The sequence below is a fragment of the Cannabis sativa genome, chromosome 5 (assembly GCF_029168945.1).
Source record: "Cannabis sativa cultivar Pink pepper isolate KNU-18-1 chromosome 5, ASM2916894v1, whole genome shotgun sequence".
NCBI classification, from domain to species: Eukaryota; Viridiplantae; Streptophyta; class Magnoliopsida; order Rosales; family Cannabaceae; genus Cannabis; species Cannabis sativa.
The window spans coordinates 75,494,261-75,619,790 of record NC_083605.1 but is presented as its reverse complement, the minus strand read 5'-3'; the positions used below and the strand labels follow the sequence as shown (position 1 = coordinate 75,619,790).

The window sequence follows — 125,530 nt, the reverse complement described above, 5'->3', positions numbered from 1 at the left end:
AAAGGTAGTTAGCTCTCATCGAATCTTTATTTTGGACTCTTTTATCGTATTTGTTCTTTATTCTCAAATGACATGAATCCTTTTGTTACCTCAGGTTCAGTGGGATGAAGCTGCATCGATACATAGACCTGATAGAGTGTCGCCTTGGGAAATAGAGCCTTCTGCACCCGGGAGTTTAGCTCAACCAGCACCTGTGGTTAAGAACAAGAGGCCTCGACCGATTAACGATAACATGTCTCTTGATACTTCAAATTCTACCACATCAGCAGTCTGGAATTATGGAATGACTCAATCCCACGATACAACGCAACTAAGTGTAGCTCCTGAAGCCAACAAAAGAAATGAAAATCACTCCTTTTGGCGTCATCGGCAGCAAGATGGCTGGATCTCCTCTCCCCATCAAACTGGTTCTCATATTTTTCAGGACACAACCGAAGACAGTAAAAGTATATCGATAAGCCCTTTATTTTCAAAACAAAACAATGACCAGACCTCTGATCAATGTGATAAAGGGAGGAAAACCGAAACGAATAGTAGTTTTAGATTGTTCGGTGTTGAGGTGACTGATCATTCAACCAATTCCTCAACCATCACCGACGGGCTAGTTAGTACCGTTTTGGTTACTGACTCAGAGCAAAAATCCGAACTTTCAAAGGCTTCTAAAGAAATGATAACTGAGCAATTGCAATCATCATCGAAAGAGTCCCAAACCAAACAGAGCTCCTCTACTTCATCCAGGAGTCGTACCAAGGTACTGAAATCAAATGCCTATAGAGATTTTATGTTCTATCAAAGCCTGTTTTCTAAATGTAGACTTGTTTTTCGATAAAAAAGGTTCAAATGCAAGGCGTTGCTGTTGGTCGAGCAGTGGATTTGTCCACGCTCGAAGGATATAGCCAGCTGATAGATGAACTCGAAGAGATGTTTGACATCAAGGGGCAATTACGCCCTCGTAACAAGTGGGAAATTGTCTTTACTGATGATGAAGGGGATATGATGCTTCTTGGAGATGATCTATGGCAGTAAGTTTCTCTATTCTATATAAGAATCGTTACGAACTGTTTACTATGTTTGATCTTATATCATCGATTTCGGTGTCAATGCAGGGAATTCTGTGCTATTGTAAGAAGAATCTTTATATGTTCAAGCCAAGACGTGAAGAAGATGAAATCGGGGAGCAAACTTCCAATGTTGTCTTCACTAGAAGGAGAAACGACAGTGATAAGCTCGGAATCAGCAGAAAATTGACCTTTTTCTTTGTTTGGTAAGAGATTATGTTTCGTGTAATTGTTTTTCGTTTGTGGAGAAGAAGAAGAAGAAGAATAAGAGGGCGTTTCGGTAATTTGATTTGCTGGATTTTTAGAGCTAACTTAGAAGATTGACTTGGTTTTAAGAGTGAGTTGGGAGAAGAAGAAGTAGATGATGATGATGATGGTAGGATTAGAAAACTGTGTATATTTAAGAAAATATGGCTTTTGGTAAAAGGGCTGAAATTTGAGGTTTGTTTGGTTGGTTGGTTGGTGGGGAGGTGTCTTTTTTTTTTTTTTAATTTTATTTTAATTTTAATGTAAATATTTTGGTGTTTCCATATTTTAGTGAATGGGTTTTGTGCAATCTTTTGTTGCTTTTATCTAAAATGGTTTTTGCAAATAATTGTTGGGATTTCTTGTCTTCTCATCTCCTAACACCAAAATCAATGAGATTCCATTTTTTGTTTTTCTTCTGCATCATCATTGAGTGGGGAGAATAATTTTAGAGAGCTTTGGATTCCACTCTCTCTCTATATATATATAAATGTATACAATTGTATGACATTGACATGTACTATGAATCTGAAACAATGCAACACTATTAGAGTTAGTCCCACATTAACATCACATTGTTAATGTGTGAAAATAATAAGTTACTTTTGGTTTTGAAATGGAATCTCATTATCTTATCCCAAATACTCTTTCATTATTTGGTTTAGGAAAAAAAAAAGAAGCTAGATACACTAAAAATTAATGAGGATAAAAAATTGTTCATTTTGATATAAAATTTCATTACCATTTCTTTTTTGGTCAAATTGATTTGAAAAGGTATCACCAAACTTGATTATTAAAGAAGCATAGCTCTAAAGCCATGGCAAGCCAAATCATGAACCTCAATAATATTGTTGATATCACCAAATCATGAACATGACACAAAAGTGTCATCAGAAATTTAGACAAAAACTATAATTACTATAATATCAAAATATTAAAATACACCAGATCATATAATTTAATATAATAATTTTTTGTGTAAGATTATACGTGTATAGAAGGTGTTAAATATTATTAGTATTCAATAATAATGCTTTAAAAATAAATAGTACACTCATGTTAGCATACACATTTCTCATGTACATGCAAATCAAAAAACCTTTATTGTGAAGGGATCTTTTTAACCCATTTTATTACCAAATCTTTTGTTTTGAATGTTCATAGCAAAATTCTAGAAGTCATGGAATATTCTCATTAGCCCATTTCACACTTATTTTCTTTCTTTTTTCCATGTAGCTAGTCAACTTCTCATTTATTGGTTTTTGATAACAAATTCCACCCTAAAAGAAGGAGCTTTTCAAAGGTTGCAACTCATTGACTATAATTTTTTTTTTCTTTTTTTGGTTTCATCATAAAATACACCAATATATGTATATTAAATAGGATTAGAACCATGAAGTAATGAATGACTTACCTTCACGTAACAACAATCCTATGATTGTCCCATATAAAGAGACTACAAATTCAATGTGTTCCTCTCAACCCTAATTATATTCAATCAACTCTTAATTAATTATTAAGTGGTTGAGCAATAAGCAACCAATTGGGTCATTTTCATTAATTAAAAAAAAATGCCAAATAGAATAAAGAGATAATCTCTTATTATAATATTCTCATTGCATATTCTATTGGTCATCATTTGCAATAATACCATCTTAATTTTAAAGTTGTTCCATCTAAACCAAGCTTTATTATATATATTTAGAAAATTTACAAAAAATAGTATTTTTGGCAAAATTTTAATATTTTTACAGTTAAATAATTTTTTTTATATTATCACAAAATCTTTTTTTTTTTAAATTTTACGGTTTTATTTAATTATAATTTTATGGTTTTATTTAATTATAATTTTATGGTATTCTATAAAAACAACATGAAAATATCAAGCAAATAATATAAAAACAACATATTTATTAATAACAATAATAAAAAAAACAACACAAAACATGAAAACATCAATAGTCCATATTTTTTGTAAATAAAAACTTATAAACTGTAAAATAGTTTAAAATTCTTTACGACTATATTTTTGTATTTTTTTCTTTGACTTTTTTCAGTATTTATCAAAATATTCCTATTTTTTTGGTTTATTAATTAGTGGTGTCTTCACACTCCAATCCAATCCAATACTATTTTTTTTTCTTTTTTTTTTTGAAATGAATCCAATACTATTTCAAGAATATGGTCATAATATTATTCAACTATTACTTATGATATTTATATTAGTACAAAATTATCTTGGTTTCTATGGAATTGGTAGTTCAAATCATGTGGTACCAAATGAGTGGTGGGAGGCTTTCAAACATTGCTACTCGTGAACATTAGAGAGGCTTATGAAAAAAATATGATATTTTTATAAAATATTATATAAAACAGCATTATTCAAAATTTAGAGCCAAAATTTAAAACATTACCTAGATCTTTTTTTAGTTTGGTGCAACTTCTCTCTCTCTACTTGGTGCAGATCCCTTCACCACCCCTTCGATCGTTCAAACAATTCCGAGGACTACACATTAGCTGTAGGGGCTTTATACCTTAACCTGTCTTAATTGAGTCATCAATAGTCACCTCAAGGGTTCCCGTAAAACAGATGACACCGCCTCTAGTAAGGAACAAGCTTTTTTTTTTTTTTAATTCCTATCAAGAGGAGCTGTGGTGGGTTTTGAACCCTTGACCCAAGAAAGAAAGGATGCCTATAAAAGCAATCCCTACCACTATACCACACAACACGTGGTAGTTTGGTGCCACTTTTGGTTGATAAATATGAATAGATTTATGGGTTAATGTTATTTGGATCTTGTATTTTGTAAAAGTTATTAATTAGACATTCTCTTTTGTAAAATGATAAATAGATCTTGTATTTTTTAAAATGGTACAAAATAGTATCTTGAACTCAATTTTTGTTATTTTTTTTTTAATATAATCAATTTGAAGATAATATCTAACACGAACAGATGCAAAAAATATATTCAATTTTGTCATAACAACTCTAGATCGAGTTATTATTAACTTTTAATGTAACAAAAATACATGGTACAATTTATCATTTAACAAAACAAATGATCTAATAAATTTTACAAAATACAAGATTCAAAATAGTATTTATTCTAAATTTATCTTAGGTACGCAATGCTATGTCTAAAAAAAAAGATGGGAGGTGACGGCCAGTCTTGAAAGATCACTCTTCGTCTAAGGATGCCTAACGACCACATTAATAATTCAGGGCACACTGTGAGGTGGGTAATTTATCAGGGGCGGATGCCTCCTAAAGAATAACAAAGATGTGTGAAGGTAAGATTTTACGGATAATTACACAAAACACTAATTTTTATAAATTTTTTATATTTTTACGTTTCAAGATTATTTTTGTTTTTACATTTTTACGGTTTTCTATAGAAACAGTACGAAAACAACAAGAAAATTACATAAAAATAATAAGAAAAATAACATCGAAATAACATCGAAACGAAATGGTATCTATGTCACATGATTCTTTTCTTACTGTCCAATTTCATTAGAACAAATGAACAAAATTGCATTACTTATTATGATATGATATGGCTCCATAAGAAAAAGAATGATAATATTACAATGACAATGACTCATAAAAATCAATCGTTCACTGTAAGAAAAATATTACAATATACATACTTTTCTTGTCATCATGACAGCCCTCACTAACCCTAGAAAGAATTTTATGAGATGAAAACTATAGTGAAATTATTCCACAAAATAGAATTATGATATTCCAAACCAAAGCATAACAATTCAAAATGTTACATTTGCAATTTTGTCATTTTATATAAAGATCAACTCCATAAACATAGTAATTGAATAATATTAAATAATAATATTATATACTTAGAGCATATTTACTTGAGAGTTATAAATGTGATGTATTGTTATTTTTAGAATATTTTATTAAAATTTAATTTCAATACTAATATAAAATATGTGACAAATTTAACACAAGTTAAAAATTATACTAAATTGATAAAAAAATAACATAAGTTAAACTTTAGTCCACAATAAATAACATATTTTTTAATTACCTCTTTATTACTTATTAAAATAATATAAGATATTTATAAGATATTAAAATAATATAAATAAAATTAATTTTCAATGAACAGTTTTAATTTTTATAACTAATTTGCACATTGCATTAAAATATATAACAAAAATTAGACCAAATACAACTTTATAGTATATTTTAGATCAAATTTAATTAAGAATATATATTATTTATTAGAGATGATATTAAATTATAATTTAATCTATTCTAAATCTACTTTGAACTTGATTTTTTAATAATTAATATTTAATCTTACAACAGCTCTATTAGTCACTGATTTTTTTTTTTTTATATATATTTTCTTACAGTTTTTCTGACTCAGCTTCCATTAAAATATTGCATAAATAATATCTAATTTGTTTTTTTTTGTTTTTTTTTTGGCCTTTCCATTTTTAAATATTCCTTCATTAATTTGGCCATGTTAGGCTACCATATATTATTATGACTAATAATATTTTTTAATATTTTCTTTTATTATTTATTTTTATTTTTGGGAATTTAACAGTTAGTGAAGCTTGGACTTATTGGTATTTCCAAAATAAAAGATATCCATGATTGATTAATTATTAATTAATTAATTAATTACTTTAATTAACTATAATTGTATTTGTAACCTTTTACTATCTTCATCTAAACTTTTCAACTAAATATAATTATTATTATTTAAATATAGGCTATATATCAAAAAATGTAGCATAAATTTACTCCATTTATTTTTTCTCGAGTATTTCTAAAATTAGAAAAAGGATAGAAATGTTATTAATATTATTATAAAACTCGAAGTACAAGACTTAGAATTATGATGTTTTTGATTTATGTGAGATTTGTTTGGTCTTGTCTTTTTCATGTGATGAATTCAGTGGTCCTAACAATAGTATAAGTCTATTCTTAATTTGAAATGTTTCCTTTTTTTTCTCTCTTTTTTTTTTCCTATATTAATTTTTTGTGTGTAATAATTTGATGGCTTTCTATTTTATTAGATGAGACAAGAAGATTAAGACAGACTAGGTTAGTATCTAAGACTTACTCATTCTAGGAGTCTAATTTAAAAAAAATATCATTTAATAATATACATTATTTTTTAAGAATTTTTAAAAATTCTATTTTGTAACGTCCCCGCTTCAAGCCTTCATTGGGTCCTTACACCCACGGAATGAATGACTCTTATACACGAGTACGTCACTTTGGCTGCTTCATGGACTGATGACTGACCCTACAAACCAACACGAGTATTTCCAGCGTGCTTTGTCCTCACTCGCACGCTTCCTGGGAAAACTTCCCAGGAGGTCACCCATCCTTGAAATTGCTCCAGGCCAAGCACGCTTAACTGTGGAGTTCTTTCAAGATGGGCTACCGAAAAACAAGATGCACCTTGTTGATATAAGTAGTACCAATCAATCCATTTAAGCCCTCTTCAACTGTGTAGTCCCATACCTACACAGTCTGAGAATCATCCCACTTGACCTTCTTCAGGTGGTGTGGGATTGCACAGCTTACCCGGTGTTTCCCCTTACGGATCACGGGACTACTGACTGTCACATATTTATTCTTCTAATAATAGTCTAAAAAATTTATTTATTTTTCTTTAAGACTCACATCAACTCAAGGTCGACTCTGCTCTACACATTCATTATAAAACTTAATATTCACCATTTCATTTATGGCCCTTCATATTTACTACATCTTCAATTCATTTAGTAGGTAGTATATTTAGATTTTACTGTATTGTATAGTATTATATTAAATTGTATTGTCAAAGCCGACCCTATGATTTATTTGGTTCTTTATAAGAAAAAGGTGATATTTTCAAAAATTACTAAAAAAATACAAGTATTTTAATATTTTTTTTTTTGTTTTGGGCTCCTGAGCTAGATATGTTTTAGGCCAGTCTTAGTTCGTCTCAACCCAAGCTTGGCCTGTGTATTGTATATACTTTTATATAATACTACTTTAAAATTTGATTTATATTTTAATATTGTATATTTATATACATATACAATTACAAGTCAATATTAAATATGTATAATACAATTTAATATCATAATATATAATACAGTATTGTGTAATACATTGTACCAAACACTACTTAATATTTATTATTTTATGTAGATTTTATAAATATAGAAGATAGTGTATAATATCTCTCTTTTTATATATATAGGTGTGTAAATTATAAATATATATTTTATAAATTTGTGAGAAATTTAAAATAATTTACCATAAGAAATTTAGCTCTTATATATAGGAATAAATCTCTGTAATTCCAACTTCAAGATCACACTTAAAAAAACAAAAGTTAAATCAAAACAAACAAATCAAGAACAAAAAAGCAAACACATAAACTAGAAAAATATAATACAGATGAATCTAAATGGCTGTCAAACACAATAACACAGAGATTTATATTGGTTCCGATCCTAAGTTCAATGTGAACTTAGTCATACTCCAGTCTGAAAGCATTGCCACCAATCTTTATTGATAATGAGAACAAGAGATATCAATCTCATGAGCTACAAGGAAATATAATCACAGCAAATCATCCATGGTGTAATCCCTCAACACACATTAATCTACTAACCCGAGCTTAGGGGTGCACATAAGCTGGGTTGGTTGGGTTAGAGGTGTTTTAATGGATTCATTGAGTATTATTTTGAGTTCTCTTTGAGCTATTATTTTGAGTGGTAGATGACCATCAAGGAAGGAGAGTGGTAGATGACCATCATCCCCATACACGTGTTTCCAAAATCTATAACAAAAATATTTTACTTCAATCATCATATAATTAAATAATAACAAAAATAATATATATATATATATATCTATAATAATATATTGTTACAATTATAACTATTCGAATATAGAGATAATAATATCGATTCAATTATTTTAAAGGGTAGAACTTAGATATATTCCTAACTCTTCTATCAATATAACATAACTTATAATTATAGTGATATGCATATTTTTTACTGTATTAATTGTAACACAAGACAGGATCTCACATTTTCCTAGTATATAACAAATTTTTGTTAATTATAATTAGAATAAGGACAATTAAGAAAATAAATCTAGACTTTGGCATTCTAAATCATGCTCGTGAATTTATTAAACTATTAAAATTGTTGAATTAAAAAATAAAAATTTTGACAATTTAATTTTATTAACAAGCACCTGATTGGAATAAAAAATTAAAAAACAAAGCCTAATTCAACCTAATTAAGCCATTAAAATTTTCGTCCAAACTACTTAAATTATTGGATTATTGAGGGATTTTTGTATAATTTTACTATTACAAACCTAACATAGTAGCATGAATAAAAATTCAATTGACACCATTTAACAGTTATCAAAGTTCAGATAATATGATTTAGTAGATAAATAATTACCAAATTAATAAAATTAAACAAAAATCATTAAATAAAAACCATTTCAATAATCATAAAAAAACCACTATATATATAAGACCCTATTCCAAAGCAACAAAACACTCATAACATTATAGCTTAATTTTCTTTTGTTCTCTAATGGAGGCTTTACGACGTCGTTTGAGAACTACAGAAGCTCCACCACTCCACAAAGCTGAACTCTCCCGTTTCACAATCCCAAACCGAATCTTCGCGCTACTTTACGCCTCAGCAGTGGTGACACTACTCTATCACCACACTGTCACACTATCAAAAACTCACTTATTCATTTCCACATCCTTACTCTTATCCGACGTCGTTTTGGCTGTCATTTGGGCCACGTCACAGTCGTTTCGAATCAGACCCATTTACCGTAAAGAGTTTCCCCAATATATAAATAAAGAATCGTCGGAGAATGAGTTTCCGGCGATTGACGTGTTCGTTTGTACGGCGGATCCGTACAAGGAGCCACCGATGAACGTGGTGAACACTGTGATTTCCGCTATGGGTTTCGATTATCCGGCGGAGAAGGTTTCCGTTTATGTTTCCGATGACGGTGGCTCTGATTTGACTCTGTTTGGTTTGATGGAGGGTGCTAAGTTCGCTGCTCATTGGTTGCCGTTTTGTGTGGAAAACGACGTCGTTCAGAGGTGTCCTGAGGCCTATTTTGCTTCTGCTAATCTTTCTTCTTCTAATTTGGATATTCACAGGATTAAGGTATTATTATTATTATTATTATTATTATTATTATTAAAATAAAAGGTAAATAGCGGCATAATTACTTAAAGTTTCAAGTTTTTAAGTGGCATAAATTTAATGTTTATTTTTAGCGGTATAAGTACTAATATTTATAAAATTGTAATTTTTTTTCTAATTTTGTTAGTACAGACTCTATTATTGTCTTAAACAAGACAAATATAAAATCCAAAATTGTAGATCATTGGGTCTAGATAGAAATATGTAGTATAAGTTACTTCTAAATATTCTTTTAATAAATTTAAAATAGAGTCTGTACTGACGAAACTGGAAGAAAATTACAGTTTTACAAACATTGAGTACTTATGTCGCTAAAAATAAACATTGGGTTTATGCCGCTTACAAACTTAAAACTTTGGGTACTTATACCGCTATTTATCCTAAAATAAATGACGATAAAAATATTTTATTTTACAATTTTATTGCAGTAGTATTTTTTTAGTTATTAAGTGTCTATTAAGCATGTTAAGTCTTAGCTCAGAAACACTTGATTACATAATTTTTTTAGTTTATTTAACATGTGGTTTAATAATATGTCGTCATATGTTTTTTTTAGTTGATACTTAATGGCAAAAAAAAAAGTATGATCGTAATAAAATCGTAAAATAAATTACTTTTACTATTACTTTTTTTATTTGTATTATATGTGTAACAATTGTAAATATTAGAAAAGTTTTGTCGTAAATATTTTTTATTATTGTTATTATTAATTAATATTGCTAATTTATATTAGAGATATTAATATTATAATAAGTTATTTTCATTAGAAACTCTAATAATTAATGTGTGAGAAATATTAACTGTTGTAATGGATGATGAGATATTATATTTGGTTCTAATATATTAGTGGTAAAATTAATTTTATTTTAAAAATATATTTGCAGTGAATTTTTTTATGTTTTGATTTTTTACATTTAATTTTTTTAGGGCAAAATTTATTTATATTTATTTTTTATATATATAAATTTGAGGTGCATGTTGGATACCACCTTTAAACATCAACTTAATTATTATTGTATTGGATTCGAAGTTAAATTTTTACGTATAAATAATGACGTTTATTTAGTATTTAATGGTAATATTTTATTGACGTCTTAAATTTATATAAAAAAATTAAACTTAATAAAGTATTGTCATCAGAAAAAGAAAAATAAAAAAATTAAGTGTATAAAATTAAATCATAATATACTCGTCGCCAATTACTAAGTCAAGCAATCAATTCTTTGAAAAGCCACAAGAACAATAATTTTGATTGAAAATGTATAAAGGTTTTATTATATTTATAAATAAAATATAAAATTTATTAATAATATTAATAAGCAAAAAATAAATATATATTGTAGGATAAAATTTGGTATTATATTTTATGTTAATTTAAATTATATTATATACTATTATTAGAGTTTCATTTATAGCACTTGCTCTAAGGTGTTAAGCACAAGTGGTATATTGGTGTATTTTATTCTTCAATTTTATATATTTTAATTTAATATAAGTAATTAAAAATTTGTTAACTAATTATAAAATAACATATCAAACTAGTGTTAATAGGTATCAAATAACAATATTCTTAATATATAGTATGTCTGTATGTGGTTATAATTTCTTTGTGCAATATTATTGTAATTAGTTCTTGAGAAATTTTATTTTTTCTTACAAAATATATTTTCTTTATTTACACTAATTTTTTAATTTTTTTTCTTTTGTATATATATTTTTTTTAATAAAAATGGTACATAAATTTTTATTAGAAAAAAAAAATTATACATGCACTCGAAAAAATAAATCAAAATAAATATTAAAAATAACACAATATAATGTAAAAATAGTTAAGAAAATATTAAGAATTATTTTTTATTAATATTAAAGTACAAGGTACAAATAAAATTTATAAGTATTAATTTTTTATTCATTAATAGCTATTAATCTAATTAAATAACACCATAAAAAATTGAATTGAATAACAATAATTATTTTTAATTATATTCAAACGATCAATCGCTATTATTTGCAACTTGCAAGTCCACATTAAGTTTTTGTTTGAAATTGGACATTATTTTTTTTTAATTAAAAATTGGACATTATTAGTCAATCCATTTCAAATAAAAAAAAGAAGGTATTTAGATTTTTATTATATATTTATTTTATAACAAAGATACTATGTCTATTTTAAAGTAATTTTTCATTTTAACAAAAAAAAAAAAAAAAATTAAATAATTTATAGTGGCGAAATTTTTTTATAATTTATTATTATTTATTTATTCATTTAAATATGTGCAATAAATTATTTTGAACTTCACTTTTTTACTATGGACTACTAAAAAAATTTAAAACAGATAAATTATTTATTATAACTACAAAATAAGTTTTTATATTATAAAAGGATTAATATAAGAATTTTTTATTTTTATATTTTAAAATATTTTTTTTATATTTTTATAAAAATTCATTTAATAACTCACGTAGTAACTAATAAAATAATCTAAACTGTAATAAAAATTTGGGTAAATACTATTTTGGACCCTGTGTTTTGCAAAAATTACAGATTGAACCCTGTATTTTATTAAATGACAAAATGGACCCTGTATTTTCTAAAATAGTAAAAATAGGACCCTGAACTTAATTTTTGACAACTTTTTTTTTAAATACAACCAACTTGAAGACAATGCTTAATACGAACAGATACAAAAAATGTAAACAGTTTTGTCATAGCACTTTTAGATCAGATTATAATTAAACTTTATTTTGACAAAAAATCAATTCAGGGTCCTATTTGTACTATTTTAGAAAATACAGGGTCTATTTTATCATTTAACAAAACACATGGTCTAATTGGTAACTTTTGTAAAACAGAAGGTCCAAAATGGTATTTACCCTAAAAATTTATGTAATAACTTAAAAAAAAAAACTACCAAAACAACTACTAGAACATCTTAAATTATAATTCTTTTAAAAAATATATTAAAAATAATATATAAAATAATTTTCTTTAATATAATTTATCTAGCTAAGTGCTAAAAATAATACTCTTCCCTTACTACGAGTACAAAATAATATCCCAACCTCAAATGAAATCTTGGATATAGTGATAGAAGACAACATTTTTTCCTTTCATAAAAAAAAAAACAAAAGACAGAGATAAGTTTCCTTATCTTAGAGTTATCATCTTGGGACATTCAAGTTTATCTCGAATAGTTAAATATATTTAGTATATTAGTATAATCAATATTTATCCATATCATAACTTAACCAATATATTATTGAATAACTTAGTCCTTTTCATACAATAAAATCTTGAATTTGAGTTGAAATCTCTGTCCAATTTATTGGAGGTTTCATTTTGACAATTGTTAAAAAATATTTTTGGTGTGTAGATATTTAGTATTTTAGTTAATGTTATATTATTATTGGTGTAATTAAGTATCGGGTCTTATATAACTTAAGAGAATAAGTTTTAAAAAATATTACTAACAAATTATAAGATGTCACCTATAAAAAATATTGGACATCACTGGTCTCCAATAACAATATTGTTCTTTCATTTTATGCATTGGGTATCAGTTGTACTTGACATTTTTCTAAAGGTAGTATCCTATTATTAGTTAGCGATATTCTCTAAAAATTATTATTTTAAATTATAAAGGATCTAATACTTAATTGAACTAATAATATTATAATATTAAAAAGAAATACTAAATACTACTGGTATATTTTAGTATTTGTATTTTGAAGTACATTTTGAGTAGTGAATTTCTTACACAATAATATTAATATTTTATTATTTATTTAATTTATAATTAAAATTATCTATATTACAAATTATGGGTGCAGACTTTGTATGAAAGTATGAAAGTGAGAGTAGAAAATGTTGTTGAGAAAGGAAAAATTGATGATGAGTACATCACCAAAGAAGATGAACACAAAGCTTTCAATAAATGGACGGATAGATTCTCGCGACAAGATCATCCAACGGTCATCCAGGTCATATATAATTTATTAATAATATTGGTTTTTATTTGAGAATTGCTAACTAATTAATTTATTAGGGCATCAACAATACAGGGAACGACTGTTGCTCGTTAGATCTTATAATTAATCTTTTAATCAAATTAACTAATAAGAAAAAAAAAATATAATCTATCTCTTCTCATTTTAAAATATTATATTGTGATGCTACGTGTTTTTACTTGATTAACAAACAACTTTATTAGATTTTATGTTAGGCATCATTATGATTTGATATTTTGCGTAAATATAAGAGTGTGTTTAGAAAATTATGGTGGAATTGGATTTGATATAATTATCGACAATTATATAATTTGGTATGCTTATTTGACCATTTAATTATACAATAATTGTGTAATTGGAGACAATTGAAGAGTTCCAGCTACACTCTTCATGTCTCAGTCATTTATAAAAATTGAATGTGATTACAGTGTAATTACTTAATTTTTTTTTTAAAATATTAACTATTAATAGATATTATTTTTCTTTATAATTATTAACTATTTTGTCAAATAAAATATTAAAAATTCATAAATAACTAACATCTCATATTTAATCACACCTAGTATTTTGAGATAAAAAATAATTATTATGTTATATAATTACTATTTTATTAATTAAACTACTTAATAATTACACAATTAACAATACTCTTTTCATTTTATTATAAATATAAGCACAATAGCATCATGTAATCAAACCATTAATTTTGATCATTACCTTTATAGTAGAAGTAATTAATTATGTTTGAGTATTTCATTAATTAATATACTTATGTGCTAAGTAATGATATAGGTTATATTGGATAACAACAAAGACAAAGACATAAAAGGTCATATAATGCCAAACCTTGTATACATCTCTAGAGAAAAGAGCAAGACTTCCAACCATAATTTCAAAGCTGGTGCCCTTAATGTCCTTGTAAGTACTTTCATCACCATTTTTCAATAATTTTATTAGTTAATTCTCAATTAAATTTTTTATTAATCTCTTATTTAAATTTTCATTAATTCAACAGTATTCTTTATAGTTACAACGTTATTTTTATACAATATTTATTAATAATAGTATTACTGATATTTTAATTTACTATACGCGTTCAAAAAATTCAATTTTTTTTGTTAATATATATGTTTCGACATATATTTTTAAAATAAAAAATATTATAATTATTACTTTTTTAATTTAATTAAATCTCGCTGATATAATAATTTTAATTAATATATTTATTTTAGATTCGAGTATCGGCCACGATGACGAATGCACCAATAATCTTGACCCTTGATTGTGACACGTACTCAAATGATCCCCAAACACCATTAAGAGTTTTGTGCTATTTATTAGATTCTAAATTAGAATCTAAACTTGGGTATATTCAATTTCCTCAAAGATTTTATGGAATCAATAAGAATGATACCTATGCTTGTGAGGTCAAAAGATTGTTCTTTATTAATGCCATAGGAATGGATGGGCTTTCAGGCCCAAATTATGTGGGAACTGGATGTTTCTTTAGAAGAAGAGCTTTCTTCGGAGGCCCATTAAACTTGGTATTACCAGAAATGGCTGAATTAGGCCCAAATCATGTTGTCAGTAACTCTATCCAATCTAAACAAGTGATGGATTTGGCTCATTGTGTTGCTAGTTGCAATTATGAAAACAATACTCAATGGGGACACAAGGTTAGTATCTTCTTCAGAAAAAAAAAATTATATATTATGTTATTTTTCTTCCATAAAAAAGTATTATGGTATTTTCACTTTATTTTTTTAAATATGGTAAAATAACATTGTTAGTTTTAGGTTAAATTCATGTTTATAGATATTTATTTTGAAAAATATAAAGGTGATTTTTAAGAATATGATTTTTTAATAGTTTTTGTTTTAAGAAATCACTCTATATACTATTTTTTTTTTGTTACTCTAGAAGTTTCTATGTTATGTATATTTGAGTAGCGATTTAAGTTGCTATTTGTGTTGCTATGTAGATTTTCGTAAAAATACAAAAAAAAAAAAAAAAAAATTGCTTTGAAATGTAAAAATGAAAAAACTTTTTTTTTTTAATATGTATATATATTATAAATTTTCATATTTAATTAATATTCTTTATTTTTATCACAAGTGTAATCATAAAATTTCAAGTGCTATATATCATCATTATCATCATAATCATATCAATTTTGATTAGTGATTATATGCATATAACATTACTCTAATTAATTTGAGATTATGAGCTAATTAATTTGTAATGAAATGTATATGAATATATAGATGGGTGTAAGATATGGATCATTAGTGGAGGACTTCTACACAGGCTATCGTCTTCAATGTGAGGGTTGGAAAGCCATTCTTTGCAATCCAGTTAAGGCAGCATTTTATGGTGATTTCCCAATAAGCCTAGTTGATGTGTTGAACCAACAAAAAAGATGGGCCATAGGTTTACTTGAAGTTACTTTCTCTAAATATTCTCCATTTACCTTTGGTACTCACTTTATGGGCCTTGTAATGGGCTTCACTTATGGTCATTATTCTTTATGGCCCATTTGGTCCATTCCAGTTGCCATTTATGCTTTCCTACCTCAACTAGCTCTTCTCAATGGACTCCCTATCTTCCCAAAGGTAATTATTCTTGCTTACACTAATTATCAAATTCCCCACTTGTTTAGAGGCTCAAAGAATTTGTGAAAAAAAACCCCATTTGATTGGATATTATAATATTCTAAATACCTTTTGAGAATTGTTAAAGGGCAATAATAGAGTGTTTAACATTATCTGAAGTTATATATTGTTATTAGTACAATTAATTATCAGGTCATAAAATATTACCTCATAACAGTGTTCAAAAACTTTTATTATTCATCTTTATCCGATTAAAGATTATTCATGTATTTTTCTAAAAATTTATTAGATTCTTCTTCATCATTCTTTTATGAGAATGCTTAAAGACATTTGTGAAGTCTAGTATCTTCATACGTGTCAATATCGTTATTAGTGCAATTAAGTATCGAGTCACATATAATTTTTAAGAAATATCACTAATTAATTACAAAACAACATGTCTACCAGGTACTAAGTATCACTGATACCCAATAACAATACTCTTATTTTATTTGTGTGCTTATTACTAATCCTAATCTGAAAAGAGTATTTATGCCAAATTGAGTAATTATTCTTCAATACTAAAATGCTTTCACTTTATTTTGTAGATTTCAGAACCATTGTTTATTTTGTACCTTTTTCTTGTGTTCGGAGCATATGGGCAAGACCTCATGGAATTTGTCATAGAAGGAGGAACATTCCAAAAATGGTGGAATGATCAAAGAATGTGGATGATAAGGGCACTCACTTGTGGCTTGTTTGGTACAATAGAATACTCGTTGAAATGTTTAGGTATTTCTTCTTCAGGTTTTGCTTTAACAAGTAAAGTAGCTGAAGTTGAACGAAGCAAAAGATACAAACAAGGAGCGTTTGAATTTGGGATCCATTCACCAATGTTCGTGACATTAACAACAGTTGCAATAATCAACTTGGCCGCACTAATTTGGGGCCTCAAACTTGCCATTTCGGGGAGCAAATATGGTTTTGAACAATTTTTCATGCAAGTGATTTTAGCGGCCTTTGTGGTGGTGAATTGTCAACCTATTTATGGTGCCATATTTTTGGAGACTAATAAAGGAGGTATTCCTACCAAAACTACTTTGGTTTCAATAGTGTTAGCCACTTCTCTCCTCATAGTTGGTTTTCTTGCTTTGAGATGAGTTGAATAGTTGGTTTTAATAGTTATTTTTTCTTTTGTTGTTGTTGTTGTTTTTTTTTTTTTGGAAATAATAATTGAGGAGATGTATGAAATGGTTTCATTTGGATAATTATTTATTATTGGACATATCACATATGCATTTGTATTATTTCTTAGTTAAAGTCAAAATTTTCAGTGTAAATAATTATTATATGATATCATTGAGATTTGAGGGTTGTATTATAATGATAAATGCCACTTTTTGTCAGGCGAATTGGAGTAACAAGAAGATTACTTATCCTTTTTTTTAAAAAAAAAAACAAAAATTAAAAACAAAAGAAAAAATTAAAGAAAGAAAAAAAAAATAATTAACCTAATATATATCTATATTTTAATTGAGTCAATTTTATTATTGGATATGGGGAAATTTATGGTAAAAAGTTATTTTGTAGTTCACTTTTTGCATTTAGATCCTTGTGTATATTTCTAAGTGATGAAAATTCTTATATGGTTTATTTTGTTGCACTTAATTTTTTTTGTAATTTTTTTTGGTAAAAATTCCTATTTAGTTCATTTTTAGCAGCAAAAGTTTTAACCTTTACACATTGAATGCAGCATTAGTCTCTGAAATGATAACAATAAAAAAACTGAACATTGTAACAAAATAATTACATAAAAAAATTATGTAAAAATTTATGTGCAATAAAATAACTATGTAAAAATATTTGCTGCTGAAAAATTTACACATATTTAAAAATTATTACAATAACTTATATTATATCGTGTAGAACATTGCTATTCGGCACTAGTGGTGTCAAGTATTTTCTATAGGTGGCACCAACAATATTTTCTAAAAATTATTTTCTTAAATTATATAGAACCCGATGTACTTAGTTACACTAATAACAGTATGACACTGAGAACAATAATAAACACCAATAATATTTTTTAGCAATTCTTTTTTATGTACATATATAGTTTTGTAAAAATTATTATTAAGATATTAGTGATACTTAACACGACTTAAAAGTGACATCGATATAAGATAATTGAGAAAGTGTTCTTAGCATTTTCTATATAACAAAGAAAAATATCGTTATTGATGTAATTCAATATCAGAAATTATTTATTTTATTTTAATAAATATTATAAAAAATCGTTAATACAATATTTCATCCTAATATTAAACACCATAAGTATCCTAAAAATGCTCTATAATAAATATTCCTCTCTCACTCAAAATTCACATGACAAGATTTGACTGTCGGTCAACTATATATATTGAATTTAGAATACTCCTTTTAATATAATTAGAATCCAATGATCTCACACGTGAGTAATTCACACTCTCACACGCTTACCAAAAATATAAAATCTTCTTATATATACAACAACACAAAATCCTCCTTTAATTATTATACAAAAACAAAAAATTAAAAATGGAGACTCTACGACGTCGTTTTAGTACCAAACCACTCCACAAGCCGGAACTTTCCCGACTCACAATCCCAAACCGAATATTTGCGGTGGTTTACGCCACAGCTGCGGTGACATTACTATATCACCACACTGTAACACTATCATCACTCTTCACAACTAAAAATACCAAAATCTCCTCAGCCTTATTCCTATCCGACGTCGTTTTATTCCTAATATGGCTCACAACGCAGTCGTTTCGAATGAAACCAATCCACCGTAATGAGTTTCCCCAAAATATCAGTAAAGAATCGGAGAAAGAGTTACCGGCGATCGATGTGTTCGTTTGTACGGCGGATCCGTACAAGGAACCGCCGATGAACGTGGTGAACACTGTGCTTTCGGTTATGGGTTTTGATTATCCGGCGGGGAAAGTCTCCGTTTATGTTTCCGATGACGGTGGGTCAGATTTGAGTCTGTTTGGGTTGATTGAAGCTGCTAAGTTCGGTGCTCATTGGTTGCCGTTTTGTAGAGAAAACGACGTCGTTGAGAGGTGTCCCGAGGCTTACTTTGCTTCTTCCAATGCTAATCTTTCTTCTTCTTCAACTTCTGATATTGAGAAGATTAAGGTAATATTATTTATTACTCTGAAATTAATTTTTTTTTTAATTAACAAAGGTATCGTTTGGTAACACTTTTTTAATTAGTTTTTTATTTTTAAAATTGAAAAAGTGAAAATATTTTTTCAAAAATATGTTCTATAAAACTGTTTTTACTTTTCAATTTTTTAATTGAGAATCAAAATTTTTTTAAAAAAAAAAATCACTTTCAATATTTTTTTAAACAGTTTTTTTTTTCTTAATCAATATCTTGGACTTCGATCATGACCCGGACCCAAATCCCCCCACCGTCCTAGCGCTGAACCCGTCCTCTGATTTGAACCCAAATCTAACCCTGGACCTAGACCTGACGTAAATAAAATAAAAAAATGAAAAATGAAAATGAATTTTACAGAACACACTTTTGTTTTCTGTTTTTAAAATTAAAAAACAAAGTGGTTACAGAACGCATTTTTGTTTTTCAAAAGAAAAATTTTTAAAAATAAAAGTTTTACTTTTATTTTGTGATTTAAAAATTAGAAAACAAAAATGTTACTTATGATAATTATTTGTTGTACATGGAATCAATAATAATTTATATTTTTTTAATTCAAAAGTAATTATATATATATATATGCATGTATAATTTACACCTAAATTTATTTTATGATATCTGAAAATATATATAATTTTAAATAAAAAGATTATTAGTTGTGGTTTTTTTTTTTATCTTTAAATTTAATATTTATATTTAAATGAATAAGCTAAGGGTAATTTATGTGCACATACAAACATATATTTACACATCTCTAACATATAAATTATACACAAATTTTATACATATTTGTTTCCAAAATAATTTCAATTATAGATCTCTTGTTATTGGTGTTAAATTTGTGTGTGCGAATATTTAATTATTAGAGAAATGTTAAAAAGTACTGATAGTGTTTAGTATAAATATTGCTATTAGTATAAATAAAATATCGGATTTGAGTTTTATATAATTTAATATAATAATTTTTAAAGAAACTAACTAATTATAAAGTGACACGTCTAATAAGAATACTCATTAAATATTTAAAAAATTATAAATTAAAATATTTACTTGTATATTATAAGATCATTCGCTAAAACTCTACTTTTTTTTTTTTTATTTTAGTTCAAACTTTTACATTACATCATACACTAGTTTCTTTATATTTTCCTTACAATTATTTAAAATTACTTTTTAATACATATAAAATAAACAATAATTAGATATGAATAACATATTATGTAAAGAAACATTGTAGCATTCTTTAAAATTTGAGCTAAAATAGCTCCAGCAATTTTTGACATTTTTTTTTATCTTTCTCTTCTCTATTTTTAATAAATGAGTATTATAGCTTACCTAAATGGATGTCCTCTAACTATTATTATTCAACATATTAATTATTATACACATTATTTATTATTCAATATACTACTCATTATACAAAAGCATAACTTAAAAAATTATAAAAATAATACTAATATATTAAAAAATACAAACACATATTATAAAATATAAAATATTTCCGTGTTTTCCTTGTTTCTGCCCTGTTTAATATTTGGGGATGAAAAATAATCTCTGTCCCTATCTCGTTCTCCATTTAAATAGAAATTCGCGCTCTATTAGGGCCGAGTTCCCACGAGATTATCTCCATAAGAAAATGTACATCCCTAATTAAAGAATAAAGAGTGGTGAGTGAGAGTGTGATTGGGATTGGTTTGTTTATGGCATAGGAGACCAATAGAGTGGGTTGGTGGCATCATGGAGACTTGTGTCAGCCAATAATTTCAACCAAAACTTGCAATAATCTAACATTTTCTAGAGACAGTCAAGCCTTTTTGGACTTTTCTCTCAATTTTTTTATATAGTCAACTTGACATAATTTAATAATTTATTTTATTAATAACTTAGCCTACTTTGGTCACCATGAGATTTGATAGTCAATTTTATAATTTAGTTACTAGATTAAAATATTGTAAATTTTTTATTAGGTGTTTTTGTAGTCCCTCTCTTTTGGTATTTAGAAAGCTTTTTAGTTTATTTGTTTTTTATAATCCCACGTTGTAATTATTTAGGATTAGCTATAAATTTTAAGAAAATTCTGAATAATTTACAGTACAAAAAATAAAATTTAAATAATTACTTACCACACGTAAAAGAAAAATCCAAAAATTTACAAGGAATTTTAATTAAGTATAACATACACGATTATTAAAAAAAAAAAAAATTAAAAACTCTTTAAGATACCTAAATTGATCATAAATCTACTAAATTAACCCTTTAAAGAAGTGTACTATACACATACCTTACAATATATTATTAAATTGTAATATGATAATTTTCTTTAGTATTGAGTAGATATACTTTTACATCTATTAAGCATTACATATTTACTAATTACATGGCAAGTTACCTTCTTTTTTAGTGAAACTCTTCTTCAATTATTTAAGCAAAAAGAAAGTCTTCTTCAATAATTATGATGGGTTAAATGATTTTGTAAGCTATGTAAAATTTTGGTGTAAAACATATGGATGGGCACATATCATTACACTTAAAATATCAAGATTGTACTTCCAATTTAGTATGAAATCATAAATTTGAATTGGTATATATGCATCTCATGGTGGTGCTAAATTTATAGATATTTTTAAATATTAAATTTACATTTATTTAAATATACATCATAATTTCAAATAAAAAAAATAAATTAATTTTTAAATTTACTCATATATATTTTTTTACATTCTTTTGTGTTAATTGTAATGTATCTTTTTATCTATATTACTTTCAAACAAAATAAATTAAATTTACATTGATAAAAATAGTATAATTTATAAATGATATTTATATAATAAAATAATATTGTGTAGACCATGTATGAAAGCATGAAAGTGAGAGTTGAAAATGCTGTTGAAATGGGAAAAGTTTGCGATGAGAACATCACTGGAGAAGATGAACGAAAAGCTTTCAAAAAATGGACGGACGGATTTACTCGCCAAGATCATCCTACGGTCATCCAGGTCATCTAATAATATATTATTGGTATTTTTTTACCAAGTAATAATGAAAATTTATGATTAATTAGAATTAATTTTATGAATTACTATTTAATTAATTAACAGGTTATATTGCATGGAAGTAAAGATAAAGATATTAGAGGTGATGTAATGCCAAATTTGATTTATGTTGCAAGAGAGAAAAGAAGAACATCACTTCATCATTTCAAAGCTGGTGCCCTTAATGCCCTAGTAAGTTTCCATTTCAAATATTACTTTAAAATTTTTATGATGGTTTTAAAGCATGTTGTATTACATATGTGTAAATTTGCTAGAAATTTTAGATAATAATTTAGGTGTTAATAAAATTATAGTTCAACCACTTTATTAGTTTATTTGTGTTTTTTTTACTATTCAAAACGGAACACAATTACAATCTAATTTGATATGTTTTCACTTAACATGGAATATTTTAAGAAATGAACGTCTTTTTTAGAAAATAGTTTCAGAGAACGCTACTAAAGAACAAAGAGCTCAGTAGGGCCGAAAGCTAAAGAATCCATTAATTCGAGGCATATGCTAAAATAAAGTCTCTAATACAAATAAGATAACCGTGCTACTACACTGTATCGAGATTTGGGGAAAGAATATAAAAAGTGTTTTCACTATATTTTTGACCAAAAATTGAATTAATTATCTATTTGTATTTATTTATATATTTATTTGAAAATTTATAAATTGGCATGCTTTAAACTACAAAACAATGATCAGTTGATTACTAATATTTTAGAAGTACCTTAATTAGATATCTCACTATAATTGCTATTTTTTCCTTATTTTTTTTTTTAATAAATGTATAGAAAAAGAGAAATATTAAATGATATTAATGGTATCTACTATCTAACAACACTAAAGTGTCATATATCAAATCTCTAATTTTTAATATAATTTATTATTATGAAAAATGCTTTATTCACATAGTACCATTGCTTTATAAATAATGCTTTATTTCATTGTTAAATAACATATATTTTTGTTTTGTTTTGTTTTTTTTTATTATTATTGAATAAAGATTAGAGTATCAGCCATCTTGACAAACTCTCCAATAATCCTGACCCTTGATTGTGACACGTACTCAAATGATCCCCAAACCCCAATGAGAGTTCTATGTTACATATTAGACCAAAAAATTGAATCCCAAAAAGTTGGCTATATTCAATTTCCACAACGATTTCGTGGTATAAATAAGAATGACATTTATGGTTGTGAACACAAGAGATTATACAGTATTAATCCACTTGGAATGGATGGGCTTTTGGGCCCAAATTATGTGGGAACTGGATGCTTCTTTAGAAGAAGAGCATTCTTTGGGGGCCCATTAAAGTTTGTGTCACCAGAAATCATTGAACTGAGTCCAGATAATGTTGTTGACAACAAGGCTATTCACTCCAAACAAGTAATGGATTTGGCCCACTATGTTGCTACTTCTAATTATGAGGACAAAACCCAATGGGGTTATAAGGTTAGTACTCTTTTGTGTAATATTTTTCGGGATAAGTTGAGAACTACTTTTTTTTTTATTATTACACATTAATTTAATATTATTGTAAAATAATTTTAATTAATAAATATATTTTTTTATAATCAAAGTATCAAATATAACTTCACATAATTTATTAAAATTAGGGACCCTAACGCACACGACGATATCACCTGTAAAACTTAATATAAATTAAAGAGTAATAAAATAAAGGAAAAAAATTATTTTTGCCTATAATATTTAGGAAAATATACGCAATGCACCTTAAAATGGATTTTTTTTTTACAGGTTTTGTATGTTTTACAAGTTTTTCACTTGTTTTTTTCAGGAAAAAAAGTTGTTTTGATGTTGCTTTCTCGTGAAAATAACGTTGTTTTGAAAATAATAGAAAAATAATACTCTATAATTTTGTAAAAAGAATATTAAAATCTGTAAAAAAAAAATATAGATTTTAGTGCACATATATCTATCCCACTTTGATTCAAACACTATATACTACTAAAAAATACAACTATTCTCTCCAAGAAAAAAAAAAAAAAACCTTTTTTTTAAGATATACATTTAATTTTTTCAAAAATAAATAAGATATATATTTTATTATTAGAAAAAAAGCTTAATGTATTTTTTATAATATCATAGTTTACATTTTTACCACTATACATTAGAAAAATACAATTTTTTTTCTAGGGTCCAATTGTTATTTATGTGAAATATCCCTAATTGGCTTAGGCCACCCTGCCTCACAATACTATACCTACACATATAATAAAATAAAAAATAAATAAATAAAAGAAGAAGAAGAAGAAGAAGAGATTAGCTAGCTTTCTATGTATGATTATGCATAACATTATTACTCTATCTTAAGTTGTAATTAACTATTAATTAATGATAAATGTGTATTATATGTATATAGGTGGGTATTAGATATGGAACAACATCAGAAGACATTTTGACAAGTTATCTTTTACAATGTGAGGGATGGAAAGGAATTTTCTGCAATCCAAACAAGGCAGCATTTTATGGTGATGCACCAATCAACCTTTTTGATGTGTTGAACCAACAAAAAAGATGGGCCACTGGTCTACTTCAGATTCTCTTCTCTAAATATTCTCCATTCACATTTGGTATCAAATATATTGGTATTCTCATGGGCTTTACTTATGGACATAATACATTATGGCCCATTTGGTCAATTCCAATTACTATATATGCATTTCTACCTCAACTTGCTCTACTCAATGGGGTCTCTCTCTTTCCAAAGGTAAATGTCCCTAAACTATTCTCATTGATATAGTGAAAATTTATAATTATTTTTACAAAATGATAATTTTTTAGTATTGTTTTTGGATATCAGTGTGCCCAGTACTTTCTAGAGGTGACACCGATCTATGTGGGCTAGGACAGGCTTAAGGCCCACCTAGCCCAGGGTCCTAAAAAAATTTCTCTTTTTAAAATTACTCATTTTGAAAAGTACTATATATTTTTTTTTTTTCTAAATAAGAGTTTAAATTTTTTTTTTTTTTTTATGACGGTCTATATTTTATGATCGACCTTAGGTGATACTCTACAATTGGTTAACAATATTTCCTAAAAGTTATTGCATTTAATTATATGAGACTTGATACTTAATTTCACCAATAATAATATAATACTTAAGAAGTTGCTAGGCACCAATAGTATTTTTTTAAGCATTTCTCTCTTTTTATTTTTTTTAATAAAGTAGTTATTAGAGGTAATGTGTGTGTCGAGTAATCTCCACTTGTTTTGGGTCAAATAAAAAAGATGAAGAAGTAATGCTTGTAGTGTTGATTATCAAATTAATACAACTAATATAGAGTTTGTATAGTGTTTAAAATCAAGATATAAAAATGACAGCATTATTATTAAGCATATTTGGTTAAATAGTTTTCTATAATAATTTTTAAATTAAAAAATATTAAGTCTGATATTAAATTGTAGCAATAGCAATACACTTGATAATATCCGAAGATGGTGCTAGACACCCTTTAGAATAAATAGACATTATATTTGAATTGTTTACTTGCATGTCTTAACCACATAATTATATGTATTTTTTTCTTAATTACACAATTAAAAATAATATAATCACCTACTTAATATTACATATAAAAAATATTTGCAATTTAAGTATAAAAAATGTAAGATAAATAAACACAATACATGAGAATTTTCTTTTTGATAGCACATAATATATTTTTTTTTCAGGTTTTTGAGCCATGTTTTATTTTGTATATGTTCCTATTCATTGGAGCATATGGTCAAGACCTATTGGACTTCATCATATATGGAGGAACATTTCAAAAATGGTGGAACGATCAAAGAATGTGGTTAATAAGGGGGCTCTCTAGTTTTCTATTCGGTTTAGTTGAACATATGTTAAAATCATTAGGTTTTTCTTCGATGAACTTTAGCGTAACGAGCAAAATAATCGACACTGAACAGAGTAAGAGATACGAAAAATGTGTCTTTGAGTTTGGACACCATTCACCTATGTTCGTGACATTAATAATGGCTGCAATAATTAATTTTGTCGCTCTAGTTTGGGGAATCAAGCTTGCTCTTTTAGGGGGCAAAATTGTGTTTGAAGAGATTTTCATGCAAGTGATTATTGCAGCCTTTGGTGTGGTGAATTGCAAGCCTATTTATAGTGCCATGTTTTTTAGGGCTAGTAATAAAGGAGGAATTCCTACCAAAACTACTTTGATTTCAACCTTTTTAGCCTCTTGTCTCTTTATAATAAGTTTAGTCGCTTTGAAGGACTAAAAAAGTGACCCCATTTAAGCTAATTGATTTTGAGCTTAATAACTCAAAAATCTTGAGAAGAATTGAGAATGAATGGTGAAAAGGTAGACATCATTTTGTGTTTTAAATTCTTGTTTTTTTTTTTCCTTTTTTTTGATTGGGAAATTCTTGTTGAATTACAATAAATATAAGAGAATGTGCTCATTTAGTAGATTGTGTTTTCATGAAAAATATATTTGGCGCCCTGTATTTTTAATAATACTTAATTAGTACCTTATATTTTCAAATTGTACATATTTGGTACCTTAAAATAAAATTAGATCAATATAATTTAATTAATTTAAACAGATTTAAGTTATATATAATTAAATAATTAAATTTGAATTCAGAATTTATAAAATTTTAGACAGTTTAATTGTATGGATAAAATTTTATCAAAAAAGTTTGAATTTAGAATATCAAACATGTATAATTTTAAAATATAATGTACCAAATAAATATTATTGAAGATACAGAGTACTTAACTTATATTTAGATAAAAAAACACGATACTAAATGTATAGACAGCCTAAATAATTAAACAATAAAGAACTCTATTGCACTCAATATTTATTTATTTTTAATATAATTATATATATATATATTTTTTTCTAAATCACATAATTGGAAATGAAGTGCTACAAAAATGAACTGGATTCATCATATTCTTGTTCTTGATCATCTAATAATGTAGTAGGATTATATGACAATATATTATAATAAGAATCACCATAATTAGAGAAGAAGCCATATGAGAAATATTAGATAATGAAAATAAGAAAAGGTGATTAAGCAACAAAACAAGAAAAAAGATTTTGAACGTTCAAATGTAATTAGGATGCAAAATTAAATTATATGAATGTTGTTGTTATTATTATTATTATTATTATTATTATTATTATTATTTGGCTGGAAAATGAAATTATGAATGGTTATTACAAAATATATATGCAATTACAAATATATAAGGAAGTAATTTTTTTTTTTCTTTTTCCTTATAATTTCCGTACATAGTTTTTTTTTTTTTTTCCTTAACCATGGTTTTATAAAAATAATTTAAAAATAAAAATGTTATAATTTTAGTAAACATACTTACAAAATAGAAATTACACTAAATAAATATGATAAATTTGTGGAACATTACATAAATATATATAATTATAATTATACGGTCAAAGGTATAATTTTATTTGGGTAAATATTTGTATAAGTACTCAAAATTTTAAGTTTGTAATGACTTAAATTTAATGTTTATTTTTAACAGTATAAGTACTTAATTTATAAAACTGTAAAAGTAATTGTTGGCGTAAACCTGATGAGTATACGGTCAAGGTGAATGTCGATGGTGCGACTTTTGAAGCTCACCAAAAGTTTGGTTTCAGTTGTGTTGCTCGTGATCACCATTGTAAGCTTATTGAAGCTATTTCTGAGAGTCGTTGGGGTTGTGTATCTGCAGAAATAGCTGAGGTCATTGGCATTAAGGAGGCGCTAAGTTGGATAAAGCGCAAGGGCTGGGGTAGGGTGGTTGTTGAGTCTGACGCTTTAGTTGTTGTTCAAGCAGTTAATAGCTCAGTGCATATGTCATCCCAGTTTGGTTTATTGGTTGAGGACTGTCGTACTATTGTAGCTAGTTTGAATAATGTCCTTATTTCTTATGTTAATCGATTTGCAAATAGGGCTGCCCATTGTGTTGTTTGGGCATCTTATTTATCGTCAGGTTGTACTTTTAATGAGCTAAATGCTCCGCTTTCTTTGTGTGACATTAAGGCTGATGCCTGTTAATTTTTAATGAAAATCCTTTATTCAAAAAAAAAAAAAATTATAAAACTGTAATTTTTTTATTGTTGTCTTAAATAGAAAATATATATAAAATCCAAATTCTTGATTAGTATAAATAGAAACATGTAAGTATCAGTTACTTCCAAATATTCTATTAATATTTTCAAAATAAAATTTGTACAAAGTGAAAAAAATTATAATCTTACAAATATTAAAAACTTATAACATTATTTATCTTTTTATTTGATATAATAAATGAAAAAAAAAACATATATGCTATATAATGATACGTCATATTAAATGTGGAACATAATTTTATAAAATTAAATAAAATTTTATTTGTTTAATGAAATATATTAATGAGAGACTTAAACATCAAGAGTCGATATGTCCGAGTGGTTAAGGAGACAGACTTGAAATCTGTTGGGCTTCGCCCGCGCAGGTTCGAACCCTGCTGTCGACGATTTTCATCTTTTTTATTTTCTCTTAATGATTTTTCTCACTTTTTTTTTTTTTTTTTTTAAGAAAAGGGATTAATTCATAAATAAATAAATGAATAAAAATGCTAAATTACAGATTTATTTTTTTAAACACTTTTACGGGTATTTTTTTTTTTTTTGTTCTACAAAAAAATACAGATTTGATTTTTTGTTGTTTCCGAAAAAAGTTATTTTAATGTTGTTACAGAAAAGTAACATTTATTTTTACATTTCATTGTTTTTTTTGTTGTTTCTAAATAATGTTGTTTGACGTTATTGTTACGAAAAATAACATGAAAATAATATAAAAAGAGTTTCGCTTTTAAAGGTTAAATTTTCAAGTAAAATCAACAAAGTAAACTGTGAATATATAACAATATATCTATAAACAAAGAAGAAAATCATTGATCTCTGGCCAATTTAATAATTTTACATACAAAAATCAAGGGTCTATGATTAATCTACAAAACTTTTTGTGGCTTGTAATGGTTATAGAAACCAATCATATAATAACTTTTACATATTATAATTAATTAACATGTGTTTGGATAAAGATAACAACAGATCCTGAATCAAAATAACGTTCCATATTATTACTATTACTATTACTATTATTTATTCTTGGTATTGTTGATTCTTGATCAACAATAGCACTATTACTTATTGTTGTTAACTCTTGTTGTTGTTGTTGTTGTTGTTGTTGTTGTACTTCTAGTGACACTTGAATCACTTGCGGTGGAGGAGTAGCACTACTACTCCGATCGGGAGCCAGTTGAGGTGGTGGTGGTGGTGACACAGTGGAGGAGGTTGTCGGGGCGATCGGATTAGGGTTTTTGTGTTTGGGATTGGGAAAAATTGAGGATCTACAAAGTGGGCAAGTTGTGTTTGTGTGAAGCCATAAATGTATGCAATCTATGTGAAAAACATGCTTGCATGATGGGACTTGGAGTAACTCTTCTTTCATTATATATTCACCCAAGCAAACACAACATCTGTCCATATTAATTATTATTAGTAACTATTTATATATGAATAATGGGACAATTATATATTGTTAGTTAAAGAGTAAATAAAAGTATTACTAATAATTTTTTTTTTAGTGATATAAGTACTCAATGTTAATAAAAGTATAATTTTTTTCATATTTCATTAGTATAGATTCGTTAGTATCTTGAACAGATCACTACTTTCTATATCAATTGATATTATTTTATGTAATTGATCAAAAATTATTTATTAATGATAATTATTGATTTGCCTATCCGTTTGGCTATTAATTATTAGATAAAGATATATTTTTTAAAAAAACAAAGTTTGAAAAATTTAGATAATATTAAAAAAAATATATTTTTGAGTAATTATGAATTATATAATTATTTTCAAAATAATTTCTCAAAAGTTCTCATGTGAGAAGCTAGAAATCTAAACTTCTCCCAAAAAGATTTCTAAATTAAAAGTGGAAATTTCATTTTTTATTCACTCATGAATGGATTTTTTTTAAATCTAAAAAACTGAAGAAAAAAAACTTTAGAATAAACTAAGTCAAAAAAAGTCTACAAAATCTTGTAATATTTCCTGGGTGTAATAAAGAGTTCATATATATAATATTTATATATGGATAATTATATAAAACACTAATTTCTGATTTTTTTTTTTTTTTTTTTGCATTTTTAGGTTTAATTTTACAGTATTTTATAAAAATATAAGAAAATAACACAAAAAAAATCACATGAAAGTAATAAAAAAATAACATTAAAACAACATAAAAATAATATACAAACAAAAAAAAATTAACAATAAAATAACAAGAGTACAATATAAAAAAAATCGTATTTTATATAAATAAAATTTAAAAAATTGTAAAAATATTAAAAATTCTATATAAATCGTGTTTTTATATATTTTTTTGTTATTTGTGTGTGTGTTTTTTTTTTTAAAATTATCTTTATATAATATATATAAAATTATAGGAATTTTATTGATGGTGGAAATTATGTATATAAAATTATATTTATATATAGGAAATTATGTATAATAACACCAAAAAATGTTGAGCACATGGTCTGGTCCCTAAATATGTACTAATGTTTCCAAACCAACTTAAAGAAAGAAAGAAAGAAAAAAAAAAAACAGAAGAAAATATATATTTTTTGAAAAATAAAATAAATAAGAGAGAAATAATAACTTACAGAGAATCTTTTTTCTTCAATTCTTCATCAAATAAAATTATTGGAAGATCATCTTTGAGCTCCACCTTCAAATCCAACCGATGACATGGCTATATATAATAAATAATAATAAACAAAAAAAAAATTATATACACATAATAAATATTAATTAATATGAAATAAATAGAGAGAATAAATAAAGAAATTAATTAATTAATTACCGAAGAAATATAAGTTGTAGTAGTTTGATGTGATCTTATTGGACGTGAAGGAATATTATTAGAATTAATAATATTATTTGAAGCTCTTCTTTTGAGATAGAACAAATAAAACAAGAGAAATAATATGATGGAAAAGAGTATAGGAATTGAGAATATGAAGGCTTGATAAAGCTTTAATTGTAATGCTTGTGGATAAAGATGAGGAGGTGTTGGTGATTGAACAACTCCCATATTTATTCAAATCTTAATTTTTTCAAAAATTTATATAAAAAAAAAAAACTACTTTTAAGTCCTAGCTATATATATATATATGTATGTATATATGTATAGATATATAGGTTTGTGAGTGAGTGAGTGAATGAGTGAGAGAGAAAGAGATGAAGATTTCATGGATGAGAGAAAAGAGAGGAGAGTTGTTCTTTTTAAAGAGGATTAAAGAAATAAAACCTTAAACTTTTGCCAATGGAGAAGAAGGGAGAGAAAAAAAGATTGGTTTTGATTTTTTTGATTTATATATATGTATAATTTAAAGAATTGCTAAAAAAAAATATTACTAGTGTCTAGTATTATTTTCGGTGTCATACTGTTACTGATGTAATTAAATATGAGCTATTATATAATTTTAAAAAATAATTTTTAAAAAATATCGTTAACTATTTGTAAAATGCTACTTATGAAAAATGTTGGGTACCACTAGTATAGTAGTTAATAATAATGCTCTATAATTTATTGTTATAATGATATCTGAAAAGAGGGTGAGAGAGATACTTAATGATTGTTTTTAGATTGGGGTAAAGAGCATATAATATTATGTAAGTGATTATAATGTAAATTAATTTTGTGCTTATTATAATAAGCTTTCAAAAGATCTAATTAGATAATGGTATATATTCTCTCTCTCTCTCTTTTTTTTGTTTTTTTTTTCCAATGATGGGACAAGCCCATTTCTCTCCACTAAAATATGGGCCCCTCATAAGCACTGAGCCCATATACTAATGGGCCCAAACATCATTGCCTTTTTTGCCTCAAACTCAAGAAGTAATAATAGGTGTGAAAGTGAAAGGTTTAAAATTTTTTGGTGGAAAATTCCAAACTTAAATCACTTCATGTTTTGCCTTTTTCCCCTTAATTAACTTTCTAAGGTTAGGTTTGGTAAGGTAACTACCTCTTGAAGGCCAATATCAAATTTGGTCTCTTTATTTATTTTCATAATTAATTTATTATTAGATGTTAGATCTAATCTATATTTAGTTGGCTAGTCAATAACCTAACAAACAACTTTTAAACAGATATTTGTGAAAGTTTTAACAAAATGGGCATTTGTCAAAAACTTTAAAATTGACATATCACTAACTTGTATGTATATTAATATATATCTACCAAATGAACATGGGAGACCCATCTTCATAATTGGGCAACATGCATGCTTATTTTTTTTAGTAAATTATTTTATAAAAGTTACTAATTAGATATTTTTTTATTAAATAATAAATTAGATTATATATATTTTAAAATAATATTAAATAGTATCATAAATTCTATTTTTGTTAAAGTAAAATTTAATAAGGTGTTATAACACGATTAAGTTTTCTGCATATGAATATGTCGAATTGTTTTTAAGTTACTTTTTGAAAAAAATCATCGAAAATTGAGTTCAGGATTCTATTTATATTATGTTGGAAAATATAGTGTCTAACTGTCTATTTTGTCATCTAACAAAATAGAGAGTCTAATTAATAATTTTTACAAAACACATAATCCAAAATAATATTACCTATATATAAATACATATATATAAGCATCTACCTATAATGTATTTTAATATTAAATAAATAAAATTCAATATTAATTTTAACCTATGATTTATTAATTAACTCGATATCAATATTTTGAGCACTACTTAGATGTGATATACTGTTATTAATGTAATTTAATATACAATTTCACATACTTTATTTTAATAACTATCATAAAAAACTGTTAAAGTAACGTCTTATTATAATATTAGACACCACTGATCAATTTTGAAAAATGTTAATAAAAATTAGTAGTATCTAACATTATTACAAGATGTTATATTATAATTGGTATAATTATATATTAAATTTTACACATTTTAAAGTAATAGTTATTGTAAAATATGAGTGAACTCAATAATAGTGTTACTCATCTATTCTCTTACCCTTTAAGATGCCAAAACACTTTGTTTTGAGTAATTTTATGATGCCTTTATTTTGATCCAATCATATAATACATAGGTGGTAACACTTGTTTATTATTCTTCTTCTATATATGTCCAAACAACTACAATGTAGTTCTAGAACCAAACTGTTGTATTTGTATGGTAGGAAATTTAAATAGTGTTTCAATAATACCAAGTTGAAGATATTATGTTTTCTCCAAAAGAATTTAATAGTCATCACCTGTTCTCTTTTTATCACTAAAATATAGAAAAGTGAATAGTGCCCAAAAGCTAGCATTTTTTTTAGGCTAATACTTATTTTATTATTGATTAAATTTTTTATTTTATTAGATAATAAATTAGACTTTATATTTTTTAAAATAATACAAAGTAATGCGTTTAGCTTTAATAATTATTTTTTTTTTAATATAACCATGTTGCAGATAATTTCTAGCAGGAATAAATGCAACAAAAGTGACCAATTTTATGATAACACATCTTTATTGAATTATTATTAAATTTTATTTTAATAAAAATTTAATTCATTATTTAATAAACAAATAGTCCGATCAATAACTTTCAAAACCTCATAATCTAAAATAATATATAAACTCTAAAATAATAAATATATATGTATAAATTCTTATATATTCTTCTTTTTATTGTTGGCGCTTTCAACTTTACATCATTACACAACAAGAGATTGAGAAAAGATCATAAATATGTGATGCCCACATGGTATTTTTGATGTTTTATATTTAAAGAACAGTTTCAAATTAACCCTATTAATCCTTTTTTAATATTTGCTTAAATATAATCTAATTTCAATTATAGTACATAAACATAGGAAAAAAAAAAAGAGAACTCTTATTACCCTTGATTATACTTCTTTTGTTTACCAATATATTATTCTTAATTATAGTGAGATCAGAATATATATTTAGTGTGTAATCTAAATGATAATATAATTAATTGGGCCACTTAATTAAGCATGGCAGACACTAATTTTGGTCTAGAGAAATTGAGACCAACTTTCACAATTTATTAATTTTTTTTTTTATCTACTTTTTCTATGTGTTTCATATAGTTATGTTCCAACAAGGTTACATCATGACCCCATTTATACATATTATATATATATATAAATATGTATAATATATATTCTTGGATTTGGGGTATACTTTCTCTTAATTAAATTAAAAAGATGTTTCTATTGTTGGTGGATCATGAAGAAAGCTCTCATTCACTTTTTTATATCACAAAGTGGGCAACTGGTCATGAGATCATATCTCAATCTTCACCACTCAAAATTAGATTCTCTATACCTTAACAAAATTTATATATTAAAAAATTGTTGGTATTTTTAATCACTATTTATAAATATCTTTTATACATAGAAATTTTATTTTAATGTATCGTATAAATTTTTAAGAAATTTTGTATAATTTAGAATCTCAAAATCAAGATTGAAACAACTTGTTAAAAGTATTCTTGTTTTGATATTTATATCGGGTGCAAGAAACTGTTTGAATTCTTATTTCAACATTCTAAAATATTTGAATTTTTTTAAAAAAAATTTGTAAAACTCCTACAACTATATTATACACTATAATGTGAAAAAAAAATAAAAAAAAAATTGTAACTTATCCACACTGAAAAGTAGCTATTAATATTAATTAAAATTAAGTTATTATACTACTATAGTGCTACTCATATTGAGGCGTAGTCTTGGATATAGGCATTAGAGCTAATTGTATACATATCGCTTTAACAAGTAATACTTAGGTAAGTGAGATCTTTCCCACAAAAATTAAAGCTAAGTACCAATAAATTAAATTCTTATTTCTATTTAACAATCGAATAAATAAATTTTAAAACTATATAAACTAAATAAAAATAAATAAAACAAACAAATAAGAAGTTTAACAATAAATACGAAATTAGAAATATACTTTCAATTTATTTTTTATTAATTTTAAAAATATCATATTTCTTTCTAAATAAAAATCTAAATTTGTTTTTAAACAAATTTAACATACATATATGCGGCGATTATGAAATTTTAATGGTTAATTTACCAAGATATTATGAGGTTGATAAGAACTAATATATAAAAGTTTTAATTTTAAATAATTAATAAATAAATTGAAATGTATATGTTAATGAGTGATGTCCATGGAGGGATTTGATGTTTGAATCTACATCACATATAAGAAAGTCATTTCTCACCATTTGAGGTTTATATAATACCTATATTTATATAAATTATATTTATTTAATATTGAAATAGAGAACTAGACATCAACTTTATATATTTCTCTTTATCTAATCTTGTTCTTGCAAATGCTTGCTTGCATTTACAAAAAGTTGGATCTTGGTGTCATAATGGAGAATGACTACTCTCTTTGTCAAGTTAAACTAAAAAAAGAGAGAGTAATCATCAAAGCTAGTTTCACTTTTTCTTTGAAATATATTAAAAGATTTTTTTAATCTTGTGACAGTCAGTAGTCCTGTGATCCGTAAAGAGAAATACCAGGTAAGCTGTGCAATCTCACATTGCATGTGGAAGGTCAAGTGTGATAATTTTGAAACTGTGTAGGTAAGGGACTACATAGTTAAATATGACTTAAATGATTGATTGTTACTATTTATATCAACAAGATGCATCTTGTTTTCTGATAGTCTATCTCTTGAGAACTCCATAGTTCTCAAGAAGCGTACGAGTGAGGACAAAGCACACTGTAAATACTCGTATTGGTCTATAGAGCCAGTCGTCAATTCAAAAAGCAGATAGAGTGACCTACTCGAATATAAGAGCTATATAAATCCGTAAAGAAAGGCCCAATAGAAACTTGAAGCGAGGACGTTACAAATCCTAACCCTAAAAATTCTCTTTTTTAATTTTAACAATTGTGATTTAATTTTGAATCTAATTCTAATTTTTTTTTTTTTTTAACTAAAATTGGACCTAAGGTATTATTATGCTCTATTTTACAAAACACAAAATCTGAATTGTTATTTGACAAAACAGAATGATTAATTAATAACTTTTGTTATACAAAGTTTAAAAAAGTATTTACAAAATCAATATCTAATGAAAAACATAGTTAAATTAATGAAGAACTATAGAGATGATATGCTGAAAGAAAATTAAGCCAGAATTCAATTAAAAAAAAGGAAAAAAGAATCATTCTTCATTGTTGTTTACATAAAAAAAAAAATTATTGCAAATATTCCACAAAATTAATAACTATTAACACCTAAAACTTATCTTCATCCTCTATTAATTTTTGTGAAATATTTGCAATAATATTCATTTTTTCGCACTTTTAACATTTATTTTTTTAGTAATAATAATACAAAAAATTAATATTTTATTATAATTTAATAATACAAAAGGTTAATATTTTATTATAATTAAGTATAATACTCAAATCTTTTCATTTGCTGCAATAAAATATTAACTTCTTTTATTATTACAACCAACAAAAAGATTTAGGTATTAAAGAATAAACAAATTGAAAAAATTAAATATTATTGCCGAAATATTTAAAAAAAAAACTACCAAATATTCCTAGGATAGGTGGAATGAACTAAACTAAAATGTAAGACAAATCAATCAAAAAAAGGGGTAAGTTGAAAAATGCCTCTTTATTCATCAATTAATTAAATTTACCTTTAATTTTATATTTATTTGAAACATACCTCTTTTTATATGTATTGTACCCAAAATACTCTTATAAAAGAGAATCACATAGAGAGTATCTTGAAGTAACAGGGACAAAATTGGTACAATGTTTAAAAAAAGAAGTAAAAATAATAAATTTTAAAAAAGAAGGTAAAAATAAAAGAGGACAATATAAAAAAAGTATAAAGTGTAATTTCTTCTAAAAAGAAAGAAATGAGTTCCAATATGTACTCACTTGGGCTCAATTCTTGAATGAAATGATTCAAATTTACCACTTTAAACAATTACAAATTTTGTCCTATTTCATTAATCCAATTATGTTTACAAAAAAATACCAATAGAATCTTAATAACAAGGCATTGGAAATTAGATCAACATGAAATTACAAAGAAGTATAGAACATTAAAATTTTCCCTTCCAAAACTTGTCATTTTCTCTCTTAAAAAAAGGCTACACAAATGTGAATTGGAGGAATGACATTAAACTGTAACTAATATTTCCTCTTCCTTATTTTGAAGCTCATTGATCGGATGACATCGTCGTCGGTTTTAAGCACCCCTTCGAAAGCTTCAACGGATTCTGGTTTAGTGAAATATGTAAAGAGGAGATAGATACCATCCAAGTAAGTGTTAGTTTCTCCAGCTTTGTTCTTCTTCTTGATACCATAAGCTAGTGGAATTACTCCTCTGTTGAAAACCTCGATGTACATACCGCCCCCGGCAACAAGCAACTGAGAAAAACCAACATTCAGATCATCAGCAAATTTCGTCGAAATTATCTTCCAACAGCCTAGTGAAGGTAAGTTCATAACTTAGTATGTTGATTTCTTAAGACTCTACTCATAACATACTATGTAAGCATAAACTTAACTTGATTAGCTCTTTTATAGGCTATACTACCAAACCGTGTCTTCTGATTTTATTTGCCCGTTAAAAATTCTCCCGAATAATGCATAGTTCTTCTGATGTTTTTACACATCAACATTTTGTTAGTCACTTAAATAAAACTTAACAGAAGACTTATATTTCCACACTATTAATATAGTTCGGGAAATTTTTTTAACCTAGCATGATGCAGTAGTGGTAATAGTTGCAAAAATTCTAATTAGCCCTCAAATATATGACTTCTAACCAGTCTATTTTGACCATGATTATCCACTTGAGATAAATCTTGGTTACAAAATCCATAGAGGTAAAAGATTTCTAACAATGCCTGTAGGGTTATTTTACACTAGTTCTCGAGAATTCAATGCTCAATAAAAAGGAATTGCACAATTGAGATGACATTATGAGCAATGGTGAATTCACTATGCCCTTTTGCCATAACAAAGGAGTGAATTAGAATTAAGTTTCACTTCATTCTTACAACTGTTTTAACTATTCTGAAGAATCGAAAGACTTCTTCGTACCCCATTTCTAGGATTGTTCATTGAGTAAACACCTCATGTCTTAAACTCTATACCATATGGGAGGTTAGCATCAAGGTTGGAACAAAAAAGAATAACCAAACCGAAATTGCAGCTCATTTCTCATACATAACAAAAGACTGACCTGCTCGGTTTGATGTAAGATTCCCTTGTCTCATTTTAAATGCTAAAATGAGACACAAAATTCAAAAGTCCACATTCAAACATCAGCAGACATAAGGAATCAAAGCACAGCAACTTCTCAAAGTGCAGAAATTGGGAACATTATAAAGAAACACTAAAGTAAAACAACCGAATAAGAATGCTTGTGGACTAAAATAGATGGGAAAGGTAAAGTATTTATCTTGGAAAGAAATTTAATAAAAAGACAAACTTTAGATCCCATTAAGCATATTGTAGAGAAATAGTGTGGACAAATTAGTCACCAAATGGTATCAACACAATAAACTTTAGATCCCATTAAGCATAGATTTGCAGCACATATTCTTATTACCATTACTAATTCACATTTGCTATAATAAATCTTTTCTCACCATCAAAACAGTTACTTTTCTTTGCTATATTACAAATGGGGAATAAGATAAGATAGGCCACTAAAGCAGTGATCATCTTGGCAAAAATGGACTAATTTGGGTGATCTTTTCTTGTTCAAAGCCAAAAGCTAAAGGAGATTTCCACATAGGTGTCAATTTTTTGAACCAAATTGTTCCAACTATTAGTTATTTTGGGTTTCACCAAGCACATTTTAATCCCATATATTGTTTAGTGAGTGTTCTTAACTTGTTCAAAAAGCTTAACCAAACATACTCTAGCACTTCTCTAAAGGAGAAAACTTTCCACCTTTCCTCTTTAAACACAAGCAAAATGCAGTTGAAATTTGTTAATATTTCTTATTTTCAGAATATATAGTTGTTGAAAATATGATTCAAATAGTCAGTTCGACACGTGTTTACATTATTTTAGGAGTTTTTTCATTTTTACATTTCAAAACAGTTTTTTTTTTTTTTACGGAAATTCACACAGCAACCCACATAACAACCAACAAACAATCTAAATCACATCTTAAATCCACGTAGCAACTACCGGAACAACTCAAACCCAATACTCATTAACACTATGGTGTACACTCTCATATAAGCAAATACAGTTTCTCTAGGTGCCAATAAAAGAAAACACTCCAACGATAAGAGCAAAAGTGATACCTAACCTAAAAAACTACCTATGATTATAATCGAAAAATGGTAAAAGATACCAATAATGCCTAACACCACTTAAACTATCAGTTATTAGTACAATTAAGTATATGGTTATAATAATAACTTTGATTGAATATAGCTAACTAACACTACATAGCAATGCTCATTATATAATTATATATGTATATATATATAGTGTTAATCTACATATAACACAAAAGTTCTTTCTTTCCTCCATTTTCCCAGCAACCAAACAAATTATCATACAATGAAAAAGCTTTTACCTCTTCATACTTCTGGGTAAGTGAAAGTCTCTCATCTTCAGACATATCAGGCCTCAAAACCGCCATAGTCTCATACTGTCTTAACCCAGGTGGACATTGAGGCTCCTCTTTGTCCTCCACGGCTGCCAATCCCGACCCCGGTGGAGATGGGGTGTCATCATCCGATGCAATCCCACCTCCTCCGAAGAACGAACCGGAGAAGTCCAGCGTCTGAGCCCGGACGACTACGGTCAAGGAGGTCTTCGTTGGGGAAATGAAAAGATTCGATTTTGATATTGAGAATGGTCTGTGAGTTAAGGAAGATGGAAATTGGGAGAGGGATTTGGGGGGTTTTGTGAGTAGTGATGATGAAGAAGAAGGGGTGAGAGTCGAAGTGAGAGGTGAGGACGCCATTGTTGAGCTCTGTGTGTGTGTGTTTGAGTTTTCAGAAGACTGAGCTTTGAGAGTGGATTATAAGATAAGGAAGGAGGTGCGTAGTGTTCCGCTACGTGTTACGGCGTACGTTAAGAAAACGACTTGTCGTTTTGTTTTTACTTGCTTATATATACGACATGTCGTTTTATTATTTTATCAATTAACCTTCTTTTTTTTTTATAACTTTTGGAAGGGATTTTTTTTTTTTTTTTTTTTTTTTGAAACTAATGCGTTATATATAAATAGAATTAGACTTTGCGGTCATAACAAAGGATAGTTTTAGGTATCGAGGATAGCTCAACGAAACCTGTAATGTTCTGGGTCAAGGCCCACTGAGCCACATTGTGGGCAGCAAAATTACACAGTCTAGAAATAAACGAAAAATTACAAGATAAAGTAGTGTATTGGAAGGGGATCAAGTCAGGGCCGGCCCTAGGCATAGGCGGGCTAGGCCCGCGCTAGGGCCCACACTTTTCGGGGGCCCAAAATAAAAAAATAAAAAAAATTATTAGGCTTTTATTTAAGTAAAATTTAAGTATATTATAAGCAACAAATATTCATAGTTTAGTTGGTTGAGGTGGATGGCATAATGTCCAAAGTCATGGGTTCTAATCCCATAACACTCTTCTTTGATTTTTTTTTATATATTTTTAAGGGCCCCAAAATTTAATTCATCTTGGGCCCATATATTTTCAGGGCCGCCCCTGGATCAAGTAGTGTACATTTTATCCTCACTTCTTCGGCTTAATAGTAATTATAGAGACCACCGAGTAGTCAATGACAACTTATATATTATCCCTAAGATGGTTGTTCGTCGAGACATTTCTACGCAAGGATACCATGACTTACCCAATAGGGCGTACAAATATGTGTTACATTTAAATGAGTTTTACTTTTAAGGCCTAGGATAAGTGCTATTATGCATAGATGAACTCCGAAGAGCAACTAAATAAGAGACTTAGCGTAAAGTCATCTAACCAATTACACCACACACTCAGTGGTATCATTTAACATTATTACTCTAGCTTTGACTTTTTTTTTTTAAAAAAAAAAATATTAAAATAACATATAAAAGTTTTAAAGGAAGATCTTGCTTTAAGAACATACGATTAGCGTAAGTACGAGAAAGACTAACACAAATATGTACAATTTAATTAGCAGGCCGTTTAACATAATGAACCACAACATTACTAAATGATTCAAACAACACTTTACAATAACTAACAACAGTTGCAAAGGTATAAACTAAAATAGTTAGCTCGAATAGCTGGTACCACCCAAGGCAGCCCTGATTTTTTTCGACAATTATTATTTTTACCTTGTAATTAACTCATAAAATAAAGAAAGAAATAGATAAATAAAAATAATTACAGTAAATTAGGTTAATTAAATATGTAAATTTTACAATTTATATACAACAATGCATTTCTATCTGTTTAGTTTTCAGAGACAATTATTTAGTTTAATTTTTCTAATGGCGATGTATGTTGTAATTATTTAAAACATCTTTTAAAATTTTAAGGAATTTAATTTAATTTAACACACCAAAAATAAGGTTCACAGAATATTATTGTACACGTGACTCATTGAAACAGATAAAGGTGTATCAGTGTAATCCTTTAAAGTACGAATTTTTTTATGAAAAATTAGTTTAATTTGTTTTATAGTCATGTACAGTATAATTATTTAAGATATCTTGCTATATTTCGATAAATTTATAATAATTTACAATAAATTTCGATAAATTTATTTTCGGCCTGTTAAATTTTTTTGAATTTTTCAAAATTTTACAGTATGTCTTATAAAAGTACGCGACCATGAAATTTAAATTAAAAATGGTGTATTGATTGACATTTTAGAATTTTGCCAAAAGTATTTATGTAAATAAATTTAAAAAAGTGGTGTGTTTTGTATATTTTATAATCTTCCATTTTCAAGCCCTAGAAATAGGAAAAGCCAAAAATTCCTTCTTGAACGACAAGCAAAAACCAAACCAGAGAGAAGAGAAAAGAGATCGGCGAAAATGGATCCCAAACTCACAGAAGTGTCGCAGCTGTTCGAGCGATTCAAAGCTGCACTTTCAAGGAAGGATTTTGATTCATGTACCATGTTTCTCTCTCAGCTCAAGGTAACCTTTTTCCTTCTTTTACTGGGATTTTTCTCATGTTAAATCGCACCGAACTAGACTTAGTTCTTCTGTTGTAGTGTTATATTGGAAAATTATGATTCTAATTTGGTGATTTTTGTTGTTGGGTTTGTTCAAAAATCAAAATCTGATTTTACTACACTAGCGATGCATTACTTTAATTTTTGTAAGAAGGTACAGAAAATTGTGCGAAATTGGAAGTTGGGGTGGAACAGTCATGATCTTTTTGCTTTTTTGGGATTACCCAATTTGATTATTCATTAGTTGGGAATTTTGATATGTTGGAATTTCTGGTTTTTGCTTAAGTGATGATAGGGTTAGGGTTAGGGTTGAGTTGTTTTAACTGTATATTTGTTTGTTCAGGTTATGCTGACTGAATTCAGAAGCCTTCCACCATTGTTTGAAGAAACACCAAATGCCGTTCATGAACTAACATTAGCAAGTAATATTCTCAATCATTTCTATGTTTTTTGCAAGTGTTGATTTTTACAATTGCACTACTTTGTTGTTTTACTATTTTTAGTTCCTTATTCTAAAACTTTAGCCAATATGTGTTAGTGTTACCCTTCAATTTTTTGTTATATTTAGAGAGATGTCAGAATTCCATTCTCTAAAATGAACTAAAGGAACGCCTAGCTGCTTCAAGCCTAACCCGAAAGAGTATAGATTGAGAAGTGCATAGGAAGGACTCACCTTACTCTGTTTCATTTTAGAGAGCTTCCAGCGCTGTTAGGAAATCATGATTAGTCCTACACCTAAGATAGATGGATTCTTCTTAATGGGGGAGATGAGATCCCACAAAGCCCTTGTTCCCTTAGCTAAGATTCTCCTTATTATTATGCATTATATCTAGCTATAAAACCACAGGGTTATAAATTTTAAGGTATCTCATTTCGAAACCTATGTAGTTGTATCTAGTTACGAACATAATCTAGTCTTTTGTTTCCCATCCCGTAATCTCCTATGGACTCTAAGTGGTGGGGTTTCAGGGTAGAAGGTTCATGGTAGGTAGTTCCAATATGGCGATTAACATCTTTCTAGTGTGTAGCGAGATCCTTCAATGGTTCTAGGCTTGATTATGATAGAAACTGTCAATGAGGCTGTGTAGTGGATTTCATATTTATAAATTTTATTTTCATGAATATTCTGTTGGTAGTAAGATGATCTGTCCTATCTTCATTATGTGAGACTAAGCATGTTTGGTCTTGAAGCATTAGGATACTGACTTGTCCATCTTATTTAAACTTGAGTTAGACAAAACCAATTTCCATCAAGGAGAATGATTACCAGAGTTTATTGAAAAGTCCTTACTATATGTAATTATTAAATGATTGTGTTTGTGTATAGATAGTAAAGTTGTCATTGTTGTCATCTCTTTTGATTATTTTCTAATGACCATTTTTGTGTCTGAGAACTATTAGGGGACATATACGAGCATGCTGTTGTTCTGAGTGTAAAGACTGAGGACCAAGATGCTTTCGAGAGAGATTTCTTTCAGTTGAAACCCTATTACACAGATGCCCGGTAATTTGTTATAATCGTTAGCTCAGCACATTCTTGAGTTTTATTGTTTGTTTGGAAAAACTAAATTAACAATCCATGATATTAAACCAAAAAATAAAGAGACTGGAGAGGAGAAACATATCATAGTTGCTGCTTACTATTTTTTGTTTACTCATGAGTTTCTATCAATTTCCTTATTCTGAATGTCGCTATTGAAATTTCCTTTATCTTTTTCTGGTTGGGGCAGGAACCGATTACCTCCATCTTCTCAAGAGCACCCAATCTTAGGTCTCAACCTGTTGAGACTCCTCGTGCAGAACAGAATCGCTGAGTTTCATACAGAATTGGAGCTGCTGTCATCTTCAGCTTTGGAGAACCCATGCATCAAACATGCAGTGGAGTTGGAGCAGTCTTTCATGGAGGGGGCTTATAATCGTGTGTTGAGTGCTCGCCAGACAGTGCCACATGAGACTTATGTTTATTTCATGGATCTTCTGGCAAAAACAGTTAGGTATGGTATTATCTTCTTGCAAATATGTGGAGTAGAAAATCCCCCATAATAATTTATTATATCAAGCGAATGTTCCTGGCAATTTTATATTCGAAACTTGATTTTATCATCTGTTCTGTATTTTTACAGAGATGAAATAGCTGGATGCAGTGAGAAAGCATATGATTTTCTTTCGATCAAAGATGCCTGTCAAATGTTGTTGTACACTTCAGAACAAGAACTGCTGAAGTATATCGATGAGGTAAACTTCGTGCTACTCTTACATTATTGTTCTTTGTTGATTGTGAGACACATTTATTGAAATATATCTTTACGAACACAGGAGCACCCCGAGTGGGAAGTTAAGGATGGTTTGGTGATTTTCCAGAAGGCAAAAGAATCTGCACCCTGCAAGGAGATACCTTCCCTGCAGCTCATCAACCAGACTCTCAGTTATGCAAGAGAGTTGGAGAGGATTGTGTAAACGCAAACTACTCGTGATTCACATTTGATTGTCGTTTAGACTCGATTCTCATCATCTTTAAATTGTTTCCTTGGTGCCCCACACAGAGCTTAAAAGATTTGTTAAACCGTCGTAATTTCAATTTGGCCACCATGGCGGGGCTTTTGGGATTCGAACCATCCACTTTAATTTCCTTAAAAATGGTTATTGAGTTCTGAAATGACCTTTTAGATAGCAAAAACCATACCAACACCAAGCATGAATTTCATATTACTGAGTTCAGTTCAATTCAAGTTATTTTTTTCTTGTTCAATTATCAATTAGCTTAATTTCTGATGTTGATTTGTCATTTTCTCACACGAGAATTAAAGATCAATTATTGCACATTGAATGACTTTCTTAAATTATAGAAGATAAAATGGAGAGAAAACTAAGTATGTATGTTTAGTGAATATGGACCATAAATAAGTCCATGAATTCTCAACTGTCAAATAACTTTGAAGTTCTTCTTAATGAATTTCATCTTGTCTTTTTCTCTCTAAATCATAATTGTCCTTTTCATTCTCAATCTCACTTCAAAAAGTCATCTCCAATTTCCAACTTGTGGTACTTTCCTATTATGAAAAGGCAATAAGAGATTACATTGCTTGAAAAGATAGTAACATTAGAAAGAAAAAGTAGATTCATATTCATGGTAGGCCATTAAGAAAGGCAAAAACAGTGCAAGTAATTTAATTTTGCAGGTGGGATTTTGAATTCCTACAATAAATTATAGTAGTGGCTTCTTAATATAAAGAGTCCAGTAGTTGGCTCATATTTTTATCTAACTTATTGTTATGATATATACACCTATATGAAATGAAATTGCAATTAAATTTTTGGCAGGCAAAGTAGCCATCCCCACAATGACTTTATATGATAAATGTGATTAAATTTTAAGATACCCTTCTTTCCCATCTACTCCTAGAGAGGCCCCCCTACCCCCACCAAAATGTGGTTTACACTTGGCTTTATATTTATAGGTTCATAATTTTCTCCATTACAACAAAAAAGTGAAAGACACCATCACTAAACACTTCACTTAAAATAATTAGTATAAAAAGTTGGTTAATTATTTTTGTTTCAAACTATTTACTCAAAACAAACTATTATTGGATAGTTGTCACTTCTCAGTAACTATCTCTTTATAAATTGTTAGAAATCTTATTATTAAGTAATGCAGTTGTTAGTTGTTGACTATAGTTTTGAGTTTGTGGGAAAAATAACTCAGATTGCAGTTGAAGATTAGTAACAAGAAAACCCCAGGTATGTTCTTTATCTAATCATTAGTTTAATCTCTTACTTAATTCATTTTCTATGTTATTATTGGGTTCATTTGACACTTTTTTTTTCTTTAGCCATACATGGAGATGTTAAGCTCTTCATCACCACTGCCTTTACACCATGATGAACTATATATGCAACAGAAGATGATCTTTTCAGACAGTTTGAAAGTAAAAATTTAAGTTTGGTTAATTATCACATATAGAGGAAATAATATATGAAGAAACTGAATGTTGTTGTTTATTTTTTGGATTAAGGAATTGAAGAATATGAGAAAACAATTGTACTCAGCAGCAGAGTATTTTGAAGTATCATATAGAAAAGGTGATCAGAAACAAATGTAAGTAAGTTTGTATATTCTATTATATATATATATATATATATATATTTATATAATTTTCTAATGTATTAACAAGTCTGAATCTACTGTTTTAGAGTGGTGGAGACCTTGAAAGATTATACCATTAAAGCATTAATCAATAGTGTAGATCATTTGGGTTCAATGGGAGATAAGATCAATAAATTCATGGATGAAAAGAATATTGATGTTTCAAGTGTTGATCTCAAACTATGTTCCATTGAACAGGTACCCTCTCAGTTTACAAACCTCTTAGGCTATTATTTCAAGGATTTCTTAGCATTGTTATTGGGCATCTTTTATAGGTGACACCTTATGATTGATTATCAATATTTCCTAAAAATTATTGTCTTTAAGTTATATGAAATTCGATACTTAATTACACAATAACGGTATGACACCAATAATAGTATGACATAAGAAGGATGCTAGACAGTAATGGTGTTTTTTTGCATTTCTCATTTCTTTCCTATACCAATAATGCTTCAAATAAATTACTTTTTGACTAATTTGATCACCATTTGTGGTTGAAGTTTGCAACATACAATAATATACTTTATACACAAGACCGACTCTAAATTGGGTGAGCCTTAAGAAAAAAAAAATTATTGAGTTCTTTATTTAAAAAAAAATATGTGATATTTTATCTATTTTTTTTTTTTATATAATCATGAATCACATGTATAATTTTAAATAATTTCTTTTTTCTTTGGTTCTTCATTGGTGGGCATAGGCTTAGCCTTGTTTATAGTCATAACAATAAGATTATTATGAGGAGATTCTTAGGTGGGATTTTGATGTTTTTTACTCATCTCTATCATTCTTTTTTAATCTTAGAAAGTAAGAACATGCCAAGGCTACACTGATCGAGGTGGAATTTTCCAACAATCATTAACCTTAGGTTGTTCAAAGCACCATAAACGATACATCATTCCAGGTATATATATATATATATAAATATATATATATTTATATACATGTATAAATTGTTTTTAGAACATGATTGAAAAAAAAAATATGAGTTTTAATTTAACTAAATGACTCAACACTTTTATTTCAGTTGAAGCAACCACCAATGCAATTAACCAGTCTAATAATATGATTTCTCACAGTGCTGAAGATGACTCTGTTAAGTTTCATAATGGTATTTTAATTATTCTCTTTCTTTATACTAAAAATAAACTCCCACTCACTTAATTTATCACAAAACCTTAAACCTCATGGTTAGCTCACTTTGAGAATTTTGTAGTGTATAAATTGTTATATATATTTTTCAAGTTCCATTTCACAACTTCTGACTGATCTATTTATCTATGTTCATACTTTCAAAGTAAAACATAGGGATACCACAGCAAAATTAAACAGGTAAAATATTAAACACCTTTCATTCAACACTATAATTAAGGCTAATTAAGAAATTTCAGACTTTTACATGTATAAAATTGTGCTCTCCTAAACTATTGAAATTGTTAAATTTAATGACTTTCGTTTAATTTTACTAACTAAAGGATAGTCATTAAATCTAACAATCTCAATAGTTCGAAAAAATTTATAACCTAAAAGGTTTGAAAGACACAATTTGGTACATGTCGGGATAGAAAATTCTAATTAGCCCAAACTTAAATATATCATGCCTATAATAACCTTATGAATCTCATACATGTCTATGTAAATTTTAATTCAGGGAACAAAGATCTATATCTGCACAGACCCCACGTTCTTCTTCACCTAAGACTTTTCAATTGAAGAGAACTGCATCCATACCAGGTTTGTAAAAATTTTATATCTCATAGAATATAAAACATGTGAAAATTTAGTGCTGTTGTGTTATTATTATTATTTGATGATTTTTATGTAATCAGATATGAAAGAGCTATCATCATACCATTTTCCAGTCAAGCGATCTGGATCTGTTGTCAAGAGATCAATGACTATAAATTCATCTACCTCTAAACAACAGGTAAGCATATTTTAGTTTCTAAAGTTTGTAAAAATTACCGAACTCTGTATTTTTTAAAATGATATATAATAATAGTCTGAGTCTAATTTTAATCAATTTCTTTTTTAATATATAAAAAAGATAAATAGTAGTATAGCTACCTAAAATTTTAAACTTGTAAAATGACATAAATTCAATGTTAATTTTTAAAGAAAATTACAGTTTTACGCTAAAAATAAACATTTACAAACTTAAAACTTTAAATACTTATACCGTTATTTACTCTAACTAAAATTTAACTAACCTACAAGAACAAACAAGTGAAACTTAGTCATAATACTTTCATCTCAAGTATTATTACGTTTCATTTTGAACTCAAGGTACATGTGTCTAAATAGTCAGTTAACAAAACTTAACAGAATGTTTAATCGATAACTTTTGTTAAACACGGAGTTGAAAATAGTATTTACCTTAAATTTTATTAGAATGAAAATTAACAGTTTAATAGCAAACATGATATTCAACTCATTCCTCCTGTATTTGCAGTATCCCAAAGAGTCATGGAGATCAAGTTCAATGTCTACTCGTCAAGAAAGAGACAGAGCTAAAAGTCCTGAACTGCATTCTGGCTTAAACAAACGCCTCTTGAAGGCATTGGTCAGTATACGTAAGTATAGAAAAGATGCCACTTTACAGAAACACTCCAATGAAAAGTAATATCCCTATAAACACATTTGGGTACAGGAAAAAAATAACAAGTTCAAAATTTTGAAGCATATTGTTTCTTTCAAGTGTTTTACTGGTTCACAAATATGCAAAGAAAGATATTTGTAATGATAAGTACCTGTTTCATCTCTCCAGCAAATCTTTCCTCCTAAGGTGTTTAACCATATGTACTCGAACTGATTTTCTGGCTGTCTTCTCATACAAGTTGTTAATGTATCAAAAACTTTATTATGCATTTCTTAAGGGAAAGATCTTCTATTATAAATCAAATCATGAACCTTCATTTACAATAACAAAGTATATGGGAGAGGAAGAAGAGCTTGTTTTGACAGGCCAAGACTAGTCTTATTGGAAAGCCTTCTAACATGAGAAACATATATAAATACATATTTCTACTCATCATTAGATCGTTTAGTACGCTTTATTTGTATTGTATAATATAGACTGAATTGTATTTTATGTAAAACTATGTGGTATAGATTTTTATAGTGTAAATTAAAATAATATAATAGGACTTAATATGGCGTACAAACGAGTCTTAAAGTTACTATACATGACATCAATGTTAATTATAAAGACTTCTATATCAAGTGAGAAGTAAACCCAATTTCAACCAAATACGCATCCAGTTCTTATAACTTCATCTCTTTTCAAGAGTTTTCTCATTTCATCATATACACAGCATTGCCTAACCAAAAAAAAATGCAAGAAAGTGTATTCAACATAGAATAGAATGGCAAACAATTAAGATAGTGACCAAAGAAAGTTGTTAAAGAAATCTAGAACAGAACAAATACTTGTAAGCCTCTTAAGAAACCATCGTTATACTTGTTGGACTTTTGAGTTCTGTGATGTGTACATGACCAGGTACTCTGCATGAAAACATATTTAAATAGACAGAAAACTAATAATGATTTTGAAAACCAAAAAAGTTGAAAATGTTAATCTGTTGAACTAGATTATTGTTGTATCTAAATTCATTCTTGGAAAACTCTGGAATGAAGTAAAATATCAGTTTCTTTCTTTTTTTTTTTTTTTGAAAAAGAAGCGTTATATTAAACCAACGAACTAGTTAGACCGTAAGGTCATTACAAATTAGATTTAAAAGAATGTCATTAGTATCCAGGCAACCATAACGATTCTGTGTAAAAGCCCACTTCGTTTTATTATGGGCACAAATATTACAAATACGAGCTACATTAGAAAAATTACAACCCGCAAATAAAGAAGAAATGCTTAAACATTGAGAAATATCAGTTTCTTTCAGTATGATAAAAATTATTTCAGCTGTTCTGGAGCAATGAATGCAAAAATACAGAAGCTATTATCAAGATCCCACATAATAGATACATTTAAAAATACTTCCAGAAGCAAAAAAACAAAAAACAGCAGAATAAATGTATTGAACAGTTATTTTCATTCTATATAGTAAAATATTTGAATTTGTAGCTTTATAATTAGTAAACTGATTAGTTTAACAAGTGTACTCATATAAAGACAATATACATATTAGATTATTAGAATGTGTATATAGTTCCTTACCAAAATAGAAAAGATGCATTAGGAAAAAAAATCATACTATAATCTCTCCTTTAATTTTTTTTAAAAAAATTTATTAAAAAAATACTATTTTTAGAAAAATTTTATAATTTTTTTACATTTTTACAAAAAAAAATTAGTTTTACAGTTTTCTATTTTCTTAACATGTGCCGATTGCTAATCAATGTCCTAGGTGCATTAATCATCCTGAGACACCCTTACATTGTTTAGTAACTTGTCCTTTTGCATCTCTCTGTTGGGATTCTGGTGGAATAAGGACTAATGTTCAAGGAATTATAACCTTTGCTAGTTGGTTGGAAGCCATATTCAAGAGAGAAAACACAGCTACCAAAGAAAAGATTGCAGCCACCTGCTGGGCGATTTGGAAGACCAGAAACGATCTGGTCTAGTCTGAGAAGAACACCACGGCTGAGCATGTAACTGTCCTTGCGCATACTACCCTCTCCAATTGGTCTCGAGCTCAAGACCGAAGCTGTGTGCCCACACCAGCTTATTTAACAAGTGCTGATGGACTAGAGAAATGGATGAAACCAGCTGCTACAAAGATTAAAATAAATGTAGATGCTGCAACTTTTGACAGCAATGGAACGTACTCTTTTGTATGTGTTGCAAGAGATGAAAATGGGTGTTTGATAGAGGCTCTCACATGCTGTCGGGCAGGGACAGTTCAACCAGCTTTGGCCGAAGCCATGGGGGTGCGGGAGGCTTTAAGTTGGGTGAAGAAAAAGGCGTGGCAAGGTGTGGTGGTGGAATCCGATTGTCTCTCCGTAATTCAAGCAATTCGTAGTAATCTTCCTTTGTTATCCTATTTTGGAAGTGTTATTTCGGATTGCAAACTGTTTTTAGAACAAATTGGTGATGTTTCTGTTAATTTTATTAGACGGTCTGCTAATAGTGTTGCTCACTCCTTTGCGAGGGCATCCTATTTTGTTGTTGATCGTACTCTTACAAGCAATGATGTATCTACTGAATTGCTTCATGTAATCTCGAGTGATTGCATTTGCAATTAATAAAGTTGATTAATTTCTTCAAAAAAAGTAATTTCTGATATAAATATTTAAATTTAAATATCGATTACAAATAAATATTTAGATTTAATTTTTAAAGGTAATAATACTTAACTTATATTTTTAGAACTCGACTAAGTGTTAAATATTCATGTGTCATTTTTTTTAAAATTTAATCACTTAAACTAATTAAAAACAGTCTCAGTTAAATAATTACAAAAGTTCTAAAAATATAACTTAAATATTATAACAATAATTTATGTGCAACCAAAATTAAACTTGCGGCAAAAAAAACTCTTTTTTAACTATGATTTTATGGTATCGAATGAAAACAACAAAATTACAACAATTAATAAACCTTAATTTTGTAAAATTTCGTACAAAGTAGTTTTTATTTATTTATTTATTTACTATTTTGGGTATGTATGAAAAAAATATCTCATTTTTTTTTTCTAAAAAAAAATAAATATATTCCACGTGCGTGTCCCTAACTAGTATATATATATCATATTTCGTACTTCGTCAAATATGCTTTCTTATCTTTTTCCTCATCCACTCATGGCTCTAACCATACCCAACGGTGGAGGTGGTACTAGTGGAGCTTCAATCATCTTCTCCGGCAATCCCACCAAAAATCCCAACTACACCCACTTCCCTATTCGCCGCCACCTTATCTTCCCTCACTCGTCCAGAAACCTCCACGTGGCAGTGTCTGCCAAGAAGTTTTCCTCCAGAAGCGGAAGGGTCGATGGCAACAAGAACAGGAGAAGCACCACCACCACCAGGGACCAAGAACTAGAAGAGATTAATCGAACGGCTGACCTCCAAATGGGTCTTCTCGAAAACGCTGCTGCTACTGGCTCAGCCGTTAATGGCGTTGATGATGGATATTTCTTGCCCAAGCTTCCGGGTGAGGAAAAGGACTTTTGGGAAGGTGAACAGTGGGATTGGCTTGGGTTCTTGGTCGAGTACTTGTGGGCTTTCGGCATAGTTTTTTCGGTAAGTGTTTTTTCTTTTCTTTCCTACTCTGCATTTAGATGAGTTATTTGTGTGTTTAATAAAGCTTTGTTTATTTTGAATTAGTTTGTTATTCAAGTGTTCTTATAGGCAAATTTTGTGATATTTGAATGCTTAGCTTTTGAATAAGAATTACTCACAAGGGTTAGATTTTGCAGAAGGATAAGTACTAATTTTTTTATTTTTAAGAGAGAAATCTTGGTAGATTATCATTGCAAGATTTGCTGACATGCTATGGCTGCTATAGTTTTTCCTGGTTTTTTAAGTATAAGATTTTCTGTATGTCAAATCAACTGATGATGTTTCAAGAAATTTTGATGCAAATACAATCTATATATGTCTTAATTAAGGATAGAACTTTACCTTTTATCAATAGTGTGTTGTCTCTTGGTGTGATAATGGTGAAGAAAATGCATGCTACCATCCTAAAGCCTTTCTTAGCTGTCCAACTAGAATTACCTGCAGCAGCATATAAACGTGTGAGAATGGAATAGAACTCAATATATAGAATTTCTATAAAGAGTGAAGATAGCCTATACATATCAATGTTAATTTCTATAAAGACTTATATCATGTGAGAAGTAAAACGAAATTTTTATGGCTGTTAGTTCTAAATATCACAGTAAAAATCAACTAATGTAGCAGATTCATACCGCATAAGGAATGTTTTCATTTTATGTTAACATTCGATCTATCTTTGTTCTTGGCAGTTAGTTGCTTGTGGGGTTGCCGTTTCCACTTACAATGAAGGAGCTACCGATTTCAAGAACACACCTGTATACAAGGAGTCAGTCCAGTCCCAGGAGCTTTTAGAAGAACCCGATGCATCCAATCCCGATGTATTTGAATCCAACCCAACTGAGGTGGCTCCTAATTTGGAATAGCATACCTGATGAACAAATGACTTTTACAACTGGTATATGACTGTGGGATTGTTTTCGGGCTCAATACCCCTTTACAATCCCCAGGGGAGGTGAACCAGAGCGAGAGGAAGCCCTCGTAGTCAGTCCCCCCTAGATTGTTCAGTTGGAGCTGTTGTTACCATACTGTTGTTTCAAAAACTATCTGTATTGTATAATCCTACTGAAGGAAACAATTTAAAAAAGGTATGTTAATCAATTTGTAAAGTGTTGTTTCCATTGTAATGTTTAATACCTTGATACAGAGAAAGTCTTTAACATGCAATTGAGTTAGTAGCAAATTTGTGAAAAGGAGCTTCACGTTATTAGTTCTTATATTTGGTGTTAAACAAACGCCTCTTGAAGGCATTGATCAGCATACGTAAGTATAGAAAAGATGCAACTTTACACAAATACTCCAATGAAAAGAAATATCTATAAAGACATTTGGGTACAAGCAAAGTAATAAAATCAAAGTTTTGAAGCATATATTGTTTCTTCCAAGTGTTTTGGTCAACTTTTACTAATTCACAAATGTAAAGAAAGATAAGTACCTGTTTCATCTCTCCAGCACATTTTTCCTCCAGACTCCAGAGGTGTCAAACCATGTCTCCAGCGCATTTTCCCTCCAGAGGTCTTTTCATACAAGTTAATGTATCAAAAACTTTATTATGCATTCTCCCTTCTCTCCTTTTTTTTAGGGAAAGATCTTCTATTATAAATCATGGACCTTCATTTACAATAACAAAGTAAATGCGGGAGGAAATATCCTTGAATGCTGGTTAATTTACTATCCAACTCTATGAAAGCGTATTTTGCGAGGCCATGAGCAATGTTATTGGAAAGCCTCCTAACAAGAGAAATATATATAAATAAATACACACAACATAAAATTATTTCTACACCATGAGAAACATCTTAGATTAAAGATAATATTAAAACACATTCAAAATCAAAAGTAATATACAGATGCATGGGAAGGTAACATTTTTTTTAATATATGTTTTATTAGATACACTTGATCTAATGGTATTTTTGTAAAAAGATTATGGAAAAATATGAGTCCATTGAATCTGTATATAAAGATATATACGTGTACACTGAGTAGGCAGGCATACAACGTTGGTTGGCATGGTTAGTTGTCTTGTAATTCCTCTCACAGAGAAAGAATACACATTGCACTGTTGAGTGTCTGAAGACGCCCTACGAATTCTCAGTTGTGATGCCCAATTTCTCAACTTCATCTCTTTCATCAACAATGTGATGGTCAAGATATGTGATAAAGAAAATACTCTTGGAACATTCTTCCTTGCAGACAAGTATCATAGCTAAGTCGATCTGATCATTGACTCGTTATTCACAAAAAAGGCATCTGCTGTTGTGAGTGTCTAGAAGATTCCAAGATCAAAACTTGGACATTCATTCACATCCCATGCACAAGTAAAATTATCCACCGAACAATTCTTTTCTGCATCAATAGGACCACAAGAAGTAGTAGAGGAACATGGCATATCAGAACATAATGCTTCATCACACTGTTTAGAATCGATGTCCATCTTGTCTGTCTTAAGCTGCTGGAGTAATAAGCGAGCATGTAATGTTACAAATTTATCTTGGCTGGCTAAGTGACACTTTATATTTTACTCAAAAGCCAAAGACACATAGTACTTTCAAATTAGAGTATATCTTGTGAATGAGGGTGTTGAGAAAATGCAGCATTAGACTATTTTCCACAGCAGTTTTTTCTTAATTTAGTTCAAGAATGAGCATATTTTTTTAGCCATGTATCATTTGCGTTTTTCTTTTCTGTTATATAAGTATTATGTCATCTTAGAGGATTATAAAGCAGGACAAGAAAATATCAACGGTTTTAGCTTTATAAAGATAAAACATTAACTTCTCAAATCCCTCACAACATGTAAGTTATTAATTGCTAATCCAACATGTATTCAAGCAATTGGTGCAAAGGAAACCGTAGCAGATAAGATAATTAAGATCCATACCAGGTGGGAAGTTCCATTATCGTTGTTATCATTCAATAACTGACTGTCATCACCACTGGATATTGCTGCAAAGTCTGACAATAGTTGATTTGTTGTTAGATGCTGAAAATATGTAAAGAAAAAGAGATGTCGTGGTATGTAATGTTTTAAATTTGAAAATTGAAAGTTTTAGAAAACTAGCCTTCGGAAGACATATGAAATGGTTTCTTAAGGTCCATATGTTCTTTTGATTCCATAGCATCAACACTTTCACTTGATTGATCATGAAGAACTGATAATTCTGGTGTTTTATTATGTTCAGGGAAATCCATATCTGCAGCGTTTGCAAGTAGTGGCTCCTTTGTAGGGGTCGTGTTTTTATTGTCTACTGGAACATTATTTTGAATTCTGGGTTTTTGGAGAAAAGACAAAATTTGACGGGCTGCAGAAATAGATGAAGTAAACTGTAAGGTTCAGATAAGTACGGTATAAAACATTCTCATTAACCAATATAGGCAATTCTCAAAAGTGCATTTGCACTTAATCTCAATCTTCTTTTATTGCTAGGTATAATCAAATAGTTATAACCAAGATATGTCTAAACAAATGCTGAAACTTCCTGGTGAAAAACAAAATATGACACCTGCAGAAGCAAACATTTCACAAGAAAATCCAATATATTTACCAAAGAAAAACAAAAAACAAAAAATTGCCTAATTTTAATATCGTTGTGTAATTTTAAGACAGTCGTAGACATACCATTCCGCAGAGGGTTTGTAGTAGCTGTACTGCCAGATTCCTTTGAGTCTATTTTGGCTGAGAAGCTAATATCTGATTCTGTAGCTTTCCTCAAACAAGGATTACCAGAAGGTTTGTCTGTTATGCATACCAAAACATCAAAAGGAAGATTAAGGTCTATAGCTCTATGCAATAATGACTCTAAGATGATAACACTTGATCTGTTCTAGTAAAATGAAAAGAACACAGTTTCCCTTGATAACCATGGCTACATTGTCAAAAGCATAAATCTGATCTGCTGGCCTACGTGCATAATTCTAACTAACTAACGCCATTATAACTCTTTTAGATATTATGGACCAACAGCAAAGGGACACAATGTAAAAGGAAAGGTGTGATAATTACGATTGTGCATAAGAAACAAAGAAAAATGAAGGATTCATTAAATAACCACCAGAAAGGGAAATTATTTAAATGGATATCACACAAACCTTTTAAAGCGGATTTATTAAATGCAAGAGAACTTTGCTGTCTGTGCATTTTTTCAATATCCTTAACAATCTCACAACAGTTTTCCTGAGCACTGGAAGCAGCTATAGGTTCATTGTTTTCATCAGGCTGTCCAATTTCAACCAAATAAGCATCAAATACAAACGACACGCCAGTTCTTACAACTTCATCTCTTTTCAAGAATCCACTATTCAAGAGATTTCTCGTTTCATCATACAGCATTCCCTAACCAAAATATTGGTGTGTTAGGATCAAACTAAACACAACAAGAACACACAAATAGCAAGAAAGTCAAACGTCTATGATGGTAAATTACATAAGTTACTCAGCATAGAATGGGTGGACATATTTGTGGGAAATGACCAACATTTAAGACAGTGATCAAAGAAAGTTCTTAAAGAAATCTAGAACAGAACAAATACCCGCTTCCTACAGGAGCCACTATTTGCAAGCCTCAAGAAACCATCGTGAAACTTCTTGGACTTTTGAGTTAACTGTGATGTGTACATGACCTGCCACTCTGCATGAAAACATATTTAATTAGAAAGAAGATTAATGATTAGGAAAACCAAAAAGAGTTGAAAATGCTAACCTGTTGAACTAGATTGGGTTGTATCTTGACTGTTATGAGATGCCCCAGATTTAAATTCACTCTTGACAAACTCTGGAATGAAGTAAAATATTATTTTCAGTATGATACATTATTTCAGCTGTTCTGGAGCAATGAATACAAAAATACAGAAAGACAGGAAACACTATAAGATCCCACAAAAACTATACATTTACAAATATTTCCAGAAAAAAACAAAAACACCAGCAAAAATGTATTGAACAATAAATTTCATAAAATTCATAATTTGAAAAGTAAATGTCATTTGCTAACCTTCTTTAGCAGTTTTAAAGCCTCCGTGACCATAGTTTCGCTGTCCATTCATGATTCCTGTTTCTCTCTCAACATTAGAATTACTTCCTCCAAAACTCTTGTGATCTCCTTGAGGTTCTCCAATTCGAACTAAATGAGCATCAAAAGAAATTGTTGCTCCAGATTCTATCTTCTCATCCTTTTTTAAGAACTTACTATCTAGTGTACTTTTACTTTCATCCAACAGCATGAGCTGAACAGAGCCAAAATGGGGGCAGCATGAGAAATCATTCAGTCATTGAACACTTAAATGTAATGGAAGTGAGCAAGCACAATAAAACCAAATAGACCAAAGAAAGAAACACATATTTTGTGGGGGCTTAGCCACTTTATCAAGATACAATATTTACAAGTTAGTTATGACAGCTAGTTTTCAACTGTTATCGGCGTTATGTTTGTTAAGTAGTTAGAGGTTAATGTAGCTCTTGATCACAGCTACTCAAAGCCTACAAAAGAGAGTCTCATTCATTTATGTCATCGGATGATATTGAAGAGAAGACAACCTAAAATAAAGAGACTTTAGACGAGGAGGAGCTGGTTTTGCTCGAGTGTGTTGATCTCTTGTAATAGATGAAGGTTGTAATCGGAGTTAGTCTCCATAAGATACTTGTACCAAAGTCATCAATAAAGTGCTCAGCCTATAAGGCTATTCTTCTCCTGCTGATTAGATCCAAGTCTCATAGACTTGTGATTGAACCACTTGAGTTCTCTTTGTCCATTTTATAATTTATGTTCTTAGCATTCTTGTGATCTTTTTATAATTCTTTGTTATTGTTTCTGTGTCTTGATTGGTGTTGGAGACACCACATATATTGATCTATCATTTCTTCAAATTACACCAAAAAAAAAAATTAGTATGAGAACCAAACCTGCCTCCCCATGGATCCCCGAATCTCGAGCTGCACAAAACCATCATGAAACTTCTTAGACTTTTGAGTAAGCTGTGTTGTGTACATGGCCTCCCATTCTACATTATCGAGTAACTGAATTAGACGAAAACTACCATTTAAAACTACATCAAACAGGACAAAGAGCACCCAAAGAACTTGGTAAAACTCATAAAATTGAAAAGAAACAGCAGAAAATGACAAAACTACAGTTACAAATCTTAATTTTCAAGCAACAAAACCAAACAAGCCCTTAAACTCCTACAAATCTCAATTTAGACAATCCATTTTGTCGTTTTCCTTTCACTTGAATTCTCCTTTCATCATAAATTAGAAGATTTTTGAGTTAATAAAATGCTACCTGTAATGCTAGACTTTGTTATATCCGGAGTTCTTTGGCTCTGTATAGCTACATACTTGCGCACTTCTCTCTTCTTAAAATCTGAGAAAAAGTTTCACCATTACATAAATATTCATAAACTCAATTAGTATCTTTCATTACACTAACCTCTTATAATCTTCTGCGACGGACTCAAACTCAAACTCTGTCGCTGCTGCGATTTGCTTTTCTCATCTCTCCGACTATTTCTCCCAATCGAATTCAAATCAGATCTAACTTCGTGATCTCCCTCAGCATCATTAACGTCGATAAGAAAAGAATTGAATGTGAGACTTTCGCCGCAGCTAACAACCTCATCATTCTTCAAAACCTTACATTCCAAGAGCTTCTCGCACTCGTCGTACAGTGAAAGCTGCATCAAAGAAAAAACAACAAAAATTTATTCAAGTTCCAAAAAAAAAAAAAAAATACCTCCATAGATGTTACAGTAGTTGGAGTTGGAGACCTTATTGGTTGAGGTATGTTGTACTAGAAAACCGTCTTGATAAACCTTGCGCTTCTGCTTCATATGCCTTGTGTAGGTGACGCTCCATCTCTTCTTATCCTCCATTGATGCGAAATTGAGCTGAGGAATATGGAAACCTAATGAAATGGGTTTTTGATTGACGAAGATTTCTGGAGAAGAAAGATGAAGGTTTTTGCTTCTTTTTTGTTTTATATAAATGGCGGGAACCTCTAATTTATTCGTGGTAAATATGATATGACGAAATTACCCATCTAATTTTTTTTTCCCCTAAATCTAAATTTTAAATAAAATTTAGTTTGGGTAATTGCAGGTGCATTTGTGTTTCGACATCGAATAGTTTTAGCTTAATGTATTTATATGATAGTTTAAAGATTTTATATAAATAGCTAATTAATTAAGATTTTTGTCTGATAAGTATTAAATTATATTTTTAAATTTTTAAAGTGGTTAAAAATTTTACTGAATTATTAAAATTGTTGAATTTAAATATTTTTGTCTAATTTTAGTAAACAAAAGTCTAATATAGATTAAAGTTCGAGATGTATGATTTAATATATGTAAAAGTTTGATGGGCATAATTTAGTAGATATTAAAGTTTGGGAAACATAATTTAGTACATAAATAATTATTAAATTTGTAAAATTGAATAAAATAAAAAAAAGCTATTAAATCTAATAATTTAGAAGAAATTTTTAATGATTAGAAAAATTTATAAAGTGTGATTTGGTACATATTAAAATTTAGGAAGCAAAAATTTTAATTAGCTTATATTTTACGAGAAATTTAAAAAAAAAAATTAACCTGTCTAAAATAAAGTTCAAATAGTTTATTATTATATGTGTATTTTTTTTTTTTTAATTTTCATGTGTGTTAAATTATTTAAATTATTTTTTATATTATAAATTATTTTCGAAATTTTTTAAATTTTGTTGGAGTACACTATTACTTATATAGAATAGATATTGAACACCCCTAAAATATACTAATATTTATTTTTAGGCTAATTAGGATTTTTGCCCCCTGAACTTTGACATGTACTAAATTATGCCCCCTGAACTTTTAAGGCCATTGAAAATGCCCCTGGACTATTGAGATTGTTGAATTTAAGGACTTTTGTCTAATTTTATTCAATTTTACTATTTCAATGATTGTTTATATACTAAACCATATTCCCCAGACTTTGATATCTACCAAATAATGCCCTTCGAATTTTGACATGCACTAAATTATGCCCCTGGACTTTCATCTATGTTAGACTTTTTTACTAAAATTAGAAAAAAGTCCTTAAATCCAACAATCTCAATAGTTCAGTGGCATTTTCAATAACCTTAAAAGTTCAGGGGGCATGATTTGGTACATGTCAAAGTTCAGGGGGCAAAAATCCTAATTAGCCTTATTTTTACGAAACAGTGTCGTTTTATTCTTAAATTGTCGTTGTTTTTGAAACTATGTCGTTTTAACGGAATGGTGTCGTTCCTACCCAACGCATTGTCGTTTTCTATTTTCCTTTACTGTTCTGTAACTAATTTCCCAAAAATCGAAACTTGTCTTCTCCACCATTCTTCTTCTTCTTCTCACTGTGCTTGGCGGTGTGGCTGTTCAGATCTCCCTTCCTCACTGGTGTTTCGTATCATCTTCCATAAGGTATCACTGAGTTTCAAGATTGAAGTTTTAATCTATTTTAGGCTAAAGGATTCATTAATCAATCAACACTTTTCTATTGTAATTTGATAAATTTGCTTAGGTTAGGACTTGAGAGATTCTGTTCAGTTTAGTTTTGGAGCTATAGATTGATCATATATATATATATATATAAATTTACTTATGTAAGAAATGAGTATGATTTTCTGTCTTTTTGCCCCAATTTTCTTTCCTAAATTATTTTTTTGAAAAAAAAAATTGTTCTACATCGATTCATTTTCTCTTTATCTCTTCTTTCACATTTCATAGGGAAATTGAATAAACGATCAGAGCTCCACAATTATAAAGCTCCGACCTAAGGACTACGCTGAATCTCTCCGATCTTCTGTCACTCTCTTTTTTTTAAGGTAAACACACAACTTACCCTAATTTGTATGCCTTTGAATGAATCTCAAACTTGATCATGTGGAATGTTTAATTCTCAAATTCAATTTCTTCTTATTTGACAAAATTGCATTTAGATAGCTTTCATCTTTGTTTCTCACCAAATTTTGTTTATGAAAAGAGTTCTTTGCTTTGTGGGCATCATTGGTTGTGGTCCTAAACAAGGTCTAAACAGCAAAAGGGTATAGCTTTCATGAAGTAGCTGTAGCTGTTTCAAAAACACTATTTGTTTTCTGAGAAACTGTGTTGCATCAGTAGTACATGTTGCATATAGAATCATATGTGATCTGGCATATATGTGTAGTACATATTATATGTGCACTCAAATATAATTTTTGATCAAACAGATGGATCGTTCCAAATAAAGAACCTTGTCATGAACCTCTTTCCATGTTTGCAGACACCAAAAAAAAACTATCCATGTTTATTTGTTTTTAAACTAAACTTTCATTAGTTTATCGAGTATATAAGCACATCACGATGCTTTATGCTCTCTTTTGATAAATATGTTACATAGTTAATGATGAGTTACATTTTGTAGTAACAGATGTGACACAAACTGAGCTCATTTTGAAAAAAGGCATTCCTTATATATTTTGTCATGTGGATGTTTTGATATGTTATATAGTCGATCATGTTGCTTTTTTATTGTACAGTTAAGTTTGTTCATGGACTGATATAGAAAAAATTGAACTTTTTTCTTCACATTAGCTTAGAATAAAAATTTATACTTAGAAATTTAATCATACTTTTACATACATATATATGTATATATATTTTTTTTTTTAATGAAATCCGACCCTTAAAATTTTGTGTTCACAGATTCAGTAATGACTAGTTGTGGAATGATATCATGGGCTGGTCATTATTGATTCTTAGTTAATGTGAATTGTTGTGTAACCCATTAGGATCATTTTTTCTAAAAGTGAACCTAAAATTGTTGGATCCAAGTATCTGGTTTTGATATATTTTGAAACCATTCCTAGGATCCATGATAAATTTGAAAAATCTATTGTTGCTTTATGAATGCCTTGACAAGTTCTCTTGTAGAATGCTATTGGGAATTTGGAAGCAATGCTGCAATATTTTATTGTCAGTTATCAATTTTATGCGATCAGTTTTTTTTTTTTTTTCTTTTGACATTTTGTATGCATATATATTCACCTTTTTTGGTTGCTGGCTTGCTGCTATGTGCTAGTTTGGTTTGGTCTATCTTTATGTTGCACTTTTGGTCTTTCTGGGGCTTTTTCTCTGTGCTTTTCTCAAATATTTTATCTTGGCTGAACCCTTCCTCAGATTCAACCAATCTAATAATCAACTGGGCAAGAGGGTTTTTTCTACAGTTGTTCACCGTTTTTACGTGGATTACATTTTGTTTCTTGGGATCTCATTTGCATTCACATTTTCTCTGCAGATCTCATTGAATTCAAGAAAACTCAGAAATGGTAATAGGGCTTTTTTTATCAATTATTCTTTAGTTAATTTGAATAATGTGTTTTGTTTAATTGCTTATTTGAATTTGCTTGTACTTGGTGTTTCAGTCTGCGCTTTTCAATTTTCATTCATTTTTGACGGTGGTGCTCTTGGTAATCTGCACTTGCACTTTCTTGAAGATGCAGTTTCCTGCCATTCTCGAGCAAAAAACTGGGTTTGTTCTTAACTCGTTCTTTCGTATGATGGGCTTCTCATTATTCTTTGTATCATGTTTTCGCTTTTGGGTATGATTGCTTGTGATTTTGTTTAGCCAGTTCCCACCAGTAATATGGTGCTTATGGAAAGTTTCATAACGTTTAGAAAATGCAGTTCAGAGATGAGCAGGGTGTTAACATTTACATATTTACATATTTATTGATTACATTGCAAGGAATTGGTGAAGTTCATGCATATTATAAAGAAAAAAATTGTACTAATTAACAACATAATGTCCAATTCAATATATTGTGTATTGTTGCCCAATGTATGCTTCGAGTTCGAGACCAGCTCTGAGCAAGACAATTCTCCCCATATATAATATCGTAGTTTGCATTAATCATGATATGTGTAAGGTTTGGAGTTTGGAATGTAGGGATGAGATGTGTAGTATTGATTTGTGTTTTCACCATGTAAAAGTTTATATGGGCTGAGAATTTCTCCTTTGCCATTATAAATCACAATAAGTACATTATATAGGGTACTACGGATTATTTTATGTTAGGCTCTCCTATATATAATATATAATTTTTTTTGTGATTGGGGAAATAGGAGATGAGGAAGCGATGATTATATGCTTAATTTCATTGTGAAAAAAAGAAGTGAATGATTAGGCTTGTGCTTTGTTTGCTTCATTGAATATTTGATTCAATTCTTCAGAGTTAGTTTCCTAATCCTACCTAGTTAACTACAAATATGCCGGGAGCCGGGGGCCCTAGGCCAATTATATTTTGCACTACAAGTGTTTGCTTGCATTATTAGATCTGTGGTTTGACCTAGCTAATTTTCTGATTTATGTCTTTATGTCTTTTTGGCAGGTTTCGGGGATTCTTTTGGAAGGCAGCAAGAATAGGTTGGTAATAAAGTATTTTGTTTCAAAATTTTCTTCATATTGCATATCACACCTAATACTTGAACTCAAAATAATGCTTGGAAGAACGGGGAAGCTTTTGTGAGTAGAAAGATAGAAAGCTTTATTTTCTAGGTTATAACTTATGTTCGCAAAATGCTGTCAAATAAGCTTGGCCTAACAAACTCTGTGTGGAGGCTGCTTGATAAAGTTCTGTAGTTTGAAAGTTGGTTTCTTTTCGGTTTTCCAAATGCAGTACTAATGGCTGAGATTATTTAGAAAATGAGCTTAGAATATTAAGAGCTAGTTAATGACACCTGGTTAGTATGTGATCAGATCAAACTAGCAAAAAACTTCATAACTTCAAGTGTTCGAGTTTTGCATCATTCAGTCTTCTTTTTTCCTGATACAGGTGAACGGTTGAGCCCTTGGGTTGCTGTTGGATGTTTCTCAATGGGTGTTTCAATCATATTTTTCTAGGTAGAGATCGCCTTACGCCTTGTGTTTTAACCATTCAAGTCACTGATTGAACCCTCTGTCTGTAAGACTTTTTATATTATAGTAATGAAAAGTTGTTGTCATTTTTTTTTAATTATTGGTATTTCATCTTCATTATCTTTCATTCCTTCCACTCCATGAGGTGGAAAGAAATAGAGCTATTATAATCAAGTTTCAGAGTAGTTTGAATATATTCATTTGGGTTTTTCATCTTTTTTAAGATTTAGGAGAACTTTTACACTTATAAATGTAAATTGTGTTGCATGAAATGTTGAAAATAGAGCTAAACATTCAAACTACACATAAATAATTCCAGAGTAGTTGAATTGAATGTATTCATTGATTCATTTGGTTTTGCAAGAGTGTGTCTCTTAAATTGAATGGCATGTAATTAACTCATAAGATCATAAAATCATTCTACTTAATGTCAATTATTTTCTAGATCCAACCCCCATAAATGTTACCATACTAAAATTTTATACTATTTAACTATCTTCTATTCTTATGAACATTTTACATGCAACAAGTATAAGAATATCAACACTTCACTTTCTATCTGCTATAACCCACTTACAATACTTTAAAGACTAATTAGAATTTTTTCTCTCGAATTATTATTACTACCAAATCGTGTCTTCTAATTTTCTTCATCCATTAAATTTTTTTCTCAAATCATTAACATTGTTGATTTACCACTTCAAGTCTTTATTGGGTCCTTATACCCACATAATGATTTTATACGCGAGTACGTCCCTTTGGCTGTTTCATGGAATGACGATAGATCCTACAAACCAATACGAGTGTTTCCAGCATGCTTTGTCTTCACTCGGACACTTTCTGGGAAAATTTCTTAGGAGGTCACCTATCTTGAAATTATCCCAGGTCAAGCATGCTTAATCGTGGAGTTCTTTTGTAATGAGCTATCGAAAAATAAGATGTACCTTGTTAATATAGGTAGTACTAATCAATCCATTCAAGTCCTCTTCAACTGTGTAGTCTTATACATACACAGTCTCAGAATCATCACATGACCTTCCTCCCGATCTCCCCTTCAAATTACGGGATTCTGACTGTCACAGTTGAAATATAATATTATTCCGTTTATTACCAATTGTTTTAAATTAGATACCGATATTTTACGCTACAATAATATCTAGCAACAAAGCGCAAACAATTCAATACATGCACATAACCATCCATTCATGTCGGCCTTAGTAGTAGTAGTAGTATTTGAGGCTAACACTACTAAACATTAAAATGTACAAATTTGGCTGTGTGTGTGTAAAACATAATCTTAATTAAAACCCAGCCACAAATTTGTGTGGGTGTAGGGAAATGTTAATGGTTGGCATTAAGGGTGGGTAGCAAAGCTCAACACGACTCCCTCTAGCTATTTGTGTAGTTTGTCTTATATAATAATATAATGGGTCCAATTCCATATCCATATTTCATATTTCCATACCTGCATTTCTCTCCTTGTGTTTTTAACGTCACCATATACGTATTGGCACACACCCATTTTCAATCAAGACAAAAAAATATAAGAAAGAAAAAAACTTTGTCCATAACCACAACAATGGTATTTGAAAAATGAATATGTTTTTTAAAAGTAATTTTCGGCGTAAATATCTAAGTTTAACTTTCAGTTGCAGATAAATATTTAAGTTTGTTTTAGATAAATAGTAGCATAAGTACCCAAAATTTTATGTTTGACAGCGGTATAAGCTCAATGTTTATTTTTAGTGGCATAAGTATCTAATATTTGCAAAATTGTAATTTATTCTTAGTTTCGTCAGTATAGATTTCGATTTGAATTTATTAAAAGAATATTTGGAAGAAACTGATACTACAAGTTTTTGTCTAAATCTAATGATCTAGAATTTGGGCCTTATACATGCAATGTTTGAGATAATAACAAACTTTGTACTCACGAAATTATAGAAAAACTAAAGTACAAACATTAGGTATTTATGCCGATAAAAGTAAATATTAGGTTTATGTCATTTACAAAATTAAAATTTTGAGTATTTATGCCACTAAATAAAATTAAAATATAATGATCTTGACCAATTAGAGACTTACACGTGATTATTGACTTGACACTTACTAGTCAAGTATCTACAGAAGTTTTAAAAATATAACTTAAATATTATTACCATATAAAATTAAACTTAAAAATTTATCTACAGTTAAAAATTAAAATTAAGTATTTATTCTGTAATTTTTTTTATTAATCCTTTTATTAGAAGATGAAACTATAAATATATGTTGTCCATTGTGTCTTTTTCAGTTGTTATATATATCATCTCATCAACTTTACTTTGACAAGTCTATTATTGTTGTTGTTTTCTTCTTCTTCTCTTTAATGTTTTAGTGTTTTTTTTTTTTCCGATTTCATTCTAAATTTATTTTAAGTATTACTTTCACATTAAGCAACAACACTAGTATACAATAATACTAGATATGGAGAAAATATTTTGTCCCATTTTATATAAGGCATTAGGAAAAATAAATAAATTTGAGCACTTATTCAAAAAAAATAAATAATATTTTAAAAATCACTAAAAAAATAAATAATTTATTGGAGCTCTTAAATTGGGTGAGTCTTAAACTCAAACATAATCTATTTTAATTTACGTTCGACCCTGATATATAATATATTTATTTTTAAAATCGTTAAATTAATAATTAAATTGATCCAACAACTTTAATTATTAGAAATTAAAATTCATAATAAAACTTGTAATGTATAACAAAAATACATTAGGTTTGGTTTTTGGAAGACAAAATCTATTACCTATTAATATTAAAAGTCAACTAACACAAACTTCAATGTGTAGTAGTACTATTCATCTAAAACCAAACTTTCTTCTTTAGTTCATTACAAAATAAAAATTAAGGAAGAAAAAAAAAAGTCAGAAGTCATCATATTGTAATCATTACCATATCTTCTAAAACAAAAAGGTTTCTTTTAAGCTTTAATTACACAAAAAAGAAGAATATTAGTAAGAAGAGAATTCTTAAAAAATATTATTAGTACCTAGTATTTTTTTCGGTGTTACATTGTTATTAGTGTAATTAAATATGTATTTTATATAATTTAATAAAATAATTTTTAAGAAATATCGCCAATAAATCATGAGACATCACTTATAAAAAGTATTGAGAATCACCGATACCTAATAGCAATATTTTGTAAGAACCTTAATTTTTAATTTTTAGATATATTATATCAAATTATTATATATGAAATGAAACTCCCAATACTTTTGGAGTAGTAGAGTTTAAAGTACGATAATTATTAATACTAATACGTAGCTTTGGCAACGTGTTGTCATCAATACAATGACTTCATTTTTTATATATGTTTATTTATAAATATCTTCCTTTAAAAAAATGAAATAAATATTTGAAAGAAAATAAATAAAATAAAATACATAAAATGTGAAGAGCAATTTGTTGGGTCTTTATGTTTTGTATGTGTGCCACATTAGAAAATTATGAGCCAATTTCACACAATTGTGTTATGAGAAAAACAGTTGTACTGTGAAAAAAAATAAAGATAGATGTAGTAGATTTGTGGAAAAAAAAAATTGAGTTGAGTATTTAGTAAATTATGATTATAAATATAATGAACTAAATTATAACATTATATCATTGTATCTTAACAACTCATAATCATAACATGACAGAAGACAAGAGCGATATAATGATATAATGAGTTTCGCCAAAAGATTACAAGACTTCTGAACGAAATTTATATGTATGTCAGAAAGATACACAATCCCTTTCTGACATTCCATTCTCTCATGCATAAATAAAGCGATTTCTGTCACTTTGTCGAATACTAACCACATCTAATGTCAATTAAGATCCAGTTGAGTCTCCCTCTTGCATAATGTTGGTAGAAATTACTTTATTTAAAATACTCTAAACAACCCCATTAGAGGGTTAAGATTGTTTAATTAAGTTTCTTAATTAAGGATGTCATTACCCATATAGAGCAACACCCTCAATATAAAGGGATCCCAATTTTTCGGTCTTAAAGCAAAAACGTTGCAAAAATATTGAACACAATAACACTTTTATAATATTTACTTGTAGACTAAAATTTATTTAACACTCCAACCACGTAAAAATTATTATCTCATCTTCTACAAAACTCTAAACATTTAAGTTTTCATATTTTATTGTAATTGCTAAAAATCTCAATCAACAACATGAAATTGATTTTGAACCTTATTTTTAAAATTGTAAATTATTTAGAATTTCTAATAACTACAATATACATTGTCATATCAAACTAAAATAAGTTATAATTTATCTACGTATCAAAAACCGAAACGATCTTAGATGCCCCCCAATATAAAAGTCTCTTATATATTTATATTGTTAGACTATATATATAGTGTATGTAATATAGCATATACAATGATATGAAATGCGGAAAATAAACTGTAATCATATCTATAATATATGCAATGAAAGGATCGATGTACCTCCAGCCATTGATCTTTGAGCTTCAAACCCTGCGATAGCTTCAGTATTGGAGTTCGGGCTTCCTCGCTCTCTCAACTCTCTTTAGATGGAATTTGCTGAATGGATTCAGAATGAGTGAGGAGCTCGGGGACCGAGACCCTATATTTATAGGTGAGATACTCCATCAAGCATTCGTGCCACATTAATTGTCAGAATATTTTGACAATTAATTCAGGAAATCAAATCAGGTAATGAATATAGAAATCTGACCATATATAGAATATTACATAATTGATTTTGTCCAGATTTAATGAATATAAAATATTCATTTATCAGAAAATCAATTATTTATTTATTTCCTTAAATAGAAAATCATTTCCTTAATTAGAAAATAATTTCCATAAATAAAAATATTCTAATATTCTCCCACTTGGTCAGCATTTAAACTAAAGTATTCAAACCCAACGTTCCTCATTATATAATAAACATACGAATCATAGCGACATGTCCTCATTATGAATCGAGTATTATCTTCCATGTATTACAATACATTTATTATATAACAATGTACTTTATGTGGCAATGTACTTAAGTGAATAAACCCTAAACCTTATGTTTATTCGTGGTCCTACGAAATTTTTCTCAAATGTAAAATTAAGATGCGCATAAATATGAGAAAAATCAAAATAAGAGTTTCATTAATAATAACTTTATTTGTACAAATTACATAAGGGAACCAAGTCCCATGTTCTCTACATGATCCTTGAATTTATGAGGTGGCAAGCCTTTTGTCATAGGATCGGCAATCATCAATTCAGTGCTAATGTGTTGAATGACCACTTTATTTTCCTTAACACGTTCTCTAATTGCTAAGTACTTAATGTCGATGTGCTTGCTTCGACTTCCACTTTTGTTGTTCTTAGCCATGAAAACAGCAGCTGAATTGTCACAGAACATCTTTAGCGGCCTTGCAATGGAATCAACCACTCTAAGGCCTGAAATGAAACTCTTTAGCCATACACCATGTGATGTAGCCTCAAAGCAAGAAACGAACTCAGCCTCCATAGTAGAAGTAGCAGTCAAGGTTTGTTTGTTACTCCTCCAGGACACAGCTCCACCAGCAAACATAAACACGTAACCAGATGTAGATTTACGTGAATCAGTACAACCAGCGAAATCTGAGTCTGAGTAGCCAACTACTTCTAAATTGTCAGTTCGTTTGAACATCAGTTTGTAATCCTTAGTACCCTGAAGATACCTCATTACTTTCTTTGCAGCTTTCCAGTGGTCTATCCCCGGGTTACTCTGAAATCTTCCTAACATTCCGACGAATAAGCAATGTCGGGTCTTGTGCACACTCCGAGCATACATTAGGCTTCCAACGGCGAAGCATAAGGAATGTTCTTCATTTGTTCTCTTTCAAAATCATTCTTTGGGCACTGGCTCAAATTTAATTTATCACCCTTCATAATTGGTGCAACGCTCGGTGAACAATCTTTCATATGAAATCTTTCTAAAACTCTGTTGATGTAGGCTTCTTGAGATAAACCTAAGATACCTCGGTATCTATCTCTATGAATCTTAATGCCTATGACATAGGATGCTTCACCCATGTCTTTCATCTCAAAGTTCTTTGAAAGAAATTGTTTCACTTCACGTAGCAACCCTTTATCATTGGATGCAAGAAGAATATCGTCCACATATAAAACAAGAAAACAAATTTTACTCCCACTTTCCTTCAGGTATATGCATTGATCCATGACATTCTCTTCAAATCCAAAGGAAGAGATGACATCATGAAATTTTAAATACCATTGGCGAGATGCTTGTTTTAATCCATAGATGGACTTCTTGAGCTTGCATACCAAATCCCGACCTTCACTAGAGGTGAATCCTTCTGGTTGTTTCATGTATACCTCCTCCTCTAGATCACCATTCAGAAAAGCGCTTTTACATCCATCCGCTCCAGCTCTAAATCAAAATGAGCAACTAATGCCAAGATGACTGCGAGGGAATCTTTCTTTGATACAGAGAGAAAAGTCTCCGTATAGTCAATTCCTTCCTCTTGAGTGAATCCTTTAGCAACAAGTCTCGCTTTGTACCTCTCGGTGTTGCCTAATGAGTCTTTCTTAGTTTTATAGACCCATTTACAGCCAATGGCTCTCGCCCAATTAGGCAACTTTACAAGTTCCCGTACTCGTTGCACCTCATAGAATTCATTTCATCATCCATAGCATTGTACCACAATTTTGATTCTCTACTGTTCATAGCTTGTAAAAACGTTTCTGGATCATTTCCAATTCCAATATCAGATTCTAATAAATACACAACATAGTCTTTATAAATCCTTGGTTTGATAGGTCTAGTAGATCTTCTTAAGACTTCACCAACAGGCTCTTGGGGAGCAACGGCGGAGTTCAGCAGGTTGTTCAACAGTTGCAGGCAACTCTTGAACATTTTGATCTACTGGATTATCATTACCAACTTGTGGATCTTCAGTGATTGGTAATGGTTGTTCAACATTCGTTTGAACGACAGGAGTGTTAACCATTATCAATCTTGCTTTTGAAGTGGAAGGTTCTGAAGGATCTTTTTCAGGACCTAAGTCCTTTGATTGATCACTCCCACTGATCAAGGCATTCTCAAGAAATTTTGCATTCCTTGATTCCACAATTCTTGTGCTATGAGATGGACAATAAAACTTGTAACCTTTAGACTTTTCAGCGTACCCTATAAAGAATCCACTTATGGTCCTCGGGTCCAATTTCTTCTCTTGTGGATTATATATTCTGACTTCAGATGGACATCCCCAAATGCGTACATGATTCAAACTTGGTTTCCAACCTTTCCATAATTCAAAAGGAGTTTTTGAGACTGCCTTTGTTGGAACTCGGTTTAATATGTACACGGATGTCTTTAATGCTTCAGTCCACAAGGATTTAGGAAGGTTAGAGTTGCTACTAAGCATACTCCGCACCATGTCCATTAATGTTCGGTTTCTTCTTTCGCAACACCATTTTGCTCGGGTGTACGGCAAGGTGTAATGGGCAACAATCCCATTTTCTTCAAGAAACTTCGCAAATGCACCGGGTGCTTGTCCATCTTACTCGTGTATCTACCATAATACTCACCTCCTCTATCTGATCTCACTATCTTAATTTGCTTGTTGCATTGTTTCTCTACTTCAGCTTTAAATATCTTAAAGACATCTAATGCTTCACTTTTATTATGAAGTAAGTAGATATACATGTAACGTGAGTAATCATCTATGAATGAGATGAAGTATTTCTGACCATGTGACTCCATATCTGGACTACATATATCAGTATGTATGATTTCTAATATTTCAGAACTCCTATGGACACCAGTTTTGACAGACTTGGAGGTTTGCTTTCCCTTAATGCAATCCACACAAGTATCAAAGTCAGTAAAATCTAAGGTATTGAGTACCCCATCTTTTACCAACCTTTTAATTCTATCAATGGAGATATGTCCCAATCTCCGGTGCCACAATGTACAGGAATCCTCTTTCATAACACATCTCTTAGTGCCAGCGTGAACATGCATAACATTATTAGTGGTATTATTTTGTAAATTAAGGCAGTAAAGACCATCAGACAAAATACCATTTCCAACACATTCAGATTTATAATATAAATTGAAATATTTGTCTGAAAATGTAAAGGAAAAACCAAAGGGTATAAGTCTTGAAACTGAAATCAAGTTTCTAGAGAAACTTGGTACATAAAAGGTCTTTTCTAACTTTAAAACAAAACCATTACTTAAAACTAAATTGCATGTTCCAATAGCTTCCACATGTGAGCCCATCTTGTTTCCAGATAAGATGCTTTGCTCACTTGCCACTGGCTTCCTTAGATTTTGAATATCCTGCAAGGAATTTGTTATGTGAATTGTTGAACCGGAATCAATCCACCATGTGTTAAGATTAACATTAGCCATATTAGATTCATAACATACTAAGGAAATTGGATTACCTTTGTCATCCATCCATTTCTTGAACTGGCTGCACTCCCTTTTCGCATGTCCCTTTTGTTTACAAAAGAAACATTTGATGGAATCTTTCTTTATGGCAGCCTTGGGAGCCATGGGCTTTTTCCCTTTGTTCTTCTTGAATGGCTTGCGTTTCTTAGGTTGAGTGGTCAGGTGAACACTTTCTCCTTGCTCCTGTAGGAGCCTGGCTTCCTCTTGAACACACATGGTCATCAATTCATTGATAGTCCATTTTTCTTTATGTGTGTTGTAGGAAATTTTGAAAGGCCCATACTGTGGAGGAAGATTGTGAAGGATGTAATGAACCAGGAAGGTATCAGGAATGATAACGTCGAGTTTCTTCAAATGAGCAGTGATGTCCCTCATTTTAGAAATATGTTCTCGAACTCCTTTAACACCGGTGAGTTTTGTGGACGAGAACTCTTGGATGAGGTTGATGAACAAGGATTTATCTGAAGTGTCAAACTGTTCATCCATAACTTTGATAAAGTCTTTCACCTTCTCGTGTGGCTCCACCGATCCACGCATTCCCATAGGAATTCGGACATAATGAACATGATGCGAGACGATTAGATTGCTCCCACTTTTCACGCAAAGGTAATCTCGACGGCGGTGCTAGTATCAGTGATAGCAGCTGGTTCATCTTTCCTTATTGCATAATCCATGTCAGTGCAAGCTAGGTGGAGAAGAACTCGTTCCTTCCAGATTTTGAAGTTGTCACTCCTAAGCTCAGGGATTTCACTAGTGATTTCAGCATATTTAGAGGTGGATGAAATAGCTGCAAGAATAGGATTACAAAAAATTTAGATGTTTAAAAGAATTGAGGCTTTAATGAATTCATGTTTTACCAATGTAGAAACATGATGAAGATGAAAATTTTATTAAATCTAAAATTGCATGTGGGCTAAATTTTAAATCTAATAAAATTAGATGAACTTTATGATAGATTTAATGAAGTATTTAATTTAGAAATAATGGAGGAATGAAATCTATCTTTAATTAAAATTTGTGATAACACTATTAATTCAAATCCTCATAACTCCCTGTGGGGTAAATTAAGAGAATTTAACTTAATATATTATCCTAATTAATTATAAAAATATAATAAAATCCCTGTGGGGTAAAATTATTATATCCAAATAATTAATTACAAGTTTTGTCCATTAAGGTGAATTTTAATTAATATATAATTTTATATAATTAAAGATGCTGTGGCTACTCCCTAATTATAAAAAATTATATTTTCACTTTAGACATTAGGTATTGGGCTCTACCTAAAAGTAATTTCGTTATTAACATAATAGACAATCACTGAGATTAGTGCTCTAGTGTGGTCGTCCGAAGATCATTAAAAACCGTTCTAGATATGAGCATTTGTCCTGTGTTCATGTTTTCTTATGTCAAACCACAAAACTACTTACGTTTTATTCATATTTTATTCATTTTATAAAGTTTTATGAATAATTTTATGAATAATTTTATGAAGTTTTATGAAACTTAATTGCTAAATAAAATATTCAACCTATCTTAATGTTTGAATATTTCTAAATATATCTAGCACTATAAAAGGAATTTATGTATAGCATTTAAATCATACAAATCTAAATTAATTGCATTAAACATAAATTTGTCAAATAAATACAAAATAATACAATTAATGTATGATCATTAATTAAATGCAAATTCCTTAATATGAAATTAATGGCAGATTTTTCAAAATTAATTTAGACAATAAATTGCAGAAATTTGGTAATATATAATTAAATGCACAAATTAGCACAATTTTTACATGCCTAAATAAATCATGTAATAAATTACCAAATTTAAACAAATTTCCATTTTCAATTTATACTAAATATATGTATTAAACAAAAATGGAAAATTAACTAAATGCAATTTATTGACTAAATTAACACTGAAATGGGAAAATAATTAATATTCCAAAAAAATAAAAATTTATAAAAAAAATTCGGAATTTTTCCTTTTTTTTTTTTTTTTTTTTTTTTGAAAAAACCATCGCCCGTAAACGACATGTCGTTTTTGCAAAACGCAAAAACGACACGTCGTTTTTACTCCGACGGGCCGAAAAAGAATGAATAAACGACACGTCGTTTTCCCCAAAGGAAAAACGACACGTCGTTTTGTACAATGAAGAGTCGCCAAAAAACGAAAAACGACATGTCGTTTTTCACAGTATGAAAAACGACATGTCGTTTACTACAAACGACAGCTGAAATGAATGCCTTCAAACGACACGTCGTTTTTGTAAAACGACACGTCGTTTTTGGGCAAACGACACGTCGTTTTTTGGAAAACGACATGTCGTTTGCGTCGTCTTCTTCAGCCAAACCGGGTCGATTTTGACCCGTTTTTCTGCACTCGGGTCCGTCGAATCCGACCCAAACCCGATCGAAAATTGCGTTTCCGACTACCAAATTGCGTGTTTTCAAATCTAAAATGTTCTAAATCAAATAATAAAGAGATCCACATAGATTTTATGCACGAAAACACGAAAAAATATATACTTTAATATCACGAAACTAATCGGGTCCGAAAAAGTTTTAACTGAAAATTTTTTCCATCTTTAAGTTTTTCAATGAATTTTCAATGCTTAGATCGATCTATAATACTATACGAATATAGTAATGTATATAGAATTCGAAATAAACACCAAAAATGAAAAAAGGAAAAAACAAAACCATGGACCGATCGTGATTATATATACGCATGTATATATATATATATGCATGTATATATCACATAATAAAAAAATGAATATTATGATTATTATTATGTGACAAAACATATATATAATATACAATATATATATAAACATATATACATATAAAATATATATATATACACGTACGAATGTATGAGTATATAATATATATGTATATATGAACAATAAAATATATATATATGTATAAACTGATTAAAAAGTATATATAATATAAATGGTATGAATATAAATATATATATATACGTAACCGAAAACAAATATGTATATATATGAACGGTATATGTATGTATATGTATGTATATATATATATATGAAACTCAAATAAAATCAAGGCAGAGATAAATCCGCTCTGATACCAACTGTTAGACTATATATATAGTGTATGTAATATAGCATATACAATGATATGAAATGCGGAAAATAAACTGTAATCATATCTATAATATATGCAATGAAAGGATCGATGTACCTCCAGCCATTGATCTTTGAGCTTCAAACCCTGCGATAGCTTCAGTATTGGAGTTCGGGCTTCCTCGCTCTCTCAACTCTCTTTAGATGGAATTTGCTGAATGGATTCAGAATGAGTGAGGAGCTCGGGGACCGAGACCCTATATTTATAGGTGAGATACTCCATCGCATTCGTGCCACATTAATTGTCAGAATATTTTGACAATTAATTCAGGAAATCAAATCAGGTAATGAATATAGAAATCTGACCATATATAGAATATTACATAATTGATTTTGTCCAGATTTAATGAATATAAAATATTCATTTATCAGAAAATCAATTATTTATTTATTTCCTTAAATAGAAAATCATTTCCTTAATTAGAAAATAATTTCCATAAATAAAAATATTCTAATATATATATGATGATTTAGATGCACTAATAGAAGTATTAGGCATTATCTTTTGGCTGCAGCCGACCTTAATTAATTTAAAATATATTAAAGCTAAGCATTTTACCCATGTCTTATACTAATATATTTGTTTGTGATTAGGGAGAGAAGTTGGTTTTCAATATACTAAAATAAAAATCATTTCTCTAATTAAACAAGGCAACATTTTATAAGAACTAATCAATAAATATTAGAAATATATATATAGTTCATTGTAGTAGTTGACTTTCATTTTTTTTTTCTATATATATTTCTTTATTATTCATTTTTAGATTCAATAAGTTTCTATAGTATGACCAAGCCAAGGTTGTGACTATATTATATACATTGTACAAGTGTCTTTGCACTAAGTCACTAACTTAATGCTATGTCACATATTACCAACAAAAAATAAATATAATTAATTTAAACAAAAATCATTTTAATAAAAAGAAAAGTGAAAGTGACTTGGCTATTGTTTATGTCTTATTTATTTATTTTTTTAATTTCTTAATTTTGTGACGTAGGAGTATGAAGTGGGCCGATATTGTGGAACAACATTTAAGTTTATTTGATAATTAATTAATTAATAATAAATATAAGTATATAAATACAAAATTAATATGTGTTTGTGTATAGTGGTGGTACACCTCAGTTGCCAATTCACTTCCCATGAAAAATTTCTCATTGTTCTAATTGATTGGGCAAATTTTGGATTGTTCAACAAAGACCAACAACCCCCATTAAAAATAAAATTAATAATAAAAAAATAATATATATTTTTAAAAGATTTATTTAATTAAATACAAAAAAGTATTATAGAAATATTAATAGAATATTTTGGTCTACCAAATCAGATTCTTCACCATTGTAGATTTATTGGATTCCTTGCTTAGTCTTGTATGGCTCTTAGTTTTTTATTTAATTTTAATAAGGGATAATTAAGTTGCCTTTTAATCCTTCCAATTAAGATTAGGTTCATTTTAATTATTCTTATCTTGGTTAATTTAACCAAATAATAATAAAAAGTATGTGTCTAAATGGAAAATTATTATTATATATCTTTAGTTAATTATAATTATTCCAAATTAAAGTGAAGTACTCCAATTAATGTGGTGGTGTGATAATAAAATATTGGACTACTTGATTAATTTCCAATAATAGTAATAATAATTAATATATTGTTAATTTGTGTCAAAAGAATTTAGGCTAGCTCCTTTATTATCTTGTTTCCCGGTTGTATCAAAGATATGGTATAATTAATACAATGGAATATTAATTTCATCTCATTACAAATAATTTATATAAATATTTAATTATAGAATGGTAGGAATAATTAATTAGGGTAGTGGAATTTTTTAGGAGTTTTCTTATATTTACAGTTTAAAATAGTTTTTTTTTTCGTATTTTTACGAAATTTCATACAGAAACCCCTATAATATATGGGGTATTTTTTTTAAGCACCTCATTAATTAGAAAATTAAAGATAAACTATCTTCTATACCCTTTTGAACAATACAACTCTACCAACTACATTTTTAAGATGAATGAAAATTATCATGCAAACTAATGATCTTTATCGATCGATATCGAACCATATTGCAAATAAACAAAAACTAAAACAAACAAAAAAAAAATGAAAAGGTTAAATATCGCTAACACTCAAATATCCATCGATAATTCTCTGATCGAACCATTACGTGATTAATTAATTTCCAAGTTATACGTATTATAATAGTTACACTATTTAAGGGTCTCAAAACACACACCACAAATAATTATTTTTTAAATAGAAAAACCAATTTCATTTAATCTTCAAATTCTGTCACCAAAAAAAGAAACAAATCAGTTAAGCAAGACAATATAATATAATTTTTTAATCATGATGAAAACTTATTGTAGTAGTTTATTACATAACTACTATTCATTATAGTTATAATAAATTTTTTACACATTTAATTTAACTTAAATTATTCAAAATTTCACGCAAAGTAGATTTGTTATTACTACAATAAACAATGAATATCATAACTTATAATTCACCTATATAATAAAAAATGTGTATACTTTATTATGTGGTAATAAATTGTTCTTCATTATGATGCAATATGAAAACAAATATATATACGTAATTGTTTACATGCATTACAAAAAAAATACTAGTTTTTGTGAAAACGTTTTAGTTATAATATAATTTTTTAGGATTAAATTGTAATTTTTAATCACAATCAAAAGTTATTTATAACTAAAACATATTATATTTAAATTCAAGTTGTCACTATTTACTTTTAGTCACAACAAAACTTATGACTAAAAGTAAAAAAGTTGTGACTAATTATTAATTATCATTTCTATATATGTTGTCACTAAAAGGTCCGTGACCAAAGGTATTAGTCACAAAAATTACAATTTGTTGTGATTAAAAGTATCTTAGTAACAATTTGTGTCTAAATACTATGTTTTAGTCACAAGTAGTTCTTTGTTGTGATCAAAAGTCACATTTAGTCACAAAAAATTTATGTTGTGACTAAAAAGTTCACTAAAAGTAGCTATTTTCTTTTGTAGTGTGTAACTAATTTAGTTTTAATCACAACAAGTATTATGACTAAAAACGCTTTTAGTCACAACAAATTATAACTTTTATGACTAATACCTTTAATTACGAATATTTTATTCACAATATAAAAATAATAATTTACAATTAGTTATAACTTTTTTACTTTTAATAATAAATTTTATTTCATTACCATAAAAGAAAAGAATTGTAACAAATTATATATATAAATAAATATTAATAGGTTTTGGATTCTTAGAAGGCAAAGACAATAAGATGTGGTACAAACAAACACAAGTTGTCTAGTTGGTGAATTTTCAATATCAAAATATTTAAATAAATAAAAAAAAAAAAGCATAATTATTATAACATATATAGTTGTTATGTTATGTTATGTCTTCTCTTTCTTTCTTTTTTATTTGATATTTATTGAAATTAAGTTTACAATCTTTAGTAAGGTAGCTCTCAAATGATTTGCAAATAACATAGAAAAATGACATGTACACATGTATGTACATGTACAATTGTACATCCCTAATATATTCCATTAATTATTTTAATTAAAATAAATTAAATTAATTTATAAATGAAAACCATAAATAACTAGTTATCTTCATTAAATAATAATAATATTTCAGAGTTACTAATTCTTATATATGTATTATTAATTTATATAAATATATATCTAATAAAAAAATTGAAACAATAATTTTTCAAAATTTTCTATTTTCTAACTTTATTTTTTAAAAGTATTCTTTGAATCAATACTATAAAACACATTTTTCTTGAGAGAACAATCTTTTCTAGTTTTGTCTCTATTACATAATTATACATTATAATATAATTTCAACCACACAATATAATTAGTTTAATTAGTGAGAGTGTGAAATATGAATTGGTGGTGGTTGTTATTTTGTACTAAAATGTTTGTCTGTATATAAATACACTAAGAATTAATATATATTACACATGAACACGAACATGAGAAAAAATTTAGCTGAAAAATTATTTTCAATGCTAAAATAAATAGTGCATCAATACATCTATTTAAAAAAAGTACATTGTAAAATTTTCTTATATTTTTTACTCTGTGAAAATTTTAACTATACTTGATCATGCAACCAATGCATTACCTAATAATTATATATATAAAAAATATTATTTAATTATATATATGAACCTTTTTAATTATTTTATGAAAATAAAAATAAAGAGTTTTTTCATGTTTACACTTTAAAGTAGTTTTTTTTTTTTTTTTGCATTTTTACGGAATTCCACACAAAAATTTCTATAGCAACTAACGGAACAACCTAAATCGCATTTAAAATCAATATAGCAACCCACATAGAAATTACTGAAGCAACCCAAACCGTAAATTTAAAAAAAAAAATAAAAAATAGTATATAGAGTAATTCCTCTATGGCCATTATATATACTTGATAATTTATAACTTAGAGTTAATTTGTTTCATATTTGATTAATTTAATCGAATAATTGTTGAATGATATAAATTAATGCGCGCTCACATAAATTTTTTGAATAGCTAGGTTAAAATACACAATCGAATGTTCGCTAAATACTTTGCTCGATGGATCACCTTCGATAAGGTGTATTATTTGGCCCTATCCAACCAACTAGCGCTTTAAAATTTTTTTAAGGCAATGAACGGAATGTGCCAAGGCTGACACTCAAAAGAGTGTGAGCCAAACTTGAATTTGAACCCTTGACCTTCAAATCTTAGCTAGGCATGCCACTAATTTGTTTCTAGGCAACCACCTAGTTGATATTGGTTCGTAGCAAAGAAAAAGCACGATTAAGGTTCGATCGAGTAATATATAATATGTATACATATTAATTTTTACTACTATAAAATTATTTTTGGTGTCAGTTTTAAATTGATACTTATAAGAATAATGTCATTTCATAGAACTGACATAAAGTTAGAGTTTTGATGTCGATTTTAAACTGACACTAATGAATTTTGATTTCTATTTTAAACCGACACTTAAAATATACATATATGTATTTTTTTAGTGTCGATTTAAAACTAATAGTAATGAATTGACTGTCCTCATTAGCAAACAAAGAGCAGGATTATGTACACAAAAAATAAAATATTACACATGAAGTGAGATTTTCAACTAATTACAATATTAATTTAGAAATGCTTACTACATAAGTGTGTAATATTTTGATGGAATATGTATAAGCATATTTATATATATACATATCTATATATATATATTAATTATTAGGTCCACATTAAGCATATGATAAAGTTGATCATGATATATTCTACTATAGCACACATATATATACATGTTGCCAAAAAGTAATGTGATATATTAATATTGAAATATGAATTAGTGAGTCTTGTGAGTGTTAATTAGGTCTCAAAAATAGCAAGATAGTGCATATATAATGCAAAGAATAAGATAATATATTCCCATGTTTAGTTCTCAGAAATATAAAGATGGTGCACATTTAAATATATGCAACGAATAAGAGAATATGCATAGCATTATTCAAGTTTACTAAGATATTTATTATTATATATTAACCCTATTCTCATGTATTTTTTTAGGTGAACATTATTCAAATTAAAATTGTCAAAAATAAAACTTAGCTAGTGAGAATAATGTTAGTTTACTAAGATATTTATTATTATATATTAACCCTAATTAAAGATCCCCATAGAGCCAAGATATGGGTTAAGTATGAGTGTGCATAAATTGATCTAATCTAATGAGAACTGATCGATCTAATTACAACCGATCAATCTAATTGTGATCGGATCAGGTTGAATGTTATTTTTAAATATCTAATTGGATCGGATCGGATGGTGGATTGGGTGTCCAAAAATCCAATACATCCAACATCTAATCGAATTAATTAGTATTTTCATTTAGTTTGGATGAGTAATTAGATTTTATATTATTATACGTAAAATCTATATGTATATACGAAAATTAACATTAAAATTTTACTCTTTTTTTCTTGGATTGGATGGATGCAGTCCAATCCAATTCATACTGGACTTATGGATCTGATCTAATCCAAAAAATACTAGATTTAAAATATTATTTAAACTTAAATTAAACCAAATATGTATGAAATACATACAATGGATAAAACCGATCCAATCCAACATCCAATAGATGTTCGATTGATTGGGTGACTAAAATTAATTAGATATGGTAAAATATAACATCCAATATATAATTGGATCAGATTTGGATATGCCTAGAAATATTAGATGTGGTCCAATGAATACTCATAGGGCCAAGCCTTCATCTCCAGGGAAGAGAGAGAAGACGAGTAAGAAACAAGGGTTTGGGTTTTCAGTGGTTGATCGGTGAGCAATCCAGAGAGAGAAGGGAAGGTGAGGCGGGTGGCGGGCGGTTGGGGTTGGTGAGGTTGTGTGAGAAATCGAGGGTGAGGTTGTGCAAGAGAGGAGACCTGAAGGTCTAATTTTTTAATTACTTATTTTTTTTATTTATTCTAAGGGCTGAAAGTAGTGATTGTAAATGAATGAGAGAGAGAATGAGATATATTAGGGTTTGTTTATGTTTATAAATGAGAGAGAGGGAGTATTTTTTTTAAGAAATAATAATAATATGAGAGAGAGACTAATATATCACGTGTGATTCGCCCTTCCTTCTTTTTAAATATGTTGTTTACCAAGGTTTTTCAAAACCAAGATAATAACTTTTACGTAGTTTGGGTGTTAACAAATCTTAGTCCACAATTTAATATTATTTGACTAGAAAAGCCTTTGAGTATTATACAAGTGTTCTTGTCTCGTTTATGAATCTTAACTTTTTTCCTTAGCTTTTAGAAAAATCAACCCCCCTTACATGAAAGTATCACGTTACATTTATACACTACAGTTAAGTATGACTATACTTAAACCTGCTAGGGTTTGCAATTAAACATGACCTACTAATGAGGTAAATACAAGTAATATATTGATATTGGACCCATTTGGTGAAGCTCTGCCCATGAAGCAACGTCCGTCTGTACGCGTGGAGACCACCTGATAATAATAGGTGGCATGTGTGCGCTGTCTTCGCACATAATTTTGCCAAAGTTATGGATATTGGAAAATGAGCGTATTAATACAATTTCAGGGTCTAACATAGGGATAATGTCCTAATATCGAGGGATTCGGTATTAATGGAGTGACATATCAGCCTTAGTTTCTGGACGCCTCTTTAATTGCCTTTCCAAAAATACTTCTTAGAGATATTCAGATACTCTTTATGTTATGCTTTCCTTCTAGTTGATATTTAATTAAGGATTAAATACGGGATCCGAATTATGTAAAAGTTATTTGTTTTCATTTAAATGTTAATTAAGTAAAATTTTAATTAATCACGTTTTTCAACAAATCCATTGATTAGCAACGGAATGTACAATTAATATAAAATCACGATAACACGCCTAAACTAATAGGGTGTTACATAAACTCTAACACTAACACTACATGCTTGACATGAAAATTGCATAATTTAAAAAAAAAATAAAAAATAATAGTAATTATTTATCACGCCCCCTTCAACTTTTCATGTCTAGTATCGTTAGACATGATGAATTTTTTTTTCATGTCCATCAATGCTGTAAATGAAATCTCCCAAAACTTTTTTATGTCTAGCACTATTTTTGTTGGACATGAAAAAATGACTTCAAAAGAGTTTTTTTAAGTGTTTACAGAAAAAGGAAGATGACAACTCTAATTCTTCTTAAATTAGAATTGATGTTCGCTAATACTTTACTCAACAGATCGTCTTTATCTACAATGATCAAAGGTGCAATCATTTGGCTTAACTAGCGAGACATTGCAAAATGTGGCAAGGCTGATACTCAAAGGACGGAGCCACCCTGATTCGAACCTTTGACCTTTGAAGTCTTTCACTATGTTCGGTATGAAGGAAAGAGGGGTGGAGAGGGAGACAATTGAAGGGAGAGATAAAATTCATTGTTATTTAGTTGGAGGGAGAAATGAAGGTAGAGAAGAGTTTGAGGGAGACATTCTCTCTCCAAATTTTAAAAATTTGATCTCTCTATTTTTCAAAGGATTTAAGAAAAAAATACAAAATAACTATACTAAATATCGAAATTAACCTTCTAAAAAATAACAAATATTTATACTATAAAAATATATAATAGTAATTTTAATAACTACCTTATTACTCTTTGTTCTCTCTAATATATCTATTATATAATATTATATATCCTTCTTAGCTCTCCATCCAAATTATATATGGGCTCATTTGGAACGCGTTATTATGTCGTATTGTATTGTATTGTATTGTATTAGATTAGATTAGATTAAATTATATTTTATGTAATAGTTTTATGTAAAACTATATGTGGTATTAACTTTTATGGACACCTAAATATATAATATTTTAGTATAAATTAAAGTTTAACATAGTATTATATAAAAATATGATATATAATTCAATTCAATATAATACAATACAATACAATACAACTTAATACGACATTTTAAATGAACCCTCCATGTATAGCAAGTCTTTTCAAATTAACATATGGACCCACTAACTTAGAAATGCTTGCTACATGAATATTTGGTGCATGCATGCACATATATTATTAGGTCTACTCGGCTTATGAAGTTGATCATGATATATATATATATATATATATATATATATAAATATATTCTACTATATCATGCACATGTTGTCCAAAAGTAGTTTGTGATTGAAAATTTGTACTACTAGCTAGCTAGTGAGTCTTGTTCCATAACAATGGTGTTATATATATATAGGTCTCAAAATTAGCAAGATATAGTGCATATAATGCAAAGAATAAGATAATATTCTTAATGGTCCATTAACAATTAATAATGGTGTGTTATTTCTCAAAAATATCAAGAATATATATACATAATGCAATGAATAAGAGAATATGCATAGCTTATATATAAGATCTCTTCCTAGTGAGAATAATGTTAAGTTTAAGATATTTATTATTAAGCCTATACATACTTTAATTACTAAGAAAGAAAGAGTAACCCTAGTCTCATGTTATACATTATTATTATTATTATTATTATTGAATACCAAAATTTGTATAAATTAAATGGTAAATATTTTGGACCTTATATTTTGTAAAAATTTTAAATGGACCTTCAACTTTGTTAAAGTTTGAATAGGTACGTTTAATGATCCACGCCTATAGTAAATTGGACCCTATATTTTTTAAAATAGTACAAAATAGTACTCGATAGAGTTGTTATCACAAAACTTGGTACATTTTCTGTATCTGTTCGTACTAAAAATTAAGTTGGTTATATTAAAAATATATATCGAAAAATTGAGATCAATGTACTATTTTGTATTATTTTAAAGAATACAAGATCTAATTTTTTATTTTACGAAATAAAAAATCTGATCAGTAATTTTTACAAAATACAATATATAAAATAGTATGTTAATCTTTAATTAAATATCAACTAATTAAAACGGCAGATAAAATATCAATTTGAGCATTGCTATGCAATCAACATATGACCCTGAAGCTCGAGCTAAGAGATGAACTATGCGAATTGCAGACAACTTAACAAAATGTAAACAGACATTGAATATCTCAAAACAGAAGCCTCTAATAGTCCTCAATAATCAATCCAAAAGCATATTACATAACAGAATTATTCCTCAACCATTATTATTTGTTTTTTTTTTTTTTCCAAAGTTTGAAAATTATTAAAATTAATATTGTGAGAAATAAAACTTTAAGAAAATTCACTGAGTTTTAATGATTTCTTATTATTCTTTGTGTTTCGAAATAAATTATATAGTGTCATGTCATAAGAAAATCTTGCATTGTTATTAAGTTCAATTTACAAGTCATTCTGTCCAATTAATTTTGTCATTGACTAAAACATAAGTCAATGACTATTAATTTATTTATTATTGTTACTTTGCAGCTACTAATAACTATTAATTAAATTAAATCCAATTATATTGTTGATATATATATTCCTTACTATTGTAGTTTGCAAGATTTTTTTTCTTCTACTTTGTGTATAAAAAATATGAATGGTAATACTAAATTATTGTGTATAAAAAAAATATGTTAATATGATCATAATTTTATCGTGCTTATAAATATTGTGGCATAAGTATTTAAAATTTTTAGTGTTACTTACCAATTGAATCGAAGATATGACCTAATTATTTATGTGCCTATTATATATCATACTTTTCTAGAACTATACATATCTAAAAATAATAAAAATTTACGTTTTACAAAATTCTATTTTGTTTTAATATTTTTTACGATTTTTTTTTCTTACAGACCATTGTTTTAAAATTATTCTAAAAAAAACTGTTATTTACACATTATGGAAATATAATATAATATTACATCAACATAAAAAACAATGTTTTTTCTCCTCTAACAAATTACAAATTTGTAAAAATATAAAAAATAAAAGTCCTTAAACTGTAAAAAAAAAAAAAATAGGTACCATTTTAAGTATTATATATATATATATTTTAATTTTTTTACTAAAAGTATAGGGCCTCCCATGACAACATTATGTTGTATAGTAATTTAAGAAATAAAATTTTAATATATCTGAGTATTGTTATTGGGCATTAATAGTGTCTAACATTTTTTATAGGTGGCGCTCCATGATTGGTTAACGATATTCTCTAAAAGCTATTTTCTAAATTATATGGAACTTGATACTTAATTATATATCAATAACAATATAATACTGAGAAGAGTATTATTAGGCACTAAGGGTTCATTTGGTACGTTGTATTGTATTGTATTAGTATTATTTAATACAAATACTATGTTTGGTATTGACTTGTATTAATAGATTGTGTTGTATTGTATTGGGTTATGGTCCCAGTCCCGAGTTTAGGTCTGGGTCCCGGGTCTAGGTCCCGGGTCTGGGTTCGAGTCCGGAGCGGATTCCGGATTTGAGTTCGGGTCCCGAGTCCGGGTCCGAGTTCGAGTCTGGGTCCGAGGTCCGAGTTCAGGTTCTGGTTTCGGGTTTGGTCTGGGTCGGGGTACGGGTCGGGGTCGGGGTCCGCGTCCGCGTCCGGGTTGGGGTCCAGATTCAGGTCCCGAGTTCAGGTCTCGGGTCCGGGTCAGGGTTCAAGTCCAAGTCTGGGTCCCGAGTCCGAGTTGGAGTCTGGGTCGGGGTTTGGGTCCCATGTCCGAATTGGAGATTGGTGATGGCCCCGAATCCTTTGTAAATATTATAATACAAGTTAATACGGATCATTTGTTATGTATTAAATAATACAACATATATTGTATTAAAAATTTTGATCGTAATAATTAATACAATACATTACTTTATCTAAACATAGTATTATTTATTATTTAATACAATATAACCTTAATACAGTGCGTACCGGACGAGCCACGTACAATAATATATTTTAACAATTCTTTATTGTGAAACTCAATTATTTAAGATTATATATGCACATGCATATCTGTTGTAGAATGAGATTGAGTTGACACTATGTGGCACAACTTAATTATTTTTTTTCTACAAAATAATAAAAATAATAATTGCAAACATTTTAATGATTATTAACGTAAAGGTATGTATAGTGATTGTAAACATAAATATTTTTACATATATATAAATTAAATTATGATTTTAATTATTTATTTTTGGGGTTCCTTCAATAAGAGGATCCTTATCTACACAACAATGAAATTGTTGATAATTATAACAAAGCATCCAAAGTCTTCATCGATGCAATCAATTTGTCAATGTCCTTAAAATACTTCCAAAATAAATAAAAAAAAATAAAAAATAATTAACTTTTTTTATTAGATACTCCTAAAATAAATATTATTTTTTAATAAAAAAAATATTTTTTTTACTACTACTTGCTTCGAACTTCTCACAATATTATAAAGTTATTTATCATAAATAAAATAATAAAAAAATAAATAAATTATAATCCATTGTGTAGTTTTCAACTTACAGATATTTTTCTTTTATTATATAGAAAAATATCATATTAATATATTTTTTTAGTATCACATTGACCAAAGAGATCCAAAGACTTTTATTTTATTTGAATAATAAATATAATATTATACTTAAATTATATATATTTTACATACAATATTAAATAATTAATGGGATAATTATGAATTTTACTCTTTAAATTTAATATGTACTAAATTATGTCAGTTTATATTAGACCGTTAAAATTTTTTCTTGAATTATTGAGACTGTTAAATTTAAAAATTTTTGTCAAATTCTGTTCAATTTTACTATGTGCTAAATTGTACCTCCCGAACTTTAATATGCTAAAAAGTGCCCCCAAATTTTTTAACATGTCCGTATAGTATTCCTAAACTTTCATCCACATTAAACTTACATAATTAAAATTAGACAACAAAATTTTAAATCTAACGATTTTAATAATTCAAAGAAATATTAACAACCTAAAAAAATTAAAAAAAAAATATGATTTAGTACATATAATTTTTTTTTTAAAAAAAATATTCTAATTAGCCAAACTAAATTAAATCATAAAACTAATTAAAAGTAATATTGTCTGCACTTAAAATTATTTACGACTAAATTAAATAATGTGTAAAAAAATATATAATTTAAATATGCTTCTAGCATTTATATAACCGATCCTTATTGATGTTTTTTTTTCAAGTTTGCCTTGTTTTCATTCTTTTATTTATTTATTTAATTTAAGATTAAGCTTTGTTTTCATTCAAATTAATTATATTTTTTTTTACAGAAGCTAAAGATAGAGAAACTTTTTACAACTACCACATAATATTTTATTTATTTTAAATTAAGGAAAACAAATAATGATACTTTGGTAGTGCCCCTAGAAAAAGATACTATAAGTAGGTTTATATTAAACTAATTTAAATGAATATTAAGCTAATCATTATATAATTTTAAAGTTAACAAGTTGTACTATTAAATTATTTAAACAGAATTATAAAATATACTTAACAGACCCACTCATAAATTTACTTGCTTTTTTGTCACACTTTTCTATATACTTTTTTTTTTTTCATAATAAAACAAAAATAGTGATGCAACCACAAGCTAGTGGAATCAACAAATAATTCACCAAATAAAAAAATTTAGTAACTTTCATTAAAAAACACTAGACCCTTATAGGGTTGTTTTCTCTGGTAAATTTTTTATCTGTTTCGACATCTGCATACGTTATAGTTATTTAGGATCACTTGTAAATTTTTAAAAAATTTTAAATAATTTACAGTGCTAAAAATAAAGTTTATACAGTTACTTATACCACGTATGCTACCAAAATATATAAATTTTATTTTTGACATTATAAATTATTTAAATTTTTTTGAAAATTTACAGGTAATCCTAAATAACTATAACATACACGATCATAAAAAATAATTAGATTAAAGAACTTTTATTGATGCCGAAACAAATAAAAATTCTACTAAAAATTTAAAACTATATTTATTAAAATAATAATAATAAATGATTATTATTTGAAGAAAATATATAACATTTTGAGAGTTAAATTTCTATTTTCTTTATTTTATTTTTTAGTAAATAATTTTGTGATTTAATTTAATTTGTTTGTATCCAATGGGGAGACCACATACTACTAGTACCACTTTCTTGAAAGAGAATATATGGCTGTAATCACTATTGAGCATAATGAGAACATTTTTTTTTTTTATTTTCCAAATCTTTTGGTTATTTATTTATTTATTTATTTTTGATGAAATCCAAATCTTTTGGTTGAAATGGAGATTTTATCATCAAGTTTTGAGGACCACACAACTTCCCATACTTCCACACATTTCAACCAATCATTGTTCATAGTTTTTCAACCAAAATAAATAATAAATAAAATCCATAGAATTTTATTTTCTTTTAAGTTTGAAAACATTACCATAAAATAATGCTGATAATAATAATTTTTTAAAATACTCAAAAACGTGTATGGTTAATTACATTTTGGTTATTAATACATTAAGTTCAATATATTTATTTATCTTTTTTTTAGATGCAAATGCAATATATGTATTTATTTGTTTAAAGAAAAATATAATTTCTTATCACTTGTGTTAGTTAAAAGTTCATTTGAATTAGAGAAACTATATAAAAATAACAAATGAACCATTAATATATTTGTTTGGAGAAAATTTGTCAATTTTGTATTGCATAGTTATTAGTTTTTTTTTTCAGAGGAGATTATTGAATTAATATTAATAAATGTACAATTCTTTTAAATGACATTTTCATGAATTTAGTGATTAAAATTGGTATTGGACTCAATAAAAGTAATTTATCCATGTTAAATTTCAAGAATAATGTGAGCCAAAAATATACAAACAAGTAAATTTAATATAGGTATAAAAATATATTTAAATCTAATTTACACTATACTTAAAATGGATTGAAAATAAGGTAAGTAGTGAATTCATACCATACACTTAATAAGTTATATTTGTTTTTACTAATTAAGGGTTTTTAATATTATTTTCCTTACTTTTCTTTAGTAGAAGGGAAACATTAATTTTCATATTTGAGTTTTTACTTTACTTTTATTTATTTTTAGCTAATTAAGAATTTTGCCTACTGAACTTTTTAAGTCATTAAATTTTTTCTCGAATTATTGTGATTTTTGAATTTAAGAATTTTTCGTCCAATTTTACTAACAAATACCTGACGTGAATAAAAGTTTAGAGGACACGATTTTGTAATATCAAAGTTCGGAAGATATGATATGGTGTACATATCAAAGTTTAGGTGGTAGAATTTGATACATAAAAAATTATCACGTTATTAAAATTGAACGAACTTGGACAGAAGTTTCGAATCTAATAATCCTAATAATTTGAGGAGAATTTTTAAAAATTTGAAAATTTCAAAAAGCATAATTAGTACATGTCTAAATGTAACGTCCCTGCTTCAAGCCTCCATTGGGCCCTTACACCCACGGACTCATGGCTCTTATACACGAGTACGCCACTCTGGCTGCTTCCTAGATTGATGAGTGACCCTACAGACCAACACGAGTATTTCCAACGTGCTTTGTCCTCACTCGCACGCTTTCTGGAAAAACTTCCCAAGAGGTCACCCATCCTAAAATTTGCCCAGGCCAAGCACGCTTAACCGTGGAGTTCTTTCGGATGGGCTACCGAAAAACAAGATGCACCTTGTTGATATAGGTAGTACCAATCAATCCATTTAAGCCATCTTCAACTGTGTAGTTCCCTACCTACACAATCTTAGAATCATCCCACTTGACCTTCCCCAGGCGGTGTGAGATTGCACAGCTTACCTGGTATTTCTCCTTACGGATCACGGGACTACTGACTGTCACACAAAATTTAAGGAGTAAAAATTTTAATTAGCTTTTATTATTATTATTTTATTATTAACATAATTTGTAGAGAAACACATGGACCTAATACTATGCTTCTAAGAAAACAACAATTTGTTGTGAAAATTATTATTTAATTCACTAGATGTGCCACCTTCACCAATTTTTTTATTATTTTTTTTAAAGAAAAAACTAATAAAAATTTCACAAATGTTCTGTTTTTATAGGGTGTTGAAGATTCAATATACAGTCCAACTTTATTGTTCAAATAAATAAATAAAAATAATAATATAGTCCAACTTTTAATAACTTATAATTTTGATCCTTTTCCCTCATCTCAAACACCATACCTAATAAGTTATTTAAATATATAGTTAAAAAAATTAAAGGTTGACTTTTTTTTTTTTTTTACAATTATTTGAAAAAAACATAAAAGAAAAAACACCATTTATTTACATTTAATAAATACATATTATTTTTACTTTTTTTTTTTAAAAAAAAGACTTCAATTGGGACCTCCTTTGGCAAAAATTATATGAAGATAAATCATAGATAATAGAATATGTAATATCAAAATAAAACTATTTACTTATTATTTGTAATAATCACATTAATTAATTAATTTTTTCAATAGATCCAAATAATGTATACTTTACAGAAAATAATATTAAAATATCAAAATTTTGGAAGATTTAAATCTATAAGAAAACAACAAAAATTTGGAAAAGCAAAATTGAGAATTTGGTGGCAAATCTCTAAATAATAAATATCTTATGAGAATAGATTATTGAAAATAAAAGTAATTTAATAAATAAAATAAATATCTTCTACTAGAGATATGACAAAAAGAAAATGTAGAAAATAGAGAAAGATAATATTCTAAAAATGTATTTTTATATGCTGAAAAAAAATTATAAACCATAATACAATACATATATATATCGTATATCTTCTATGTATATTATATATTTTTGTTAACTTTCTTCAAAAAAAAAAAATAATAATATTATAGAACCATAATTGCATAATGGAGCTCACAACAATAATTGAGTAATGTTATTTTAATTATTATTGTTTATTTATTTATTTAATCTAAAAAAAAAGTAACTTCAAGTGGTATTGTATATTATTCATTATCTCACACCACTCAATTATCTCTTAATAAATTAAGGTTAGAAATTTTAGTTAAAAGAAAAGAGAGAGACCCTTTTCTTTAACAAATCTTAAAAAGCTGGTAAAAGAGATTTTATTTTATTTTATTTTGAAGAGAATATGGAAAAAAAAAATTAAAAAAGAAGAAGAATGATAAAACTCAAAAAGATCTAAAAATAAAATAAAATATCTTATAAAAAATAAAATAAGTATTTTGTAATAAAAGTACAGGTAAGTCTTCAGTAAACTTCACAAAATATAATTAGGTTATATTTCCATCTGTTTCTTATTCATTCAAAAAATAATTACATTTATAATATTTAAATTTTATTTTTGATATTATATAGTATTTAAAAAAATTATAATTTACAAATAATTTTAAATAACTACAATAATACACATAATTATATATATGTATATGTATAAAAATTAGACTATTTTGCTTAAAAAATATTAAAGGACACTTTAAGATGTCAAGCACAATAAGAGATAGTAAACTATTATTAGTACAATTTAATATTAAGACTAACACTTTTTGATTTAACAGGGAATAATCACTCAAAATGTACTATATCGGTATGGTATTAGACACCTTAAGATACGAGCATTAATAAAATTTCCTAGCTCTCGACCCCCTTGAGTTGTTTACCCATTGGTGACATTCTCTAAAGCCATTTTTTTTTTTAAAAAAAAAAAGTCACGAGCTGACGAGCATTGTTATAAGGCACCAATAGTGCAACACTATTTAGAGGGGACACCTTATGATTAATTAGTGATAATAGTTATTAAATTAAATAATATGAGACCCGATACTTAATTCTACCAATAACGATATTATATCTTAGAAGGTGCTAAAAACTACTAATTCATTTTAGCATTATGAGAATTATTTTTAATAGGTAATCATAAATAGCTTTTAAGAGTACTATTTAGTATTTTTACCTCTGAATTATGACATATGCATTATTGTGCCCTTAAAATTTTTTCAGTCTGTTATAAATAGTCCTTGGACTATTCACATTATTGTAAATTAGTTTTTTTTATCAAATTTTGTCACACATGACAAAACAAAATAATAACATAGCTGCTTAGCCACTTACCACATCATATAACTTAACATTAAAAAAAAAATTAGGCTTTTTTCAAAAATCATTAAACTAAAAATTAATTAAAGATTTTTTTTAAATTAATTACACACGTGACATTGACATGTGATGAACATGTCATGCCATTATTTTATTTATCACGTGTATAAAATTTGACAGAATGATCAATTTACAACAATGTGAATAATTCAAGAACTATTTTTAACCGACTGAAACTTTCAAGGGGCACAACAATACATAAATCACAGTTTTCGAAGGGCAAAAATCTTAAATAGCTTAATTTTAATTAGCATTGTTGTTAAGCACTAGTGATGTCAAAAGATTAGCCAATTAACCCACCCGTTCCCATGGAGAGAGAGAGCGGGTTGTTCATTCTGAAAAGAAAAATCCCGATTGAATTTTTGGGCCAAGCTTATTTGAGGAAATCATAAGTTATAGAGTAGTGGATGATTCTGCCAGTGCTATAGGAAATCATATTGTTTTCAAGCGTATCGCCTCAGACTGTGCCGGTTCAGCAGTTGGCGATTCTGCCAGTGCACCCTTCTGCTGGGACGTCGGCCGTTAATGGGAACGGTCCTTGGCTTTCTCCTGCTGGGACGTCGACCGTTAATGGGAACGGTGAAGTCGTGGTGAAAGGGACGGCCATTGATGTGCGAAGCTCGAGGAAGGAGTTGAAGGGGACGGCTCGTCCATCGCCTGGAAAAAACGTGCTATCAAAGAAAAAATGGGTTCCCAAGGCTCGGTCAGGAGGGGTTGTACGAAGCTTGCCTGGTTTTAGTAATGGGGCTAATTTTAATTCAAATGGTAAAGGAAAGGGGTCTGATTATTTCCCATGTTTGGAGACTTTGACAAGTGGCAAGGAAGGTGTCAGCCCCTTTTCTCTTGGGCCGACCGTTGTGAGGGGTCCCACAAGTGTACCACATATAAAGGACAATAGAAATTTTAATGAAAAGGCTTTTTCCTCTTCTGGTGGGCCTCGGGTTGGGCTGGGCTTTTCTATTGGGGCTTCTCTTGGTCTGCCTAATGTATCTAATGGTGAAATGGTGGGCCTGCCTATTTGTAGTGGGCCAGGGGCCGGTCCCTTTAGTGGGACTTTGATGGAAGCTGATTTATCTATTAAGCCCATTGACATGAATGATAATTTAAATCAAGTGAGCCCACTCCCTTCTAGTTTGATCAATACCGTGGCTCCTTCGGCCCCTTTGGAAAGTGGTGGACTTATCATTGGTGAAGAAACTCCTTTAGGCCATAAGGAGGGTAGGGAGGCCGAGCCTAATGATGAAGAAGAGAGGGCGTTGACAAGTTTTTTCAATGCTCAAGAACAATTGCTCTATGATCTAAAGCACTTTGGAAAGTTGGACTTATTTGAAATAAAGAAAATTGGTGGTGATATTGGTGTCCCGCCTTCTTCAGAAACAAATGAGAGAACAACTCCGTTCAAGAAAAGGAAGTTTGAAGGCTCTGCTTCGTTGTGCACTAGACCTCATAAGGTGCATAGGAAGTACCCGGATGTTGTTCGAGACTTTCCTTGGGACCCAGTTCGGCCGGACCTTGAATCGAAGGTGGAGGAAGATGATCCGTCGGAAGAGAGCTCTAGTAATCCGAGTTTTTCAGATGGCTTCGTGAAGAACCCTTTGGTCGGATCTTTTGTAATTAAAGACTCTGACTCAAGCCTGTCTGTTCACTCTAATACCCCTGTGGAGGAGGATGCTTTATCTCCTCCACAGGAGCCATGAGAGGCTTAGCTTGGAACTGTAGAGGGTTGGGGCAGACCTCTACAGTTCGCGAGTTGAAGACCCTGATCAAATCGCGCTCTCCTGATTTTGTTTTTCTGACTGAACTAAAAGTGGATGCAACTCCTCTGGTACGTACTCTAACATCCCTCCACTACTATTTTAATATTAATGTTCCCCGTATTGGTACTGGGGGGGGTATTATTTTAGCTTGGAAAGTTGGCTTTAGCTTTGAATGTGTCTCTTGTTCTAGTAACCATATCTCGGGCTTGGTCTATTCGGACCCCCCCACCCACCCTTGGCTTTTATCTTGTGTTTATGGTCCTCCCTACCTCCATGCTAAGAAAAAATTTTGGACTAATCTCATGACTATAGGGGATAGGTTTGGGGGTCCCTGGTTGATTATTGGTGATACCAACTTTGTTCTTTGTCACTCTGAACGTGAAGGGTCGTCGGGAAGGGATCCGTTTGTCCCGTTCATTTCTAATTTGGTTGACTCTAGGGGTCTGATTAATTTGTCTATCCAAGGGGAAAAGATGACTTGGGATAACCACCGGTCTGGTAGTAAACATGTGAAATCTGCCCTGGATAAAGGCATTGTGAATGGTAGTTGGCTTCAATTATTTCCCAAAGCTGTCCTTAGCTCTTACCTCACGAGCAATTCGGATCATAGGCCGCTGTGTCTTGATACTGTGGGTCCCCCCTCTAAATTTAAAAGATGCTTCAGGTTTGAGGAAGGGTGGACGAGAGATGAGAGGAGTAAGCTGGTAGTAGCCAATGCTTGGAAGACAGTTGAGCATCCTTGGGCACCGGCTAGTGTCTTCAAGAAAATTGGGGCTACTCGTTTGGCTCTGCTTCAATGGAATAGGACTCAATTCGGTAAACTAGATTGTCTAATTAAAGACTTGGAGCAGAAGCTTGATCGCCTCCAGAAGCTCCCTGCTGGAGGGCGAGACTGGAAGGAGGAACGTGATGTTCGCCAGTTATTGAACGAGTCTTTGACTAGGAAGGCCATTTATTGGAAACAAAGGGCGAGGATTGATTGGATCAAGCATGGTGATAAATGTTCTAAATTTTTCTTCCTTTCGGCTGCTATTAGAGGAAGACGAAATGCTATCGAAAGCATTATGGATAGAAACAATGTATGGATTAATGACCGGGAGTCAATTGGACGAGAGTTCATCGAGTTTTTCAAAGGAATCTTCCTGGGGTCGGGTCCTGGGCAAGCTTTGGACTGTAGAAATCTTTTCCCGGCTAGACTTTCCCAGGAAGAGCTAGAAGGAATTTCTCTTTGCCCTTCTCGTGATGAAATAAGGAGAACGTTGTTTGCTATGAATAACCATAAGGCTCCTGGACCGGACGGAATGTCAGTTCTCTTTTTTAAACACTATTGGGAGTCTGTGGGTGATGCCTTTTGTGATGCAATAGTCGACTTTTTTGAGTCTGGAAAGATGCATAGAGGTATAAACTCGACTAATGTGGTCCTTATACCAAAGATTCAGAATCCGAAAAGACCTAGCCATTTCAGACCTATTTCTCTTTGCAACGTGCTGTACAAGGTGATCTCCAAGATAGTTGCTAACAGACTAAAGCCTATCCTCCCTTCTTTGATATGCCCTACTCAAGCGGCTTTCGTCCCAGGGAGGAATATCCAGGATAACAATGTGATCGTTCAGGAGATTATCCACTCATTTAACAGGAAGACAGGCAAGGAGGGCTACTTTGCAATAAAGATTGATCTTGTTAAAGCTTATGATAGGTTAAACTGGGGAGCCATTAATCAAGTGCTTGAGTGGTATGGTTTTCCCCTGAAGTTCCGTAATTGGGTCACCCAGTGCATCTCCACCTCCTCTCTTAATGTGTGCCTTAATGGAGGAGTGGTGGACAAGATCATGCCCGCTTGCGGACTTCGCCAAGGGGATCCTCTTTCTCCTTACCTGTTTATCTGTGCTGCTGAAGTTTTATCTAGACTGTTGGAAGATGATCTTGCAAAAGGGGTTTTTAAGGGTATCAAGTTAAGTAGAGGTGGACCGGTGTTAACTCACTTATTCTTTGCCGATGATTTGATTCTGATAGGTCGGGCGAATGTGGATGAGGCTAAAGGCTTCTGGAATTGCTTGGAGAAATTTTGCTCCTGGTCTGGTCAAAAAGTGAACAAGCTCAAAACGTCAATATTTTTTAGTAAGAATACTACCATAGGGATGAGAAGAAGCATAAAGGAAGCTTTGGGTATTGGTTCTCCAGAAGGTATCATCAAGTACTTGGGTCTGCCTCTATTTAGATCCAAACAAAAGGATGCGGATTTCAACTTCATCCTTGAAGGTCTAACTTCAAAGTTACAAGGATGGAAAGCAAAGACGCTATCCAAAGCCGGACGGGCCACTCTAATTAAGTCTGTTGGTCTTTCGCTTCCCCTGTATGCTATGCAAACCACAAAACTCTCTGATAAGTTGGGGAAAAGGATAGATGGTCTCGTCAGGGATTTCTGGTGGGGTTTTGAGCCAGGAAATCATGGCTTGCATCTAAAAGCTTGGGATAAACTTTGCCTTCCTAAATCTTTGGGAGGGCTTGGGTTTCGGAAAACGAAAGAAATGAACCTGGCTTTCTTGGCCAAATGGGGCTGGAAGATGTTGAATGGTTGTCAATCTCTTTGTTGTAGAGTTCTTAGAGCCAAATATCTCCGAGGTCAAGAGTTTCTGAGTTGCAACTACAAAGAATCTGACTCGTGGTTCTGGAAGAATGTGGTCAAAGCTAATGAAATTCTGAGGAAAGGGGCTTGTAAACTTGTGGGTAATGGTAAAGACACATCCATTTGGAGGGACCCCTGGGTTCCTCATCTAAAAGGTTTCATTCCGAAACCAATGGGAGAAATCCCGCCTAACTTAATTTGGGTGGCTGACCTAATCACCAATTCTGGTAATTGGGACATTCCCAAATTAACTGGATTGTTCGACAGAGATACTGTCTCGGCTATTTTGAAGGGAGGCCCCCCATGGGGCCAGGGAACGGATAGATGGGGATGGACTTTGGAGTCTAGCGGAAAGTTTACAAGTAAATCGGCTTACCTAGCTCAAGCTCTGGAGAGAGCCAGCCACTGTGAGGTGGCTCCCTCGCTCTGGAACAAACTTTGGAATAGCAAAATTCTAGAGCGGCACAAGATTCTGTGGTGGTGCATCCTCTCCACGGCGCTTCCTGTCAGAGGGGTTATTGGGAGGAGATTCTATATAGCAGACACCAACTGCCCTTTTTGTGAACAAGAGGAGGAATCCATTGAACACCTCTTTCTCACTTGTGATGTGGCGTTACACTTTTGGCGTTCCTCCCCGTGGGGCATATTTCCGGTCCGTGGTAATGGAATTCGTGTTTGGGATTGGGTGAAGTTTCTCTGGAGCCTTAAAAATAGGGGTATTAGCGAGGAGGAGGTTTTTCTCTATGCATCGATAGTAATTGATACTATCTGGAGGGCGCGAAATGAAAAAGTTCACAATAACCTTTCCCCGGATGTTCCAAAATGTATTGACCTTATTTACACTTCTTTTGCAGATTTACATGCTTCTCTAGTGCCGTCACCAACTCCGACCTTGCCAGAAAATTGGAATCCACCACCTGAGGATTGGATCAAACTTAATTGTGATGTTCGAGTGGGACTGGCGAGCATGTGCACAGCTGTAGTTGCTAGAAACCACCTGGGTGAGGTGATTCGGATCCATACAACTCAGTTGGACTTTTCGGATGCTTTATGTGGAGAAGCTGCGGCCTGTTGTTCAGCCATTTCTCTGGCAATTGATTTAGGCTTAAAGTATATTATTATTGAAAGTGACTCGAGACTAGTAATCAATGTCCTCAATGGGAAGGAGTCTCATTGGGCCCTTGAGAACTACGTCTCCTTTTGTTTGAGATCCACTTCCTCTTTTACTAGTTGTAATTTTTTCTTTGTTAGTAGACAATGTAACTTTGCAGCCCATAATGTGGCTAAGTGGGCGTTTACCCACCAGATGTATGGATGTATTCCGGTCTCCACTTTACCGGAGAACCTTCTTTGTAATGACCGCGAGGTCTAACTTTTGGTTGCTTAATGAAGACTTACGCTAATTTCAAAAAAAAAAAAAGCACTAGTGATGTCTATCACCTTCTATAAGTGGTTACCCCATGATCGGTTAGCAATACTTAATTACACCAATAACAATATAGGGATATGATTTTGTCCCGTTAATGTACTTTCACGGATTGTAATCCGTGATGTACGACAGCCATCAGATGAGGAAGTTATTTGATCTGACGGCTGAGATTGATCTAAGGGTAATTAAGGTTAGAAAGTAGAAACATACCCTGATACTCATTTAATGTACCCTGAAACTCATCTAATGTACCACGGAATACATTCCGTGAAAGTACATCACGGGACAAAATCATATCCCTAACAATATAATACGTAATTGTGAATTTTAATGGTGGTCCGGCAGAGCAGAGAATCATAGCCCAGTATTTTATCCACATGCAGAAAAAGAGAGAGAAGCCAAGTTGTAAAAAATCAACAGTGTTGGATTCCACATGGAATCATTTCTCTTTCTCTCTCTATTCATTTTACCAAATTACCCATTTTCTCTCTTCTTTTCCAGATAGAGAGAGAATTTTCTCACAAACCAATCACTCATCCCTTTCTCCTTTCAAAAAAACAAAAGCAAAAACAATTATGTCCGAGTCTGAAGAAGAAGCTCCTCCTCCTCCTCCTCCTTCTACTACTGCTACAATAGCTAGTAATACTGTTTCGTTCCCGCCAAAGTCATCGAAGGAGGTTCTCATGGATTTTGACCTCGACCTTGATAATCCATGGCCGATGGACCAGATCGCTTTTGTTTCTAATCCTATGTCTCCTTTACTCTTTTCTTCTTCCTTAGCTGACCACCCTTTCTCTCCTCTTTGGGCTTTTGCCGATGCAGAAAACGAGGAGAATAATCATAATAATAGTAATAATCATAATAGTAATAATAATACGAATAATTGTAATAGTAATAACAATAACAGTAGCAATAGTAATAACAATTCTAATAAGTTTGGTCGACATGCGAATTCGGCACCCATGGCTGACTCTTCTCGGTTTTCCTGTGAGTTTTTCTTATTGAATCGCTCCTGTTCGTTTTGTATTTGACTAGATTTCGTTTGTTTATTTCTCTAGCTAGTGATCTGTTTTTTGCTATGGTTGAGTTGAAAATAATCTGTGATTGATTGTGTTTCTTCTTACATAAATGGCGCTTAATTGTTGGAATTATATGGTTTTATTGTAGTTTTTTTCTAAGCTGTATATTTTTTTAAGGAACAAACAAGATTAAGATTAAGGCACATACTCTGAATTAGCTGTGCTTTGGTCACTTGTTCATATAGAACTTTGAAGATTGAAACTTTTTCTTTTCCTTTCTAATTTTGGTTTTTGCTAAATTCAGCTCAGAAAAGATTTGAATTTCATGTTGGAACTTAATTTCTTTGTTTGTTTAAATTAAGAGTTGTTGAGTAACTGTTGGAGTACTCATTTGTTCTTTTCGCTTTGAAATATCACAAGTACAGGTAATTCTAATTCAGTAGCACAAAGACCAGTTGGGAACGAAGAGAACAGATCACTTCCTTCACCATTTTCAGGATTGGTACCAGTGGACAATCCAAATGGGTATTATTGGATTAAAGAGAGGATGACTCAAGCACTTAGATATTTGAAGGAGTCAACTGACCAGCATGTTCTGGCTCAGGTTTGGGCACCAGTGAAGAACGGGTGTCGGTATGTACTTTCAACTTCAGGGCAACCCTTTGTTCTTGATCCTGACAGTAATGGACTCCATCAGTATAGGATGGTGTCTTTGATGTATTCGTTTTCTGTAGATGGGGGTGAGACCAATGAAGTTCTTGGTCTCCCTGGTCGTGTTTTTCGACAAAAATTGCCTGAATGGACTCCAAATGTGCAGTACTATTCCATCACTGAGTACCCTCGACTTGATCATGCTCAGCATTACAACGTGAGAGGAAGTTTGGCTTTGCCTGTTTTTGAACCTTCTGGACAATCTTGTGTTGGCGTACTTGAGCTTATAATGACTTCGGAGAAGATCAATTATGCACCTGAGGTTGATAAAGTCTGCAAAGCACTTGAGGTTGGTTTTCCCTTTTTCCCTTGCCAAGCTTATTAACTCTACTGTTATACTGAAATAAGTAATGGAACGAAATTACTGAATGAAGCCTCTGGGTTGAGTCGCTGACAACGTCGATCTCTTTAAAAGATTGGCGGCTCTGCACAGATTGTACAAGAGTCTAGCAATCACGTCATTCCGGGATAAAACAGCCCAGTTCACTGTACGGCATTCCTTTGCCCTGAAGGAGACCGGTCACTTACATCCCTAAGATTGCTCAAAGAAAAATTGATTTAGGAAAAATGTTTTTGTTTCTGTAAAAAATGAATTTTTCCTTCTGTTGTTGTTTTGAGTCGACTTATTAAAAGAATTCGAAGGATCATTAGCTGGGTACCTCTTGGGGGCCCAACCCAAGTGTCAAAGTTACACTTTTATACATTTGTGTGAGAAAGTGCTCTTATCACATGTGAGACTCTATTCACTATCATACACTTCACACTTTTCTTTTTTGTAAATTTCACAAACTTTATTAAAAGTTCCAACAACTACTTACACAACGTTATGTTTTGGTGCATGCTTTTACAGTATACCGCTTTTGAGTGTTGTATAAGTAAAATTTGATGCCTATATGATATTGTAATCAAATTTATTCAAACCTGGTGAGATGTGATAGTCACATAAGTTTGATTCTATTGCAGGCAGTAAATTTGAGAAGTGCAGAGATATTGGATCATACTGATACACAGGTGAGTTGCAAATATAATGTACCTTTTAATTAGGCTTCCTTTTGGAAACAAGAAGATAAGCCTGGATTTTTTTCCCTTCATTTCTTCTCTCTCTACTCTCCCAGATTGAAATACTTGGCAATTCTTGTAAACCAGATTTGTAATGAAGGTCGTCAAAGCGCGTTGACTGAAATTTTGGAGATATTGACAGCAGCTTGTGAAACACACAAATTACCAATGGCTCAGACATGGGTTCCGTGTATGCATCGTAATGTTCTTGCTTATGGAGGTGGCCTGAAGAAAAACTGTACTAGTATTGATGGTAGTTGCATGGGACAAGTCTGTATGTCCACAACCGAAGTAGCATTCTACATTGTAGATGCTCGGATGTGGGGTTTTCGAGAGGCATGTCTTGAGCATCACTTGCAAAAGGGGCAAGGGGTTGCTGGGAGGGCTTTCTATTCTCGCAACTTATGCTTCAGCAGTGACATTACTCAGTTTTGCAAAAATGAGTATCCATTGGTACATTATGCACGTATGTTCGAATTGACTAGCTGCTTTGCGGTCTGCTTACAGAGCAGTCACACTGGAAATGATAATTACGTGCTTGAATTTTTTCTGCCTCCTAACACAAATCCTTCTGAACAACATACTATATTGGGATCCCTATTGGCAACAATGAAGAAACATTTTCAGAGTCTTAAAGTTGCTTCTGGAATTGGTCTTGAGGAAGAAGGGATTGTTGAAGTTGTTAGAGTTTCTGCAAACGGGGGACTTGAATCAAACCTTGAATGTATTCGGATACCTCAAATTGCTGAATCACCCCAAGGACATAGTGCCTTACCAAATGGAGGAGACATGGTGCAGCGAGATTTAATGAAACAGCCATCGACGGTAGAGCATGATTCTGCAAATGGGGGACAAGATACTGCTCATGATGGTGGAAACATGAATCACGGGTCTGTTTCGGATCATAAAGAGACTAAGAAATCAGAAAGAAAACGTGGGAAAACTGAAAAATCAATTAGTCTAGAGGTTCTTCAACAATACTTTGCTGGGAGCCTTAAAGATGCTGCAAAAAGCCTTGGTGGTATGCTTTTTTTTTTCCTTTCTAAAATGCTATTTAATGTTTGCTAAAACCTTTACGAACCAGAATCGGATTGTTCTTAAGATGATTCTTTCTTTGCAGTTTGCCCAACTACAATGAAGCGCATTTGCAGGCAGCATGGTATCTCGCGATGGCCTTCTCGCAAAATCAATAAGGTTAACCGTTCCCTCTCTAAGCTAAAACGTGTAATTGAATCTGTGCAAGGTGCTGAAGGAGCATTTGGATTAACTCCTATCGCCACAAGTCCTCTTCCTGTTCCTGTTACCTCCATTTCACGGCCTTCTACTTCGAACGGGACTAATCAGCAAAATTCGCCATGTCATGTACACTATGACCCCCCTTTGGAAAGGAAAGACTCACCAACCAATTCTTCATGCAGAAGAGGGCAGACCGAAATCGAAGATCAACTGCAAGGAGGAGGGATATTAATCCAGAAAGACCTTGTTCAAGAAAACGGTGGATTTTACATACCCGAGAATAATAGAGGCTCAAACCACTCCAAATCAGGAAGTGGCTCAAGAGAAGTGAGTGTAGGGACCCCAACTTCTCATGGCTCATGCCAAGGTAGTCCTGCAAATGGAAACATAATGCTAAAGGATCCATTTTCATATTCCATTCACGAGCAATGCATTAAAGTAGAAGGTTCTCCCGAGCCAACGCCCCAACCAACAAACGGCTTAATCTTCTCAGTACCCGAAGCTCTCGTAACAGCCGAATCTCAAGAACCATTTGGAGCAATGCTAGTTGAGGATGCTGGGAGTTCAAAAGATTTGAGAAACCTTTGCCACGCAACAGATGCAATACTAGACGAATCAGTTCCCGAGTATTGTTGGATGAACCCGCCACCTCTTCCTCCACGCTCTGATTTCGCAGCTCCCAAGGACACAACAACAACAACAACAACAGATATAATCATTACTGAAACTCAACCAAATGTTAATAGAGTTAGCCAAGAGATGAGAAGTGTGACTATAAAAGCAACATACAGAGAAGATATCATAAGATTTCGATTATCTCTAAGTTGTAACATTGTTGAGCTCAGAGAAGAAGTAGCAAAAAGATTAAAAATGGAGGTGGGTATTTTTGATATCAAATATATGGATGATGATCAGGAATGGGTTCTTATAGCCTGTGATGCAGATCTACAAGAATGTATGGATGTTTGTAGATCATCAGGGTGTAATATGATTAGACTCTTAATTCATGATATAATGCCTAATCTTGGTAGCTCATGTGAGAGTACTGAGGAGTGAAGATTAGCTTGTATATATATATATATATAATTATTATATATAATCAAATTTCATGTAACATTTTTTTTGTAGGTGCTGGGAAAGTAAAAGCTGTATATTTGGTTCTTAGAGCTTGCTTTCATTTTTAGGAATTTTTTTGAGTGAAATTGTAGAAAGCTCAGTTGTCTGTAATTCCTCCCTTTTTAATTTTCTTCTATTGTCTAATATTTACAATGGCAAATGAATAATTTTGTTGGAATTACTCACTAATTTGTTGCTTGTGAACTATTTTGAAACTATTTTAAGGTCTTCTTCTTTTAGAAAATTTTAATTTTAAATGTCTCACACTACAAAGAGATTTTAATATGAAGAATTATATCACTCAATGTGGATAAATTACTATAATAATAATCATTGGTTGAACAATCATCATCAAGAGCTTCATTTCAATGCTAGTTTTCTTCTTAGTCAACAACATTATTGAAGTATTTAATAGAAGATGGATTTGGGCTGATAAAGCAACAAAACCATTAATAAAGAGTAATCATTTATCTAATTGTAATATATTTACCACTACACAAAATAGTTTAGTATAAAATTTAGTCCTGAAATTCATCTCAAAAATCAAAATATCGCTCTCATTATTCTAAAAGAGAAATTTGAGTTTTATGCTTAATTGGAATCGATTCTTAAGCTAAAAATATTCTCATTCATTTCATGCATGGTCATCTTTCATTTTCATACTAAATTACACCTAACATTATATTATTATCCAATATATTTTTATACTCAATATATAAATTAAGCGGTTATATTTTCTTCAAATTATTCAGTTTACATTTTTCATCGATTATTTTTTATTTTGACAAATTATTCAGTTTAGATTATTTACAAAAGAGAATTGTTAAAAAATAATATTGGCGCCTAACACTCTTTTCGGTATCATACCGTGTAATTAAGTATCGAGTCTCGTATAACTTAAGGAAATAACTCTTAAAATATATCGCTAACCAATTATAAGACGTCATGCTAGACAACACTGATATCCAATAGCAATGCACTTTACAAAAATATAATCTTTTGATTTCTTTAATTCTTTCTAACGTGTTATTGTAATCTTTGTAATGTCCGATTTGAGCAATTTATAATGGAACTAATTTTGAAAACCACATCACTTCTTCTGGAAGAAACCCTAAAATTCTCAGAGTGTCCATGGAAGTAAAATTCCAAGCTCTCTAACTGAGCTAAAGCTATGATGAACTTATCATACCGTAATTACACTTCTGCTACGGCATTCGACCAGGTTCTGACTCTTCTCCATTACATTAACCTCTCAATCATCAAAAACTCTTTGAAACTCAATCAAAAAACCCATGGTCGAATTCTCATTCTTGGGCTCTCACAAAACTCTTTTCTTGCCACAAAGCTAATCTCTGCATACTCTGCTTTTGGAAACTTAACCGATTCAATGCTCGTTTTTCAGATGTTTAACCACAAGAATGTGTATTTATGGAATACTTTGATTAATGGGTACGTAAGGAATAGTGAATATAGTAAAGCTTTTGAGTATTTTAAACAAATGTGTTGTTGTTGTGATGATTATACACTTGCAACTATGGCTAAAGTTTCAGGTGAAATGGGAAACTTGGTGGCTGGGAAATTGGTTCATGGGATGAGTTTAAGAGTTGGGTTTGATTCTGACATTGTTGTTTCGAATTCATTAATGTCAATGTATTCCAAGTGTTCGAGTTTTGGTGATTGTCGAAAGGTGTTCGATGAAATGCCTCAAAGAAATGTGGGTTCTTGGAGTGTGTTTTTAGCTGGGTATGTTGGTTTTGGGAAGCAGAGTTTTGATCAAGAATTGTTGGGATTGATTAAATGTATGCAGATTGATGGGATGAAGCCTGATGGGTTTACGATTTCGAGTATTTTGCCTTTGTGTGGTATCGATTCCAGGAAATGGCCTGATTATGGTGGAGAGCTTCATTGTTACATTTTAAGGAATGGATTGAGTTTTGATGTTCATCTTGGATGTTGTTTAATCGATATGTATTCGAAGAGTGGAAGAATTTTCGAGGGTAGACGAGTTTTCGATCAAATGAGGAGTAGAAATGTTTATACTTGGACAACAATTATCAATGGTTACACAAAAAATGGAGATTCAGATGAAGCTTTGAGTCTTTTCCATGAGATGCAAGTGAAAGATGGTATAGAACCGAATAAGGTAACTCTTTTAAGTGTTCTTCCTGCTTGTAACTCTCATGGTTGTTTAAGAATTGGCAAACAAATTCATGGTTTTGTAGTAAGGAAAGTACTGAATTGTAATGTGTCTTTATCCAATGCTTTGATCGATATGTATTCGAAATGTGGGAGCTTAGATCTTGCTAGACGAGTTTTCGAGGATGAGTCGTTTTGTAAAGACGCAATCTCTTGGACTTCAATGATTTCGGGGTATGGATTACATGGAAAGGGCAAGGAAGCTTTGTCATTGTATTCTAAGATGGTTCTTCAAGGGATAAGTTTAGATACAATAACAGTTGTAGGAATTCTTTCGGCTTGTGGAAGATCGGGTTTGATCAATGAAGGTCTTAAAATCTATGACTCAGTCGTTAATGATCATGGAATTAAACCAACAGTTGAGATTTGTGCTTGTGTTGTAGACATGCTTGGCCGATCAGGGCAACTCGATCGAGCACTAGAGTTCATCGAAGGAATGCCTGTTAAACCCGGGCCAAGTGTTTGGGGAGCACTTGTTAGTGCTTCTGTCATACATGGAAACACTAAGATGCAAGAACTAGCTTATAGATTTCTTATCGAAATAGAACCCGAGAATCCCTCGAATTTTATTTCGATTTCGAATTTGTATGCTTCTTCAGAACAATGGGATGTTGTTGCTGATGTAAGAACAAAGATGAGAGAAAGTGGGATGAAGAAGGAACCTGGGTGTAGTTGGATTAACATTAATAGTACCACTCATTGTTTTTATGTTGCAGATAAAACTCATCCATGTTCATACTCAATTTATGAAATGCTTGAGAATCTTAAATTTGTTATGAAAGGTTCAAATCAGTCATCTTCTGATAATGAAAGTTTTCAAACATAAATTTTAGCTTTAGTGATTTAAGAAATTTTTGTTGAAAGCAAATTGAAAAAATCATTCTGTACATTAAATTAAACAACTCCATTTGTCCTTATCTATTTTAAAGAGTAAATATAAAAATGAAAATTAAAGAAAAACTAAGCAAATGTTGAAAAGTAGAGTTTTTTTTTACTTTGGATCTTGTTCTTATTTTTGTATATTCATTTTGTATAATGTTCGAGATATTAATTAATTAAATTCATAATAAATAAGGAAATCACTGCATAAGTTCTCAATAATTTGGGAAAATTAAAATAAAAAATAATAATAATAAAAATGAAAGCGCCCACCGTGGGGCTCGAACCCACGACCACAAGGTTAAGAGCCTTGCGCTCTACCAACTGAGCTAGACGGGCTTGTTGTTTTTCTTAGCCACTTTTTACACTAAAAATACTTAGCTAAATAAATATCTTAGAAATTTTTTAAAACCATTATGAAAAAAAATTACTAATGAAATAACTCTAGCAAAGATGAAAATTATATTGTGCGACTTCAAAATGGTCATTTTTACAATAGTGTTTCTTATGATAATGCTTCAATGAAAAAGGAGAAGAAGGCTAGAACACTTTTTTTGAGTGTGTAGATTGACACTCAAAAACTTCTTATAATTAGTATAAATTGATAATATATATATATATATATATTTTTTTTAAAAGTAAACGTTTATATTATTAGAAAGATCTAATGGTCCAAACAAAATATATATCACTTGCCTCTAATCCACTTCTAGTTTCTTTAATTGCATTGAGATCACAAATTTATGCCTCTAATCCACTTCTAAATTCAAAACCAAAATACAAGCCCTAGCTTCTCCTACCCGCGAGTTGTTGTGGCTAAATCCATATAGCTTCCTCCAAGCGATATCTAACCACAACAACCACCATGATCATCTCGTCACTCCTCACAACATATAGAAATTAAGTCTATTTCTTGAACATATTTTGTGAGTTAACGAGTTAACATGGTATGTGATTGCAAATGTTCGATAATTAATTTGGTCGGATTATAACATATATATTTATACTAATTTAATATAAATATAAATTTGTCTGTTATAGATTTACAGTAGACACACATTTCAAGAGTCTTCAATATATTTTAAATAATTTATAATACTAAAAATATAATTTAAAATAATTTATGTGTATGTATACGTATAAAATAAAGACATGCCTATAAAAATAATTAGAATTAATATTCTAAGAGCACTCACAGTAGAAAGGATAAAATAGCTAATGGCTAAAAAAATTTAGCTAAGAAATAAAAAATAATGAAAAATGATGCTCTATCAAATGAGCTATTACAGCTCAAAGATTTAGTTCATGAATAGTGCTTAGCTAAGTATAAATATAAGCACTATTCATGTAGAGAAACATTATTCATTGAGCTATATATATTATATTACTTTTTTAAATCTTTTTAAAATGTATATGTGTGTAATATTATTATTGTTGGGCCCCAATCTTTCACCTTATTGGGTCGTGATCACCTCATCTTGACTCCGATATTAATATAATATTGTTCGTTTTGGGCCTAAGCCCTCACAATTTTATTTTTGTGTATCTTTCTAAAGTGTCTTATACTAATGGTGGAATACTTATATTCTAGACAATTTTTATATTGATACTCCAACAATTAAATTTATTTAAAAAATAAATAAAATATATATTTAAATGAATAATTTTTAAATGATATTGAGAAAATTTAAAGAAATTAATATATGATATAATATAAATGTGTGAGATAAAATAGAAAAAAATTAATGAGGTATTATAAAGAGTTAAGAAATTGAATTGAGTGCTCTAAGACAATTGATGAGGATAAAATTCTTGTTCTTCTTCATTTTTTATTTATTTATTTATTCATTTTTTTTAAAAGGGTGATGATAAAATTCTTAAGATGCAATGATTGACTTTATAGTTTGTTTCCAAATCTTTCTATCTGAATTTTCTCTCATCTCATGCTTTGGTTCTTAGAATAAAAAGAAAAATTCAAGTGGAGAGGATTAGAAAGGGACCCAAACAAAGACAGATTGATGATCATGAGGATCAAAAGTGACACTACATAATAATAGCACAAACAAATAGTATTGGTAAAGCCACAACATAATATGTCAAATCTCTTATATATAAATATATATATATATATATATAAATTTATATTATGGTCCCTCTTGTGTTTTCCTTTTTGTTTTTGCTATTTTTTGATCAAGATTTGTGACAAACATTTTTATATTTTGTTAAATAAAGCCCATATCATGGTGTCATTTTCCAAAAAAGAACAAAAAATCAGAAATGGTTTTGAATATGTTCACTTGTTTTATTCCAACATGTTTATTATTTGGAGTTAATTTAATCTTAGAGACAACACAAGACATAATACACCATATAGGATTTGAGAATTTTTTTTTTATATATATAAAACAATGGTATAAATTTTGGATTTGAGATATATAAACCAATTAAAAAAAATGAGCAATTTTAAGTTTATTCCAAGGATTTAATAAAAAAATTGGCAAAAACATTATGCCTTTCTCATTGATAGGGTAGTATATAAACATGTGATATTTTTCTCCCCAACTCTTCTAATTAATTAGCATCAAATATATTATTTATTGAATATTAAAAAATTAATGTTTAGACCTCTCTTAATCATATAATGAATCACTAATATAATACTTAGTTTATTTTGTACAAGTAAATATGAAATTTTTAATGTTTTTACCCTTTTTATGATTTTTTATTTCTTTACATTTTGATAGAAAAAAAAAACCATTTATATACATATTTTAATTGATAGCGGTAACTGGTTATTATTATTATATTAATTTGAGTTTTTGGCGCCTAATTATTGCTTTACTTGCATTTAATTCTAAATTTTAAATTTTAGCAATAAAACCTTCTAAACTATTGATAGGTAACTCTTAGTTATCAAAAGTACACATATCTATTTTGTATTTGTGGTATAAATACCCAAGTTTAACTTCCAGTTGTAAATAAATACTTATGTTTAATATTTAGCGGTAATAATATCTAAGTTATATTTTTAGAACTCTATAGGTACCTGACTATTAAATATTAAGTCATTATCCACGTGTCATTTTCTTATTGGTATATTTAAACTAATGTTATAAAAATTTAATGACTTGGATCAATCAAAAATTGTCACGTGACAAATTTACTTAACACTTAACAGCCAGGTACTTACGAAAGTTCTAAAATTATAACTTAAGTATTATTATCACCAAAAATTAAACTTAGGTATTTATTTACAACTGGGAGTTAAACTTAAGTATTTATGTCGTAAATTACTCTTTTTTTAATGAAAAATTAATCTTTTTTCAAAACAATATAATGAAAAAATTAAAAAATGATGACATTCAAGGACAGTCCTAAAATTTAATGGGTCATAAGAAAAAATTATTTTTAAGCCCTTACTAACAAAATATAGTATTTTTCAAAATTAATTAAAAAATATATATTTTTAAAAAGGAAAAAAATTATTTTTGAGTTCCTAAATTAAGTGGACTCTAAGCACAAACTTAACCTATCCGTCTATATCTAAGACAGGACTTGTAAACATTGTCTAATAGAATAGTGGCAACACCCAAACTAAATTTACTTTGAACTAAAAATAGAAAAGAGTCAACATTAATAGTTTGACTTTTCTAAGTGGTTCAAATTCAAATATCAAACACACACCACTTTGTCATTATCTAACTGAAAAAAAGCCTCAAATTCAAATCAAGGCATATATTGTTCTTATACCAAATCACAACCCATACAAAAAAAAAAAAAAAGAACATCAAAGTTATTTATGAAGAGTAGAGTTACTACACCACTTCTATATATCTTAGATAAGTGGGTGCCTTTGTAAGTATTATATATTTTATAATAACAATTATTAGTAAAACTACTCTCATATTCCATCCAATGGTTCTTCTTCTGCCACGTCATCAATGATTATTCAGAGTAGAATGACCATTTTGCCCTCTTCCACATGGTTTCTTTAACTCCTCTTCATCAGCCACAACTACTTCTGACAAGTTAACCTGTTTGGTCTTTCTCTCTGCCAATATTCTCTGTGTTGATTTGTAGTATGTTGCGTATAGAATCAGTTGGGCCACTCCGAAAAATGTCCCTAGCCCATTTGGTATCTGAAGCCCAATACCAACAAAGAAAATAAAGCCCATTAATATATATGATGTGAAAGAACATTTTATTTTTTTTTCTAATAATTCCTTTTGTAAAATATCTCTGTTTTGTTTGTCCTGAACTCTGACTTGAGTCAGAAGATTTTTTTGACTGTATGTAAAATCACTGTAAAAAGGTACAAACAATGTATATAAAATGGTAAAGTAAATGACATTACCAATATTGTCATGTAGTGAAATAATAATAAATTTAACTAAATTAGTATAGCTAGAGCACAAGTAATAGAAATATATCACAATGCTAGCTATTTACTTTCTCAAATATGGTTTTATAATTAAAACATAATATTAGTAACTAGTTACTACTACTAATGTTATCTTAATAAGGTATTGTACCAAATATGTCAATACTAAGTATAAAAATGTATTGATGAAATTTTTTTTTAGGCCTCTGACTTAGATGGGCTCTAAGTATAAATTTAATCTGCCTATGTTTAGAATCGGACTTGACCATAGTAGCTACTAAAAATGGCTAGTAGTCAAATGTATATTATTACTAAATATGTGAGTGTATATAAAGTTAAGATATATATATAGAGAGAGAGAGTAGTTAATTACAGTGATGAAAGGGTCAAATTTGATGAGAGCATAAGTAGTCCAAGTAATACCATTCAACAATGAAGCAAATGATAAGAAAAATGGCATAAACTCTACACTCTTAGTAGTAATTACCAATTTCTGCACCAAAAACCAATAAACAATCAAAATCAAACAAGAAATAATGATATTAAAAAGTAACCAATTAGTAATTAGTAACAAGTAATTTACCATAACAGCCAATGGAGCAGCATACATCATGATATTAAAGAGTATACAAATGGTACCAACAATGGTTGATCTTTTCTTGTGAGAATGAGTCAGAGTCAAAGTCAAAAGGGTGAGAATAGAAATGAAAACAAGCTCAGCAAGAACAGCAAGAACAACTTTAATTCTTTTCTTCTTATCTGAGAAGATTAAGAAGATGATTAAGTATGTACACTCAATTACAAGACCAGACCCATTTATAGTCACAACCAAAATACTTCCTGGATGAATAAAAGGGAGCCCATAAAGTGTCCAAACAAGACAATTTATAAGTGTAGCTAAGTATGGCACAGCTGAGTATTGCTCCACTGATTTTCTTTTCCATATTTGAATAAATGTTGGCCTGTAATTAATAATAATAATTAACTACATTATTAACCACCTTTTTATTTATTCATTTGTCATAATAATAATAATAATAATAATAATAATAATAATAATAATAATAATAATAGTGGATATACCAATAATTATAGTGTTAAAATGGAAAATCCCATCTTAAGATTGGAAAAGAAAAAATAATTAATTTTGATAGTGATTGGTTGTCCCCCTTTTTTTTGTTTTTTTTTTGTGGTTGGAAAAATTTGTAAGAATATTTGCATGAAAAGTGAAGAAACTTACATTGGAGACAAGAACAAGATGAATGAAATAATATTTCCTGAAAAAAAGAAAACAAAATCAGATCAACACAACCCAAATAAGATTTTTTGTTTTTTAGAAATTAAAAACATATATATATTTATTATATAAAATGTAAATTATATATACTAACCTAGGATACCAACTATAGTTCGAAGAGCATCAGGAGAAACCATTGTTTGGGAAAATTTAGAAAATGATGAAGCAAAACGATGAAGTTTATAGTAATATATATTTGAGAGAGATGATGATGATGATGATGACTATATAATAAAGACAAAATTTAATGAAACTAATAACCTAAGCTGTCAAGATTTGGACAAGTACTTATAAAAACAGAGAGAAAGAGAGAGAGAAAAAGATTTGTAGTAGAAGTGGTGAGATATATGATGATGGAGTATATTTGGGGTGAAGATGAGTGGCATTATATATAGACACAACTTTTTCTTTTGTTTGTTTAGTTTGGATTTGTAGTTGTGTATAAATTAATAGATGGATAGGTAGCTTTATAGTTAGGACACTTGCATGACATGTATTGGTTTTTCTCTAACTTTATTATAATTATAATAATAATAATTAACAACATTACTTGGAAAATTGTGCCCTTAATTTCACCATATGAGAGAGAGAGAGAGAAAATAAGAAATATTATAGGCACTTTCCTCAAGATTCTCAGAACCCTATTAACGTTACAGGGGAACAGAGAAATTGAATGTAACTCTATGGGTTCATTTCTTATGTGGCCTTATGTTTTTCCTTTCATGCCCCTAGTTTCATTAGGTTACAGATTTTCTTCGAGATAGGACAAATCTATAATGTAATTTGATATTGAGTCTCGTATATTTTATTTTAATAAATATTATAGAAATTTGATAATTAATTATAAAGTGTTATTTCATAGTGGAGTTAGATACTTTAGTGTTTCGTAGCAATGCTCTTTCACATTGAGAAATACTAAAGGGCACCCACCCATAGTGTCTACACACTTTTGATGTGTAATATTATTATTAGTGCAATTTAATATATCGAGTTTCATATATTTTACTTTAATAAAGATTATAGAGAACCGTTAACCAATTATAAAGCATCACTTTATAGTGATACTAGACACGTTAGTATCCCAGAGAAATACTAAAGGGCACCAGTAGTGCCTAACACCCTCCTATGTATCAGTATCACTATTGGTCCAACTAAGTATTGGGTCCCACATAATTTAATATAATAGCTTTTAGAAAATATCGCTAGCCAATTGCGACGTGACATGTTAAGAAAGTGTGCTAGGCACTACTGGTGCCTAATAGCAATGTTCAGTATCCCACTACAAGAAATGTCACTTTTACCAGTACAGTTCGCTACTGCGCTGGCAAAGAGGTCAAAGTTTTACCAGCATACATTTGCAGTGGCTAAAATCTAACTTTTACCAGTGCATTTACGCGCTGGGAAAAGTCATTTTTGCCAGCGCTTTTCATTTTATGCTGGCAAAAGTTCTAATACCAACATTAATTTGCCAACCCTCTTTTGCCAACACATCACAAGTAAATTCTATTTTACCAGCGCAATACCAACTTTTGCCAGCACAAAAATGTGCTGACAAAAGTGACATTTCTTATAGTGTCTCATAAGAATGCTCTTTCATATTTCATATTTATTAATGACTACATAATTACGTATTTATAAACTTTCTCACTGCGGCTTACAATCACTAATGGATAAATTGCTAATAGGCTTAAACACAATTTTCATAGTATCAGGGTTGTTTTTAGAGTAGGACGGCCGAAGCCCCCCAGTTTAGTCTCTCTCTCTCTCTCTCTCTTTTTTTAAGGAATTTTTTTAACATCAGCTCATAAGGTCCCAACATTTTTTTTTTGCCAGAAAAATAATTTAAAAGATTATTTGAATTTATTTTATTTTTCAAATAAAATGTCAATTTTTAAAATTTTTCCATAAGTCGTGAAAGTTAGAGACAACTCTGATTATAGTTTTGACGACTTATATATTAAATTAAAGAGTCATGATATGTACACTTAAAATATATAATGTGAAATACTATACTTTGTGTGGATTTTTAGGCATATTTTGAGTGAGCATGTATTGTTAATTACTCTAAATTAAAATATGTGAAATCTAAAATACATTATAAGAATAGTGACACTACAATTCTATGTGGTGTTGCACATTATTAGTGTTTAACCTATTACAGTGTAATAAGTTAGACACTAAATTGAGACAATAGATTCAGATCTTTGTCTCGTTATAAGGATTGTTATTAGTTATTAGTGGTGTTTAATAGTATTATAATTAAGGTACTATGATTTTTTTTTTTTAATATTTTTTAAATTAAAATATGTAAGATAATATTGTATGATCTGACACCACAATTAGTATTGAGTAAGAATTACCTATATATATCCAAATATATTTAAGGGGTAATTTTGTCATTTCACTTATGACTAAGGGGAAACACATATTGTTTTCTTGGCTCAAGGCCTTATGTTGTTAAGAACACATGTACTATACTAGGTTGTTGGTGTTGTTGTTGTTGTTGTTTTACATAAGAAGACTAAAATTGAAATGCATATCCATGTCAAGCTCATAAAAATTATTTGGAAAAAAATATTATAATAATATAAATATTCAATACCATTATTACTACATCATTCATGTGTGTGAAGATGTAAAGAATATATGTGGACATCATAAAAAGAAAATTCACATTCTCTATAATATTTAAAAAATATATATATATATATAATATAATATGTATTAGTTGTGCCACATTTTGGTTGGTTGAAGTGAAAAATAAAAGTGAAAAAGTACTCAATCTTTTTTGATTTAGTCAACACAAAATGCCAAAATTTACCTCATTAAAAATAAAATATAGTAGAGCTATAAAGAAAATAAATATTTAATTAAAAAGAACATTATTATTCTGGCTAAAAATTAATTAATTAGATCCAATGAAAAATAGGTAATATATAGTTAGTTAGTTAGTTACTAGATTATTTATCAATTAATTTAAGCCGTTGGATGTAAAATAATTGTGATTATCATAATTTTTGAACAGGTGGGTCATTATTAAACTATGACAACCTCATGCATATTATGTTGCTTTTCAATTAAAAAAATTTATTATTAATAGAAAATTAAATAAAAAAAATATGTCTATATTTATTTCAATATTTTTAGTTTCAAAAAAAAAAAAAAAATCAATATTTTTATTTTCTGAAAAAAAATAAACGACTTGGCATTTTTTCTAATTTTCCATTTTTGTCTTTAAATTATGCTAATTAGTGACCATTTTTTTTTTAAAAAATGATTTAATTTAATTATTAAAAAAATTATAAAAGTGATAAAGTGAATCAGACTTTCAATAAGTAGGAATAATATTTATTGAGGGGTCAATACATCCCACTAGCTTGAATGAAAGGACTAGAAAAGATTTAAAATATTACAAGAACATTCTTTATGGTTGAATTAAATATATTAATAATTAAATAAATATACAAGAGGGTAGGAATATTTTGATTATTAATTAATTAATTAATTAAAATGGTGTAAAAATAGAACATGTTTACTGTGTGTGACAATATATTAATAATAATGGAAGAGTTATATTATTATTGGGTTTAGTGTAATCCATTAAAGCTAGATAGGTCACTATATATGTTTCTTGAGAAAATAAGAATGAAATTTTACCTATATTTTTTTGCATTATATGATTCTGTTTTTTTTTTCCTTTTTTGTAATAAATAATAATAATAATAATAATAATAATGAAATAAATTAAAATTATTAGATGCAGTTGCAACGTGTTATAAAGTTACTTCCGTCAGTATATTGATATGTTCTTTTATTTATTTATTTATTCTTTTTGTTTAAAAAAATATGCTGTTTTAATTATTAATTAAATATATAGCCTAATCCATATAGCCTTCGATTCATGAACCTCTCTTTTTGTATTTTAATTTAATAAATTTTTCTTTATTATATACTATCTATTTAATTTATATGTATATATAATATATTAATTGTATATATTATAGTCCTAATTATTATTTACTTAATTCAAAGTGAAAAATCATTAAAAGAAAAGTCAACAATTAAGAAATATACACACGTAAAAAAGAATAACAGGATATTATCGTTCACTACGTACTATATATACCACTTTAATTCTTATATTATTATTATTATTATTATTATTATTATTATTATTATTATTATTAACTAATTATTATTGAGATATAAACAACAAACAATTATTACTTAACTGAAAATGATCAATCGCAATTTTGATCAATCAAAATTTATATTAATAATTAGTTATTAATTATATCATGTTAATTATTAATTACATATTGGTTAATAATTTTAATTTTATTATTGATGTGTAGATATATATTAGAGTTTGGATCAGTGGTGGCCATGCCTTACAGCGCACACACTGATCAGACATGAATTAGTGGTGTAAGAAGATTTCAGTCTCAATCTATATATATATATATAGAAGTATTATTATGTATAAATATATATAATTCGATAAATATTATTGTTAGTTGTATGGATCGAACATATTCTCTTTTTTTCCTCTAAGGAATGATGTGATCATCAACTCCAGAGTCTCCCATCATATGAATCGAATTCGATCTCTAATAATATACATATATATATATTTATTGATCACTTTCTTTTATGATAGGATGATCATATATTAATTTATATTTTATATATATTTTGGGACGTAAGTATACATACATATTCTACACTGTAAGTTATAAGATATTGATGCCCTAGTCTACACACTACTTCTACATATATATATATATATGTATATATTATATTATATATGTATAATGAACTCGATCGATCACATGCACATGTATCAAAATACATATATACCAATAGCTATGGAACTTTGCTATAAAAGTACTTATAGAATATATATATCTATATGCAACGACAAAAATATCTTTTTCCTTTATCAGAAAATATATATCATGGAAAATAATTGATGTTATTTATAAAATTATTAGGGGAAATATGTTTGTAGGGTAGTATATTTCTGGTACTTAGATAAGTTATAACACTAGTTAAAAGAAATTATATATATATATATAATATTAATGTATATTATATATAGTAAAAATTTTACTAATAATTTTTAAAAAACTATATATGAATAATTTTATTTTAATCGAAAGTAGAATATCAAAAACAACTTATTGTACTAGAAAAATAGGCATGCTTTCAGAATATTTTTTTATATTTTTTTTTTCGATGTATTAATAAATTATTATTTTACAAATTTTAGTGAGAGCTAGGTCTATTAATTATATAATAATGTACATAGTTATATAAAAATTTATAATTATAATATACTAATCTTTTCGCCTCGTCCCCCATCTTTAAAAAACAAGAAAAAATAAAAAAACTTAATTACAAATTGATCGGTTATGTATTTTGTTTATTTTTTAAATAATTTATTGATGTAGTATTAATTAATGTTAAGCTAATTTGATGCAATATTAAGATTTTAGACATAAAATACGTGCATAAATAACATTCTAACGATAAATTATTTTAAAAATATGTGTATATATAAGCTAATGTTAATATATTAAATGTTAATAAACTTAATTTCATATTGTAGCCTAAATTAGTTAAATAGATACTGCAACTATATATTAGGCCACATAAGTAAATTATTTTTAAAAAAATGAATATAATGTTATTAAATAGGGATATCTGCAATAATTTTTATAGCTTAATTAGGGAGAAAGAAAAATAATATTAGCGATAAAACTCTACAATAATAATAGTTAGAAAGAATTATTTTTTATTTATTCTTGTAGTTTGTTGAGTTAGTACGGTTAAGGTCGGTTAGGGCTACACCTAGCTAGGCCCGCCTAATTTAGGGGCTCGAAGAAAAAAAAATACTTTTAAATATACATACATATTTTTAGAAAATTCTATGGTGCACGATTCTAAAAGAGATGCAACAATGCACTCCTATTTATTTTGGCAGTCAAGAGATTTTTTAGTTTAATTTTTTTTATAATCGTGTACAGTTATTTAAGACATTTTACAAAATTTTAAGAAATTGAAAAAAAAAAAAAATTAACACTCTAAAAACAGAGTTCAAACAGTTTGTTGTACACGTAACTCTTTTATTTTATACAAGTGTGAAATAAACTATTTAAAAACTACTTTCTATACTGTATTTTTTTAAAAGTTTACAGGACACATCATAAATAAATTCTTTTTCTTTTTTGAATATCGAATCAGCAGGGGATGTATGATCAATACACTTTTTTTTAAATGCATGTAAAGCATTATTATATAAATATATATATATTTTTTTTAGTGATTTTATAAAATATCAAATATTCTTTTAATAACAGCCCAAAAATATTATTTTTCAGAAGACCCAACAAAACTTTGAGGCAGTCCTAATTTGATTTGTTAATTTGTACTATTTAATGTTTTATGTAAACAATTTGTTGGAGAGCATTGACCAAAAGGAATAGAAAGTTACATAGTATATATAAAATTATGTGTTTATATATATGATAAGATTTTCATGAGTTTTTTTTTTTTTTTTTTCAAAAGTAATGTGATGAAAATAATGAGTGGAGTAAATTTATATTCATCTAAATTAGTTGATATGTCCTCTATATTCGATATGTGAGATATTACAATATAGAAGATTAGTAATTTTTTTTTTTTCAAAAACAATTAATAATGAAAAAATATCTGAAAAACTAGATATCATGGATCTATGAGAAAAATATATAGAAAATTATTTAAACAAACTACACATTAATTTACTTATTATATATGAGACATAAAAAAAGTGTTCTAGCTAGCTGTCTTTGAAAAAATCCCATAAAATTGTTCTCCAATAATCTAATTGATAAATGATAATATTAAAGAATAACAATATCCATAAAAAAAAGTAAATTATATTATATATATTTATCGAGAGAGAGCATATTTTAAGTCTGTGGTCAAAATTAAACTCGATTTTCAAGCATTTTAAGAATAAATATAATAATTTATTCTCAATATGTATGTTTATTCATGGAAAAAATATATTGTAGTGGCTTGTTTTATGTATATATATATACTAAATTATTAGGAATTTATAGCTAATATAATCTTTTATTTGAATTAATAATGAACATCTGTGATCCATATTAATTGCAGCTTTGGTATACTTTCTGATTTTTTTAGGGAGTATATGTGTTATTAATTAATTTAATTTTTAGAAATTATATTTAGGTGATTAATTAATTTTACTTATTTATTTTTAGGAGCCTAGCTATTTATGCTTTACTTCATTTAGGTCATTAATTTTTACTTATTAATATTTATATGTACACACCTTGATAGTGAAAGAAAAATTAAAAATAGTGACATAAAACATTGCATGATTCAAAGGCTAGCTCAAAAAATTATATAAAATAAAATTATATATTAATTAATGTAATTAATATCATTATCATAAATATACATACATACAATAAGATTAATGTTAACGATTATAATACCTATGAAGATGTAAATTGTTAATAATATATAAAATTACTTCAAACTTTTTTTTAACTATATAAGCTCATGTATATCTACATATAACTAAGATAGCAGTTAAAATATATATATATATATATATATACATATATTTTTATGAAGGTTTCTCCTTCTTAAATTTATAACTAGTGGAGGTTGGGTTTTTTCTCCTATCAAGTCTACCGACTTGGTCGAGGTTGTATTTTTCTACTATATATAATTTAATTTTTACTATTATGATTAATTTTATTTATGTGATATGATTTTGAATGTTTTATAATCTTGTTTCCATGTTATAATTTTGAAATTTTATTCTTGTATATATGATATAATTTTGTTTCATTATTAGTTAGTTCTATTTTTTATTCTTCAATGGTTTGTCATCAAATCGTCGTTAGTAGTTGTGAATAATATTTCTGCGACTAAATGAATATTTTGCAACAATTTTTTCTGTTGTGTCTTTTAAGAAGGATAACAAAATATAAGTGTTCTTAAGATTAATTGTGATATTGTAATTTTTTATTTGATTTGATTTTATTAATTTTTTTTCAAATAATTTGAGAAACAAGCAACTGATTATTTGAATTGTTTTTTAATTTCTAATTTTAATTATATTTCTAATGAGGGAGATGTACTAATTAAATTGCATACTATTATTTTAACTAATTATTATTAATAAAATTTCATAATTTATTAGAAAAAAGCAGTTGATGGACCAAAAATTATGACATTAATTAATGATAAAATATTTTTAAGTAAAACACAACAATATTTCAATAATAATCTTAACTTGATCAATGCTATTTTCTTTTTGAAAGGAGATAAAATCAATGTTATACTCTTATTGGATAAAATATATCGATATTGATCCATGTATATTTATATCCTATATATAACTAACCTAGCTTAACCCTTATCGAGTTATTGAAAACAAATACTTGGTTAGTGTAAAGCCCATGCTTGCTTTAAAAATGTCATCTTCATCTCCTTGTTAACTTCACTTTATTAGTTATTGTGATATGTGTGTAAGTATCTAGTGTGCATAATATAAAATAGTCGATCCAATTTAATCTGTACGATCCAATTTAATTCAATCTGCAAAGTGAGGATATCTGCACTTATGCAGATTAGATTGGATTAAAATATTCAAAATTTGCACTTTGTACGGATTAGATGTATGTTGATTGACATGTAAAACTAACCGATCTAATCCAATCCACACATATTTATAAAAAAAAATTAAAAAGTTATATATAGTAACATTTTAATGTAAAAAATTAATATTTTAAAAGTTTAATACATATAATACAATTATATTTTAAAACTTAATAGAATAAATGTATTCTATTCTTATATATATATATTTATATATATATATATTTCTACATACAATTTAAAATAAAATTAAACATTTCTTTATACATGTACAATTATTTTTTTTTTCTTTGAATTTGTTATTTGTTATTTTATTAATTTTAATTTATTGTTGGAGACATAAAATAATAATAACTTATTTTATTTTGTTGCTAGTTATGTGAAAAAAATATTTTCTTTATAAATATTAAATAATTTAATATTAAAAAGTAACCAATTATCTAAAATAACTGATCCAATCCACAAAAGTGTGGATTGAATTGGATTTAATTTGAGCTATTGTGCGGATCGAATATGAGTAAAATAGTGTGGATTTGATTGGATGAATTGCCATAAGTGTATCAATATCTATATATAGAGCTATATAGGTGGATGTTAAATTTTAGTGGGTTATACGAAATAAATTATTTTTGAATTCTTATTTAAGAAAATATAATAATTTATAAAATTAATAAAAAAAATATTTTTTTTTTATAAGAGAAAAAATTTTGGGTCCTAAGCTAAGTGGACTGTAAGCATAAATTTATACTTATTTATCTCTAGAAGGATTAATCATTTGAATAGTAAAGTAGAAAATATGAGTGTTGGATTATATTTTATTATGCATGCAAATATTTAGTTAGATTGAAATATATTATTTTTTTATTTTTTTTTTGGTTAAGAAAGTCATATTTTTATAATTTTAGATCGTAAAATTATAAATAAAATATATAAAAAATAAATATTTTTTAAAAAAATCCGTTAAATTATTGTGATATATAAAAGTAGTGAATATATATATTTAACAATAAAAAAAAGATTTATTATTTTTTTCGCTTATTGATGGGTGAGTCATACAACTATGGTCAACAATTAATGAAAGACAATACTCAATACCATTACTATTGATTATTATGCCTAACACTATTATTATTCTATCATCATATAATATATCTATTTATTTATAGAATCATATATATAATGACTTTAGTATAGCCTACACTTACATTACTTATCATCTAATTAAAGCAATTTTTATTCTAAATAATTAATGCTTAATTATGATGATAATTAAATAAATAAAAATAAGAACAAAATGTCTAAAAAGTTGTATAGTGTCTATTTACTCAAGGAAAATTAATGTGCAATATAAAAGGAAAGGAATAAATAAAGTTGGAAAATTTGTATTACATCAAGGGTAGTTTTGGTAGTTTATTTTATCTATTTCATAATCCAGTATAATTTTTTAATTCGATTTTTTTTTTCATATGATCGTATATATTGTATTTATTTAGACTCACTTATAAATTTTTAAAAGAGAATTACTTTATATACTATTTTTTTTAAAAAAATTTAACTTCAGTAGTTGCTCCATTAATTTTTACGTGGGTTGCTATGTAGGTTTTGATTGCGATTTAGGTTGCTCCATTGGTTGTTATATGAATTTTCGTAAAATGCAAAAAAAAAATAAAAATAATTTAAAGTGTAAAAATAAAAAAAATCCTATTTTAAAATTTTAAATTAATTTACAATGCCAAACATAAAGTTGACAATTACTTATTATGTGTATAAAAAAAAATTAACTCAAATATTTAAATATTATTTTTGACATTATACTACTCAAAATTTTTAAAAATTTATTAATAATTTTAAATAAATTTAATATATAAAATCATGAAAAATATTTAAATTAAAATTGTCACTTAAATGCCAAACCACTAGAGGTGTACCAAAAACACGTCTCTGTATTATAAATTTACCCAATAAAATTATTTATATTTATTTAAGAATATATATAGAACAATTTAATTAAAAAAATTGACTTCAAGGTACTTGATATTAATTTTAGAAATAAAAAATAAATAACAACAAATTATATTTAAAAAAAGCAAAAGGGAATTTATATCATCATAACCAAATTAATTTCAAGTTGGTCTTAAATAATATTCCCATGAATGATCAATGCACTTATTATTAGCATATATAGGTTGTGCCACGTTGATTATACATAAATTAAACCAATCAAAGCTTTTAAATTTAATTTTATCCAATCAATTTATATAAATTTATATTATTTTTATTTAATTAATATTTTTTCATCTAGAAGTAGAATAATTATATGAGACAAGATCTGACCTATTTTTTCTTTTAAAGGTGCTGATACTTATTGCCTATTCATCTCTATATAATCATCTTGAATAAATTCTTTAAATAATAACAAATTAACCTTTATTTTTGATGCCCTAATTAATTTATTACCTTTTTTTTTTTTTCTCTTTTTCTTTCTATAATATTATTTAATTGAACTTAGTTGGGTTGTACAGTCAAACCATGAATTAAACTATAGATTTAATTAATTTTCGAATACCTCCAAAAGATTAATTAATTTTGGATGCTCTTCTTTTCTTTTGGTTAAATTTATTTCCTTATATAGCTAATAATATTATCTAAAAAGAGAATAATATATATATATTTGTAGAGAATTAGAGGGTTTGATTCTATTTTGAGTTAGGATATATATAGCACCGGTTCTAAAAAGATATTTCTACCTGATATTCATACAACACCCTTGAATTAGTGTACCTTCTTATCTATTTAACTTTCTAGGGAAAAATCAATGTTTGGTTAATTAACAGAAAATAAGATAAAGGCTAT

General features: G+C 28.9%; 14 protein-coding genes, 1 long non-coding RNA gene and 2 other non-coding genes across 22 annotated transcripts in view; 10 read left to right on the top strand and 7 right to left on the bottom strand.

The window, feature by feature from the left end:
- The window catches only part of LOC115716126 (auxin response factor 9), a 3,927-nt gene extending 2,313 nt beyond the window's left edge, over positions 1–1,614 (top strand). The window contains exons 9-12 of the mRNA XM_030644855.2: positions 1–4; positions 95–751; positions 835–1,022; positions 1,107–1,614. The exon at positions 1–4 is cut by the window's left edge and continues 69 nt beyond it. Coding sequence (XP_030500715.1) covers positions 1–4; positions 95–751; positions 835–1,022; positions 1,107–1,248 — 991 coding nt within the window. The 3' untranslated portion in view covers positions 1,249–1,614. The remainder of the gene's footprint in view (positions 5–94; positions 752–834; positions 1,023–1,106) is intronic.
- A 7,236-nt stretch (positions 1,615–8,850) lies between these two features.
- On the top strand, positions 8,851–17,478 carry LOC115715656 (cellulose synthase-like protein G3). Its single transcript, XM_030644314.2, has 6 exons — positions 8,851–9,500; positions 13,371–13,520; positions 14,340–14,465; positions 14,780–15,223; positions 15,812–16,159; positions 16,747–17,478. The coding sequence occupies exons 1-6, from the start codon at positions 8,904–8,906 to the stop codon at positions 17,296–17,298; spliced, it is 2,217 nt and encodes a 738-aa protein (XP_030500174.2). The 5' UTR covers positions 8,851–8,903; the 3' UTR covers positions 17,299–17,478.
- A 1,214-nt stretch (positions 17,479–18,692) lies between these two features.
- Positions 18,693–26,832, top strand: LOC115717430 (cellulose synthase-like protein G3). Its single transcript, XM_030646417.2, has 6 exons — positions 18,693–19,321; positions 22,193–22,342; positions 22,445–22,570; positions 23,391–23,840; positions 24,772–25,119; positions 26,085–26,832. Exons 1-6 carry the CDS (start codon positions 18,716–18,718, stop codon positions 26,640–26,642), a joined length of 2,238 nt encoding a protein of 745 aa, XP_030502277.2. The 5' UTR covers positions 18,693–18,715; the 3' UTR covers positions 26,643–26,832.
- A 1,988-nt stretch (positions 26,833–28,820) lies between these two features.
- On the top strand, positions 28,821–28,902 carry TRNAS-UGA (transfer RNA serine (anticodon UGA)). Its single transcript has one exon. It is a non-coding gene; the product is annotated as a tRNA-Ser (tRNA).
- Positions 28,903–29,304: 402 nt separating this feature from the next.
- Positions 29,305–31,786, bottom strand: LOC115715629 (probable E3 ubiquitin-protein ligase RHA4A). Its single transcript, XM_030644287.2, has 3 exons — positions 31,308–31,786; positions 31,108–31,196; positions 29,305–29,910 (listed from the first exon to the last, which is right to left on the bottom strand). Exons 1-3 carry the CDS (start codon positions 31,536–31,538, stop codon positions 29,448–29,450), a joined length of 783 nt encoding a protein of 260 aa, XP_030500147.1. The 5' UTR covers positions 31,539–31,786; the 3' UTR covers positions 29,305–29,447.
- Positions 31,787–37,425: 5,639 nt separating this feature from the next.
- Positions 37,426–40,527, bottom strand: LOC115716846 (small ribosomal subunit protein bS6c). The gene is made up of 2 exons (XM_030645751.2): positions 40,084–40,527; positions 37,426–37,907 (listed from the first exon to the last, which is right to left on the bottom strand). Exons 1-2 carry the CDS (start codon positions 40,474–40,476, stop codon positions 37,668–37,670), a joined length of 633 nt encoding a protein of 210 aa, XP_030501611.2. The 5' UTR covers positions 40,477–40,527; the 3' UTR covers positions 37,426–37,667.
- Positions 40,528–42,380: 1,853 nt separating this feature from the next.
- On the top strand, positions 42,381–45,412 carry LOC115716203 (26S proteasome non-ATPase regulatory subunit 8 homolog A). Its single transcript, XM_030644943.2, has 6 exons — positions 42,381–42,625; positions 43,007–43,085; positions 44,065–44,167; positions 44,394–44,657; positions 44,787–44,898; positions 44,980–45,412. Exons 1-6 carry the CDS (start codon positions 42,521–42,523, stop codon positions 45,118–45,120), a joined length of 804 nt encoding a protein of 267 aa, XP_030500803.1. The 5' UTR covers positions 42,381–42,520; the 3' UTR covers positions 45,121–45,412.
- A 724-nt stretch (positions 45,413–46,136) lies between these two features.
- Positions 46,137–49,688, top strand: LOC115716202 (protein ABIL3). Of its 2 annotated transcripts, XM_030644941.2 has the most exons (10): positions 46,139–46,404; positions 46,497–46,592; positions 46,680–46,762; positions 46,858–47,008; positions 47,618–47,717; positions 47,841–47,924; positions 48,112–48,145; positions 48,465–48,547; positions 48,643–48,740; positions 49,266–49,688. In XM_030644941.2, exons 2-10 carry the CDS (start codon positions 46,503–46,505, stop codon positions 49,434–49,436), a joined length of 894 nt encoding a protein of 297 aa, XP_030500801.2. In that variant the 5' UTR covers positions 46,139–46,404; positions 46,497–46,502; the 3' UTR covers positions 49,437–49,688. The 2 variants fall into 2 exon arrangements, with proteins under 2 accessions (XP_060972146.1, XP_030500801.2); XM_061116163.1 differs by lacking the exon at positions 47,841–47,924 and having other exon boundaries at positions 46,137–46,404.
- Positions 49,689–52,519: 2,831 nt separating this feature from the next.
- Positions 52,520–54,240, top strand: LOC115716451 (uncharacterized). The gene is made up of 2 exons (XM_030645252.2): positions 52,520–53,011; positions 53,740–54,240. Exons 1-2 carry the CDS (start codon positions 52,541–52,543, stop codon positions 53,911–53,913), a joined length of 645 nt encoding a protein of 214 aa, XP_030501112.1. The 5' UTR covers positions 52,520–52,540; the 3' UTR covers positions 53,914–54,240.
- Positions 52,561–53,806, bottom strand: LOC133038113 (uncharacterized). Its single transcript, XR_009688035.1, has 2 exons — positions 53,683–53,806; positions 52,561–53,488 (listed from the first exon to the last, which is right to left on the bottom strand). It is a non-coding gene; the product is annotated as an uncharacterized LOC133038113 (long non-coding RNA).
- Positions 54,241–54,386: 146 nt separating the features above from the next.
- LOC115716449 (uncharacterized) lies at positions 54,387–60,122 on the bottom strand. Of its 3 annotated transcripts, none has more exons than XM_030645249.2 (12): positions 59,813–60,122; positions 59,476–59,719; positions 59,329–59,409; positions 58,950–59,047; positions 58,042–58,273; positions 57,751–57,822; positions 57,581–57,678; positions 57,140–57,383; positions 56,670–56,786; positions 56,113–56,352; positions 55,932–56,005; positions 54,387–55,396 (listed from the first exon to the last, which is right to left on the bottom strand). In XM_030645249.2, the coding sequence occupies exons 1-12, from the start codon at positions 59,915–59,917 to the stop codon at positions 55,352–55,354; spliced, it is 1,650 nt and encodes a 549-aa protein (XP_030501109.1). In that variant the 5' UTR covers positions 59,918–60,122; the 3' UTR covers positions 54,387–55,351. The 3 variants fall into 3 exon arrangements, with proteins under 3 accessions (XP_030501109.1, XP_030501107.1, XP_030501106.1); XM_030645247.2 differs by having other exon boundaries at positions 54,387–55,499; positions 59,813–60,121; XM_030645246.2 differs by having other exon boundaries at positions 54,387–55,502; positions 59,813–60,120.
- Positions 60,123–61,332: 1,210 nt separating this feature from the next.
- On the top strand, positions 61,333–65,146 carry LOC115715665 (uncharacterized). Its single transcript, XM_030644323.2, has 6 exons — positions 61,333–61,477; positions 61,784–61,881; positions 63,333–63,363; positions 63,460–63,566; positions 64,426–64,460; positions 64,870–65,146. Exons 3-6 carry the CDS (start codon positions 63,361–63,363, stop codon positions 64,935–64,937), a joined length of 213 nt encoding a protein of 70 aa, XP_030500183.1. The 5' UTR covers positions 61,333–61,477; positions 61,784–61,881; positions 63,333–63,360; the 3' UTR covers positions 64,938–65,146.
- A 7,904-nt stretch (positions 65,147–73,050) lies between these two features.
- On the bottom strand, positions 73,051–73,935 carry LOC133038031 (uncharacterized). The gene is made up of 2 exons (XM_061116000.1): positions 73,430–73,935; positions 73,051–73,322 (listed from the first exon to the last, which is right to left on the bottom strand). The coding sequence occupies exons 1-2, from the start codon at positions 73,920–73,922 to the stop codon at positions 73,288–73,290; spliced, it is 528 nt and encodes a 175-aa protein (XP_060971983.1). The 5' UTR covers positions 73,923–73,935; the 3' UTR covers positions 73,051–73,287.
- Positions 73,936–100,518: 26,583 nt separating this feature from the next.
- On the top strand, positions 100,519–105,417 carry LOC115715842 (protein NLP6). Of its 2 annotated transcripts, XM_030644507.2 has the most exons (6): positions 100,519–101,085; positions 101,543–102,117; positions 102,792–102,839; positions 102,975–103,908; positions 104,008–104,046; positions 104,131–105,417. In XM_030644507.2, the coding sequence occupies exons 1-6, from the start codon at positions 100,674–100,676 to the stop codon at positions 105,177–105,179; spliced, it is 3,057 nt and encodes a 1,018-aa protein (XP_030500367.2). In that variant the 5' UTR covers positions 100,519–100,673; the 3' UTR covers positions 105,180–105,417. The 2 variants fall into 2 exon arrangements, with proteins under 2 accessions (XP_030500367.2, XP_030500366.2); XM_030644506.2 differs by having other exon boundaries at positions 100,521–101,085; positions 104,008–105,417.
- Positions 105,418–106,179: 762 nt separating this feature from the next.
- On the top strand, positions 106,180–108,271 carry LOC115715683 (pentatricopeptide repeat-containing protein DOT4, chloroplastic-like). Of its 2 annotated transcripts, XM_061115999.1 has the most exons (2): positions 106,180–106,688; positions 106,784–108,271. In XM_061115999.1, exons 1-2 carry the CDS (start codon positions 106,685–106,687, stop codon positions 108,259–108,261), a joined length of 1,482 nt encoding a protein of 493 aa, XP_060971982.1. In that variant the 5' UTR covers positions 106,180–106,684; the 3' UTR covers positions 108,262–108,271. The 2 variants fall into 2 exon arrangements, with proteins under 2 accessions (XP_060971982.1, XP_060971981.1); XM_061115998.1 differs by having other exon boundaries at positions 106,180–108,271.
- Positions 108,272–108,580: 309 nt separating this feature from the next.
- On the bottom strand, positions 108,581–108,653 carry TRNAK-CUU (transfer RNA lysine (anticodon CUU)). The gene has a single exon. It is a non-coding gene; the product is annotated as a tRNA-Lys (tRNA).
- A 3,335-nt stretch (positions 108,654–111,988) lies between these two features.
- Positions 111,989–114,431, bottom strand: LOC115717320 (bidirectional sugar transporter SWEET4). Its single transcript, XM_030646290.2, has 5 exons — positions 114,087–114,431; positions 113,936–113,972; positions 113,279–113,657; positions 113,069–113,188; positions 111,989–112,453 (listed from the first exon to the last, which is right to left on the bottom strand). The coding sequence occupies exons 1-5, from the start codon at positions 114,127–114,129 to the stop codon at positions 112,253–112,255; spliced, it is 780 nt and encodes a 259-aa protein (XP_030502150.2). The 5' UTR covers positions 114,130–114,431; the 3' UTR covers positions 111,989–112,252.
- Positions 114,432–125,530: the final 11,099 nt, after the last annotated feature.

Bases quoted from the DNA above. Each gene is read 5' to 3' on its own strand.
- LOC115715683 (XM_061115998.1), top strand. From the start codon at position 106,411: ATGATGAACTTATCATACCGTAATTACACTTCTGCTACGGCATTCGAC.
- LOC133038031 (XM_061116000.1), bottom strand. From the start codon at position 73,922: ATGGATGAACAGTTTGACACTTCAGATAAATCCTTGTTCATCAACCTC. The intron at 73,323-73,429 runs GTAATCCAATTT...AATTCCTTGCAG, and splicing joins GAAATGGATGGATGACAAAG to GATATTCAAAATCTAAGGAA.
- LOC115717320 (XM_030646290.2), bottom strand. From the start codon at position 114,129: ATGGTTTCTCCTGATGCTCTTCGAACTATAGTTGGTATCCTAG. The intron at 113,973-114,086 runs GTTAGTATATAT...TCTTTTTTTCAG, and splicing joins AACTATAGTTGGTATCCTAG to GAAATATTATTTCATTCATC. The intron at 113,658-113,935 runs GTAAGTTTCTTC...TATTAATTACAG, and splicing joins ATCTTGTTCTTGTCTCCAAT to GCCAACATTTATTCAAATAT.
- LOC115715629 (XM_030644287.2), bottom strand. From the start codon at position 31,538: ATGGGAGTTGTTCAATCACCAACACCTCCTCATCTTTATCCACAAGCA. The intron at 31,197-31,307 runs GTAATTAATTAA...TATTATATATAG, and splicing joins CTACAACTTATATTTCTTCG to CCATGTCATCGGTTGGATTT. The intron at 29,911-31,107 runs GTAAGTTATTAT...TAATATGGACAG, and splicing joins TTGAAGAAAAAAGATTCTCT to ATGTTGTGTTTGCTTGGGTG.
- LOC115716203 (XM_030644943.2), top strand. From the start codon at position 42,521: ATGGATCCCAAACTCACAGAAGTGTCGCAGCTGTTCGAGCGATTCAAA. The intron at 42,626-43,006 runs GTAACCTTTTTC...TTGTTTGTTCAG, and splicing joins TGTTTCTCTCTCAGCTCAAG to GTTATGCTGACTGAATTCAG. The intron at 44,168-44,393 runs GTAATTTGTTAT...TGGTTGGGGCAG, and splicing joins CCCTATTACACAGATGCCCG to GAACCGATTACCTCCATCTT.
- LOC115717430 (XM_030646417.2), top strand. From the start codon at position 18,716: ATGGAGACTCTACGACGTCGTTTTAGTACCAAACCACTCCACAAGCCG. The intron at 19,322-22,192 runs GTAATATTATTT...AATATTGTGTAG, and splicing joins CTGATATTGAGAAGATTAAG to ACCATGTATGAAAGCATGAA. The intron at 22,571-23,390 runs GTAAGTTTCCAT...TATTGAATAAAG, and splicing joins CTGGTGCCCTTAATGCCCTA to ATTAGAGTATCAGCCATCTT.
- LOC115715656 (XM_030644314.2), top strand. From the start codon at position 8,904: ATGGAGGCTTTACGACGTCGTTTGAGAACTACAGAAGCTCCACCACTC. The intron at 13,521-14,339 runs GTCATATATAAT...GTAATGATATAG, and splicing joins ATCATCCAACGGTCATCCAG to GTTATATTGGATAACAACAA. The intron at 14,466-14,779 runs GTAAGTACTTTC...TATTTATTTTAG, and splicing joins CTGGTGCCCTTAATGTCCTT to ATTCGAGTATCGGCCACGAT.
- LOC115715842 (XM_030644506.2), top strand. From the start codon at position 100,674: ATGTCCGAGTCTGAAGAAGAAGCTCCTCCTCCTCCTCCTCCTTCTACT. The intron at 102,118-102,791 runs GTTGGTTTTCCC...ATTCTATTGCAG, and splicing joins AAGTCTGCAAAGCACTTGAG to GCAGTAAATTTGAGAAGTGC. The intron at 103,909-104,007 runs GTATGCTTTTTT...CTTTCTTTGCAG, and splicing joins TGCTGCAAAAAGCCTTGGTG to TTTGCCCAACTACAATGAAG.
- LOC115716451 (XM_030645252.2), top strand. From the start codon at position 52,541: ATGCTTTCTTATCTTTTTCCTCATCCACTCATGGCTCTAACCATACCC. The intron at 53,012-53,739 runs GTAAGTGTTTTT...TGTTCTTGGCAG, and splicing joins CTTTCGGCATAGTTTTTTCG to TTAGTTGCTTGTGGGGTTGC.
- LOC115716846 (XM_030645751.2), bottom strand. From the start codon at position 40,476: ATGGCGTCCTCACCTCTCACTTCGACTCTCACCCCTTCTTCTTCATCA. The intron at 37,908-40,083 runs GTAAAAGCTTTT...GGTTTTTCTCAG, and splicing joins TTACCCAGAAGTATGAAGAG to TTGCTTGTTGCCGGGGGCGG.
- LOC115716202 (XM_030644941.2), top strand. From the start codon at position 46,503: ATGGAGATGTTAAGCTCTTCATCACCACTGCCTTTACACCATGATGAA. The intron at 47,009-47,617 runs GTACCCTCTCAG...TTTTAATCTTAG, and splicing joins AACTATGTTCCATTGAACAG to AAAGTAAGAACATGCCAAGG. The intron at 48,548-48,642 runs GTTTGTAAAAAT...TTATGTAATCAG, and splicing joins GAGAACTGCATCCATACCAG to ATATGAAAGAGCTATCATCA.
- LOC115716449 (XM_030645246.2), bottom strand. From the start codon at position 59,917: ATGGAGGATAAGAAGAGATGGAGCGTCACCTACACAAGGCATATGAAG. The intron at 59,048-59,328 runs GTAGCATTTTAT...TCGATAATGTAG, and splicing joins AACAAAGTCTAGCATTACAG to AATGGGAGGCCATGTACACA. The intron at 57,384-57,580 runs GTATTTGTTCTG...TATTTTGGTTAG, and splicing joins GTGGCTCCTGTAGGAAGCGG to GGAATGCTGTATGATGAAAC.
- LOC115715665 (XM_030644323.2), top strand. The intron at 63,567-64,425 runs GTTTGTTCTTAA...TCTTTTTGGCAG, and splicing joins ATTCTCGAGCAAAAAACTGG to GTTTCGGGGATTCTTTTGGA. The intron at 64,461-64,869 runs GTTGGTAATAAA...TTCCTGATACAG, and splicing joins TTGGAAGGCAGCAAGAATAG to GTGAACGGTTGAGCCCTTGG.